The 114,507-nt window shown below is 31.7% G+C and overlaps 8 protein-coding genes, 3 long non-coding RNA genes and 1 other non-coding gene across 17 annotated transcripts; 8 read left to right on the top strand and 4 right to left on the bottom strand.

The window, feature by feature from the left end:
• The first annotated feature begins 5,634 nt into the window (after positions 1-5,634).
• On the top strand, positions 5,635-8,251 carry LOC101204721. Of its 2 annotated transcripts, XM_031883551.1 has the most exons (4): positions 5,635-6,011; positions 6,440-6,517; positions 7,367-7,653; positions 7,760-8,251. In XM_031883551.1, the coding sequence occupies exons 3-4, from the start codon at positions 7,435-7,437 to the stop codon at positions 7,871-7,873; spliced, it is 333 nt and encodes a 110-aa protein (XP_031739411.1). In that variant the 5' UTR covers positions 5,635-6,011; positions 6,440-6,517; positions 7,367-7,434; the 3' UTR covers positions 7,874-8,251. The 2 variants fall into 2 exon arrangements, with proteins under 2 accessions (XP_031739411.1, XP_004144434.1); XM_004144386.3 differs by lacking the exon at positions 6,440-6,517 and having other exon boundaries at positions 5,640-6,011.
• Positions 8,252-8,986: 735 nt separating this feature from the next.
• LOC116402958 lies at positions 8,987-10,505 on the bottom strand. Its single transcript, XR_004215682.1, has 3 exons — positions 10,059-10,505; positions 9,447-9,520; positions 8,987-9,321 (listed from the first exon to the last, which is right to left on the bottom strand). It is a non-coding gene; the product is annotated as an uncharacterized LOC116402958 (long non-coding RNA).
• Positions 10,506-27,090: 16,585 nt separating this feature from the next.
• On the top strand, positions 27,091-28,638 carry LOC116402608. Its single transcript, XR_004215053.1, has 2 exons — positions 27,091-27,679; positions 27,750-28,638. It is a non-coding gene; the product is annotated as an uncharacterized LOC116402608 (long non-coding RNA).
• A 5,645-nt stretch (positions 28,639-34,283) lies between these two features.
• LOC101204229 (exocyst complex component EXO70A1) lies at positions 34,284-36,915 on the top strand. Its single transcript, XM_004144384.3, has one exon. The coding sequence runs from the start codon at positions 34,531-34,533 to the stop codon at positions 36,361-36,363; it is 1,833 nt and encodes a 610-aa protein (XP_004144432.1). The 5' UTR covers positions 34,284-34,530; the 3' UTR covers positions 36,364-36,915.
• A 755-nt stretch (positions 36,916-37,670) lies between these two features.
• On the bottom strand, positions 37,671-40,423 carry LOC116402709. Of its 3 annotated transcripts, XM_031882611.1 has the most exons (4): positions 40,181-40,423; positions 40,026-40,094; positions 39,682-39,744; positions 37,671-39,466 (listed from the first exon to the last, which is right to left on the bottom strand). In XM_031882611.1, the coding sequence occupies exons 1-4, from the start codon at positions 40,353-40,355 to the stop codon at positions 39,462-39,464; spliced, it is 312 nt and encodes a 103-aa protein (XP_031738471.1). In that variant the 5' UTR covers positions 40,356-40,423; the 3' UTR covers positions 37,671-39,461. The 3 variants fall into 3 exon arrangements, with proteins under 3 accessions (XP_031738471.1, XP_031738469.1, XP_031738470.1); XM_031882609.1 differs by having other exon boundaries at positions 40,026-40,419; XM_031882610.1 differs by lacking the exon at positions 37,671-39,466 and having other exon boundaries at positions 39,497-39,744.
• A 6,751-nt stretch (positions 40,424-47,174) lies between these two features.
• LOC105434935 lies at positions 47,175-49,258 on the bottom strand. Its single transcript, XM_031883275.1, has 3 exons — positions 49,121-49,258; positions 48,501-48,988; positions 47,175-47,513 (listed from the first exon to the last, which is right to left on the bottom strand). Exons 1-3 carry the CDS (start codon positions 49,188-49,190, stop codon positions 47,385-47,387), a joined length of 687 nt encoding a protein of 228 aa, XP_031739135.1. The 5' UTR covers positions 49,191-49,258; the 3' UTR covers positions 47,175-47,384.
• A 17,424-nt stretch (positions 49,259-66,682) lies between these two features.
• Positions 66,683-72,057, top strand: LOC101203983 (hypothetical protein). Its single transcript, XM_004144383.3, has 8 exons — positions 66,683-66,978; positions 67,349-67,661; positions 68,749-68,946; positions 69,061-69,333; positions 69,434-69,536; positions 69,662-69,780; positions 70,208-70,384; positions 70,989-72,057. Exons 2-8 carry the CDS (start codon positions 67,362-67,364, stop codon positions 71,790-71,792), a joined length of 1,974 nt encoding a protein of 657 aa, XP_004144431.1. The 5' UTR covers positions 66,683-66,978; positions 67,349-67,361; the 3' UTR covers positions 71,793-72,057.
• A 3,531-nt stretch (positions 72,058-75,588) lies between these two features.
• LOC101214082 (origin of replication complex subunit 1B) lies at positions 75,589-82,311 on the top strand. Of its 3 annotated transcripts, XM_031882629.1 has the most exons (5): positions 75,589-79,158; positions 79,241-80,492; positions 80,791-80,955; positions 81,195-81,392; positions 81,933-82,311. In XM_031882629.1, the coding sequence occupies exon 1, from the start codon at positions 75,947-75,949 to the stop codon at positions 78,350-78,352; it is 2,406 nt and encodes an 801-aa protein (XP_031738489.1). In that variant the 5' UTR covers positions 75,589-75,946; the 3' UTR covers positions 78,353-79,158; positions 79,241-80,492; positions 80,791-80,955; positions 81,195-81,392; positions 81,933-82,311. The 3 variants fall into 3 exon arrangements, with proteins under 3 accessions (XP_031738489.1, XP_031738488.1, XP_031738490.1); XM_031882628.1 differs by having other exon boundaries at positions 75,589-80,492; XM_031882630.1 differs by having other exon boundaries at positions 75,589-80,492; positions 81,195-81,406.
• LOC116403028 lies at positions 76,832-76,909 on the top strand. The gene has a single exon (XR_004215758.1). It is a non-coding gene; the product is annotated as a small nucleolar RNA snoR28 (small nucleolar RNA).
• A 7,261-nt stretch (positions 82,312-89,572) lies between the features above and the next one.
• On the top strand, positions 89,573-90,966 carry LOC101203575. The gene is made up of 2 exons (XR_969056.2): positions 89,573-89,914; positions 90,038-90,966. It is a non-coding gene; the product is annotated as an uncharacterized LOC101203575 (long non-coding RNA).
• A 5,701-nt stretch (positions 90,967-96,667) lies between these two features.
• LOC105435118 lies at positions 96,668-97,246 on the top strand. Its single transcript, XM_011654523.2, has one exon. It carries the CDS (start codon positions 96,788-96,790, stop codon positions 97,148-97,150), a length of 363 nt encoding a protein of 120 aa, XP_011652825.1. The 5' UTR covers positions 96,668-96,787; the 3' UTR covers positions 97,151-97,246.
• Positions 97,247-111,720: 14,474 nt separating this feature from the next.
• LOC101203328 (trimethyltridecatetraene synthase) lies at positions 111,721-113,628 on the bottom strand. The gene is made up of 2 exons (XM_004144380.3): positions 112,667-113,628; positions 111,721-112,542 (listed from the first exon to the last, which is right to left on the bottom strand). The coding sequence occupies exons 1-2, from the start codon at positions 113,561-113,563 to the stop codon at positions 111,913-111,915; spliced, it is 1,527 nt and encodes a 508-aa protein (XP_004144428.3). The 5' UTR covers positions 113,564-113,628; the 3' UTR covers positions 111,721-111,912.
• Positions 113,629-114,507: the final 879 nt, after the last annotated feature.

Raw genomic sequence — 114,507 nt, 5'->3', positions numbered from 1 at the left:
ATGTGGAGTTCTTTTCGTTCAATTTGTTCGGTTTTGATGATTTGACTTAGTTTTCAAGGTTAGCTTTACTATTCAATGGAATTATCATAAATAGGAAAAAGAAAAAATTGAAACTATTTACAAGTTATAGTAAAGAAAAACTTAAATAAGCCAAAGAAAATTTATTGATTTTTTATAGTTTGTAAATAGTTTCAATTTCGCTTCTATATTTGAAAATACCCTGAAATTAATTAAGGTTTGAAATTAATTTCATAATTATTTTTCTTACTGATTTTTGTTTGATTATTTTTAACTTTTAGCTGTAGGATATGCTTCTCTAATTAAAAAGTAGTACAAAATTTTAATTCTAATTAACTTAGTACAACTTGGTATGCATGTTATTAAAGACTTTGTCAAGAATAAAATTTCAATGTTCTTTATTATAATTTGTTAAATGTGGTAAATTATAATAAAAGAATATTGATTATATATATAAGACACATTTTACTCATGCAAAAAAAATATACCACAATGTGTAACTATTGAGTATAATCTCAATGCATTAATATCAATTGTATTTATTTTATTTAATGACATATGTAAGATTTGGTGCTAACAAATCTTTTTTGTTTTACTTATTGATTTTATAGCATTGGTTTATTTAATAGTTCAATAATTTTCTGTTTTACTCATTAATTTTGTAACTTCAATGCACCTTCTAATTTTTTTTTTTTTTTTTTTTTTAATCACAAATAGTTTAATTTTCTAATTAGAGTATAGATTATATAAATTTCAAATACATATTCATCAAATGATTTTATAGTTTTTATTAATTTGTTTGTTTTTAAAACCTTTCCAAATTAACAGTAAGTTATATAAGAAGATTTATTTGGAAGGGTAAATTAGGAATAAAAAGTTTATCCTCATATAAGCTTTTACATATATATATATACACTATATCTATATCTATAGATACACAAGAAGATGGTGACAATCTTGAAAGATTGAATGAGAAGTTATTAATAAATCTTAATTCACTCATATATAATTGAATTTCTTTCTTCCATAATCTTAGAAAATTTACAATTATTTTTAAAATTATACATAATTAAACAATAGATCTATTCACATAGTTATTTTATAGTTTTTTTTTTTTTTAATTTAACTCCGGTGTATATTTTTAACGTTATAAAACACGGGCAACTGCAAGTAGTTTATAGATATAACTAGTAGTAAATATCATCAATAATGTCTAAACTTTCTCACACTTGTTGAATATTTTGGTCGTCAATCGACAAAATATAAAAAATTTAACCATTTTGATCTAATTATATTATAAATCAAACAATAATTACTCACAAAAATTATAAATTTCTTATTTCTTATCATCCAACGAGAGAATAACAATTCAAACCAATGTATGCATACGTTCAATCTAAGAGCTGGAAGTTGCTTTGAATTCCTCGTGAACTTACCTACTACTCTTAAACTCAAAAAAGATATCGGTATTCTCGTAGAAATTTCTTTCTATAAATCATTTATTGAACATTCGCTTGTTCTCCGATTTTAATCAACAATAAATCACACTTCAATTTTCATATTAATTGTGTCTTTTCTAAAAATTTATTTCAAAACAATTTTAGCTAAGCAACGAAAAGATAATCCTATTGATATTGACCATTGGTAATTTTGCAAGGAGTAGTTAAGAACTTACACGAAAGATGAAGCTCCGAGATTTAGAAGTGCGCCTTGGAGGTTGGGGCTGCCTCGAAACTCCTTCCAATAATATTTTAAAACAACTATAAAACTATAGTTTTTTACACTTTAAAGCCAAATAATTTAATGTAATGGATATAATATAGATTTTTATGAGTGATATAGTTTGTTAATGATAGACTTTGATAACTAAATTTAATTTAATTTGTAAGAGGTCTGACCCTACATTTCAATTCTTTTAAGTCTTTCTTAACTATATATTTAGATCTATCTCACTTACATGTGATATTGATTCATTTACCCTTTCTATTTATGGTGTTACACTAATATCACCATACATCTATCACCAAAAAATAAAATAAACAAGAAAGAATTTAAATGTTAGTTAGGACATAATAGTTGAACCAAAGAATAATGTCATAATATTGATAGAAAAATGAATAAAGTTTCCAAACACCTTCAAATGATGATTGGCAACTATCTATATATTAAAGCCACAAAGTTCTATGTTTGGGATCAAGATTCCTCTTCAAGGTTGCGATGCACTCAAGACTAGACATTTTTAGGCTAAAACAACATGTAAGGTCTACCAAACGTATATACGTATATGTTTTAGCATAATAATCGAATCATCAATTCTCTTTAATCGTATACAATTTCTTAGAATCAGTCTTTCCAGGTTTGAAACTTTATCGAAATGTGGCGTTTCCACCAAATTTCAGAAATCACTAGCATCAAAAATCAAGAATTGATTATTTTATGAAAACGTTCGAAAAAAATCATTTGATGATAAACATTTTTTATGAGTCATGTGGATGCTTATGAAGTAAAAATCAAGAATTGACGTCAGATAATACTATTTTAAAGACATTGTTACGGTCAATGCAGGTTTGCAACTATTTTTTTACAGTCTATGTTTTAAGTTTACTGAATTTTTATCCAATAAATTTTTGAAGGGGTGAACATGCAACAAAATAAGTTTACGGAATGCATCTATTCTGGAGGATGGATTGTATGATATTGAGGCTTTCTGTCATTCTTTTATTGAATTATTTTTGTGAATTTTAATTCTTGAAGTTCATTGTTTTATTAGTTTATTTTAGAAAAAAAAAAACCTTAAATTTGGATGGGATATGCTTTTAGTAATTTGTTTTCTTAGAGTCATCCCTTCCATTTTGTTTAGTTAATTATTCATTGTTTGGTATAACTTTTATACTTTTTTGAATTATTTGTTGGTTTTTATGTTTATTTTTTAATTGAAAGCGCTTTTGTGATCAAAATGTTGAATGAGAATAGAGGAAGGACATGGTAGTTCGCAGACCAGGTGAAACGACACGTTCAACACTACTCATGCATTGTTGATACCACAAACTGACAAACATTAGGTTTTATTATAATGGACTTGAGATGTGTGGCATCTTTTGGAAAGATTACAATTTTTTAGTTTGTCATGCAAGCATGACTGGTATCTTTTAATCTCATTAGTCTATTCGTAGACATTTGACCCTTCTGGATGTTTATGATGGTAGTTTGTATTTACTCCATTTATTTCATTTGATTTTCTTAATATTTGTACAAATTGGGTTTTGATTCTCCCTTATTAAACATAATCGATTTTCTTTCTTGAACTTGGCCTGCACAAGCCCGAGATACTTAAAGTCGTACATGATATGTCACATTTCTACTTTTGAGGACATCAATGGTTAATCAACAATAATTAGGGAGAATAATGCTTTACCCATATTGTAGGCAGAGGATCAAATAAAGCTTCATAATAGAGTAGATTTTGAATTTTGAACATGTACGTGGTAGTTATAACTTGTATGTACAACCCTAAACTTGCAGTACAAAACTTCTGATAGTTGTTTTGTTGGGAAACCCGATTTTTATCTTGCTTATCAACTGATGCAAAAAGCATTGATTATTTTTGGAGTTTTTATTCACGTTGGTATAATAAGGGGATAGACTTTAGTTTTGGTATACCACACATGTTTTTTGTTATATAAGATAGTTATTATAATTGTTGATTTTGGAATAGGCCACAATAAGAAATTTTAGTTGACAATATTGGATTGGAATTATGTAATTGTTGATGAGATTATTGAGATTAATGAAATTATTGTTGTTTTACTTATTATACTAAATGATGTCATTTTTTTTGTTGTGTAACTTCTAGTTGGAGAGTTTATTTTGTTGTTGGATATGTTTTATTAAAACAAATACATCTAATGTAAGAAACAAAAAATGAAAATTTTTGTATATTAATAAATGGTATACATGACGCTAAATACACGTCAAGTATACTATCTTACTTGAATCAAATATACAATTTTACTTGTCGCAAGTATACTATCTTACTTGGCTTGTAACTGGTGTCAAGTATACGTATACTTGACACTATATTAACATCAAGTAAACAAATCTACGTAGTATACTTTTATTTTACATTTTTATGTTTTCAAAATTATATAAGTTTTGAAAAAAAATATATTAAAAAAGTGAAAAAAGATGTTAATAACTATAGTATTTAATGTTGTAAATTATTGAACTAGTAGATCTAAGTTATTCACTAATTATAGTCCTAGCTTTATCGCTTTAAACATCAATGCTTTTGTATAATTCTCTTTTGGGCTTATGTCTAGCATTGGACTCCTGCTTTCTGTGCTCTATTCTTATCTTTTAATGAAGCGGGAGTGATAAGAATACTGCAGAGGTGACTTAGTGGAGATGTCTGAGTTCTCTTAATTAACTCTACAAACTAACAACATTCATCTATTAAATATATGAACACTTGATCGAATTACAATTAAAGTTGTTCACTGTGTTCAAGATACTTGTATTGCCTACCATTAAAGTTGATCACGCCTTTTTTAAAAATTTAAATTATGATGAAGTTCATTGATTGGAAGTTTGTATTTCTTGAGCATCAGATCTTTTCATTTCAATTATTATATGTTTGGTTTTGCTAGCTTAAAATTATAAGTGTATTTGCTCTCTTGTTCACTACTCAATTGGTTAACTTGTAGGGTTGAAGATATTACAGGAGAGTGAGCTGATCTTTATGCAGTTCATGCACAATAGACTCCGTATGGGTTTGTTCTTTAGCAACATGAAACAATGTTGCCTCATAAACAATTCCTTTGGAGATTCTTTCCTTTCTCCACTCCCTTAATGTTTCACATGCTTCCTTTTTCCAGTAGACAATCCATAGAGTCTTTTGCCACTTTGGGATCGGTCTCATTGAGCTCATCACAAGTTTTGCCAGCATATTCTTCGAATTTTCTTTTAGAATCTGTAGACTATGTTAAACTGGTTCAATCAGCTACTAAAACTGGGAAGTTGAACCATGGCAAACTCGTTCATTCCCATATGATTAAAACTTCTTTCAGGCTGTCTATTTTTGCAGAACAATCTTCTTAACGTGTACTGCAAATGTGGGGATACACGTTCTGCTGGCAAATTGTTTGATACAATGTCAAAATCAAACATTGTAACTTACAGCTCTTTGATTTCTGGCCCTTGACAAGGTCATGATTTTGTTTGATAAAGCAAGAAGACTTGGTTTGAAACTTGATAAGTACAATTGTGCAGGAGCTCTTACAGCATGTAGTCAAAGGAGACTGACTTGATTATTTGAAAGAGTTCTTATTCAATCAAATCTATCCATGCATAAAGAGGACTAGAAAATTAGTGGTGACAATGCATAATATCATCTTTCATTAGTTGATCAGTAGTTAATTATACTAATCCAAATCCAAAAAATTAGCTTCTAGATTTATGTAATTCAAAAGCAAAAGAAATAGAAATAATTAGACAATGAATTAAACCGATAAAATTGATAATTGATTCAAACATATTGCAATGTTTTTAATTCTCAACTTTTGTAAATTCGATTTTAAATAGGAAGCAAACGTAAACCGAAGCGTTCTATAATATATTATTTATTTACTCTAAAAGTTAAAAGGGAATTCTCCTTCCCTTTGATTTTAGGTTACACAGCTTGGTGGAGACTCATATTGGGGAGCCATTTGTGAAACTGAGAATTCCTATTTCTTTCACTTCTCTCGGAATTCCATTGATTTGTGCACCAGTAAAGTCCTCCAGGTCAGTCTCGCCACTATATTAGGCTAACAACTTCTCTTTCTCGCGCCATCAAGCTTTCGAGGGGCTCATTCAAGACGTATCCAACTATTAATCAAAATTTTTGGAAAGAACCACTTACGATTCGAATTCGATCTGTAACTATTGCGCCGTCCGTCTCCCTCATCTTCCGACTGCCATCTTCTCCTTCCCACTTCTGACGGCCATCCTAACAGGTATAAAATTATTTATTTTTTCTTTTTGGTATAAATAAAATTTAAACTCCATTTTTTGTTTTGTTTTTGGTTTTCCTTCAAAATAATGTTGTGGATTATTGTATGTTGTAGACTATTTTATGTTTTTGGCTTTGTTGAGTTCAACATTGAAAGTAATGAATGGGTAAGGAGCTGCTACTAATATCACAGTAAGGGGCTGCTGCTCACTTGTCTTTGCTTTTACATGTACAAATCATAATGAATGGGTTATTGCTTTTACATATACAAATCATAATGAATGAGGGTTATTGCTGCTGTTTACACTTAGCAATTTATTTTTAAGATTTCATTGTTGGTTGTCTTGCTGTTTAACATTCTGTTGTTGTTGTATGGCTGAAATTTTTTAAATTTGAATGTATAACAATTTTGAACTTTTTTTTTTTGAAAAGGAACCATTTTGAAGTTTGCAAACATTAGAATGTAAAAGAAAGGAAGGACAACTCAATCCAACCCGTTTACACCTCTAGGTTTGCTTTTGCCGCCCCGGATTGAACTTTTTTGTTTTGAAAAGGAACCATTTTGAAGTTTACAAACACTAGAATGTAAAAGAAAAGAAGGACAACTCAACCCAACCCGTTTACACCTCTAGGTTTGCTTTTGCCGCCCCCGATTTGCCTTTGCCACCTCACTCCGGTCACCGTCGACCACGTCTCAACATAAAGACTATTTTGTTTAAATTGGTTTTACGATTTGTATATAACTTAGAATTTGCATAACATCAATGCTATAGGTCCAATATTAAGTTTTAAGATTGTTGTTAAGGTTAGAATATGTCCCTTGAGCATTGTTGTAAAGTTTGGCCGCTAAAACTTTAATTCTTCATTGTTGTAATGTTTCAAGTCCCAATTGAATTTCCCTAGTTGTTTGAATCGCTAGTCTAGTTGCTTTCTCTTGTAGAAGTTGCAGAAGCTTTTCAAAGCAGGCACCATTTAGTAAGCATTTTTCTGTTCTCTACTTCCTACAATGATTTTCTCTTGGCTTCGTATATCTTTGATTCCAAATTCGCCAATTTTTCTGGAAGGAATTGCACATATACCTTCTGTTTACTCCCTTTTTAGAATCAAGGTCTTGAAAAAAACCAACTCAACTTGATTATTTGAATTATGGAGGTTCAGTTTGGTTGGTCATTTTGGTCATTTCAAATTCAACCAAACTAAATTAAGATGATTCGGTTGGCGGTCATAATGTTATGATTTATTGTTTGTAATTGTACAAAACCATGTAGGTGTTTCTTCTCAAATCTCATTTTCAGCCTTACTGTCTCTGTTTCAAAATTTCTCAAAAAATATGTTGTTGGTCAATGTTTTCTTGGGCAGAGCACATAATGAAATTGCGGGGTTTTTGAGTGACAAGAAGAGGCCCTTGAAGACTTAAAGGTTTGAAAATGAATTCAGAAGCTTTGCAGGTAGCTAAGGTCTATCGCCAGCTTCTCAAAGCTGTAAAGAAACATGTTGGAAAGGAAGAGAGCAAGAAGCATTTTGTGGACTATGTGGCTCAAAAGTTCAGAGATAAATCCATACTTTCAAAACCCCACTCTATTCAACAGGAAATCAAGCTTGCTCGGGATTACACATTTCTACTTAACAGTGTGCACCATCAAAAGGCAATAGTACTTCACTCTCAGCTCAGATCACAAAGAAACAAACTTTTCTTTCTTCCTCATTTGATCTTTGTTTTCAATTGTAATTGACATGGGCTGTGATGCACAGGACTTGCTGTTCTCGTACAACATTGCTGTTGATCGATCAGATGAAATGAAGCGAGTATTGGGCAAGTCTGCAGCAAGTGTGGGGCTTTCACTTCCCGAGGTCTATCAACCCTGATGCCCTGTGGTTGTTTGATTAAGAAGAAGCACTTTTTCCCCTAATCAAAGAAGAATAAGCACTTCGATGAGCTGCCAACTTGCCAGCAGACTTACATATTGTTGATTTTTTCTACCTTTTGATGCATCAAGTTTGCACATCGAAAGAAACGAAGGCGTACTCTAACGTTTTTATTAAATGGTTAGATTTTTCCTCTTATTAGTACTCCCGAGGGTGAATTCAAGCATTCTGGTGTGATGTTGGTTTCATTTCCAATTAATATAAACTTTATTAATGTGAAAAGGAGCTGCTGAATTTGGATGGAAATCACATTTACTTTACTTTATTACAATTGTCCAACTTTCTTAAATAAAGTTACAACTTGAAAGGCATTGAGTATGAGTGTGGTGGTTTTTAAATATCCCTGATGGTATATGGTTTATTGTTGATTTAATAATCATCATCATTGCAGATTGAAAGTCGTGGCGAGTAATTGACAGATAAGTTGCAATTGCTAAAAGCTCTTTGATGTTGTTTTGTTTGTAATGCTAAATTTTTACTGTACTAGATGTATAAGACTAGTTTATAGGCTTTGGATTTTTCCTAACAATTGTAAAGATTGGACGATTGAGTTGAACCATCCATCTTTGAGACTATTATCGATATATTGTCCCCTAAACAATATTTGATAATATTTGTGTTGTAGACTTATCTTTTGTTTTATGAGTGTGTTTGATGTGGTTTCTACGTCTTTGCCATTAAAAATTCATGATGGAGGAGTACTAATAAGGGTGAAATGTGTATTTGGATGTCATGCAGCTGTTTTTATTCTAGTGTTTAGAACAAAGCATATTGATTTAAATCAATGTTATTTTCCATACAACTTCAATAGTTAATAAATTCACTCGAATGTAAACTGTTCTTATGAGTTTTGAATTAAATACAATCCTACACGTCTTTTTGTCTATGCTATCACTGGATCACTTACTAATCGTATTTTCTGCGTTTGACTTATCCATTTCACATATTGTAAAAAAAAAAAAGTTATAAAAAACATAAGATTGGAATCATATTTTGATCTCAACACTGCTTGCAAACTATAGTTATACGCCTATATGAAAGTAATACCAAATCTTACAAGGCAGCCAAAGAAGATCATTTTATTATACACAGAGAAACAAATGTGTATGTATTACATCAAATACAGATTTCAGAACCAATAAAAAGGTAGAAATAAAGTAACAAATTCATATTATGAATAAAGAAGAGTAAATAAGAGAGAAGGGGTTTAGAATTTTGGATTTTGATAGAAACCAATATAATGATCCTCTGATAGCAGAACTTCCACTAGACTGATCACCAAATGTTTGCATCTTGAAACTTCAAGCATGGCATGCATTACATTTATTTCATGGCGGCGTGATTTAGGTTGCTTAAAGCTATCCAAAGTTGCTCCATGATATCTCTGACTGTATTTTTTATTGTAGTTATCCAAATGTGATCCATACCCATTATATTGGTTAACTAAACCATTGCAAAGAAGCGCTGAAGGATAAAAGAAATAAATTTTTGTTCTAAACCATTACCCAGATACCTTGATTTATGAGATACATTTGATGATGAAGTGATTGCACTGTTAGTAGGTGAAGACTTGTCTTGCCCAGATACCTGCTTGCATAAAATAAAAAACTGCATCATTCCCATAAGTTAACAACTTACCACATAATCAGAGGTAACACCAGAGAATTGCACAAATGTGTATATATTACTTTAAATCTCTCTCCCCACTAACTGGAGCTTGTTTCATTAGTTGTTAGAATTCACGACTATAACAAGGTCAAAATAATTGCTTAAATTGATGGTTTATCAGAGCTTTCTATAAATCAAGATAAGTTCATTAGCAACGTAAAGAGTTTATTTCTTGCTCATAGTGAAAACGTTCATAATTTTTTTTTAATCTTCAATCATTAGTAAATCAAGAGTAACAAAATTACAACAATTTAGTAATGAGTTAGATAACAAATACTTGTGTTCAAGTTTATACATATAGTTTGTTTATGCTATGACTATCATGCAATTACGATACAACTCAATAGCAACCATAAACAAAAGATTAATAGAAAAATCAAAAGTACTCAAATTCACTTGGCAAATGCATAGACATAAACATAAAGACCCTACACATTATCAAAGTTTAAAATCTCACATTTCATTTTTCATTCTCTTTTTCTCAAAACTTCAGCTCATAGCCATGAAATCTTCCTTGGCCTTGATTTCCTAATTCAAACGAACAAAAAACAAATAAAAATCAACAAAATGCTTCATTGAGGCATTTCATCAAACACGTTGTAAGCTACCAAAATCACATAGCTAACCATGAAGAAAAATTATAGATTCACATTAGAAAAATATCGTAAACAACAATAGTGAATAGGATGGTAGACAAAACAAACACGTATCTCCTATAAAATCAAATTTAAGAGCGATGTTTTTACTACAAAGAATCATCAATATATCACAGAAACCATCCAAGAAAAGAATTTCAATAAGCAAAGCAGTGAAGGAATTTATATCAATTCCATCATCAAATGTGAAAAAAATGTGATACACAAAATTGGTAAAATCTTTGTTGACTAAAAAATACATCGATATTCGCGTTATGGACTTGTAGGCTTTTTTTCTCTCAAAATTGTTTAATATTGTGTAAATATTTTTGGAATTTGTTCTATTTTTTAATAAACCCTTTTTTTAAACCTACAACTCACTATCAAGCTTTTTAGGTTACCAAATATTTTTGTCCTACCGTTTATATGGAAAATAACATTTTTTATCTTAATAGTTAGTAATGATTTAGGCATAGTTTGAAATTGTTTCAACTTTTAAAATAATTTCTAACAACCATTGAACCTACTTTTTAATTAATTTGAGTTTGAAGCCTAAAAAAGTAAGTTTAGTGTTTGGTTGATAATACTAAATTGTTGTGTTATCAATGGAATTTATTTTTGAAATGATAGATTACACATCTTTTCAACATGAATTTATGTTATTTAAATTATTGAAAGAAATTAATATTGGTGACATGATAATGAACATCAACCTAAAAGTATAGAAATCTCTACTTTTTAAAGCTAATATGGAACTCATTTAAAATGTTTGGGAATTATCATTAGAATTTTAAAAATGATTTTAACAGATTAATTCACAATCAAATTTATCAAACATCAAAGTGGTTAAGATTATTACACAATCACTTTTAATTTTAATGGTCTAAGAACCATTCATTGTTTATCAACTTTCAAAGTAGTAACAATTTAATTTCTGACTTCTAATAAAAACTAATAATTTAATTAGTTCATATACTTTCTAGCAATAATTTAGTTAATTATTATTATAATTTAATAAAATCTTTTATTAACTATTTGAGAATCGAATTTATTTATAACCCATAGAAAGTAAGTTGGTTTTTAATAAAAATTTAAAATTAACTTGATAAAAACTTTATGACAATGACCACTAAATTGGTGCAAATTTCACATTAACAGAGACTAAATTTGTTTGTTTATTAAAATTTATAGATTAAACTGCTACAAATTTAAAAATTATTATTGATCAAAGTTTAGGATTAATTTGGAAAAATGATGAAAACAATTATAATTAAGTCTATAATTAAATCTATAACCCGCACACTTTATTATTTGCAAAAATGACAAAAACAAAGTTAGCCCACAATGTCACAAATATCATAAATGCCTCATTACTACTGTACGTTTGATACACCTGATACTTCTTAATAGACTTGATATGTTTGATTGATACACTTGATGCACCTGATACTCTTTTTTACCCCTGATACTTTTTATTACACACCTGAAATATCCTGATACACATAATAATACTCATCGTTACACTCACTACAACAAAATTGTCTACAACGATAGTTATTTTTTGTCGCGAACAAAATCTATGACAGATATTTACAGTCATAGTATCGTCTGTTGTGGATAGTCTTTCCATGACAGTTTTCAAAAACTGTCACAATAAATTTCTTCATAACAGAAAATAGATGTCATTAATTGTTATTTAATGACAACAAATAACTGACATATTTTATTTTATGACAAAAAATAATTGTCATCATTTGCATATTAACGACAGTTATAAAAATATAGTGAATTCGTTTATTATGACACTTTTTATCTATCAAGAAAATGTCAAAGTGGTTAAATTGCAAATAATTTACTGTGTATACTTTTACGAAAGAATAGTGTTTATGAAGCAAGAGCAATCTCTTTCATACAAACCAAACCAAAATATAGAAGAAAAAATAGTTCTTTAAATTTTATTTTTTCTTTAATGAAGTTTGACCAAGAATGAAACTTTTATACTTGAAATTGATTTTCAAACCATGATTAAAAAAAAAGTAACCTTACTTTTAAAAAACCAAACACTAAAAACAAAATAGTTACCGAATAATTAAGCAACCTAGAAAATATAAATTAAATTTAAGAAAAAAGAAAAGAAAAGAAATAAATTAAATTTAAGAAAAAAGAAAAGAAAAGAAATAAATTAAATTTAAGAAAAAAAAAAAGAAAAGAAATAAATTAAATTTAAGAAAAAAGAAAAGAAAAGAAATAAATTAAATTTAAGAAAAAAGAAAAGAAAAGAAATAAATTAAATTTAAGAAAAAAGAAAAGAAAAGAAAGAGGGATGGGAAGAGAAATTAGTTAGGGAATGGCTAACACTCGAGCTTTTCAAGTGACAAACAGAAGGAAGATGTAAAAGCTTAATCTCTTGAATTCCTAAACTCTTGATGTGTTGATTTCCATTATGTGTCTGTTGTATGAAGAAACACAAGCACTTTGGCTTACTTTCTTTTATACCTTCAATCGAATCACAACACTCCTCCATCGGATACGGGGAAAGCAATGACACTGATGGAGGAGTGTTGTGATTCGATTGAAGGTATAAAAGAAAGTAAGCCAAAGTGCTTGTGTTTCTTCATACAACAGACACGTAATGGAAATCAACACATCAAGAGTTTAGGAATTCAAGAGATTAAGCTTTTACATCTTCCTTCTGTTTGTCACTTGAAAAGCTCGAGTGTTAGCCATTCCCTAACTAATTTCTCTTCCCATCCCACTTTCTCGAAGTCATTGCTGCACACCTCTTTTAAATTATCTTCCTGTGCTCGTCCTGGCACCACCCTTCCTAATAAACACACCGCCACCACCGCTAAAACCACACCTGATCTCATCACCTTTCTTCCACTCTTCATTTTTTTCTCTTTCTCGATTGCTATGATCTCCAAATTAATGAACCCATTTGGAGATGAACAACGTTTTTCCATGGTGGGCGACAATTGTCGGTGAACGTAGTTTGGAGATGGTCGTCGACGTTTGGATACAGGACGTGGTGGTCGGATTGAGGATGGATGTCGAAATTGTGAGTGAAGAGTGAGGGTGAAGTTTGATTGAGGGTTTAAGAATTGGGGAAAGTTGTGATTTAATAAATTTCATCTAAAAATGAATATCATTTTAATAAATAAATAAATTATTTTTTTGCATCTTTCGTGACAATAAATAACTGTCGTGGAAAGTGAAATCCAAAAAATTCCGTTTTGTCCATCAAAACGCGAATTTTGACCTTTTGTGATAATTTTTTTTGCTTCATTTAATTTGGGATATATACTGTCAAAATAGGTACTTTTTATTGTAGTGACTTGATTCTTCTTGATACACTTGATACCCCTTAGGCCTTGATAGTTTGATATACTTAAAGACTTCACTTATAAGTTTGATACACCGCTAATAAACTTGTTATGCTTCATTAGTACACTCAACAAATTTGATATGTTTGATGTACATGATATGTTTGATACACTCCGATGCACTGCATATACACTTATTATTCTTCACTTATACATTTGATTGATTAAATACACTTGATATGCTTGAAGTCCTACTTATATACTTGATATACACTTGATATACAATTGTAAACTTGATTCATATACTTGATAACGACTCACTTTACTAATATGCTTTAACAATATATTATTGACATAATTGATAATGATACTGTGAGTTACCTCGTTGATATACTTAATGATACTCTAATGAACTGCATAAAATTTGAAAAAATGGAAAATCACGTAGCAAGTATATTAATCAACTAATACATATAATATAAGTATATTGCAACACTGATGTACAAAACTGAGACAAAGTAAAACCAAAACAAAATCGATGTAAAAGAATAAAATAAAACCATTTGGAATTAGATTAAACTCAAAAATACACATCGAAGAAAGTAAAAAAAAAAAAAAAAAATCACAAATGAAGTTAAATTAGTTTAATCAACCATCATTATATTTCATATTGCAATTATTGTACTATTGATATTCTAAAATCAAGATTAAGACGTAAAAAATAAATAATTTTTCTAGTATAAGAATAAACAAATAATTAGGGCTTTAAAAAGTGAGAGAATAAATAAATAATGAGTATGACGTTAAAAAGAGGAAGAAAAATATGATATTGAAGGTAGTTTAAGAATAATAACAAATTTAAGATTGAGAATATTTTTATAAGTGAAAATTTTGCCATATTTGCAAAATTCTAATACAATGTGTTATATTTGTTATATCATATTCTCAAAATGCTACTATATGAAATTTTCCTATATATACCTTTATGGGGATGTTAAATGATATATAATTAAGGGCCTGTTTAGATTGTCGTAAAAAGAGAGTTTCATTTTTTTAGAAAAAAGAATTTCAATTTTGTTTAAACACTTTTGATAAAAATATTTAAAATATACTTCAAAAGTTATGTTGAGTGATTTATAATAGATGTGATTATTGGTTGGTCGAAGTTCTGGTTGATGAGTAAAAGTTGGTCGGTTGGTCGATTTAACTCTTTGAAATATTTTTTAAAAACTTTGAATTAGAAAATTTTTAAACTGACACAAACTGGTGGACTCTTGTTTGATCGGTTGGCATGACTTTTCGATCTTGCTCATTCCTAGTTGTCAAACCTCCAAGTTTTTTTTTCTTTTCAAAATGACTTATTTTTTAAATTAAACATTTGAAAATGTATTTTAAACACACCTTAAATTCACCTTCACTCACTACTAGTGGTTTAAGCTTTTGGGTCGATTAGTGATTTATGATGATATCATAACAGTGTGGTTTAGAATCTCATGTTTCCACTAGTGGGAGAGAGCAATATCCCACCAACTTACATTTTTTAGTATAACGGTAATTTAAAATATCTAAATTCATTATATTATATTTTATTCTTGGGGTTTTTTCATAAATAGAACAAATGACGAAAATATTTACACCGTATAGAACAGTGTTGAAAAAGGAAAAAGCTCACAAGCCCATAACGAAAAATAACAAAAATACTCCATAATTAATCGGTCACACACACGTGAAAAAACGATGTTGTAATAAGTCTAAATATCACATCCCGCCCCACAATGCGTCCTAAACCTTACACTACGGCGTGCAATGCCACCCGGAGCAATCCTATTGCCTCAAATGAAACGCTAAAACGCACAACTTAAGTCCTTGAATTTTAGCTTGATCGCTTAATCCAACTCAAGTAACTTAACTTGAAACTTAGACATTAGGCAATAAAAATTTAATTCACAACGCAACGTAGAACAAATAACTTCTTTTATTAATTTAACATGTGTTCTACATACATATTACACACTTCCTTAATACATAAACTATGAAGTAAAAGTTAGAACACTGTGCTTAGCCTCGACACATAACAATTCACCTTTACTTCCTTAACTATGGCCTTAACGTATGGTTATTTGGAGAAGAGAAAACTTAAAACTATAAGTCAAATACTTAGTAAGTGATAGCTTTAGAAAACCTTTGGGCATACAAATCAATTATATAAAATTATTTTCGTAAAACAGGCTTCAATGCTTCATTCAATAAATCATAATTCCTATATTAACCTTTCATCTTCTTTTCTCCAAGAACATGAATCATTACCATGCATAGACTACTGTGATGACATTTTCATCAACAACATTCCTTGAAGAATTTCTTGGTTTACTTTTCGTTGTTCAGTCCGCTAACCTCAATATGCTCCTTTTAAGCATTGGTCAGCTTCATTTCGCCATGCAGTCCTTTTCTACATGGTTGCCTTTACTCATTGTATGCACATAATAGCTATCTCATTAAAAGGAATAAGAGTAATGATTTACTAACAAACATAACATAAATCATCAAACATAAAGCTTTAACTGAAACATAACACAAAGTTTTTCTTTGTAAACCATACTTCTCATCAAAATTAACGTGAAATACAACATGAAACTTTAATAGAAAAAGCAACTTTAGAAAAGTTACTCACAAAATAATTTTTCTTCTTTAGAACGTTTATCCCTTCTCGCCTGATAGCACTTCAATAGCCCAACACTTTAGTCTTTTCTTAACAAAATCTCAGAGTAACACCCCTAATTTTCTTCCGTCTTAATCTCCTATTTATATACTACTCCAAAATTAGATTAGCCATTCATAAATTTTCCTAATTTGAAGTAGTATATGTGTAAGTTAAATAACTTTTTAGACCATGCTTAGCTTAAACCCTTACACGTGGTCCATTACTTAAGTTCAATTATGAAATTTTCCAAAAATTCCTAACTCACAATGTTTGGCCTCTTCTCGCCTTGCACCAAAACGTCTTCCTCTTTCCTCGTGTTGCCTAGCTTTAACGCTATCCATTAGAATGCCTAATTCCTCAAATGCATCCTTCTTAAAACACACCTTCTTCAAATCTCTTATTTCCAATTGATCCTTCTATTTCAAACACAGGTATCACACTAAATGCTCTTGTACCTAGTTTAAACGATATTGCACCCTTGTACTCAGTCTAAAAGTCTTGTACCAAATCTAAACGATATAATTGGTACATGATCTTGTACGGTTGTACTAGTCTAAACGATCTATTAGTAATAATAGTCTATCTCTGTCTATCTGGGATAGACAACTGATCATTTAAATATTGCTACACGATCATATAGTGAAAGAAGAAGAAGAAGAACACAATACTTGATAATAAAAAAAAAGAAAAATCTTTTGTTCGTTATCAAGTATTGTGTTTTCCTTATATTTTAGAATATTATAAAAAAATATTCTTTATGAAAAAGATGACACCGAAGGTGATATATGATGAAAAAGAAATTAATTATAGAAGAGGAGATAAAGAAATCATAGGCATATGAATAAGATGAAGGAGTAAAGTGATAATACGAAGAAGATGCACATATATTCAATATAAAATTCAAAACCAACAACATCGAATTTGGAATTTACGAAAATACAATGATAGTTTCATAGGTTTTTATTTTCTGTTTCTAGAACCGTAAATATTTTTTGGTTTTAACCTTTACTCTTTCATCTTTCAAATGTTAAATTTAATTATTTATAATAAAAATGAAAATCAATTTCCAACTCCCTCAATTATTTGGTCATAAATAAATAAAAACAATATCATCTATTAATGATTGATGTAAATATATTTTATTAGGATGAAAAACATTATTATTGTTACATTAAACTCAAATGACTTACTTAAAAATTGACCATCTAAAAGTATTAAAATAGTGGGGGAAACAACCAAAGCAACCACTCTAAAATTTATGATTTATAAATTAAGACCATTATTATACTTTAAGATTTGAATGTAATATTATATTACACAACTTGTTGTACATAATAATTATTATATTTTAAAGTACAATACACATTTATATATCTTACATATTACATGAGCTACACGTGAATGAATTATCCACCATATAAAAGTATAAAAACTATAGAAATGTAAATAATTAAATGGAATCAAAGAGTTGGAGGCCCATAATATATATATATATACATAGAATTTTATATTACTTTTTAAATGAGTAAAATCAAACCATCAAACACATGGTTTCCTTTTCTTCTTTATTTTCTCTTTCTCCTTTCCATTCAAGAAAATAAAATATAAGTAATGGGATGCAATAATATAAGTGGGATCGGTAGACATTTAGCAACATTGCTATATAATATATATATATATGAATGCAAGCATATATATATTTTTAAAATAAATTTATACATATTATATAACGAGCTAGTAGGACACGTTTCACAGTCTCATTAGAAGAATTGAAAGAGCTAACTAGATAAAGCAAACTAGATAGTCATGTAACATATAAAACACATAGATGTATTTTATTTCTATAATGGGGTCAACTCTTTAAAGAAAATATATTTTCTTCGTGAAATTTTGAGAGTTTTTATTAATATTATACTTTTAAATCTTTTAGTAATTTGAGTTTAATTTCCAAATACTACCATTTATTCTATTTCAATTTAGTTATGGGTTTAATTTGGATTTTTTACTAAATATTACCTTTCTTTTTAGTTCGTTACTTACTTTAAATAATTAAAAGATAATAATTATTGAATTAAGTTTCACGGTTTCTTATCATTGTTAAAACTTAAATTTAAAATTCTGTTTAATTTAAACTCAATTTTATTATATTTTAAATTAATTATTAAATATTAACAATTAAATTAAAATAAAAGTTAAAATCTAAAGTTTAAAAAGCATATCATTTTAAATGTAAAGATCAAATAAAAATTAGACCAATTTTTGTTGTTGTTAAAGTTAGGTAGAAGTTTAAATGTACTAATAAAAAAACGTATTTAAATTAAATAAAGCTATTGCAGCCGTACGAAATGCTATCATTTTCATTCTTTTGATTAATATTTTTTCCTTTTTCTTTTTTCTTTTTTTTTTAAATAAAAAAACATTATCTTCCTTACCCTTTTTCGGCCTGAAAAATACTCGGATCAATAAATTTTTAATTTAGAGGAAGATAATCCAAAAGTTCTGCAAAATGAAGTGGGCCAAATTCATTGTCTAGCCACAGACTCATGTGCGAGACGACATTTTGGCCTCGCTCGAGGTAGATTTGAGAAAGAAGTGTTAATTTCAAAGACAGAGAAACGAAAAGCCTATCATCCCAGTCATCATGACGTGGTATTCTTAGGGGTTGAAGTGCAAAGCCACATAGCCTATCCATGGTGAGAAAGGCAGATGAACGAAAAAGGATAAGTCGTTTGTCTCTTAGTGATATGTGAATTGCTCAGTAGTGCTTCACTACTACCGTAGCTGGCAAAAATAGCTTAGTGGTAGAGCATAGTCTTTGCCAAGGTTAAGGTGTAATCTTTTATTTAGTAGCTTAAGTTAGTAAGTAGTCAAGATGAAAATTGGCAGTAAAGAGTAGTATGAAATGTTTTTGGCATATCTTTGATGTAATTCAGATGGCTTACATAGAGTTGGTGTTAGGCAATGGATATCTAGCCTCATAGAAACACCTCGTTAATCCATGAAAACTGTCAAACCATTACACTTTTAGGCGACTACAACTCCATCACCCCAAAACAACAACCAAACACCTAACATGCTTGGGCTTAACTCTTTCATGGATTTTCTGCTATGGCTTTATATTAGTACCAGTAGTCTTTTTTGCTACGCTCTTTATGACCTCTTTGAGCTTCCTCTAGGCTCTTCTTGTCACACTCGATCCAAGACCTCCTCTCTTAGCCCAAGAGAAAGTGTGACGTCAACAAGTATCACTTACTCTATAACACTCATTAACAACTTATTTGACTACCAACTCTTAATTTGGATCCAAACAGAGAAAAACATGTATAGTACTTATATAAACAAACTCAAAATAGTTGGAGCTCCCACAACTTACTCACATCCAAAGTCTAATAATTAAAAGTACATAACAACAAAAGAGATTGAAAGATGAAAGAGACAAATAACACTAAATTAGTTCAAAATCACAATCTATACCTAAAAATGAAAAACATTTGAAATAATGAATGAGTGATTATTTTAAATAAGACATACTTATAAATCATATGCTTCATAAAATTCAGCAAAAATGCTTATCTCATGAACATAAGATTGCCTCAAAGTTTGATGCCTAGTATTAATTATGTATTTCATGCCTCTAAGATGTTGCTTAAATTAACTTTTGGAATTAATATGTAATATTTCGTATAATTTAATTTTATACGTTATAACTTTTTTATCATATATATGTGAAGAAAGCTACAAATACCAATGAAAAATAATATTTGGAAGTTTCTCAATGCTATAAAATGGTTATGGATATAAAGAAAAGCAATTTCACCATTGCTATAAAATATAAAAGTTTGTTAAATGAGAATGGATGAAAAATTAAGCTATGATACTATTTTTTCTTTCATAACATTGAAATAAGCTATCAAAATGTTATAATAATAATTTTACATGCTATAAAAAATGTTATAGTATAGTTGTAATAATGTGGGTTTCCTGCTATTGTTAACATTATAATGTGGTAATCACATCTCTCATCAACGTACTAAAAATGCTATAAATTCGTGTTAGATAACAATTACTACATGCTATAAAGAATGCTATGAAAGAGAAACCATAATGTGTTTGACCGACACTATGAAATGTTGTCATAACGTGATAATTTGCAATTAGAAATCAACCTTTTACAACATTTGCTATAGTGGACAAATAAATAAATAGAAAGTGTAGGACGTTCAATAATCATCGCCTGTGGCATCTCAAAAGATGTTATGAAGGCCTACAATAGTATTTGTCGTCTCGTCTGCTTTTATATGTGATATTTGTTGTAGTATTATTTATGTTCGTTTATTAATAATTTCTATGAAAATTTTTCCTTTAGTTGTTTTTGTTTGAAAAGAATCAATTAATTTAAATCACTAATGGACAAAGTTTAGCAGAAGGGTCCTCTTAAATATTTAAATATTTATTCTTCCATTATCTCTTTGATTTCAATCTCATTCAAATTAATTAATTAATTTTTTCTTTAAGTATTGTTGATTCTCTAATCAACACTTTGTTATGTCTCAACTATAAACTAAGTTCTTCTTGAGCTAGTAAGAGAGTGAGACGATCCCTCTTGTTCAAATTCTGGAGTTAGTAATTAAAGCTACTCATTTATCGTAAATTTCATCTTGCGAAGTTATGTTTCTAGCTCTCTATTCAGTCAAGTTCTAAAATAATAGATCTTATTGAGTCGATGACTCAAGTGATCACTCTCATGCTTGCAAATCAAAAGACGAGACACACATGATTATCCTTTTGAAATATTAATCTCATCAATTAATAAATTTACAAAGAAAGATTTACTATTTAACGGTTTGGTCTTATGCATACTTTTTATATAGGATACTTCCGCTCACATGTCTCCACATGAACGATTTAGATCAAACCATTTGTAACTGTTAGAAAGTAGGTCATATCCATAATGTCTCTAGAATATAGGGTACCAAGCATATCCATATACTCTAGACTTTTATGAATATGATCCACTTATACGTCAACTACATACTACTCAAGATTACATACAATAACCTTTGAATTTTTTATTTATGTTTCAATTAATATTGTATAATTAATAATAACGGGTTGACTAGGAAGCTTTAGGGCACATATATCCTAATGGTATCATGCTTAACATTCTATTAGTTTTTGTATTTTTAATTCTTTCAAGGTTCTAGAGAATGTGATTTTATCTCTTCTGTAGTCACATTATTGAAGCAATTGATCTCTTCACCTCGTAAAGGTTTTCGTTATTGAGATTCTCTTTTTAATTAATAAACTACGCTCTCTCGTGGCCATGTTACCTTTTTAGCATCATATTATGTTATCTAGCGTTTCTTCAAACACAATTCTCACTTGAGTCAATGTTGTTTCTCTTATTGATATTTCCAAAAATCTTTTTCCTCTTCTCAATCTACTTACAATATAAAGTTCTCATTTATGTTCATTTACTACTTCATATATTCAATAATGCATAAATGATATTATCTTCAATATACTAAATATACCCCTAATGTATTTCGAAAGCGAAATATAAATTCTTACTAACCTTAAATTTTTGTCAATTTTTTTTCTTCGAAAGATCACTGTACCAGTTAGCCATCGATGTTCTTCTTCTTCACAACTTATACTTTCCCCAATCTTTTATTATTCGACGTCTTTTGTGAAGAATTAATATTCAACGTATTCGAATAATGAAACTTTTACTTTATTTTTAAAATTATCTAAACCATAATTCACGTCCGTGATTTCTCTCCTCGTCAGTCCACCTTCTATAGACAAATTGATATAATAACTTTTCATTCCTAAAATATACACTGTATTATTCAATATATATTATAATTGGATAGAATATATGAAAAACAATGAAAAACGAAAAAAAGAATGGACGAAGAGAGAGAGATCGAGAGGAAAGATTTTTTTGAACAAAATCATCAAAATAAAAATAATTAAGGGGAAAATCCGTGTTATAATATTACCATAACAAAATGAATCACTTACCATATTTACATAAGATATCTAATAAATACAAATATTAATCATGATCCTTTCATTTTTCATTTTTTCTATTTTTTAATTTATTGTTATTAATAAAGATAGGTTATATTGGTCATTTAGGTCTTATATTTGTGTAAAATATTGTGCAATTTAGGACATTGCTGGAAAATTTAAGAAAATTAGGTTAATCTTGTAATATGGTGTACCATTTTAGGTATGTTAGTTAAAGACCCTTATTTATAGAGAATTTTCATGGATCTTAAGTGGGTTGGACCCCTTTTTTGGTGGGTTTGGGCTTTGGCCCATGCGCTTGTTCGACTTGGGCATTTTTTTTTTTTTTGCCCAATTTTTATATCGTAGTCTAAATTGGTTTTCGTGGTGGACCAAAGAAGCGATTTTTCTGAAAGTTTATTGTTTATAATCTTCTTCTTCGGTTGATGTATATTGCAAAGGGCAAAATCAATCAGCAAAATCATCCCCAAACCGATTTGGAAAAGGAAGAGTTATTTAGGAAAAAGGTCTTTAATTCATATAGCCTAAAATTGTATACTATATTACAAGGTTGACCTAAAATTTTTAAATTTTATAAAAATGTATTAAATTGACTAATATTTTTTACAAATATAAAGCTCAAATGACTAATTTACCCATATTTATTAATAATAATATATTAAAAAATAGAAAAAATAAAAAGGAAAGTGGACCATGATTAATATTTGTATTTATTAGATATTGTATGAAAATATGGTAAGTAAATAATTCTATTATGAAAATATTATAATAAAATTTTCCCTTAATTTTTATTTATTTTGATTATTTCGTTCAAAAAATCTTCCCTCTAGATCTCTCTCCCACTTTCTAATCTCTCACCCCGTCTATTCTTTCTTTCATTTTGCATTATTTTTCATATATTCCACCTAAGTATAATATATATTGAATAATACAGTGTATATTTTATAAAAGATTCTTATATTAATTTGTTTATAGAATGTGGACCAACCTATATATAATCTATGTATATAGTGGTATATAAGTGCAGTAAGAAAAAATCACAAAATATAAAGAACAAAAATATATGTATGTATTATTGAATATATGCAATAGTATATACGTAAAAAATCACAAAACATAAATGAACTATTCAGTAACATATATACATATATGTAAGAAATAAAAAAATACTGAATGAATATATAATATGTGTATATATTGGTATATATACGCAAAAAGAAAAAATCACAAAACATCGTAAACCATAAAAAAAAATATGTATATGTATTATTGAACATACGCACTAATATTATTGAATATATGCACTAGTATACATGTGACAATTCATACAAGAAAGGACAAAGAGCTCTTTGCTGATACCTAAAGAAATTTGTAAGATTCTTAATAATTTGTAAAATTTGTATTAAATTTAGTTCTTTTTTCTAAATCAATCTTACCGAAAAAAAAGGATGAGTTTAGGCCATTTGTGTAATTGGGCCAATTAAAGCAGAAAGGCCCAAATAAAAAGCTATAGAAATGGTCAAGAGTATTCCGAAAATGCCCTCCAAACAACATTGATCTTTTAACTCATTCAATTCTATCAAATCTCCCTTTTCCCCCAAATTTATATATTTAAATCCAATTGTTTTATAACTTCACCACTTTTTTTTTCTTTTTTTCTCTGCTTGGATTCACATTTATTTTTATTTTTATTTTTAAAAAAGAAAACTAGTTATATAACTTTCAATAACAAATAAATCCATAATTTTATAAGTTTAAATAATAAACTACAAATTATAGGATTTATCTTAAAAGATTTTAACCTTTACAAATTTGATAAACAACCTATTTTAGCAATTTATCTTACAAATTTTTAATTAATTAAATATTTAATTTTCCCAACCAACTTAGTTTATAATGGAAACTATTTGTTTTCGAAAAAAAAAAAGAAGAGAACTCAGAATTTATTATAGTAATTTCTTTAAAAGAATAAAATATCGTATTATTGAATTATTTTTCATCACAGCTTTAATATTATATTATATCTCAAACGATAAAATAAATATTTCATTTAAGAAATTTCAGTTAGAATACTAAACAATCATATATATATCAAGGTAACCCTAGGAATTAAAATTAGAAAAGTCTCCTATTTTATTAATTGAAAAAAATGTAAAACGGCTTTACATAAATGAAACTTTATTAGTTGACCCTATAACAATAGATTTCATAGATGAAAATAAAAAAGAAGAGAAGACTAAAATATAGAACGAAAAAATGAAAGGGATGGAAGGGATGGGGGTAGTAATTAGTTATAGCAAAGATTTGGAGAACTACCAAACTCAATATGGTATATTTCATAGATACACAATCCATATATTTACCTAACAATAATTTTGTTTTTTGTTATCTTTCTTTAAAAAAAAACAAAAAAAACAAAACTCACTTTGATTGAAAGAATTGAGACCATCTTCAACTAAGAAAACAAAAACTTCGTTCTAAAAATCTTTCGGTAAACATTTTGAAAATGAAGAGATAAAAGAAGAAATGTAGAAAAAAATTGTATTTCTTATTTGAAATTTTTTGTAGTTATAATTGTTAGGTTTTATGTCTTAAAAGTGTAGTTTGTTGGTCATTATTAATAAAGTGTTATTGTTGTAATTTTAATAAAGTGTTATTGATTATTTGTTTTGTCTTAATAACCTAAATTCAATAAACTAACATCTTAAGCTATTTGATGAGTCTTGAACGGTATATTAAAACATATAGAGACAAAGGTTGGGTACCTTATCTGGGCAAGACTATGGATACTACTCTCCTTCTATTTAATACAAACACAATGATCCAATGCGTTGTGTAGGTGACATGGGAGTGAGGGTATTATATGCAATGACTTTGCATAAGACCAAACTATGAAATAGTGATCACTAGATGTAACTTCACTAACTAGTTATGTTTCAATTTTATTAGGAGCCTTAGGTAACTTAATCTTAATTTTAAGTGTATTATGAACTCCTGTTCGCGAGAGGTTGTCCTTTGATTTGTATGGTAAGGGTGGCCAAGTTGCCAACTCAATAAGTTTATCATTTTGGGGACAAAATCGAGTGGGGAGCTGAAAACATAATCACACATATGAAATTCACTTCTTCCCGACTTTGAGGTAAGTAGACGAGTGTTCCCTAAAATTGTGTCTTCGGGACTTAAACAAAGGACCATACTCTCTCTATGGCACAAGAGGGGTTTTTGTTTATTAGTTGAACCATAAACAAGCTGTTCATTAGAAGAGCACTGATATTTAAGAACTAGAAGTAACCAAGGAGAAAACGGCAATTTGACCCAACTAGTGTTACGAACACTTATGAAGGACTAACTTATTGTTATTGATCTATATTCATGAACACATAAATATATCTACAATAAGAAGAGTTCAACTATGACTCTTTAGTGGAGTGTACACAGCTAATGAATATGATTAACGTGGTTAATGAGTATAGTAAATTAATTTCATGTTATTGTAGCTTCTGATTTGTAGGTCCATTATATCATTTGCTTAACTCGTAAAGGGTAATGAGGTTATAATATATCGGATGTAGTTTGAAATGTTCAAATTGACTTAGGAAAATAATATAATGTATAGTGATATATTATAATATAAAGTTTATATTTTTAATTAAACTTTATTTTATAAATTTAACTTTGGATATATGATTCAAAATTAATTAGTCAGATAATAAAATATTTAAATGAGTTCAAATATTATTTTAGTGTGAATTAGATTCAAATTAAAACTATAGATTAAAATTTAATGTGTTCATGATACACATTAAAACTAAGAAAATATTATATATGAATATGATTCAAATTTGTATTAAATTATGATATTTAATTTAGCATATTAAATCATATGATTTATTTATTTATTTTAATATTAATATTAACTAAATTAAACTAATAACTCCCTTAAGAGTTATTAAGGGAACATGAGATGCTTCCCGTATCCAATATCTCTCCCACTAAGGAAAAGGGAAGTGATATCGTGTTCCGATCTCTCCTTTTGAAGAAAAGGGAAGCAACATCTCTCCCTAAGAAAATGAAAGTTGGTAAGGCATCGCTCTCTGTGTGCATTTTGTAATAGCAGAGTTCTGTGTAATATCTCAGAAGAAAAAGAATTCTCTTTGATTTCCAATCAGAGTTCAATCACTTAGAGGATAGAAGAGTCTTCAAGTTGTGGTGTTGACTCCAAACTGGTGATCAATTATAGATTCAGAGATAGCATTGAACGTGAGTTTTATATATATATATATATATATATATTTTTAGACATTGTAGTGATATTTCAAATTAGCAATTAAATTGTGTTTAAGGTTCTATTAAATTCTTATGCTACGAAGAGCTCTAATCCCTTCAAAAATTTTATAAAATGATTTCTATATATGAAATGACGTCAAAATGTGTGATATTTTAGGTTAGTGTGATAGTTAAATAGAAAACATTACATGTGAAATAGTGATTTTAAAAACATCTAAGGGCAAAATGAAAAGTGGAAAATTCTCCAGTTATACACTCATTTAATATATAGTTGTTGGTGAAAAGTTAAAATATATTTTCATATTGTGCCAAAAATATGGGTCAGTTCTCCATTCAAAGTCAATGTTGGCGATGTAAACTTCTCCTGATCCTTTTTTGGCATTTTGAACGTTGAAGCACTTCCCGTTAATTGTGGCCACTCATTGGACTTTTATTATATCTTTACCATTCATTCCTCCACTATAAAACCTTTCTCCTCCTATCTTTTTGATAGAACACAATAACTTCCCTTCCTTTCAATTCTCTCTCATTTTCACAACAACTTCCCTTCATCTCAATTCTCTGTCATTTTCCCTCTTTCTGTACAATTTTTTTTAGAATTTATTTCTCTATTATCTTTGAGTTCCCGAGCTTAGCAAGTATTTATCTTGAGTGTTGTTATTCAGTGGGTTCAAGTGTTATTTTAACTGACGAAAAAGATTGTTTTATCCTACGGACGATGGGGTTGTAACAACTGCTAGTACCTAGAGTAGAGCCGTGAAACGTCTTAAAGAAAGTGAGTTTCGTGACTCAGCCCAACAATTAATGAGTTTTTGTTTTTTAGGTTTTGTCATTCTAACGAAGCCTTCTAGCAAAGCGACATCAACAATTTAAGACGTCCATGTTTGCTACCATGGTCGGTCTATTCCAAGCTGACATGCTAACCTCGGATTTGAACTCACCATTTCGCTTCGTAGGAGCCCACTTCAAATGTTGGAAGCAGAAGATGTTGTTTTTCTTAACCCTGAAGAAGGTTGCCACTACCTGCACTACCGAAAAGCCAAAAGTTCCAAAGACCGATCCAACCGAGAAGCGACTTCAGGCTCACAACACATGGGTATAGTTAGACTTTTTTTTGTAATAATCTCATACAATGGACTTATTGATGAACTCTATAATTACTACAGTGCTATGTCTACGGTGAAGGAAGATTGGAATGGACTGCAAAAAATGTACGACACTGAAGAAGTTGGATTCAAGAAGTATGCGGTAAGTCGATACATGTGGTATCAGATGGTTGACGATAGATAAGTAGAAGTTCAATCACACGAACTACAGAAGATTATCCACAAAATAATTAGTGAAGGCATGCCTTTAGATGAGCAATTGCAGGTTGCTGTTACTATTGACAAGCTACCTTCATTGTAGAAGGACTTTAAAAATACCCTAATGCATAAGATGAAGGAGTTCTCTCTGAAGAGTCTAATCACCCGACTGAAAATTGAGGAGGAGGCCCACAAGCATGATCAAAAGGAGGAAGAGGTGAACGTGATCCTAAAAAAGAAGTCCATTGTCATTCTGAAACTAGACCTGAAGTCTAAGGGGAATAAGATAAAGGTTCAGAACCATGGGCCCAACAACTAGAAGAATCAATAATAACCTCAGTCCAGAAGTACGGTACCAATTGTGCGTTTCAATTGTAATCAACCTGGGCATCTAGTTAGGAACTGTAGGAACGAGAATCATCCTACTACGCAGGCAAACTTGGTAAAAGAAGACTTAGTAGCTATGATCAAAGAAATAAATGTGATAAGAAGGTCTAAAGGTTCAATTGTAATCAACATGGGCATCTAGCTAGGAACTGTAGTAACAGGAATCATCCTACTGCGCAGGCAAACCTCGTAAAAGAAAACTTAGTAGCTATGATCATAGAAATAAATGTGATCAGAAGGTCTAAAGGTTATTGGCTAGACCCTGGTGCTTCATGCCATGTCTTCCATGAACTTAGTTTATTTAAAAAAATATAACAAAACTAAAGACAATAATATTCTTCTTGGGGATCACCACGCAACCAAAGTAGCTGGCATAAAAAAAGTGGAGTTGAAGTTCACCTCTAGCAAGACACTCATTAAATTAAATGTTGATAAAAATGTATCTTCTAATTACATATGATCTTCCTTTAATACTCGACATGCTAAGCTTTGTCGTGCGAATAAAAGATTAATTAGAAACACGAGTAGGTTAAACAGGATTCCAAAGTTATATGTGCATGAATTTGAAAAATGTGCATGTTGTAGTCACGCTAAGATAACTAAAACTTCGCATAAATTTGTAACTAGGGTTGACTATGGTAAGCGATTGTTTACATCATATTCACATGATCATGTAGTTCTTTTTAAATGACGGGAATAGGGCTTCAAATCTTAACAATCGTGTTGATCATGCTAAATGATCGTGTTGATGAGGTAAACGATCACTTAGATTATATCCACCCGATTGTGTAGCTCTTTTTAAACAATAGAAAAAGGGCTTCAAATCTAAACAATTGTGTTGACCATACTAAACAATCGTGTTGACTAGGTAAGCTATGATTTAGATCATACCCACATGATCGCGTAGTTCATTTTAAACAATGGAAAAATGACTTCAAATCTTGTTGACCATGATAAGCAATCATGTTGACTAGGTAAACGATCATTTAGATCATATCAATAAGGAAAACTAGTGTAGGAATAAGTACTCTTTAACTGTCCCATAAAAAAACTATTATAGTGTAGCTACTCATTTTTGTTCGACCTTATTTAAAATTAATTCAACTGTCATATTAATTTTTATCTTAATTTTGTTAATTTTTAATTTTATGATTAGTTACATTGTTAAAAAATAAATATATTATTTAACTACTTTTAAAATTTTGAAAGTAGTTTGGTTAAAGTAACTAAATCAATTAATTAGACTAACTAAGGTAGGTGAAGAAATACTAAAAGCGGTAACTTTTTAAAATAGGTTTTAGTTGTCAAAAGCTACACGCGTGTAAGACAAAGTTGATGTTATTCTATTTTTTTTTTTAAATAGCTATTTGAATTTTTAGCCCTTTGAAGAAATGATTTTGGATATAAATAATCAACACCTTCTTCATCTACGGGGGATACACAACAAAAAGTCATACAAAAAACCTAGGGGTTTTTACACAACTTCTCTTAGCTAGGGGTGGATTTATAAAGGGACCTGGGACATGTGCCCCGACCTGCATCACATTATTGATTTTTGTATTTTAATATTAACTTTAAAGTGTCAGATTAACATATATATTAAATAATGCTTTATATTGACTAAATTATGGTTCTATTGTATTGGTTGTGCCCCATATTATAACCCTCAGGTTAAGAGTTTGATTTTTGTCAACTTCCACTCTCTCAAGGATATTCCATGAAAAATGTATTATTATTTTTTTTATTTTTGTTTTTTAATGTAATTTTTAAATTCACATATTAATTACATTACAAATTGCCAATCTTTCTTTATTGCTATAAATATAGTGAATGTTATTGGAGCATAAGTGAAACTTCAATATATTTTTTTAAATATTTTTTAGTGTCTTTATTATATAGTGTATGGTGTCTCCCTATATAAATTTTTTGGATTCGGCCACTGCTCTTAGCCTTCATCTTGTTAGAAAAAAACCAAAAGAACTACAACGTCCATTGGTTCTCTTCTAACAAACCTCTAAATCTCAATTTTCTCATAAAATATTCATTTATTGTTCTTGTTCTTATTTCTCCATTTTTCTTTCTCATATAATTATTTCTTTATTATCTTAATTATTTCTACATTTTCTTCCACATACTACTATTGCATGTGTTGTATAAAGTTAAAAATAAAGTTCACATATAAGTTGAAAATTAGTGCTATTCAATTTAAATCTCAATTTCATAACAAGATTAACAAAACAAAATTTCAGAAAAAATATATAGAAAAAATAACCTATTTTAAACAAATAAAAAATGAAGATGTGATAAGTACCAATTAAAGAAAACACATACAAGAGAAGGCTAAGTTAACAAATTAGAACAAAAAGAGATTGAGGTACCAATGGAAACTAAATAACTCAACTATCTAGAGAAATTTAAATTTAAAATCCTAATTTAATTTTATAAAAACAATTTGGATATATAAAATTCCTTTTAAAAAATCATTTATTTAAGGTGAGGTAGATATTAGTTACACAAAATGCAATATTATTTTAATTTAACTATTCACATGAAATTATACCATCATTCATATACACCATTTATTCGAACATATACACACATGTATGTTCAATTATTGAGGTTGAAGCCTTCAAATATGATTTTCTCCAATAATTATAGTAATAATATAATAATAATAAAAGGCAACCCTCTACACATGAAGATATATATTGTTCGATTTGGTATAACTTAGTTAGAATGAAATTATTTGAAATTTTGTGGAATATTTTTGTTCAACCCAATCGATTAATATTAACACCAACTTTCAATTATATAATTTAAATACAATCATACAAATAGATAAATAACACAAAATATATCCCAAAGTTCACTAAGTTAATGTAATATGTATAAGATAATTAGCAATATATAATGTTAAGTGAATGAAGGCTCTTACTAGAAAGTTTTGCATATGAGTTCAACCATGGTCATATATTATATTGTTATATATAAAATGAATATTTGAAGTATGTTGATTATGGGAGAAGAATTAATTTGAAAATGAGGAATAGGATGGGGATGAAGAATTTGTCTCATCTCCTTGATAATCGTAATTAATAGATGCTTTTTAACTATTTCATTAAATACCCTTAATCATATCATTATATATTGCAACCGATGATAAGGCTATAACTGTCCAATAATTGTAAAATAATTAATTGATTTTATTTATATTATAATATATGGCGTATTAAACTTTTAACTGTACATGTACGTGCGAGCGTGCATGCATGCACGTGGATGTCAGTCTAATTGTCAGATCATTAATTAACATAATCAAATATTTAATCAAATCAAAGTTTTGTTTATGGGAGAAGGAGAGAATAAGGATCTTAGTATTGGCATTGGCAGGAAAAGTTATGAGTCCAGATGGCACCACATTGGGAACTTTCTAGGCCTTTTATTTTATTTTTATATCTATCATTAAACTATTATTTCAACCTCCCTGTTTTTTTCTTTTTTCTTTTTTGTGTTTATTTATTATCTTCCTCATTAAAATAATATCGAATAAAACAAATATTATTATTATTTTTATACTAAATCAAATATAATCCTACATTATTTTATTCAGCAGTAGAATATAAATATGAGTTGAAAATTGTGGCCAGTTGATCAATTTTTTGAAATTTGAAATTTCAGTTTTATAATCAAACTCTTCAACCTTTTTCTTTTTAATTTATTATAAAATTTTAATGCTGTATATTACTATTATTGCTTTTCTTTTTCTTTTATGATTTAGAACATACATTTACAAATTATAAATAGGTATTGATTCATAACTTAATGCCTAAATTTAATGATATATTTCTTGCTAAATAAACCAATAAACTTATTAGATACTTATTGCTGGAATATATCCCATTTAAGAGGACCCCATGGAAGAGTGTAAGTTAGAGCTTAGTAGACCCCTAAAAGATAAGCTTAGTGGAGCTCAAACAAGTCCACATGTGAGAGCTTAAAGTACTTCAAACGATCCTAGAAGATAACTTATAAGGGGTTTATGAAAGAGTCGAAGAGAGAGAGAAAGAGAATTGTAGGAGAGAGCATATATAGAGAAGTCCTAGGAGATCAGTTTGAGAGAGCTTAGAGAGTCCAATAGGACAAATGAGATAATTAAGTTGATCAAAAGGAGCTTAGGAAAGAGCTCAAAATGAACTTAAATGAGCCTATGAGAGAGTTTAAGAGGAGCTTAAATGAGCCCAGTAGAGAGCTTAAGAGAAGCTTAGGATAGAGCTCAAGAGAGTCTTGAGAGAGCTGGAAAAAGAGCTCAATGAAACCTATGTGTTCAGTAGGTTTTGTGAGATAAGCTTAGAAAGAGCTTGCATGGCAAAGCATAGCCAATGGAGTTTTTAGGAGGAGTAGGACCCTCATGGGTAGAGGAGCTCATGGAAGAAGGACCCACGAGGAAAAGTTTGCATAGAAGAATCTTACCTCCTAAGAAAAGCTCACAGAATGAGGAGAGCCAGCCAACAAAGAACAATCTAGCCTTCTAAGAAGAGCTACCCATAATGGAGTGTCTATTCTCTTAAGATAAGCTATCCATAAGAGAGTACCTAGCCCATCTGAGAGGGGTTCAGAGGAGGAAGACCCTCCAATAAAAGTAAGGGACCTATATAGGAAAACCTCTAAATGATTGAGTGCAAAAATGTTTGAATTCTCAACAGACAAGAGCCATAAATAAAGCGTTAAGAGCGCTCATTGTGTCTATTAAAATGATAGTGCAACTGAGCATTAAGTAATTCAATCATTCCAAAATTTTAAAAGGAATAATTATGAGGTCAAATATTAATTTACGAATAATTATTCTATATAGACGGCGTAGATCACTAGATGAAAGCATGGGTATAACAAAGTGTATTGGGCCAACCACTCCAATTTTTAATAATTATTTTTTCTTGTAGACACTTACACAAGGTAAACAAGTTCATTTTTCTTTTCATGAAGTTTTAAAAGAAAAAAACAATTTCAATTTCCCAATGGGAAATTATGCTTTTTAGAAAAAGAGAAAAAAGAAAATTTGGCGTTAACAGAGACGTGGGAATGGGAATATAAGTTTGACGTCATGAGAAAGAGCATGAGAAAGGCCCATTAAATAAAGAATGGGCCAGAACAGTGAGCCCAATGGGTGGGCAATAATTGAGGTATGAGTCAGTTTCCACTAAGGGTCGGTAAGGGCCCACAGGAGTACTAAAAAGGCCCATAAGTAGTCTTAGCTACTACCTTTTTCTTGATAAAGAAGTTGTTTTTAGTTCAAAATAAAAGGGCAAAAAGGAGGTTTTTTTCTTTCATTTTTTCCTGACGCAAAAAAGGATTTTCTTTCGTGATATTTTTGGAATTTTAAATGATAAACAAATATCCATACATTAAATACACATACACTGTGTGTTGACGACCATGATTCAAATTTCCTCAATACATCATGCATGCCTCTTCATTAATTATAAATATACGTGAAAAAAGGCCTAGAATTATAGTTTAATTTTATAATAAGACGTTAGTATGTGAGGAACGATTTAAAGATAAGTTTTGAAATAAAGTTGTAAAGTTAAATTAAAATTTTGTAGAATGATAGTCGTTCACTCTTCCACGGAACAAGAAAAGAATGAAAATATGCTAATATACATGTAGTTAAGACAAAGTAAGAAAAGAGCTTCATTGCTCCATGACGTGACATCCTATCATCACTATAATATCCCATTGTTAGTGATGGAAAAAAATGTCAAAGTATTTATGAAATGGGTAGTTTTGGTATTTAGGGGAAAAGAAGAATAAAATTGAAAGGAAGAGTTTGGGGAGATTGAGCAATAGAGCACCATTGATTTGGAAATCTAATAGGGTTAATATTATATATGGGTGTGTGTGTGTGTGTGTGTTGGAAGTTGGAACTTTGGATGGGATCCAATAATTGTCCATAATTAAAGTAAAGGAAAAAAAAGGTAATTTAAAAAGGGAAGAAGTAAAAAAAAGTCAAAAAAAAGTCTGCATTTGTTAATTTGTTTTTGAGGGATTGTCCAGCTGTATTTTCCTCACAACGCTACCCTCCCTCTTCTTCCTCTTCTTCCTCTTCTTCTTCTTCTTCTTCTTCTTCTTCTTCTTCTTCTTCTTCCCCAATCATCACTCACTTCCCGACAAAATCCTCCGCCATACCTTTTCTCATTTCTTTCCTTCCTCCCTCTAAAAGCCTCTTACAACAGATTTTTCATTCTTGTTTTTGTTGATGGAGCCTTCTCTTGAACTTTCACAAACTCCTGAGCAGATTATACTACGCTGGGATTCTGCCGCAACGGAGGAGGTCAAAGATAAGATGATTTTTGACTCCGACAGGGAAGAGATCGACCGTTACTTGCAGGCTGTCGATGAAATCCAGAGGTCTATGTCCTCTGCTCCCATTTCTGACGATCACAACAAAGCTGATTCCACTATGCAGATCGCCATGGCTAGGCTTGAAGATGAGTTTCGTCACATTCTCTCCAGTCATACCACTCCGATCGAGGTTGACTCGCTTACTGATCCCAGTCCCTCTTCTCGTTCTATGTCCACTAGTGGTAGTGCTGTGTTCGAGGATGAAAACGACGACGAACCCGACTTACAGGAAGTTCAGCTTGATTTAACAGGTAGTCCAAGTTTTGGGTCCAGTGGTCGATCCAGCTACCGGGCCACTAGTAGTATTCGTGAAATTGATCTCATACCTTCCGATGCGGTTATTGATCTACGAAGTATTGCTGAGAGGATGATATCGGCGGGTTACCAGCGCGAGTGCATCCAAGTTTATGGCAGTGTGCGGAAGTCCACCTTCGATTCCAGCTTCCGGCGGCTCGGAATTGAAAAACTAAGCATTGGAGATATCCAGAGGCTGGATTGGAACGAGCTGGAGACGAAGATCAGAAGGTGGATTAGAGCAGCTAAGGTTTCTATTAGGACTTTGTTTTCCAGTGAGAAGAAACTTTGCGAGCAAATTTTTTATGGCATAAGGACCGCCATAGATGATGATTGTTTCATGGAGACTGTAAAAGGTCCTGTAACTCAGTTGTTCAATTTCGCAGAGGCGATCAGTATAAGCCGCAGATCGCCGGAGAAGCTGTTCAAGATTCTAGACCTCCACGATGCCTTGACGGAGTTGATACCTGACATTGATGTCATATTCGAATCAAAATCCGCGGAGTATATTCGGATTCAGGCCACGGAGATAGTGTCGCGGCTAGCGGAGGCCGTCAGAGGGACTTTATCGGAGTTTGAAAATGCAGTGCTACGGGAGCCGTCGCTGCATCCAGTTCCCGGCGGGACGCTTCATCCGTTGACAAGGTACGTAATGAACTATGTGAGTCTGATTTCGGACTACAAAGTGACCTTAGACGAGCTCATCGTGTCAAAACCATCGACGGGCTCGAGGTACTCGGCCGACCCCTCGATTCCAGATATGGACTTCGGTGAGCTAGAGGGAAAAACGCCATTAGCGCTCCATCTTATATGGAGTATCGTGATTCTACAATTCAATTTGGAGGGGAAGTCCCGGCACTACAGAGACCCTTCTCTAGCTCATCTCTTCATCATGAACAACGTTCATTACATCGTTCAAAAGATAAAAGGATCCCCGGAGTTGCGAGAAATGATCGGAGATGTTTATCTGAAAAGACTTACCGGGAAGTATCGACAGGCGGCGACAAACTACGAGAGAACAACGTGGGTGAATGTGCTGTATTGCCTACGAAACGAAGGGTTGAATGTGGGGGGGAGCTTATCTTCCGGCCCTGCAAAGAGCCTAATTAGAGATAGATTCAAGACTTTCAACGCCATGTTCGAGGAGGTTCACAGGACACAATCATCATGGTTGATACCAGATTCTCAGCTGAGGGAGGAGCTACGCATATCCATAATTGAGAAGTTGATCCCAGCCTACAGGTCGTTTCTTGGCCTCCATGGCCACCACATAGAGAGTGGAAGACACCCCGAAAATTACATCAAATACTCGGTTGAGGAACTCGAAAATGCCATCTTGGATTTCTTTGAGGGTTGCTCTGTAACCCATAACTTGAGAAGGAGATCTCACTGATACATAACAGCTCATGCTACTCCATTTTCAAGTTACTCAAATTCTTTCAATTTTTGGTGGAGTTTTTGGGATGATATGGTGGTTGCCTTCTTTGTCGTCAATCCACTTTGGAGTTTCATTGTTCATCATTCTAATTTTGGGAGTGAGCCGGTTCTGCAATTGATCTGCTACTTTATATTTCCAATGGAGCCATATCCTCAGCCTGAATTCTCCTGCCTTGTAAGCATGTTACTTGTTTTTCTTACCACATTTTTTTTTCTAAATTTCTGTTCATATTGGAATTGTTCTTTGTGTGCTTTTCATTTCTTATTATTTATTTCACATCTAAATTATCTGGCTGTCTCCTTCCAAGCAAAGCATTCAAGTCGTGCACCATGATGTATTTTTTTTTTTCTGTACCATGCTGTATTTCTGTTCTAATCTTGGAGACACAGTCACTGATAATCCTTGACAGTCTAGAATTTTTCCTCTTCCCGAACATATTTAGTTGTCTATCTCTTTTTGTTCTGTATTCAATCGACGAAGATTTTGGAAGGCTTTACGGTTGGCAAAGTAAGAGCATGAAGTAATGTCTAATTTGAACCCAACACAACTCATCTTGAGATATTCACTATTCGAGTCAAGTTTCATATCGAATCTGAAAAGTTTGAGAATCTTTTATCAAATAGTTTCTTGTTAGACGCTAGTTGGCTATAACTTCTGGCAGTATTCGAAATCCTATGATGTGGTTTCAGATTATACTACAATGCTGTTAGATTATTAAGCTGTTTTTTCTGTTCTTTATCAGGGGCTTAAGTGGTTTGGTTAAACTCAATTAGTTCATTTAGTTCTTAGTTCTGATTCTGATTTAGTTTTATTTATGAACGAAGTTCTGATTGAGACACCTAGTTTATAGAACAGAGCTAGACATGACATATAAATAGCGAACGATATGTTAAGCCAGAAGAAAGGATAACGTTAAAATTTGAATACAGAGCAATTCTTTTCCTTGGAAATTGAGAGTGGAATTGTCTCTCTCAGTCACTCACCGGCCTGGATTCTGATAGTTCCTTTGGACCATTTTCTTGAGTATCTTTCAAGACATGGGCACTCCAACCTAGCACCTTTAGAAACTTAGGTGATACTTTGACAAGTTAAACTTGTGTTCAAGATGCCGTCTAATGAGGATATCTTTAATTGTATATTTGGTACCTTTACGTTTCTATAATGAACACATGTTGCACATAATTTATTTATAACCTGTTCTACTTCTAATAGAATTGATGATCATATTAGTGGAGATGTAGATCAATAGCTGTTTGTTTCTTTCACAAATTGCAAAAACCAGCCATGAAAGTATGATGGTAGTTGCAATTATACTCTCAAACTTTCAAGACCCTCAAATTTCTACCAGGGTTAAAGTTGGACCCTCGAACTCAAAAATAGTTGTAAAAATTGGACTGTAAATGATGAAAATTGAAACTTCATTACTTGTACAACGGACACAATTTCTTATGAAGTTCAAGAGTCCAATTTTAAGACTTATATGAGTTGAAGGGCTCAATTATTACAATTCAAAGTTTGAGGGTATAATTGTAATTACAATTCTATTTTAGGGTACTTTTTTGCATTTTTTAACGCTTAACCGATGCATGGCCTTGGTCATATCAGCAGGGGCATTTTTTATTATGAAATTGAACTGTAGAAATGTTCTGTGCATTGTCGAGTACGGTACAAATGGTCTTTATTCTTGCTTTTTAGTTGCATTTGTACATTTGCTTTTTCACCTGCCCAGAAATCTTAAATCTGCTCCTTTCATTGTGCACCTTCAAACGTAGGCATCATGGATTCAGTTTACACATTCCCAGGCTGTTCTAATAGATTCCTCCTATTCCTAGTCTTAGTGTTGTTTGCACTAAAAAGGAAAAATAATAATTTGTTAATATACTGTAATAGATGAGATATATGTACTTGTAAATTATTGTGATTGTACAGTCATCTACGATTGTTCAGCCTTTTTTCCCCCTCCTGGCAGTTGAATAAATGAGTGAGTTGCGCACCTGCAACCTTGAGACTTTATTTATTTATTTTTCTTTTTACACAATATAGTTGTTCATTGATGTCTCCTACCATTTCTAGAGTAAGCTCATCACACAGCAGACTTTTCTATTTGAGAAATTATTTTAGGAAATCACTTGACTGTCTACATTTTAGAAGCATGAGAGAGAAATAGTAAAAGTATCAGTGGTTATTAATTATTAGGAAGCATACAAACAAATTGTAGAATTCCATTCTTACGAAACAATCCTCTTATAGTAGTCATGTTAGAATAATTTCTCATTTTGGTCTTCATCTTTTGCTCTCTTTAACTATTGTTTTAAAGAAGTATTGAAGATAATAATGGAACTAATATCCAAAAAAAGAAGAGAAGTGATCTGTTTGGTTGTAATTGATGGATGGATTATAGGCCTATCTCACGTAAAGAACAGTTAATTCTTGGATTTGATTGGTTATGATCCATCATTTTTTCTACTTTGGTGACTCAGTGGCCACGTAGTATTTTGCTTTAAGCGTTCCAAAAGGCTCCTGGGAAACGACAGGTTATTGGATGGTAATGGTAATGCTATTGAGTTGGAAAAAAAAGCTCTCTAATTGTGGAATAATGAATAATGATATACTTTTTTCAAAAGGAAATAAAGGTTGCTAATTTTCTTTAGTTGTATACAGGATGGACTCAGAAATCACCACAGGGGACCATAATTTTACCTTCTAACACTTTATATAGGTAATCTCTCCATCCTAAAAATTTAAGATCAAAGTTAAGCCCTATGAAAATTTTACCTTTTTTCTCTTAAACATTTTTTTGGAAATAACCCTTTTACCCGTTGAGTGTTGAATATATGATAATTGATTTCTCAAGGGACTTTTCATTCATTGTAATAGAAAATTTAATACAAAAAGAAAGAAGGAAAAAAAAAACTTGGAAATGATGGGACTCTCAAGATTTGATTTCTTGGAGAAGTAACAGATTATTTCCCATGAATCATGTATCTTCAAGGAGCTCCTCCATCCATACCTTAATTCTTCTTTCAAGCGCTAATAAATCCATTTCTTCTTTTCTAGCCTACATACATTAGCAGGCAGGGTTTAAGAATTGCTTTGAATGTAAGGTTGTTCAAAATTATGTTAAAAGTTAGTTGTTTCATTATTTGGAATGACTTAATAAAATATTTGGTTTAGTAAAGTTGTAGTAGTAGGGGAAGAAAGGTTGTTGTAAACAAGTATGAAAGTCGGGGTTAAGTTTGTTTCATTGTGTTGTAGTGTTCGATAGTTACTTACAATTAGAATCTGAAGGAGTGAGACAGGAGTGATATGTGGAGGTATTTGGTACAACCGGGGCTCCTGAAATTAAGAAGTTAACTGAGACTAGAAACAAGAAAAGGAGGGGGGAAATTGTAATGAAATTAAGGTGGGAGAGAAACGAGATTACGAGTTTCCCAATTAGAACAATATTCTTGGAAAAAATAATCAAAAAACGACCCATGGGGTTATCAGAATACTGATTGCCAACAACAATTCTTTCGAAAGCAGTCTCAAGAATGATATTCCCTATTTTAAAAAAAAGATCAATATAAGAGAGAAAGAAAGAAAGAAAGAAAGAAAGAAGAATGTAATAGTAATACCATAATTATCGAAGGAACGCAGATAGCCAAGGATAGATCGGCCATCAAGAAGCAGTACAAGTACTTTGCCTGTGTATGTGAAATGGCAATAGAATTAAGAAAAGTAGTGGAAAGGAAAGCAAGAAATTTGAAAGAGAGGATGTTCATGTAATTACGGTCAAGATATTCGCGAATATAGAAAAGGCCAAGGTCTCTAATTAACCCAACAGTTTGTGGAATACGTATTTGGTTTTGGAAATTCATTGTCAGTCTCTCAATTCGATCACATGGAATGATATTTCCTCGAACTCTCACTCTAATTAACCTTATAAATAACTCTCTCCCATCCATTCACAGCGTAACCCATAATCCCTTTTCCAATAAATTATTCCCCTCAAATTATTTTATTTTTGATTAAAATTTTGTATTTGAATGATAACCAGTACAAAAGTTGATCAATACAGTCTTCCAATTTATTCTTTACAAAATTGTAGACTTAACAAAATTGTAGATTTTTAGTTATGATTTGTCAATTAAAATTACTACCTCATTTAGTTTGGATTTTTTAGTTTATTTTAAAACCATAAAAGTAGGCACTTTCCTGTTAGTCAATTCATATCTTAACATAAGTCCGATTGGAGTAACACTTGAAACAACAATCCATAAAAAAAGAACTCGATATGGAGATCGATAGTGATGGAACACGAGAAATGCGCAATGGAAATAACAGGATCAATTTTACCCTAATTGTAATTAAACAATTTAGTAATTAACATGCAACAACTTTAATTAAATGAATTTAGGGTTAATATAAAACGTAACTTTGAAGCTTTTCAATTCTCATAATGTTCTTATAAACTCAAATTGAGAACCACTACTAGTGTTGATTGGATGAGTGAAAGAAATTGAAGGAGAGAGATATGGAAATTGAACTTGAGAGAACCAACTTTTTCGTATTAGAGATGTGAAAAAAATTGAATAATTTCAAAAAAGTTATAAAATATTATTGGAAAATGATTTTTCAAAACCTTTTATAAAATACTAACATGCAAAATGCATGTAAAGACGTCACCTTAGATTAACAACTCTCATTCCACTTAGCCTTAGTGGGCTTAGTGTTTACATCACATGTAAACTTGTCCTACTAAATGCTCGATTCTCCCGCTAACTCTAGTCAAAGGGCAACATGATTATTTGACCTTTCAAGTTAAAATTAAACTTTGACTTTTTGCCATTTTGTTTATCTTGACTAATTCTAATCTCTCGAGTATGAACCCGCATTCATTTTTACGAAATTCAAATTGCATTTGAATATAAAGGCTGTCAAAGTTTGACTTTTCAAATTGAAAAATCAACATTTTGACTTCTTACAACTTTGACAATTTTCATCAATTTCGAGCTTCTAAATATGAATCCACCTTCATATTTTTTTATAGTTAAATCATATTTAAACATAAAGCTCTATCTCAAACTTAGAACCAACGTTTATATCACATATATTTGTCGGTTTCTTTCTCTTTATCTAATTCGAACAATTCGATTTATTCCAATATATTGTTTTAAGTTAATTTCATATGAGCTAGCAGAGAAAGCTAATGGATCTATAGATCATGGGCTCCAAAGATCCAAGATTAACTGGCTAAATCCCTTTAGACCAAGCTAATCAACATTCGTTAACTAACGGATCATTACAATAAAATTTCGTAGTTGCACTCCCCTTACTATAGATGTATTTGTGTCCATCTAATTTAACCATGATTAGTAATCATTCATAGGTTGTTCATAATCTCGACTGGGTCAAAATATCGTTTTACCTTCAAGACAACATTTTTCTCCTTAAGTCTCACCGATCCACTAGTGAACAATTGATTTAATGTCCAACCTATCAACCAAATCTCTCTCGGGTCAATGAGAGGGTGGTGCTCCATGTTCAAGACTTGGATTTAGTCCTTAAGGAAACAACCTATCTACTAAACCTAAAACATGTAGGAGTGAATTTCATCTTGTATCTTATATCCCTAGCCATCCATCCGGTTTTACCCATGAAATGGAAGGTTTATGGAGCCAGTGTTGTTGAGCTGTCCTCATCTATGTAGATCTAAGGATAATTCCATTTGAATAGAAATTCATAGTTAGCTCATGATTAAGATTAAGTTACATAGGTCCACAATAATCGAAATAGTAAGTTTTAAATAGTCAACAGTATTATAACTAAAAGTGACTATTTCATAGTTCTAGTCTTATTCAAACTCTTTACATAGAATGCCTCAACTTTGATGTCTCTACATGAATGATTTAGGATCACATTGTTTGTACTAATACAAAGCGAGCCGCAACCATAGTGTCCACTGAATAAGGCGCACAACCTTATTCATATATAGATCGTTTGGGTTATATACTCAAACTATAGTATTTCATTTTCTACATAAAGTTCAAGTCTTCATTAGATAACCTCGGGATCTTAGTTTTACTTGATTCAGAACTATAGTATTTCATTTTCACTAATAAGTTTTCAATAACCATTTTATCGAATAGAATATAATTTAAACTACAAACTACGAGTTTTAGGACAAAAAATGCAACAGATGGACCAACTCACAAAAAAAAAAAAAAAAAAGAGAAAGATGTAAATTTTTTTCAACGGGACTACTTAGATCTTTTTTCGATAATATCTTCATTTCATGGAATGCCACACATTAATTGTCAACGACATACATCTATGGCCTTCCTCAGTAGTTATATTGACACGCTTGGATAATGCACAATGCATTCACAACAAGTGTGACAGAGTTACTACTGTTTGCAAGTTCAACCTCTTTTGAGATTATTAGAGCCAAAAGTTTCAGAGCTAATCGAAGGTAGTCCTTATGCCAATAAAAAAAAGTAGAAAATTGGAATAGGAGACAAAGTGGAACAAACGAAAAGAAGAAATTTGCACTTTGGTTCACAGAAGTAGGGTCTGAAGAATACTGAAATCTTGGGAGAAAATCTTTCTCACTTTTCTTATTGATAAAAAATCGATACAATAATGGTAATACAGATGGAAGAGAACCATTGGTTGTGGTAAAATTCATTTTAACCAATAAAAACTTTTGGAATTATTCTCTAACATGCCCCCTCAAACGAGAAGGTAAAGTGATCACTCCGCGTTTGGAACGAAGATATTGAAATTGAGAATGCGTGAGGGTTTTTGTGAGGTAGTAAGCTAATTGGTCAGAAGAGGGTACATAGTGAACTGTAAGATTAGCTTGGAGAACTTGATCATGAACAAAATCAATGTGTTTGGTACGAGCATGAAAAACATGATTAACTGCAAGTGTGCTAGTGCTGAGATTACCACACCATAAAATGGTTTTTTGTTTTGAGAAAACGCCAATTTCTTCAAGAAGTTGAGTGAGCCATATAAGCTCAAATATAGCATGAAAAAGGGCCCTATATACTGGATCGAGCAACTACTGTTTGCTTCTTGAAAGACCATGAAACCAGATTGCGGCTGATAAATACATAATAAGCAATAATTGACATTTCGATCATCAATATTCGATGCCCAATCAACATTAGAGTAGACACATATAGAGATAAGTCAACTCCCTGTTCTAATAGAAGCCCAACGAACTTTATGCCATTAATCTAATGGAGTACTCGTTTGATTGCTTGCCATTGTAGCTAACTAGTTGGTTTCCGTAGGAACTGACTAAGATGGTTTACAATGTAGGCTATATCAAGACGAGTGGTTGTTAAATATTGCAGTGCTCCTATTATACTTTGGTAAGTAAAAGGATCCGAGAGGGGGATTCCATTGGAGATAATGGATAGGTGTTTTCCAAGAACACTAGGAGTCGAAATTGGTTTAAGATTAGTGAGTTGTAGTGTGAGGCTCTAATCACATTCTACACAACACGACCATATTTCATGCGACAAGATTGGCCTATGTGACGAAGTGACTACACAGCGAACTATTATGCATCTTAAGCTTCCCTCACCGGAAAGTAGTGATGTCATCCTTATGTAAGCAAGTTGGCGATTGATTTGACCTTGCCATCCAATCCAAATTCTGGATAAGGAAGTAGCAGGGACATGTGACATTCTAACATTGGATCCATTCTCACCACTGACATAAGTATACCTTTGGAGGTTAATATCTGAAAATCCATAACTCAAATAAGCAAACTTCCTTCTACAAGGGTGTTTAAAATTTTCTTTACCTTCAAATTTCAGCTAAAAACTCTAAGAAATGCGTTATGTAGCCCTTTGGAACTCAAGACTGCTTAGATTCTCTTATGATATGACCTTTCCTCCTTTCTTCAATTCTTACCTTCCTCGCCTCAAAATTGACCAACAATGCCAATATATAAACTATATCCAATATAGAAACTTTTTGAGAATAATTTGAGCCAACATGCATAGGTGGAATGAGAGAAATCCTCTTTTGAAGTGAACTATTTATAGTAAGTCTTGCATGAGAATTCCTTGATACCTCTAGCTTGCCGCAATTTTAACTCTTGCATTCAAAGGACACTTAGAATCCACCTAATCGAATTGCTTAGGTCAGCCATAAGCCTTACTTCCTCGCCTAAACCTTAATCAAAACGGCTAAGAATTCAACTCAACGCCTTGCTAACCTCTTTTGACATAGCCACGAGCATTCCTTGTGTACAATCTTCTCGCCCAGTCTCATGGTCGTCTAGCCAAAACGCCTAATCCTTAACCGCCAAAATAACCTCTCAAGACAAGTCTTCCTCGCCTAGTTGCATGTTGGTCGTCAATGACACTCATTTAAAGGTTTGCATGCCTAGGGCCACACACACAAATCTTGTCACCTAGGATCATCCTTGGAGGTTATTTGCTTAACTTTGGTTGCCTACCTAAGCCTATCTTACCTAGCCCATGATCATCTCGCCTAACACACTTAGAGGTTATTTGGCTTCTCAACAACTCTCAACCACTTCCAATAACTATTTTCCAAACTTTCCTGTTTTTCAACTTTTAAAACCAAACTCAACTTAATAACCTTAACTTAATTTTTCTTTTTTTCAATAATTATATCATACCCTCAAAGACCTTCTTTGAGTAAATTTCCAATCTTAACTCATTCAAGTACTAACCTTTCTAGTTCTTTAAATGACTCAAGTTTTCTAGGGTTCGAGGTTTACACTCCACCTCCAAATTCCTTTATATTATCTCAAGGAGTCGTATTCCTTCACCCACTTCACTTTTAAGGTTTCCCTTTGAGTGTTTGAGTGTACAACCTATGTTCATAGCTTTGACCCTAACCAAACAAAATTTACCCTTCATGCTCAAATGCGGGTGTTTGTTGGGTATCCTTTTCATCAACAGGGCTATAAATGTTTTCATCATCCTTCCCATAAATACTTGTCACTATGGATGTCACCTTTCATGAGGATCAATCTTTCTTTTTCGTTAGCCATCTTTAGAGGGAGAATGTGAGTGAAGAGTCTAACTATTTCTTAGAGTCTACCGATTCTATCCTTGTTATTTTATCGATCCTCATCCCATAGTCTTACCTACAAACCAAATTACCTGAAAAACCTACTATAGACGAAATCTATAAAAGGAAATTGGGTCCCCTACTGATCAATCGACTTCAGTCCAAGACTCTGAACCACCTTGAGAGCAAGATATGACTAATCCTTGGCTCATGTGTTGACTATATATGACGAAGACAAAGTATTAGGCAAACTCTACTAGTAAGTCAGATAGGTATTACAATAATGATAAAGTTTTATAAGTATTTCTAAATATATATTTACTGTTTTTGCTGAGATTTCTTAATACTTTATTTACAAGCATATTTTAATTAAAATAACCACTCATTAGGCTTCTAACTCATACTTTCAAATGTTTTCCACTTTTCAGGTAGGAATTATGATTCTCGACTCTGACCTAGAGTTGTCAATTTTCTCGACTCTTTTGTTCTTTGTACATCTTCATCATACATTTTGTCAGACATGTTGTGAGAATGGGTCGTGATGTATATTTTGTTGTTTGGGTTGAAGTTTTATGTTTTGTAAGTATTACACGGTTGTTCAAAGTTTGTTTATATTAAAAGATTGCATGTTTATTCAGTTTCTTTAACGTTATAAGTTAGTAAATTAGCAAGTTGTCAATAAGTGTTGTAGAAGTAGAATGGTACTTTCTCGCTTTCCTAGGTCGAAAGAAAAGGGTTTTGGAGGGAGTGTGACAAAATTAATATATTTCAATTTAAATATTTTTATAAATAAATATTAGTTTAATTTTGAATTAGAATATATTTTTTAAAAAATAAAAACTATAAATGGAACAAAACAAAGTGAAATCCATAGTTGACGATATTTGTTAATTATAAAAGAGAAATAAAGAAGAACGATGTTTACATATATATGAAAAAAAAAAGGACTAAAAAGGTAAAACGTGATGCGCTCAAAGTAAAAAGATATCAAAACCTTTTGAAATGCTCTATAAGGTCATCCTAGGATGCCCTAGAATAATCTCTAGATACCATAACATTTTACATTACCGGAAAAAACAAACTCGATAATCCAAATGTTCATCCATGTAAATCTTGAAATCCCAAAAAACAAACATCTCGGGTTATAAGTTTTGAGATTTCAAATAGGACATTAGATTTTGAATCCACATTCGGTCCAATATAATGTTAGGAGTCAATTATGTTGTGGATTGTAATAGAATCATTAACATGGTCTTTACTTCCTAACAAATTGAGTTGATTTGATTTTTTGTTTGGGAGATTTGGGTTTGTTTTCTTAACATTCAATATTTTTATGAAGAAAATTAGATATGAACTCTTGAGCAGTTAATTTTCAAAACTTGGTTTGAAGGTTGAAAGCATTTATAAAAAAATGGATAAATATATAGAAATTAAAATAAGTCCAATTGTGTTAATATATTCTTATAATAAATGAGTGGAAGTTTAGTGTTTTCTTACTGCTAGTTATTATAATATGTTATGTCATGCATGTTGATGGTTTGTGTAATGGGGCTGGTGATTTTGTGAAAGACGACGTATTTAACCGACATTGAATGTATATAGTTAATCAAAGTTATCTTGCTATATAGTATTATATTATACATTGAAATCATACTGATTACCACCAAATTAAAATCACCTAAAATTTAAAGTTTTAAAGAGAAAATTATAACTAAACCATATAGATAATTAAAAACTAGTTCTTGCTGAGTAGAATTAAAAATACATGGAGTACATTTTTTCCAACCCTTGGGGACAATTGTTAAAAAGGGTAAGAAGATCATGTGAGTTTATGGCTATTGGCTATTTAAAATAATACTCTATCTACATTTTACATTATTATTCAATGGGTTCTGACCCTTTCAATTCACATTCTTCCAATTATCATATAATTACCTCTCATCTTCATCATCTTCATTTCTCTTATCTCTTCTCTCTTTCTCCTTTAGGAATCTCTTCAATGAAGCCATTTGAGAAGAATTCTTAGGGTAAATTTTCTTTTGCAGCATCATCCTCAACATCTGTCCATTTTTGGGGTACATTATTCATCAACCATAGTTATATATATATATATATATACATACACTCGATCAATTATAAAAGTATAACAATCAAACTTAAAAGTATTAGCAAATATAACACATTAAGTGATATAACTAATAAGAATCTATTAAGGATAAATTTTGTTATATTTTAAGTTCTTGAAAATTGTTATTACTTATATACATTCAATTATGAAGAAAAATTGACAAAAGTCACACATCCTTGATTTGTGTTTTCAAAAGTAGTATATATTTTTTAAATTTAGAAAGCTATTTTTCTGGACAAATCTCAAGCGAGATCGACCACTGACATTTTCCTAAAATATTAAAATTTTCAGCTTATCGACTGTTTTGGATTTTCTAGATGCATCTAAGTAGACAATTAGACCGAGATTTACCATTTTTCAAAATCTCTCTCATCTTATTTAATTTATTTTATCTTTTCAAGAAATTATTCAAATATTCCTGAATCCAACTATTTTTTTTTCTTTTTTTTTTGTAAATTATCAATTTTTTCTTTTCCTAATTCTTTCTCTTATTCAACCCATGAAACCTCCTCTTGGAATTAGGAAATGGAAAAAATAGTAATTTACAAAAGAAAAAAAAAAAAAAAAATTAGACTTGCCAAGGTTTGAATAACTTTTTGAAAAGATAAAAAAATTAAATAAGATTTGAAAAACGGTAGAATATCGGTTTAATTGTCATGCACGATGAAAACCAAACAAACACAAACAATAGATAGGTTGAAAAATTTTAATATTTTAAAAATCTCACTATTTGAGACTGATCGAGATTTTTTCGTGAATGATCGAGAAAAACAATTTTACATGTTTAGAAAAATGAACTACTACTTAATACGAAAAACAAAATTGTGTTAGATTGCCAATTTCACAAGCATTAACCTAACAATAATATCTATGGCAATAGTTATCTTTTGAAATAACACATTATTGGTTGTTTACGTACCTTCTTCATCGTTGCGTCTTGCGGTCTGTCCATGAAGTTTGGCGGTGGCGACGGTGGCAACGGTGCAAAACCGCTCCCACATATAAAGATCTTCTTAATCAAAAATGATACAGATCTCTTCACAATGGATATGCGAGGATCATTGTTTTTCTCAACATCACCTTCCCATTCCCTCACCACCAAACCAACGTTCTTTTTCACAATTTGTTCTTCTATTTGGTCATCATCAAAATCATCACTTTCCTCTTCACGAAGTGCAGAGTTCTGCTGCCAAAGTTTTGCCAACTCCTCTTCTAATTCGGGGACACCTTCAAGAGAACCGTCGTTGTCATCGTCGGTTTCATTCAATGTAGATTTAGCATCGATGATAGCGTTTTCGTCATCGGTCTTCACTACTTTCAACTCGTTAATATTGTTGCCAAAAGTTCCAATTGCTAGTAACCCAAGAGGCAAGGAAGCACTGGATTCTTCAGCTGGTTGCTCAATAGCTGGTTTGTTTATGATATGGCATATGTATATATATATATCATAATCATGTAATGTAAAATAATGAGTTAGTAGTAAAGTAAATATTTTTTGATTACTTGAAAAAATTAAAGTATAGTGCAAATTAACATTACTTGAAGGGTTTGAAGAATTATATGATCCTTTGTTCTGAAATTTTACTTTTCCTTGGAGTTTACTTTGCATCCAACTCAACAACTGAAACCCAAAAACAAAATCACCAAAATTAAAGGGGTTATTCAGAAAAAAAAAAAAAAAAAGGAGATCAAGAAAAAGAAAAGAAAAGAAAACAAACAGATAAAACACATGCAACATTTGTTTAAAATTAAACTCACCTTCATTTTGCAAAGGAAATGCCTTGGAGGGCAGCTACTTTAAAGCTTAAAGTATATGTATAGTGGTGGAGAGAAGCCTTTTGGGGGGTTAACTATAAAGAAAAAACCTTCATTCAAAGATCCAATTAAAGCTTAAGAGGAGAAAGTGGGCTACTTTAAATTTCTTTCACTGGAAATATCAAATTAAATTACTTTTTCTCATCTTTTCATATCTTTCCCAAATGATTAATAAAATAATCATTTGTTTTTTCAATTTTCAATACATGCCCATTGTTTAAAAAGTATCGATGAGATTACCAAATTTGATTAGGGTAGTTGGGAGAGAGTTATAATTTAATTAATTCATGTATATCTTCATAAAATAATGTTTATATAATAGATACTATGCTTACTAGATTTTATCTTAACAATGAAAACTAAGTTCTAATTACTCTTAATAAAATTATAAAATCTAAATTTTGCTTCCCCGAACTAAGAATACAATTTGTTCTGAAAACAAATTTTATGATCATATATCTAGATAGAATAATTAACTCTATTAATTTCCTCAAACATTATTTGAAAGTAAGAATGTGTTAATTAAATGTTGATGGACAAAAGTGGAGACGTGAAAGGCCACTTCAGTAGTAGAGTGTATGGTCTATAATTAAAGGAGTAGAGAAGTAAGAAAAACAGAAGCCACACACCCAGACAGATATATATATATATATATGTTAAAATAAGGGGAAAGAGAAGGGAGTATGTATTTGTTTGTATTTGATACACGTGGTATAGTTATGTTTTCAAGATTAAAAAAAAGAAAAGAGATTATTGAATTAATATTTGAGGGACATATGAGAGATGAATGTGGAAGACTATGCTTCTACTCAAAGTTTGTGTCGGCCCTTTCTTACAATGCTACAGACTTACTGTCTTTCCTTTTTTGAACCCAAATCCTCTTCCTCACAAACTTTATCATCTTCATTCATCTAACTTTAATGCATACACATATTCTTATATTATACACTAATTAGGATATCACCATTTATAAACTCTAACCCTTTCCTTACTGTATACAGTTTACACCTTTTGTTTTAGATATTGAACAATTAAGATGAATTCAAATGCATGCAATCATTAATTAATTTGGTTTAGGAGAGCATAGATTAATACTTTTCCAAAATTATGTACCCAGTCTTTTGAAGACTGTGAGATATTGTTAATAGACCAACTCAAATTATTTACATATCAGTTTTACATATCCAATCTTCCTCAAAAAAAGAACCAAAAAAGAACATCCATAAAGAAAACCAAATTATTTCCATGCTTCATAATTCATATTGTACTTTTCAGATTTTATGATTTGTTTTGAAGAGGTATCCTATAAAACGTCTTTGTGTAAGAAAAAAAAGTTATATATACACGTCTAACTTCAAACTTAATATATATAAAGTAAACGACGTCCAATATATTTTTTATTCTCTCTTAAATTTGTAGGGAATTTTGGGATGCTAAAAGTTGAAGTTAGAGCCTACTGATTTGGATTTGACTTTTTTTTTTTTTTTTTTTTTTGGTTTGAAATTTCAAGAGATGTGGGAAAGGGAAAGAAGACATTCACATGGGCTACCTAACAACTTTGGATCTCCATTTGGAATGAGATGAGAAATATATATGTTGGGTTCGTAGAAGAATGTGAAAAAACCAACATTTTATGTTATGTTTCCATTTCTGGAATGGTGTCTTTGTTGCGTTAATTAATTTCTTCTTCAATTACGTTTACAAACTACAAGGCCTCGTTTGGCGTCTAATTAAATTCATCTATAAAATTCTTTCTATCTACTCCTCTCTCCAAACCCTATCTCCTACCCCTCTTTGGGATATGTATATAACTGCTCTTTAGGTTTTAAGGAAGTGATCTAGAATTTCTTTAGATGAAAATCATTTCGTAGCTAGATATATATCTAAGTTGTTTTTGAATTTAAAAGTGTGACCTAAAGAATTTTACTTTAGGTCTAAGGATATCATGCTCATACATTAAGTGGAGTGTCCCTACATCTATGTTAAGAAATAACTAAAAAAGTTAATGAAGCTTAGAAGGACTTAGAAAGATTATTATCGAGGAAAAGTAATACAAGTATCATATTAAAACATGTATATTAGGTCGTTTTATTTTCATTAATGTTTATATAAGTGTTATGGTATGCATGTTAATAAAAATGAATGATTTGTTACATTTGTTAGATGCATGTTATAGGATTTAATTTCTTTAGTATAAAAGGTATATATGACATAGGAATTAAAATTTATGATAAAGAGAGTTACACAGATGGGTAAAATTTTAATTTAATTGTTTATATAAAGGCTTTAAAACTCAATTGAAACTTTATGTTCATATCTAATAAGATTAGAAATAAGGTAATATTTTATTTGTTTTAATAGGATTAAAATAAAAAAATAAATATTGACTAAAAGACTATTGTTCAAGGAAAGTTGAATATAGGATTGAGATATTTAAGCTGACCGAAAAGCAAATGAGAATAGGAATTATGATAAATATGATAAGTAATTAGTGATATCAGACGATTATCTTTTTTTAAATTTGTTACTTTTACAATTTAGAAAATGTAGTGATATGAATACTACTATCATTTTTTTTTTCTATTTTTGCTATTTTTGCAAACATCTCTACATAAAATACTATATGGGCATTTATTTTTTTAAAAAAATAAATTGTAGTATGTTTGATAAATAGGTGCACAAACAAGGTAATTTGTACAATATATCGTCCGATGTATTATATGAAATGATATACGTGATGTTGCTGAGCAAGAAATTTTGGCCAATTAAATCCTGCCACATCATCACAACAAATATTCGATAATTATATTTTATTGGATCTTGATAGTTAAGTTTACTCAATCCAACCCAATTCAAGTACAATAAGCCGATTAGACAAGTCCAAGCTCAACAACCAGATGGATCCAAGTCCAAGTCCAAACCCAATAAAGCAAATGAGTCCAAGCCTAAGCCCAACAGGCAAATTGGTCAAAATCTAAGCCCAACAAGCAAATGGGCCAAAGCCCACCTAAAGCCCACAAAATTTCTCTATAAATTGAGACCTTTATCATTCATTTGAGGAGGTCTCTTGTTGAACGAAGAATTGTGAAGTACTGAAGTTCTGAAGAATTGAAGATTCAAACTTCTATAAAGCTCTCAAGACGTGCAAATTCTTATCAATTTCGAGATCATCATCTTCTGAAAGATTGAAGACTTGAAATATCAAACTTTCCTTGAATTCCAGAAGACTGAAGCTCAAATAGACTTACAACTACAACATCCTAAAGACATCAAGAAATTCTAAGTTTTTATCTTGTATTCGAGAGAAAGCATCAAAGGAGTAAATACTAGAGATTGTATTCACAATATTCATCAATATACAAATTTCAATTCCACGAAATTCATTTCTTCGAAATCTCATGTGAATATATATATATTTATATTTTCTAATATATTTGTAAACAAAAAAATTGTTATTTATATTTACATTTTTCAATATATTGGACTTAATTATACTTGAGATATCAGCTTAGAGAGATTGCTCTACTTCAGTTAGGAATATAGAAGAAAATAAACAAAGCCTTCTAAAATGAAGGAAGACGTTGATTATAAATATTCCATAATAAATTAAAATAAAATAAATTACAAAATTTAAATTTCAAAAATTCTTTTAATAAGAAAATAATTTTAGAAAATAAGATCGTTGGTATAAGAATGAGACACAACTGATATAAGTATCTACAGTAATAAGACACATGCACATGTTTAGATATATATTTATATAATATTTAGAATAATTCTAACATAATTAATATATTAAAAAATTGTATATTTTTTATTTAAAATTTTGACGAAATTAAAATATGATAGAGAATATATAAAAAAAAAATTATTGAACTTTAGGACAACGATGATATATTAGTTATAAACTAGGCTAATTTCATACATCTCTTGGTATTTTCTCTCACGCTCTCTCCATTAAAGTTCATATCGTGAAATTTATACTTAGCCTCATGATGCTCTAAGTAGGACGTGTTTGTATGAGTCGATATTTAATTTATAAGTACCAATATTGTCTTTTCTTTTGGTAGGCTTACTGGGAAGGAACTATAGGATCTAAAATGGAGGGTCACAGTTAGAATAAGTCATCAAGTAAGTTAATGTTTTCTAGCCTAACATAATGGTATCTCAACGTCGTAGGAATAAAAGTTATTCTGGTGTATTGTTTGGTTGAGAGTCTCAATTCATTGAAGGAATAATCGACTTACCATTCCACAGCTTTTAGTTCTAAATCACTAAAGTATAATTGTAAATTTAATGAATTAAGAGGCCGTTTGTTTTTTAGAAGGTAGATAACTGAAATCTTATATATATGCCCAGAATTATAAATATATGGAATTCCAGATGTCTGACATCTTAGATTACAATGTTTACCTTGTAGAAAATTTTGTAGATATGTTTGAGAATATTTTGATTACTGTGTTTGTTTGAGAATGTCTACTACTAAAAGAAAAAGTTTGCATGACTAGAAAAATGTCATTATCACATATGATGGTTTTTTTTAGTCATGTGATCCATCGTCAATGTAAGTGTATAGATGACTTTGAGAAAGTGTCATGATTAGACTTTCCACGACACCTAATTTCAATCAACAATAAACGCATATGGACACTTAATATCTATCATGATACTGTATTTTTAAAACAAATTTATATCGTCAACATATGTCCCAACCATTGATTTTTTCTGTCAATTAAACATTTGCATTGACATTGAAAACATGTCTCCAAATAATAACGTCGTTATGGTGATATTATCGATTCATAATTGAATTGTGATAAGTGACATTTAGGGTTTAGAATCAAATGTCAAAAAACTTAAATGATATATTGTGTTTGAACATGACCACACGTATGTAGAACTCCAAATCAAACTTTATATTATTAACATATACGACCACAAGTCATTAATACTACAAAGGTAACACAATTTAACATTACATATTCTTAATTAACATAAATATTATAATAAGAGTAGGGTCAAATGAAACCTATTTGTTTGGATGGAGGGGGGATTTCAAGTGAATTATATGTTTATCATTCAAAAAAAAAAAAAAAAAGGGAAAAACTTCATAAACGTGTAATCAGTACAAAATTTATGTGTAGTTTGAATAGGCCTTAGTATTTAGAACTTGGTGTCTGCCAAACTAAATTAATGGCTTCAGGTTGTATTTGAAATATATACTCTCAGATAAAAGCTATCATATTTAAAATTGTATCGTTGTAATGATATGACTATCTATGTCAGATTGAAAAAATGATCACAATAAATATTTTCATGACAAAAAATAAATGTCACATATCCAGTAGTATTGACAAATAATGAATGTCATTGTTTTATATTTTATGACAATAATTAACTGTCATCGGTTTATATATATTCGAGTAATTATCTGTAATTCTTAGTATATATTGATGATTGTTATAAAATGTCACGAACTTATAGAACTTGACATTGTTTAATTTGCATGTCAAGATCAACATGTCCATCATGGCTTTAATCGAATGTGAAGAACAAGTATATAGCATGACGATCATTGAATGTCAATAACACGTCTATCATGACTATAATTGTATTTCAAGAACATTTTTACTTTGACAGTTTTTTTTTTTAAAAAATCAAATGTCATATACTCCACTATTACTACATTTTTTTTTACAAGAAAATACATTAAATGACAGTCCCTATATTTATTGTCGTCTTGCCATTACACAGACCAGTTCAAATACAAAATACTTCTAATACAATACACCCATATGAAAACAAATAGTCAACAGTTTAATATATATACATTATAATACACTTTCTAATATTTGTATAAAATGATCAACTATAACCATTTTTGGTAAAGGGTTTACAATGAAAGAATAAACAAAGATGCCTTTTCCTACAAACAAGCTTAAAATAAATACATTGCAACCAAAATTTTGCTACCATAGTCTTATAAATCAATCAGTTGCTCTAATATGGCTTCACTACTCCAATGGATTATTGCAAAACCTAGTAAGAAACAAAACCACATTTTAGAGTACGACTCTACACATCAATATAGCAATATAAGAAGGTTTTATACCCTTTGTAATGCCAACACGAGTTACCAATTCTAGCCCTAAATAAAAGGACAAAGAAATCGAATATACTTCAACTAATTATTAGTTCATAATATATCTCAAAATATTCCCCCTCCTAGTATAACTTTGAAGTCATTTAAACTAATATCAATAAAAAGTCGTAAGAGTAACATTAAACATAACAATAACTTGTTGTAAAAAGACCCTCATAATTGTCATGTAAATGTCAATCACTTAACGTGATAGCTTCACCACTATAGTAGATCAGATTTGTCCAAGACCAAATAGAAACACAAAATTTACACTTTAAATCAACACTATGAATTCACTCTAAACTACAATATAGAGTTTTGAAATACAATAACACATAGTAAATGTCAAAGAAAATCCACAAATTTGTATCGAGAGTTTTGAACTACAGTAGAAATCAATATTAACTCTACGAGAAAAAGAAACCTAAGTACAAATTTGAACACAATTGCTTTCGTCAAAGTTGAAGATATAGAATCATTAGCACGTTGCATTTAAGAGACAAGGAATAATGACATTTAGAAAAAATATACCTAAATGAGAAAGTTATACAATCACAACCCATTGCATTTAACAGATATACAACCTCTCAAAGTGTTTCTTTAACAAAGTAGGAAAATGAAAGCAAATAAATCTAACAAGCAAAACAAAGAGAAGATAAACAAAGAGGGAGAGTTCTATTGTTTCTTTCTTATAATTCTGCATCTGCTTCTAAATTGATATTTCATCAATTCTATATAATCTATCAAAATCTTAGTTCCATCTGTTTGGTAAACATTACATCAATGAAATACTTTCCATTGTAAACATATACAAACAAAACGTATTTAAACAAAATCACACTTGAACTAATTTATCAAGAAAAATAGAAAGCAATCTTGTATAATATATAATTGTATTTAGTAACGATACTTTTACTGTAAGGTTTTAATCTGCAGAATTGAAAAATCTTCGGAATACACAATAGAACAAATTTGCATTCATTATCTTCAAATTAAAGGATCTAAATCCATGATAAATCTTCGATGTACTGACAATTTTTAGCATGGGACTATAGAATAATTAAGAGAACTTGATATTGAACAATTGAAAGATAATTCCATTTGAATAGTTGTTTCTCAGAGTCTTGACTACAAAAAATATCATGGATATAATTTGTAGGTGACTAAAAATTCTAAATTTACGATTACAACATCCTAAGTAGGCGAATATTCAACACCTATACATGATATGTTAACCAAAGATAATCACCCTATACATGACTCTCAAGTGTTTCTTTAGCAAAGTAGAAGATCATAGTTGAAAAACTGAATGCAAACCAGTATAAATTTTAAGATGAAATTGTTACTAAAGAGACTTGAATGATTATACTAATTTCACTTTAGTTGCTAAGTTTTCATATGTACATTATACTTTTTCTTACTTGGCAGCAAAAACTATTTTACTCTAATCAAAAGAGACCTAACAAAACACATATATGTTCAATTTGTCCACATCCTGAATAGAATATCTTAAAGTAATTGAAGTAAAGCCAAAAGTATAAACCTTGACTTCCATTTCCATGAATTCATGCAACACCTTGTTTACAACTAACAAAAACAAGGATTACAAGTAATGGATAAACCAAGATCCAAGCAGCAATCAAAGCTCCAAACACATTCGAACCCAAATGATGTTGGTCCATAGCAGTAGTCCCTACAAAAAACCAATCACCTGTATAGTCTTCATATTATCAAAATGCAAGATAACCACATCTCAAAATACTGCACATTTGACAATTTTTCCAAGAGAAGGAAATAAAAATTTCATACCATAAAACAACAATGGTATTCATTCCATTATATAAATCTATTTATGTACATAGTTCGGAACATATACAATTCCTTCAAAAGTTGGAACTAAAAGTCAATACATGAGATTGTTGGTCCATAATTGAAATGTCAATTGTTTTCTAAAATATGACATGTTTTCTTGACATAATGTAGCTACATCTAAACCATAAGCTTCATATTCGAAATACTTAATGGTAAATACACCACAATCACTATTGTTGCGTTGCAGTGGAATGGAGTCAACAATAACAAGTGGCCAAGGTTCCTTGTGTGTTGATGATCCGCCTCTCCTAACAAAGAATCCAGTAGTATCTAGCAAATTTGGCACCATCTCTCGAATTGACATTAATATACTCATATCTTCGGCACTCGTAAGCGAGGAAAGCAAATCTCATACCTTAACTTGACAATTTACCAAGTCCAAGCATAATAGAATACAATGATTGGCATGGATATTGAATGGAGAGTAAATGTAATCAACATTCGCTAAAGGATCTTGAAAGTCTTGTTTTGATCCGAAAACATAGTCAACCAACCGATACTCCTCCTTCCAGTGAAATGGTCGATTCTCTTTAATACATTCTTGGTATTCAGGCCACTTTGCAACTAATAGTTGTTGGAAAGAAAAAAAATACACATGCATGTATATATATCCCATGTCAGACTGAAATACAATAAGATAATAAGACGAATATCAAAAGAAAATTCATTACATAAAGTATGGTTACGAATACAAACCATGAAGAGTGTGTCTACAGTTGTGAAGTTTTGAGTAGAAGGTATCATGACCGTCTTAATGTTGAAGCGAATGAGAAGAAAGAGTGCATCCAAATGCTAATAGAAACAAAAGAAAACATTTAATTGGGTTATGCAATCAAACCAACTTCCTAAAGCTACTATTTTTAGTTAAAAAACATGGTTTTACTAAGTACTCTAAAACTGTAAAGAAGAAATAATAAGAAAAGTCCGTACCTCATCTGCCAACCACCGACGACACATGAACAAGTTCTGAAAAATTCATTCGATTTTTTTCCGTGAAAATTTTCACGCACCTCATCTTTCGTACGCTTGTCTGTAGTCCAAGCTCTGAGTTGATCTAAATGGGCGTCAGGTATTTTGTGCATAGAATCATAGACGGATGGTTGAGACTGAGATGTGGTGGTGGTTGATTTTGTAGACCATTTAACTAAAGTTGTGAAGGGGGTTGACAAGTAAACACTTGTACGCTTGCTACGTGCGGGCCGAACATGTGGTCATTTAGTGGATAAGCGTTTTATTTCCATGACGTCTGAATCAAAATAGGTAAGACTTTTTTCTCCAATTTCCTCGTTGAAATCGTCAATGACGTCTATTGGCTCCTCCAAACCAATATGAACCTTCTTATCCAACTCGTCCATTGTGTCATCCTCCTTGCGCTATGCTTCGACACCCTATGGAAGGTCAAAATGCATTAGTAAGGATAATGATATAAGCTAATCATCAACATTAGCTGTGTCAAAATAAAGCATTAGTAAGGATGATTTTCACCCCATTACACAACATTGATTCCTAACCTTTTTTTGAAGTTCAACGTGTTTCACTCCATCACTTGTGTCATCCTCCTTTGGCATCCTCAACCAAGAAGGTGTATCGGGTGTGTCAACATCTTCGGTCTGGGCATCATGACCTTCAAATTCCGTGCATTCTCCTTCTTCACCCTTTGGAAATGTAAAAATGTATTGGTAAGGATAACTTTGAAAATGTTAAACAAACTTTACTTCCTAACCTTTCTTTGAACTTCAAGGTGTTTCAATATAGTCGACAACATTGATTTTAGGCTTCCACGTTCATTCTCCAGAACCGCTACTCGATATTTGAGTTTCCGAACAACTTCTTTCATCTTAGACTTCCACTTCTTTTTCTTACTCTTTTTACTCTTTTTGCAGTCATTGTCATCATTACTAGCTTCTCTTGGTCGTTTTGAATCACCATTCTTCTGAGAAACGGTGTTAGATGGATGGAGTTTCTCAACAAGTTCCTTTGAAGACATTCTTAGATGCTCCTCCTCTTTAGGCATCATCTCAATTACCGCATTAATTATGAACTACAAAGTGGAAAAGAAAATGTAGTTAGTCAAAACAAAAAGGAACAAAGTCATGCATTTGGTAAGTTAGTTACTGTTTGTTGATACTTACCATTGGCGAGCCAAACACCTGGCTCTGTAGGACATGAGGCTTTGGCGATAGTTCGCACACCCACCTCAGCATTCGTGGTATTGCATTGTTGCTTACTTTATGTACACCACATTCAGTGATGGTTCGTATAGACTCATATGCCCAAACCTATTCCATGTTCGACAAACCAAGTTTAGCAATTGTCCCAAGATATATGTATATATAAATTTACGATTACAACATCCTAAGTAGACGAATATTCAACACCTATACATGATAAGTTAACAAAAGATAATCATCTATACATGACTCTCAAGTGTTTCTTTAACAAAATAGAAGATCATAGTTGAAAAACTGAATGCAAACCAGTATAAATTTTAAAATGAAATTGTTACTAAAGAGACTGGAATGATTATACTAATTCCACTTTAGTTCCTAAGCTTTCATATGTACATTATAATTTTTCTTACTTTTCAGCAAAAACTATTTTACTCTAATCAATAGAGACCTAACAAAACACATATATGTTCAATTTGTCCACATCCTGAATAGAATATCTTAAAGTAATTGAAGTGAAGCCAAAAGTATAAACCTTGACTTCCATTTCCATGAATTCAAGCAACACCTTGTTTACAATTAACAAAAACAAGGATTACAAGTAATGGATAAACCAAGATCCGAGCAGCAATCAAAGCTCCAAACACATTCAAATTGTAAAGTGGGTGCCAATTTTGAAAAATTACAAATAATGTACTAAGGGTGATCTTCAGAGTGTCCAATTTGAAATCAACAAGCTCGTGGATGACTGAGGAAGTACTCAAATTGCGCCTTGCAATTCCTGCAAATTCTAAGCCCAAAAAAAAAAAAAAAAAGTTCTTTCAACACGGACTTATATTTCAATAATGATTATGCCTTCCTAAGATAAAATATAAATGTGTACATTAATCTCCAATGTCATCCAGGTAGTACATATATGTTAACGTTAGGTAAGAACTAAGAACTTACAACACTGTACTCTTTTAGTTCCTTACAAAAATGCTCTTAAACATTAGCATATGTATTATTCGTCTTCAAAACATAACTTACACCAAAATAGGTAACAAAATAGTTCAAAAAAGTTAATCAAGTATTTGATGCTAAGCATAAAATATACGTGCGAGACTACAAACTCAGCCCATTCAAACCACATAACAGTCAATGTCATCTTGTGTTTAACTACGAGGTGAACCTATCATTTGTAGACAATAAAGTAGTTCTAAACGAGTTTTGTTCTTAATAAATTACATTACGATAGTTTTAAAATTGTTATGCTTACTACATCTACGATCAAAGTACTCTTTGACAAAATTATGTCAAGTATAAATCGCGTGACATAACTGCATTCAACTACTTCTGATTGCTTAGGACACCGTGGAATACACATAGAAATAATCATATGGTATGTTAAAAATAATAAGTATTTTACAACTATCGTAACGGAAATATCCACATACCTTCATGACCTTCCAACTTGGTTTTCTCTTCTTCGAGATGTTGAACGGCCTTCAAAAGGATGTCGATATGTTACCTACTTAAAGTAGTGGCATATAGAAAAAAGAAATTAACGATATAAGTAAGCATCACATACATTTCAACTACTTTAGATATATCAGATATACCTTGATCGATAAAATTTTTTAAGAAAAGGAAACAAAGGATTATCTAGTTTAAGTGCTAACTCTTTATACTTGATAGAAATGATGGTTGCATTTGTTTGAATACAAACTCTTTTTCTTGCACATACTCAACATCCACCATGTAGCTATTGCTTTCTTAATCTTCAAATAAATAACTCGAAGGGGTGATCAATCTTCATACTTGAGAGAAAGTCTAGCATGCCAAATATTAAAAGTAGACAACATCTAAGTAGAAGATAAATTTGAAAAATAGGTGAGATGATAAATAATATCCTCAAACTAAACTAACATGATTAACTACACGAATATCTAACGTAACAAAACGAACAAATAACACACAAGGCTTCTGTACCTACCTATTTTTATCCTGCCCATATTATTTAAAAAAAATAATATTAGTAATAATGAGTAAACTTTTATTTATTTAATTTTAGAAAAAGGTAAAAAATTAGTAATAACATAATATCTTATAATATCTCATTTTTATGAAAATAAATCAATTTATTTTAAATAAAATATTTTAATATCACGTTTATCTTATTTGTACTATTTTTTAAAAAAAATAAATGAATTTGTTTTAAATAAAATCTTCTAAATTCACTTTTCACTTACTTAAATCATTTTAGGAAAAAAGAAAGTCGATTTTAAATAAAATTATTTTAATATCAATTTGATTTATTAATTTATTTTTACAAAATCTTAAAATATCTCATTTAATTTATTTTACAAAAATGAAATTTTGTTTTATTAACATAATGTCAAATTCTGATTTTATTCTTAATTTTTTTTTAATTTGTGGCACACCGCATTCTATAAATAGGAACATTTGTCATTTGAAAAGTGGGAAAGAAAACTGCTTAGAGAAAAAAGTTGGTCAAGTGAGTTTGTAGAAAGAAAATTTTTAGAGCGAATGTATGTGAAAAAAAAGATTATACAAAATGTGAGTTTTTTTATTATCTTCATTACTTTATTGTCTTTTACTTTTTACTTTAACTTAAACAAATCAAATCTCAAGTTAAAATAAATTTAGTTGGATATTGCATTTGGTAAGGATTTAATACCAAGGATTCACACCTCATACAACAAGTAATTTCTTTGCTATTCGAATCCTTATTTTTCTTTTTCTTTCTTAAAAAATAGAGAGAAAAAAAAAAGAAAATGTAAAAAAAATTAGTATTTTTTTACTACTTTTTTTCTTTCTTTTATCATCATTTAAAAAAAGTTATTTAGTCTTTTTCTTCTCTCTAAACATGGAGAAAGGAAACGACATAATAAAAATGTTCGCTTTTTTATTTATCCGTATTTTATTATTTTTTGCTTAAATCCCAACTCTTAACCTTTATTTTCTTTTCTCTGAAATATTAGGGAAAAGAATGAGGGTAGATAAAATTTTATTATTATTATCGTTATTACTATTATCATTATTGTTTTTTATTGTTAGTGTTTTATTTTATTATTATTATTTTACTTTTTTATTTCGTTACTATTACTGTTTTTTTGGTTTAATTTTACTTATTATTGCTATTATTATTATTATTATTATTAATTATAATTGTAATTATTATTACTATTATTCTTATCATTTTTGTTTTTATTTCTTTTATACGTGTTGCCATTTTCTTTTCTTTATTTATTTGTACTTTCCTTCTTCTCTTCCTTTTCTTTTTCATTTCCTCGTTTTGTTTGTTGTTATTATATTTCTTTTCTATTACTTATTCACATTTGTTAGATGCAGTTAAATGTAACTATTTGTATTTAATTTTTGTTTATGTTTTAAAATCCTTTTAATTTAAAAGTTTTTATGTTTGATAACCCATAAATTGGATATCTTTGATAACCGAGTTCGGTGAATGCAGCTTAAATTTAGGAAGCTTCTTTACTCAGATAAGAAATATAATTGAGATTCAACCGCTTGTAACTTAACTCTAAAGTTACATTAACAAGTTATCACCATAACTTAAATGTATAAACTCAGACTCCCCTGACTGTAAACTTGAATCTCCTCGAAGATGAATTCAGGCTTCCCTGAATTCATTGACCGTAGTACAATTATCTTAGCCTTCATTCATATTTCTTATCAATCGATACTCTGTTAAATTTCTTGACGATCTTCAATAATATGTCATAATGCAAAAGGTAATCGGTTTACCTTCTTACATATTCTTCACCAAAAATATAAACTTCTGAACTAAAAATGAATTTTAAGTTCAGAACTTCTGCTTTTTAAAGAGCCAAGAAAGAAGAATCTCTTTACGATAAAATATTCCTAAATTATATGAGGAATATCTTTTATCTTCTTCTTTAAAGGAGATATTTAAGAAAGATCTTTTAACTACTTATTTATAAATGATCCTAAAGATAAGAAAGATATTTTATCTTTCTTTCAATAAAAATAAAACTAATTTCATATTTGTCAAATAATCTAACAAATTTCTCATTCATTTTCAAATTTAACTTGAACATTCCATTAGTGGCATAACCCTTTCTCACAAATACATTATTTTTTGTTAAGGAAAATAAGTTTGATCCTATAGTTTGCGTGAGCCCGACTTTGTTGAGGAGATATCCTGAGACCAGACTCTTCCAAATTTCAAGAGTGTGCAGAACTTCCTTCAGCACAAACGTCTTGCCACATGTGAATTTTTCAGTTCTACGTACTTCTCCTCTGTTGGCTACTTTGGTGGTGTGATGATCCCCTAGAAGGATATTCTTATCATTAGTCTCATTATATTTTTTAAATAAGCTAAAGTAGACATGGCAAGATGCACCAATGTCTAGCTACCAACCTTCAGACCTTCCAATCACATTTACTTCTGTGATCATAGCTGCTAAATCCTATTCTACCAAGTTTACCTGCACAACACGACGATACTCATTTCTATAGTTTCTAGCTAAGTGCTCAAGCTTTACAGTTATAACCAATAATTTGTATCGTACTTCTAGACTGGGGATTCAGAGTGTTCTTCTGTTTGTTGGAACCTCGTTTCATTTTGTTCCCTTTTGGCTTTAGGTTTGGTTTCAGATCTGTGGTAGTCTTTCTAGGAATCACATTCACCTCTTCTTCTTTTTTTATCATGTCTTATCGCCTACTCCAATATCTTTAAACACAAATTAAGGCTTTCTAATGAGAACTCCTTGGTTTTGTGCCTTGAAGTGTTCTTGAAATCCTTGCATGGTGGAGGCAGCTTATCAATAATAACAACTTGAAATTGATCATCAAGTGACATACCTTCGCTGATAATTTCATGTGCAATCTTTTGAATCTTGTGGGATTGAGCCTCCACAGATCTGTCATCAGTCATTTGATAGGGGCATTTGCAAAAAATAGCTAAAAAATTTATGATAATAGGGTACATGTCACTACATTTTCTAAATTTCAAAAGTTGCAAATTTAAAAGCATTAATTACTTTTCATATGTGTCATATTTGCAATATTAAAAAAAGAGTGCTATAAGCTATTTTTTTCTAAATTTTTTTGTTATCTAATGCAATTTTCCCATTTGATACTACAAGTATCTGCTTACCACGTACTTTTTGGACCTAGCTTCCATAGTATCATATTTCTTCTGTAACGAGTCCTAGACTTCTTTTGTTATTGACATAATACTGCAATAATCATACAACTCATCAGTAAGACCATTTATAATTAAATTCTTACATATGAAGTCTGTCTCTATCCACATTGTAAGATTGTTGCTTTACTTCTCTGTTGGATTGGTTTCTGGAACGAATCTTTGGCTTTTCAGTGGAACATGCGGCGACAACTTTCTTCAAGGTGAGGAAGAACAACATTTTTTGCTTTCGTTTCTTAAAGTGTGCTCCTTCAAATCGAAAAGGACAGTTTAGGTTAGAGAACATCAAATTGCCTTGGAATGGTCTGACAATCGCAGTAGAATGGAACATCTTAGAATTGTTGTTGCAAATCGCCTTGAAGGAGTAGTGCATTGTGAAACCTTAACGCCTAGACAGAACGCTTGCTTTCTCATCTTGTATCTCACATAGTATTTGTGTATCTTGCTTGGGTAAAAATGGCTTCTATAGTTAGCTCGCATACTTATTAAGTTACCTGTTCAAAATGTGTAATGATCAATTTGCCTATCACTTGGTCAAAATGCCTATTGATCAAGTCGGCGCATTAGTCAACGAGTGCGTTCTGCAATATAGAAACAAGTTAGAATATAAGGGGTGAGTGGTGAATCTTGCTCTCTTTAAGACATTTTACGACCCTAATCCTTTGTGCAAACAGATTTTATTCTCTCGTCGTCCCTAAGATAAAACAACTCTTGTTCTTCAATTATTTATGCACTGAAACTAATTGAAATCTCAACACTCAAATGAACACTTTGTTTGCTCAGAAAAATCACAAAAGGTTTTGAAAGAGTGTAGCAAAAATGGTTTTGAAAGAGGGTTTCTTAATTGTAATTTGCTCACTCTCAAGATAATTAAAGAGGTAGATGTGTTTATATAGTGTGAGGAAACAAATAGAGACGTTGGAAATTAATTTTGAAAATGTTTGTAGTTATGGAAAGATTACGTTGAACATTAAATACAAAATTACGGTAATAAAATGTTTGATTATTTAATTGTGTGATAAAGATCATGACATTTATTACATCTCATATCGCCTACGATGTTAGCACATGAAATGAGATATTCTAGCATTTCACATAATTAGTACTATCGCGTAGTTATGATCAATATCACATAATTGAAAACTATAGGGAATAGGACTCTCAAAGCTATCATTCAAATAGCTTGGTCCTATCGCTTATCGCTTATCGCATCGCCCATTTTTATCATGAGTAAAAGAAGTTTTCATTCAACAGTAATTTACTTGAACATAACTTGATCAAATCAGTAGGACCTTGCATAGCTTACATAAACGTTTTAGCTTAAGCATGCACCTTTGGCTCAACCTTGAGCACCGGTTATGAGTGTGATCTAGTTTTCTGATTTCATGCACTTAGACAATCACAATAAACGATAGTTCTCAAATTTTACTTAAGAAAAGGGTTGTTCCAGTGTGTTATCAAATGACTTAAGCTTTCAAGTGTTTTATGTTGGTTAAGTGATCAAACATTGCCTTTTAGTTGAGGCTGGTTAAATAGAACTTTACTGTTTGTAATATTTGCAAATGATTCTGCATTGTGGCCAATATGCCTCTTTGGTTTTGTTGATAAAACTCTTGAAATGCTATTGATCATCCATATTAGATAAGCATGACCATGGGAACAGTTTGGAAACTTGGAAATTACGGGGCAACTTTTAGTTGGGAATATAGTTGTTTTTTAAAATGATTGATTAGTTTGGATTGATCATATGTTAAGAAAGCAAAATTTAATCTATGGAAATAGATTAAATTTTGTGGTTTGTGTGTAGAGTAGAATTAAGTATTATTGGTATTTGTTGAAATAAAGTTATTTTATAGAAAAGAAATAGGAAAAAAGAATTTTGTAGAAGTGAATTTAGTAGAAACATATTGTTGTTCCTTTCCTGGAAAGTCGGTTTGATTGCGTTCGTGTAATCTTGGGAAAAATAGGAAGAAAGAATTGGCGCGTGTAATTGACAAATTATAGTTACGAAACTCTAACCCCTAAACAAAGTTCCATTCTCTCTTTTGCTTCGTTGCGAATCAATTAAAACTCAACTGCTTTCCCCAAGCAGCGATCGAAACCCCCAAAACCTCATAACTCTTCTCCACACTATAAATTCCGAAATCCTTCCCAACCCCAACCCCCCATTCTTTTCTTACGATTTCCGGCCACCATCGTTGTTTTTCGGGTACGCATTCTCCCTTCATTGTTCTTCAATTTTGCTGATTCATTCCTTAATTCCCGATCCTTTTTGTGTTCTTTGTTTCGTACTGGACATTTCTGTAATTGAACTCTCCTCATATATGCTTTTTATGGTAGAATTTCATATATCTTCACGGTTTTTTGTTTCGGTTGCGTCGATAATATGGAAAGAGAAGATACCGTGCATTTCTGTTGCACCCTTTGGAAATTTTACTCCCACTGGATTGTAATTATTGTAACAAAGAAGAATTGAAGTTGAAAACCCCTTGCATGTATGTGTCAAGGGATTGAGAAGTTTCTGAAATTTTGGGGTTTTCGTCTTGAAACGCGTTCTTTTACCTGCTTTCTTGCTCTAGGGGATACAAGTTCATGGCAACTGCAACTATGGCCACGGCTGCTGGTGCAGCTGCACTTCTTTATTATACATTGAACCGTAAGTTGCACTCAAGTGGAGATCAAGATGATGGGGATGTAGATGGTAATGATGCTTCCACTCATGCTCTTCTTGGAGGTGATCGAGTTTCTCATAGACTGATTCAAGCGCCTGCTACATGGCTTGAGACAATTTCAACATTATCTGAGACCTTAAGGTTTACATACTCGGAGACTCTTGGAAAGTGGCCCATTGGGGATTTGGCATTTGGAATTAATTTTCTCTTAAAGAGACAGGTATGGAGCTTTTTGATGATTGAAGACTTTTGATGAATTAATAATGTGTAGTCTATTGTATGTTTTAAGCTGGTTGGTTCTTGCTTTCACTATGTCTCCGGTCGAAACTCAAGGTACTGATATTAATTTGTTTCCGTTAGGGAGTTTTATTCATCTTTCACGTTGGGTTACGTGATGTAGTGGTCTTCATATCATTTGATCTCTCATTCTGCTAACGTATGTAAAATTTTGTATGATGAGTCATTATGCTCCTGTAAGAATTTTATTGTTGTTTTACCTTTCATACATTTACTCAGAGGTAAAGAAATGTCTAAACTCTTCTATTAGTTTTCTTTAAACAGAAAAAATTGTAATTATGTTATTCATATGTATTTATGGAAGAAGAATAGAGGTGAGCTAATTATATTATCATTGCATATCAAGGGGCTTAGAGTTCTTGGTTTTGGCGGAAAAGAGAGGATGGTTATCCATTTTCACTTGGAAAGACTTATTATATGGTGCTTGGCAAGGCCTACTTTATTGTTGGGTTTGGATAAAGATGACTTTTGAAAAAAGGGGAGTTTTAACTTCTCCAAATTAAGATTTCTTTCTTAAAAACTTTGACGTTTCTTCTAGTGTGTAATGGGTATGGTGGATTATTGAGGAACTTCAAGTTTTTATCTTGTATCAAATAATAGGATTATTCACTAACGTTAGTCTGGTTTTTATTGGTAATTTATAAGATACAAATTGTGAAGGAAGATAAAAATGGTTATTCCATATGAAATTCTTGATTTAGATGTAGTTTGTGGAATTGGGAGGTTCTTTTAGCGTTAATGTAGTAGTTCTAAAGGGGATGATATTGTAATTCTTTTTCAGGAATTTTTTTCGAGTACAATGTTGTGATTTTAATACTTTAAACGAAGATTTTTTTTCTTCACTACAATTTTTCACACGTCAATCGAAAACACTTGCTTTCTTTGAATAGAAAAAAAAATCCTCAATAGAAGAAGTTAATGTTTTATCTGAACAATCTAAATTAATTAATTTCTAGTGCTGCTACATTCTTTTCGGTTTGGCCTTTGATAGAATGTGCTTATTTGTGCAGGGGAACTTACATGTAGGCAGCGTATTTGGTAATGAAGACAGTATTCAGCTAAAGGGAACGGAAATGATTACTGAGCTGAAGTACCTCTTGCACTTATTGACTTTGTGTTGGCATTTCTCAAAAAAACCATTTCCGCTGTTTCTAGAAGAAACTGGTTTTTCTAAGGAAAATGTTCTCCTTCAGGAACCAAAAGCAGGAGTAAGTCTTGATGAATTTCAGATAATTGAAATAGATATTGTACAGTATTTGCTCTCCCACTCATTTTTGTTACATTTATTATCCACATTTATCACATTTATCCATGAACTGCAGATTTTGAAGCCTGCTTTTACCATTTTAGTTGACCATAATACAAAATGTATTCTCCTGTTGATTCGTGGAACACACAGTATCAAAGACACTCTTACAGCTGCCACTGGAGCTGTGGTGCCATTCCATCACAGTGTCGTGCATGAAGGAGGGGTTAGCAATTTGGTTTTAGGATATGCGCACTGTGGAATGGTTGCAGCCGCTCGTTGGATTGCAAAGCTGTCTACTCCTTGTCTTTTGAAAGCTCTTGGTCAATATTCTGGTTATAATATTAAGGTTGGATATTTCTTCTTAGTTTACCATGATACTTTTTAACTGATAAAAAGTAGACAAATGAAAAAGATCAATGGAGTAATCATGTGTTGGTTTCTAATAGGTCGTGGGGCATTCTTTGGGTGGAGGAACAGCTGCACTTCTAACTTATATTTTAAGAGAGCAGAAGGAGTTATCAATTACTTCTTGTGTTACATTTGCCCCAGGTCTGTATTAGTTTTGGATGGTTTCTCTGTGGTTTTTTTATTATGCCCATTATACATGACATGATGTTTGGACTTCTCATTTTTAATGAATCGATCATGTTACTAATTAGCTTTAATCTCTGCAGCTGCTTGTATGACATGGGAACTAGCAGAGTCAGGCAATGAATTTATCACTTCTGTGATTAATGGAGCTGATTTGGTGCCCACCTTCTCAGCTGCTTCAGTAGATGACCTGCGCAGTGAGGTATGTTTCAAGTTCATCTGATTATTGAGCAATATATTTGCTTCATGTTACTACTTTATGAATTATGTGTCTTTTTTTCCTGAAAAATTTCAAATAATATTTCATCTTTTGGTGAATAAATTTTTAAGTTGTTAGAGTTCAAGAATGAATGTGTGTGGATCGATTGTGCCTAACCCATCCTTTTCAATAAATAATAACGAATTAAAATATGTGCCTAATCTGTTTGTATACATTTTGCCTGATAGAGTTTACTTGGCTTTTTATATATACTATGGAAAAGGTTGTCTGTTAAGGCATATGAAGTTAGAATATATGGGCACGTGTGTGTTCTACTCACCAAGATGAATGAAGTTTAGATAAACACATTTAGTTAACTAGACAACATTCCTCTGAAATTGTGCTCAAGCCATTGAAATTTCTGGTATAGGTTACTGCTTCTGCTTGGGTAAATGATCTGAGAAATCAAATTGAGCGCACTCGAATTCTTAGCACTGTTTACCGTTCTGCTTCAGCATTGGGATCCCGTCTCCCATCCATAGCGAGTGCAAGAGCAAAAGTCGCTGGTGCAGGAGCCATTCTGAGACCAGTCTCCAGTGGCACACAGGTAAACATGCGTTGTGCATATTAATAATTTTAGGAGAGCTGAAATTCGATAGAAATTTCGGAATGCACGAGATCTGGTTTGAATTCTTAATAGTTCTCTGAAATGTAGGCTTAGGACCTTGTGATCATCATTTAGACTTGAAATAGACAGGTCATCCAATGCAAATAAGATGCCTTTTGTTGTGGAGTTATCTTGGATTCCCATGAAAATGGATACCGGAGGGGTTTTTTATTTTATTTTGATTTATTTTCCTTCTACTATAACGTGGAATACACGAACAGGCATCTTAGCATGTTTGTACTATTTAAAAACTGTAGAAATACTTCAACCACTTTATTATATAAAGAGCTTAGTAACAGAAGTTTAGCCAATAATTAGTTAACAGTGAAATCAATACTAAAATCAGTTTAGTACACCTGATACATAACACAAACACAATCATCTTAAGCTATGAGACATCCAAATTCTTGAACAGTTAGACACAGTTACATACCGGACATCTAAAGATACTTAATATTCTTTGGGGGGTTTTATGGGAGCTTAGTTCCTGTGACTTGTATATAATATTTAAATTTATACCTTGTTGTGTTTTGTATTTCTGTAGGTTGTGATGAAGAGAGCGCAGAGCATGGCTCAGGCAGCATGGACACGACCTTCACTCCATTTATCATCTTGGTCGTGCATAGGCCCACGTCGTAGAGCCATGGCTTCTCACTCAGTGGCTGAAGAAGGTGGAAGTTCTCCAAAACCATCTCCAAGAAAAATGGAATCTTGTGAGCCACTTAGATCATCCCCCGAAGAAACTGTCGAAGCTATTGAAGCTATTGAACCTCCTGAATCTTCCACTACGGCGATGCAATGGAGTAATGAAATCGAATATTCCTATTCTGAGGAGATAAATCCTGAGGGTATCACAGATGAGCTTGAGGATGATGGTCAAACCCTCATGGGCAATATTCAAGATGAACAAATGACGGAAGTTGAATTATGGCAGCAACTCGAGCATGAACTATACGATAAGGGCGAACCTGATGTTGCGGAGGAGATAAGAGAAGAAGAAGCTGCTGCTATGGCAGAAGTAGGACAGTCTGATACCTCTGCTTGTGGAATTAAGGAAGCGCACAGATTTTTTCCCGCTGGGAAGATCATGCATATGATCGATATCCAATCAGATGCCCCTGATTGTGAAAGTGATAGCAGCAGCTCCAGATCCAGCATCTCAGAAAATAGCCCCCTGGCGGAGTGTAAGATCGGTATTTTCCTTACATCAAGATCATTGTATAGCAAACTCAGATTATCTCAGACAATGATAAGTGACCACTACATGCCAGCTTATAGAAGACAGATAGAAAAGTTAATTAAAGAATTGGAGAAAGAAGAATGTTTTAATCTTGGAATGGAAAGGTAGAGTTCTATAGAGAAATGTGAACATTTTATTAAAGAACTTGTGTACAGAATAGGATTTGCAGCCCCCAATTGATTTAGAAAACGGATTTTCTTATAGCGCAAAAGTTTTCCACTACTGTGGTTGAATGAGGTAATTACTAATTACTTGTTGGCAGAGCTGTGTTTCAGAATGTTATCACAACTGATGCAAAGGTATCTTACTATTTCATCAAGTTGTTGATTCATTTATTTGCTTCTCTTTTAATCTAGTTTATTTCCTGTTTGAAGATTTGCTTCTTCTTTCTCATAAAATTTTAATTTATAGTGAATTTCAAATAGTTGTTTTTTCGTCTTATGTTTTTTCAATTTCACAATCAGTTTGTTCAACATGAAAGTACGTTAGAGGATATGAAGAATAGGGTTAATTCAAAAGAGAAAAAGAATGGAAGCCTTAATCCCATATTCCCAACTGCGGGAAATTTGATGCTTTCGGGGGAAGATGAAAATTGATACTCATTGAGTTGAAACCATGGCTGAAGGTGACGGGAGACGTTGGTGAAGCTTTTCTGGTTTGCTTGATGTTGTTTGCAACCTACCCGGATGAAACCCTGACCTTTCCATATTTATCTCTCAATCAAACATGTGAAGTGACCCCAACTCCAATTTTTGTTCTCTTAAATCAAGTCTGCAAAACTTTATCATAAACGAGAGGGTTTTCTATACATATAGTCTAAATAAACACTTTGTCATTACCAAAGACGCCAATTTGGAGCCCATTTGTTTTTAAAGGCTATGGTGCTGTGACTCACCCTAGTTTGCTCAACCCACGTCTCAAATTGTTGTTTCTTAACAATTTCACATGATCAAAATTCTTTCCCCACACATTCTCTTGAGGGGTTCTGTTTGAGCCAATAATTTCCTTTTTTTGGTGATTGTTCCTCTACTTATGACTTTGAATTTTGAATGAACTTAATATCTTCCTCTCTAATCAGAATATTCTTACTATTTGAGTCTACTTAGACTACACCATATGCCAGTTTAAAAGTGAAGTATTTTGATTCTAAATAGGGTGAAAAAGATTATAAAAAAAAAAGGCAACAAAACTTATGGGGGGATGGGAAGAGGCATAAACTGTAAACAGATGTTTTGCCCTAACTCTGGGAGTCAAAATTTTGGGAGGTTCTGATGCTTGAGAATGAGAAAATTGTGTATGGTGTGTAGTGCTTTTGAAGATGTAGTGTTTTTTATAATGTTTTATGAACTGTAGAATCTTTCGTATGGCATGAATCAATTTTTTCTACGACTTTTGAATGAAACATTGTTACAATATAAGAATAAGACATTTGTTTCCAACAATCAAGATATTGTGCACCATTCGAACATAAATGTTTGGTATACACAACATGATAATATTTGCAATCATGACTTCAAAGATGAAGATACGAAGTCTAGAAGTAAGATACGAAAGCATGAAATAACACAAGAAAACAAACACTACGACAACCAATAATGGCCGGATGAAGTCGTCGTGATAGAAGTTGAACATAAGTTAGTCGTCATGAAAAACATAAGAAAATGTGATGTTTTTCGTCAACTACTAATGATCAACTTTTGTTGACATCTTTATAGTAACCATTGTCGACCATCCTTCGACCATTTTTTCACAACCACCACTGATCAACTTTTGAAGAACTTTTTTTACCAACTGTAGGTAACCATTGACGATCAACCTTCATGTACCGTTTTTCCTACAATTGTTGTCAATCAACCTTTGAGAACTACTTTTGGTGATCATCGCTAGCTAACTTACAATTATCGTTGTTTGATGATTCAACCAACTTTTGACAAGCGTTTCTTGTGAGTGCTACTTCAACCTCCCATCGTCGTTTTTTTGGCATTGCTATCTGCTAACCTCTATCGATTTCTTTTTTGTCAATCGTGCTTAACAAATTGTTGTCATGTTTTTCGGTGACCGTTGTCGACCAACTTTCGTGGATCGTTTTCGATGATCATTGTTGACCATCTTTCATCGACCATTTTTTATAACAATTGTTGGTCAACCGTTTTCGATGATTGTTGCTTACCAACTTTGGTCGATTATTGTTTGGTGATCATTACTGGTTAACTTTCGTTGAGTGTTTTTTAGTGGTTGTTGTCTATCAACTTTTGTCGACCATTTTTCGATGATCATTGTCGGCTTACTTTTATGGGTTATTGTGATCATTGCTGACCAACTTTCGTAAACCATTTTTTGGTGATCGTTGTTGGTTAACTTTTGTCAATCGTTTTTTGATAATCATTATCGAATGACTTTTGATGACCGTTGTCGCCAACCTCTGGTTATTTGTTATATAGCGACTGCCGCTGACCACCTCCGAGCACCATCCTAGATGATGTTTCGCAATTGGCAACTACTATCGAAACCTCCATTGACAAATTCTTTTATTATAACTAAACTATTAATTAATTCTCTAATTAATTAATAACTACATTAAATATCTTATATATAACTTAAATTAAATTTGAATCATATTCAAATATAAGTGTTTTTCATTACCAATAATTTTAATATGAATTAAATTTTCATTAAAATATTTGAACTCATTCAAATATTTTCTCTCTCATAAATTAATTTTGAATCATATCCAAAATTAAATTTATATAATAAATTTTGATAAACTTTATATTATAATGTATTACTATACATTATATTAATTTCCAAAGTAAATTTGGAGATTTCAATTACAACCAATATAAATAAATCTCATTACCCTTTACGAGTTAGGAAGGGAACCTAATGAATCTATAGATCAGAAGCTACAACGATATGAGATTAATTGACTAAATTCATTAACCACATTAAACAATATTTGTTAACTATGTGTACATTCTACTAAAAACTCACAGCTAAACTTTTCTCACTGTAGATATATTTCTATGTCCATGAATATGGGTCAACAATAGTAAGCTAGTCATTCACGAGTGTTCATAACACCATCTATGTCAAATTACTATTTTACCTCTAGGTTACCCTTAGTCCTTAAATATTAGTGTTCCTCAGATGAACAACCTGTTTATGGTCCTACCAATAAACAGAAACCTCTCTCGTGTCATAGAGAGGTATGACCGAGTGTTCAAGTCCTGAAGATAGCATTTAAGGAAACACTCATCTACTTACCCTAAATAGGAAATAAGTGGATTTCATCTTGTGTAATTATGTTCTCAACTCCCCATTCGGTCTTTTCTCCAAACTGATAAGCTTATTAAGTCGGTGATCTGGTCACTCCCACCCGTACAAATCAAATGACAATCTCTCGCGAACAGGAGTTTGTAATACACTCAGAATGAAGACTAAGCTATTTAGGTCATCTTAATGAAATAGAAACCTAACTAGTTAAGTATTTTAAATTTAATTTGTAATCGAACCGATTCTTGTTTTTTTTTCTTTTGCCATAAACATTAAATTTTTTTATTCAATTACCAATATGCATTGGTGACTTCAATTGTTATTATTATTATTACTTTTATTTGTTTAATAATATATTTTTGTTAATATATGAGTTTTTTTTTAAAAAAATTAAAATTTGGAAAAAAAGGATATGTATAATTTTGATTAAAAATAATTAAATTAAATTAGAAAAAATGAATTTAATAAAAAAATTGAAGATCAAAGAAAAGTAGAATATGTGGAATGGTATATAAATAATAAAAAAGTAAAAAAAAGTAAAAAAGTATAAGATGAAGAGGTGGAGTCCATTGCTTGAAATTTAGATTATTTTTTAAAAAAAGTTCCAAATTATTAGAAAACAGATTTATTTTTATTTGCTAAAATTATCCACCAGTTCTCGCGGTACTTTATTATCTACCGCCTCCAACCATTCGCCGCCGTCGACTAGTCCTCGCGGTTTCTCTGTTTTCTGTCTTCAGTTCCGGCCGCCGACCCCACGTTTTCTCCGTTGAGGGGTAAGGATTTGGTGGTTTTTGTGTGTTTTTCTTGGATTATCTTCAATACCTACTAAAGTTTGGGGCTAGATTTTATTTAATCCTAGAGATTCAAGATTTTAGAGTCCGGTACTGTCCCAAGTTCAAGTGCGTTTGGTGCGTTTTTTTGTTGTGTTCTTTGTTTGGAGTTTGAAAGAAGCCCTGTTTGAAATTAAGTGCAGCTTTTGACCAAAGATGTCTCGAAGATCGACTAGGTTAGTGGATAAGGCGAATAAACATTTTGAGAAAATCACAAGTAGTGTAACTACAAAATCATCTAGAAGTAACAGATATGTTGTATCTGAGGGAACCCTTAAAGCTCATAGAAGGAGTCAAAAGCGGACACCAAATAATGAGGTTAAGCTAAATGAAGTTATGTTTTCTCCATCTTTTGAGCAATTAGAGGGAAAGAAGAGAAAGACATACAATAAGAGGTCAATGGTCAAAAGAGCAACTGCTTCGAAGAATCTTAAGCCGGAGGAGGGTATCAACAAAAAAGGGAGTGGGAGGTTAAGAAAGAGGGTGTATTATCAAAAAGTGGTTTTTGATGGTGGTGAATTTGAGGTTGGGGACGATGTTTATGTGAGGAGGAGAGAAGATGCAAGCTCTGATGATGAAGATCCTGAAGTTGAGGAGTGTAGAGTGTGCTTTAAATCTGGAAATGCTATAATGATCGAGTGTGATGACTGTCTTGGTGGTTTTCATTTGAAGTGTTTGAAGCCTCCAGTGAAGGTGATCCCTGAGGGGGATTGGATTTGTGGGTTTTGTGAGGCTGCCAAAATGGGCAAAGAGGTTCAATTGCCAAAGCCTCCAGAGGGTAAAAAACGGGTTAGGACAATGAGGGAGAAGCTTCTAGCAGGCGATTTGTGGGCTGCTCACATTGAAAGTATATGGAAAGAAGTAACGGGTAACTATCACTGTAAGGTTAGATGGTATATAATCCCAGAAGAGACTGCAGCTGGAAGGCAACCGCATAACTTGAAGAGAGAGCTTTATTTAACTAATGATTTTGCAGATATTGAGATGGAATCGCTTCTTAGACTGTGTGAAGTCATGAATCCGAAAGATTATTATAAAGCCAAGGAAGGGGATGATATATTTTTATGTGAGTATGAATATGACGTTCGTTGGCATAGTTTTAAGAGGTTGGCTGAAATTGATAAAGAACAGGATAGTGAAGCAGTTGATAGTGACGCAGAGTGGAAGTTGGACCAGAATGTAGACTCTGATTCAGATGGTGACCTGGAATATGAAGAAGAGAGAGCACAAATTTTACTATCTCGAAACTACTCAAGCTCAACCCATGAATTAGCTGCAAATTCAAGGAAAGGACAATTTTGTGGACTACAAAAGATAGGAGCTAAGAAGATCCCAAAGCATACAAGATGTCATAAACAAACTGAATTGGAAAGAGCAAAGGCAACCCTCATGTTGGCGTCACTACCCAAGTCCCTACCGTGTAGAAATAAAGAAATTGAGGAGATAACTACATTTGTTGAAAGTGCTTTATGTGATGATCAATGCTTGGGTCGATGCTTGTACATCTATGGTGTTCCAGGAACAGGTAAGACAATGAGTGTGCTGTCGGTAATGAGAAACTTGCGGGCTAAAGTTGATACAGGAAATCTAAGGCCTCATTGCTTTGTGGAGGTTAATGGTCTAAAGCTGGCAGCACCAGAAAATATATACAGAGTTATACATGAAGCATTAACTGGGCATAGGGTTAATTGGAAAAAGGCGCTTCAGTTGTTGACCAAACGTTTTTCAGACGTAAATTGTTGCAGGGATGATGAGCGACCTTGCATTCTGCTCATTGATGAACTTGATCTTCTTGTAACAAGAAATCAGTCAATTCTATACAACATTCTCGATTGGCCTACAAAGCCACAAGCCAAGTTGATTGTGATAGGAATTGCAAATACCATGGACCTACCAGAGAAGTTGCTTCCTCGAATTTCAAGCCGAATGGGTATTGAAAGGCTTTGTTTTGGCCCCTATAACTATCAGCAACTTCAAGAAATTATTTTGAGCCGGCTTGAAGGAATCAATGCATTTGAGAAACAAGCTATTGAATTTGCATCGAGAAAGGTAGCTGCTATTTCAGGAGATGCACGTCGTGCTTTGGAGATATGTAGGCGTGCAGCTGAAATTACGGATTATCATTTAAAGAAGCATCATATGAAGCAGCTGAGTTTGATTTCCAACACTGCGAAAACACATGTTGGAATAGCTGAGGTGGAAACAGCGATCCAAGAAATGTTTCAAGCACCTCATATGCAAGTTATGAAGAGTTGTTCTAAGCAGAGCAAGATCTTCTTGACAGCCATGGTGCATGACTATTATAAAACGGGGTTGGGTGAAGCAACCTTTGAAAAGCTTGCCATGACTGTCTCAAATCTTTGTACAAGCAATGGAGAGGAATTTCCTGGATATGATGCTCTTCTGAAAGTTGGCTGTAGGCTTGGTGAGTGCAGAATTATTTTATGTGAATCAGGGGCTAAACACCGGTTGCAAAAGTTACAGCTTAATGTTCCAAGTGATGACGTCTCATTTGCACTGAAAGATAGTAAGGATATACCTTGGTTGGCTAAGTATCTTTAAATCTATTTTAGCTGCTAATCTGTAAAAAACAATTTTGGTCATGTAATACATCAGTTTCAGTTTCGCCCATATGAAGGTTTAAGTTACTACTTTTTTTACTTGCTCTTTAATTTGTTCTTATGGGAGTCCTGTTTTTTAGAATAGTTACCAACAATGGTTTCAAATGTATACTAGCTTTGAGCAATGTACAACATGATTCCTGCTTTTTCAGAGCTCTTGTTTGGCAGCATAGTCAATGTCAGTATCTTGGAAAGCAAAAATTAGTTTGAGAATTGTGAAATCATATGAAGACTAATACTTACCCAGAGGCTGTGCGATGCATCTGTTTATGTAGTCTAGTGACATGACAGTAAGACTATAATCATTCAATCACTGGCGGATTTAGTATAGGTGCAGGGGGCTCGAGCTCTCCCTCAACTCGATCGTCTTTATGTAATATATATAAAGAAAACTATTTGATTTTTGATACTTGTACTTGTAGGTAGCTTAGTGGTTATTCTATTTATCGGCTTCCTTCCAACCTAGGTTCGAATCTTACAATCCTTCGATTTCCACCTAAGAAATAATAATTCTACACTCTTTTCAAGTTTGTTATTTTATATTTTATGCACTTGGTTTTCATAATAATTATACACTCTTTTCAAGCTGGTGTATGAGAAGGTAAGAGAGAGGCTTTTCAAGATTTACATACACAACAGGACTGCAGTTGAGAGTTTTGATGTGTTTGTACATGCTGGGGGAATGAACAGAGCATATCATGTGGATTTCCTTGAACCAATTTCAACTAGGCCCGGATACAGCTGCAGGTGCTCCAGGAACGAATGTTCTCTTGAATGGTTTGGAAATCTGTAAGCTGAGTTAAAATGGGTATCTTGCGTACATTGACAGGTTTAATGCCTTGGAGGAATCGAAGGGAAACTCAGTCTCAAGTTCTCTGGATAGGCATTGGAGCAGGTTTAGCCTCTGTTGTTTTCTCATCATCTATTTCTGCAGAATCTAGAGAAGGAATTTTACAAAGAACTTTTCTGGGTGGAGAGGGGGATCTAGTCCTGGGGCCACTGTCACCAACACTTACGCCAGAGGGTCTGTGGGGGGAGGCCAAAGTGTGTTCGGGACCTTGCCATCTATCAGAGTTGGCAAATGGTTTACATTAGCAGATATTCTTGCAGCGACAGATAACTTTGATGAAGCTCTGATGATTGGAGTTGGGGGTTTTGGTAAGGTCTACAGAGGGGAGATTGATGATGGTACTCTTGTGGCAATCAAGAAGAGCAAACCCCCAGTCTCAGCAGGGACTTGCTGAGTTCGAAACTGAGATTGAAATGCTTTCTAAACTTAGGCATAGACATCTGGTGTCAATGATCGGCTATTGCAAGGGAAATGATCTTGGTTTACGAATATATGGCGAATGGCACCCTTAGACATGGAAGCAGAGATTGGAAGTTTGCATTGGTGCAGCCAGGGGACTCCATTATCTTCACACAGGAGCTGAGAGAGGAATAATCCACAGAGATGTGAAGACGACCAACATACTCTTGGATGAAAATTTTGTTGCAAAAATGTCTGATTTTGGTCTTTCAAAAACAGGTCCTTCTTTGGATCACACTCATGTTAGTACTGCAGTTAAGGGCAGCTTCGGCTACCTCGATCTGGAGTACTTCAGGCGCCAGCAGCTGAGTGAAAAATCTGATGTTTATTCTTTTGGTGTGGTATTGTTAGAAGTTGTTTGTGCAAGAGCTGTTACAAACCCAACTTTGCCCAAGGATCAGATAAATCTTGCAGAATGGGCAATGAAATGGCAATGAAAAAAGTTGTTGCACACCATCATAGACCCACATCTTAAAGACAAATATTGTCCCGAATCTCTAAAAACATTTGGAGAAATGGCAGAAAAATGCCTTGCTGGTGAAGGGAAGATTTGTCCAACAATGAGCAAAGTTCTATGGCACCTAGAATATTCTCTGCAACTCCATGATGCTTGGATCTGCACTAATGATGCACAAAGTTCTTGCGCAGTAAACTCAGAAGGAGCAGAAGCTGAGGAACAGAGGCTAGATCTTGATGGGGAAGAGGAATGCTCCAACATGAAAACTTCAACTCCAACTGATCACTCATCCTAATAGATTTGGTTGCATAACTAGTAAGGCCAACTGCCTTCTGCCTATATTCAATTAAATTTTTATATTTTTGTTATATTCTTTTGAATTTGTTCTTCCATTTATAGAGGTATGAGTCCTAGATTTTCCTGTTGCCTGGCTGCATTACTGTATTGCTCAAAATGTAATTGATTATATGCGATTTGCTTCTCTGCTTGTCCAATTGCTCTGGTTGTCTTATGCAAATCATCATGGCATTTCTTTATACAGAACTTTCAAATTTTGCTCAAAATGTTTGTTTTACCTTTAGACGTTTGATTACTAGTTTATTGCTCATTTTAGGTTCATCATCAATTAATGGGGATTCAGCAAGCTGGGGTTCCTTTGCTAACAGATGCAGTTGAGGAGCCTGTTTTTTTCAATGCCGAGCAGTATCATGGCATTTTACGACGCAGACTGTCCCGTGCAAAAGCTGAATCAGAAAATAAAGCTCTAAAGTCTAGGAAGGTCTGAAAGCATAGTCATTGCCTAATTGTTAAATGCTGGGTGTGCATAATTGTGATAGGCCTCCCATTGTGTATACTTACTGGTTTTGATACAATATTTCCTTTTATTTCACGCTGCTTCATTCTTTAGTTTATAACTTCCCATTGTATTTACTTGCTGGTTTTGATTCAATGGTTCCTTTTCTTTCACGTTGGTTCATTCTTTGGTTTTTAACCACTTAGCTTCAATGTGTTGTGCAGCCATACTTGCATGAATCTTGACATCTGCACGCATTGAGGGGAGCTAGAGGTTGTGGTGGACAGTTTCTCAAATCAAATGAAAATGAAAATCATCAAAATGAGGTGGCATCAGGTGATAAAATGAGGTGATCTTGCTTCTTCAGAGAACTGATGTCTGAGGCATTGTTGGTGAATGGTGAACAGTGCATTTCGACAATTGTAAGGAAATTGAGGTCTCAATACCAGCTTCAGTTGTCTTAGCATTACTTCATCCTTGGTCTATACTAGCAGCATTGTAGCATATAGGTTTTGGTAGCATGTTGCTTAGGGAGGATCCAAAATGTAGCAGGCAAAAGTATGCAAGTTTTAATACCATCGTAAATACTGAAGTGTGTTAGCCGATTGTTCTGTTTGAGTGGCGGTTGCATTAGGTTTGCAAATATTAGATTCACTGTTTTTAGTAATTATTTACGTTGCTCCCCACCTAAAAAATAAGTTCAGTGGTTGAATCGAAATGATGGAACTAGTATTGTAACATATTGGTCCTAGCAGTATTTTCTTATTTTATTTTCTCTGTTTCTAAATGGTAGTGTGTAGTATCTTATGCTGAGAAAAATGTAAACATTTTTCCTTGGCCATTTGGTTGTAATGATCCCCAAGTTTATATTAGCTGAAAAAGACAACAAATTTGTCTCTAAAGGTAGTCGTCCACTTAAAGTCCCCACTTTTGAGGCCTTATATTTGATTTATCTTCAACAGATTGGCACAGTACATAATAAAGCTGATGTTGCTGAAACTTTTATGGGATGCTTTGTAATGGAAGGAATGGAGATGGAGTCGAGAGGAGGTCAGTTCTGGGTTCCTATGGAATGTACAATAAGATTATACATTCGTAGTGTTTGGCCTTGTTTTAGGAAGGAAAGGACTGTAGGCAAGTTGATACAGCATCTCAATACCAGCTTCAAAATTGCAGCAGAAAATAGAATCAACCTTCTATGGCTGGATATTTTGAACTTGTAAATAAGAAACAGTGATTACTAATACAGTAGTTCAACTGTTCTCACAACTTTCTCAACATCTTTTGCTTATTAAACGCTGCAGGAAACATCCTGAACATCTTTTGGTACTGGTGTGCTGACTTTTTCTCCGTGTGTTTCTTAATTTTTCTTGTTGTATTGTATCTTATGTCAATAACTTCTCTTATTCAGCTTAAGTTGCTCCTAACATGTATCATTCACTTGAGCTACGGATCTTTAAGAGAGCTTAAAACTTGTAAACTCCCATCATTAATTACATTAAACTTACTATAATATCCATCAAATTCTCAATGTATATCAATGGTTGATTATCGAATGTATTTGCTTTGTTAGGCTGATATTGAGCGGTCTGAATTATAACTCTCGAATGAGAAGAAACCCAAGTATGTCTTATATATTTCGAGATGTATCTATGGAGTCTACATTTTCTGATCAACATCCATTGAATATCACATGTTTTACTAACAGGATCTTAGTGTTGACAGTTTTCTCTTATTTGCTTGGTCCTGGATTTTAAAGTAGCAGAAGAAGAATTGAGGTAAAATAGTAAAGATTTTGATTTCTTTCTTTCCTTTTTTGTTGTTGATATTAACCTCTTGTTGAACTTTCTTTTGTCGTTTTAAAAGGTTTTTTTTTCAGGATATATGTTAACCAAATAAGTTTTTGCAGTGTAACTCTTGGAAAGGGAAAAAGTCAAAATCTTTTCCATTTTATCCTGGCCATATTCACACACTTGTTTCTGAAAAATTGAAAATAGAAATGAAATTATATACATGTGGCTTCACGTGTACAAAGCAAAACCACATTTCCACAAGATTTACTATTGAAACTTGAGCCACTTTTTTTCCCAAGAGTGTAAGATGGTGTCCAGATTCTGTAGAGTCCCTACAAAAGGTTCATTCCTTGGAAATCACACACTTTGTTTTGCTCATGGTCCTCTCCTAGCCAAGCCACTCTATAATATCTTTTCAAAATTTCACTAATTTTTTAATTTGGGCCCTCATCCATGTAGGTTCGAGTAGAATAGATTCATATTTTTCTCTTCTTGAGTGGTTTTCATTTCACATGTACATATAGACTAAGTGCTAGGAAACAAATGAAGTTGTAATAAAAAAGATGATGCAGGGTGAGCGATATATACCTTTTATTTAATAATAAATGAAAGGTATTTTCTTTTTTTAAAAAAAGAATCTCTCGATGCACAACATGATGCATTGAGAGGTCATAATAAACTTTTGACGTCGTATATACAAAGTTGGGAGAGGTATTATTTTGACGCCGTATATATAGCGTCGAGAGGTATTATTTCAACGCTATATGGAAAGTGTTAGGAGATTCTCTATTTTATTCCAACGAATCATGTTGTGCGTAGGAGATCCTCTCCTGACATATTTCTTTCGACTTGTATCTCAATGAGCCTTTATGCATCGAGAGATCATTTTTCGATGCATTTTCATACATCTCTCGACACGTTTATGTGTTGAGAGATCCTTTGTTTCTTGTAGATAGATTTAAGATAAATTATTGATCAAACTCACTATAAATATATCATAATATATAACTCCATTGGTAGATATATGTATATAACAAATAACACCTTGAAAGAAAAACTAAACTATGAACAATAAGGTTATTCAGTAAATTATTTCCAAATCAATTTTTACATTATTCAAATTTATCCAAAATTATAATTTGACATATTTTTTCTCCCTTAAAAAAATAGATGTTGAACCTAGAGAGATCACCAAATTGCTTAAATATAACTTAAACATCTTTAATTTTATTGATAATAATTAATTTGACACAGTACATTTGAATTATAATATAATTGAGAAGGCATTTAGTTAATTAGAACTTGGGTTGATAGTGTTCCAAAATGTGGCATTGGGATGATCATCACAGTCTTGGGATGGGTATGAAATAGTATCATGAGTAGGAATTTTAGGCGTAGAATAGTTGAACACAGAAGTATCAATTGTGTAAACTCCTGGGAATTAGCTGCTAAAGCTTGAAATCCCCACAGCATTCCCATCTCCAATGTTCTTTTGAAAGTGAGCCATTCCTTGAGGGATCAAAAACACATCTCCTTTAGCTCACGAACTCCACCAAAAGGGTTCCTTCAAGCACAATCAACAGCTCCGATGCTTGAGGGTGCACGTGAGGAGGGTTCACACCACCGGGTGCGAAGTCACTGTGTCCCATAGAGATGCCTAGAGTGTTGAGGCCCGGAAACGTCTCAACGTTCACCGATGTAATTTCGAGCCTAGGGGGTTATCTGTGCTATGCGGAGTAAGTATACCGGTAAAGTAGAAGTCATCTGCTACGACGTTTGCAGGGCTCTTGCAGGCATAACCATTCATTCTCACTGCTCATTCAACCAAAAATCTTATTGGGCTCTTGCACGTTTGCAGGGCTCTTACACGTTTGCAGGGCTCTTGCAGGCATAACCAACATGGGCTAATAACATGATGTTTGAGGTAGAAAGGGGTATTTTTCGATATAAGGTAAACTTGAATGACGAAACTTGTAGTTGTAGATCATGGGATTCAATGGGCATACCTTGTGTCATGTTATACAAAATTATCTGTTACATAAAAAAATATCAAGAAGTTTCTATACGAGTTTTACCATAAAAAGACATTAATGCACATTTACCCCTAACTTCATTAAACCGAAGTCACGTCGTTGCATAAGAAACAACACATTCAAGTCATTATAAAGTGTAGTCGATGTAGAGGTACAATACATAATGCAAGATTATGGAAGGGACCATTAGCACAAAAAAAGTCAACAAGAGGTAAGAGGGGAACAATTTTGAAGAATAACATGCATAAACTATCCTAATTAAACGAAATTGGAGTTTATAGAAGAACTTACCTTCAAAGCTTTTTGATCCTCGATATCTCGTCACAAACGCGAACTCAGGATTACCACTAGAGTTGACCTGCTATTTTTCAGACTTAGAATCGGGTTATGGGACCCAATAAGTGAAGAAATGAAGGAGAGAAATGGAAATTGGATTAGGGTTTGTGAGCACTTAGGTAAGATTTTTTTTTTCACTTTTTGTTTTAATTTCAAAAAATTAAAATTTTTCAAAGTTCTTTTACAATATGAAAACAAGCCTTTAAATAAGCAAAAGACACGCAACTATTGCATGTTAACCTAAGTTCAACACCTCATTTTCCATTAAATATGCAATTAGTGGAATTTAGTGGATTAGGTGTCTTCAACTTATATTACTAGTTTTCTTACTAAGTGTTAGTGGGATTATCCAACAAAATGTTGAATTTTTCCACTAACTTTAGTCCAAGGTCAATATGGTCATTTGACCATTAAATCAAAGTCAAACTTTGACGCTTTTGACTTAAAAGTCAATATTTTGAATTTTTACAATTTTGTTCGTCGACTAATTTTGACCTTTCGAGAATGAATCAACAATTCATTTTCTTAGAAATTCAAATCACATTTGAATTTAAAGTTGGTCAAAGTTTGACTTTTCATAATCAAAAGTACATTTTGACTTTTTGTTGACTTTTTACAACTTTGACCATTTCCATCAATTCTTAACTTTTAAATAAGAATCTGTTTTAATATTTTTAATATTTAAATCAAATTTAACCATAAAGCTCTATCTCAAACTTATAACTGATGGCTATATTAGATCTATTCATTGGTTTCTCTCTTTACCTAATTTGAACAATTCGAATTATTCCAATATATTATTCTAAGTTAATTTCATATGAGCTAGTAAGGGAACTTAATGGACATATAGATCATGGGCTCCAACAATCCAAGATTAACTTATTAAACTCTTTTAGACTGGGCTAATCAACATTCATTAACTAACAGGTCATTCTACTAAAGTCCCTAACTGTACAACTCTCATTATAGATATATTTGTGTCCATTTGATATAACTATGTATGTAAGTTAATTCTTCACAGGTTATTCGTAATCTCAGCTAGGTTAATCATTTTACCCTTGAGACTACATCTTACTCCTTAAGTTCCACTGATCCACTATTGAACAATTAGTTTAAGATCAAACTTGTAAACTGAACTCTCTCTCGGACCAATGAGAGGAAGGAGCCCCTTGTTCAAGACTTGGATTTAGTCCTTAAGAAAAACAACTTATCTACTAACCCTAAAGCGGGTAGAAGTAAATTTCGTCTTGCACCCTGCGTCCCTAGCCATTCATTCGATCTTACCCCTAAAATGAGAGGTTTATTGGGCCAATATTGTTGTACTGACCCCATCTATGCAGATCTAAAGATAATTTCGCTTAAACAGAAGTTCATAGTTAGCTCATAATTAAGATTAATTTACATAGGTTATCAAAATCGAAAGAGTCAGTTTTATCCAGTCAACTGTGTTATAACTTAAATGTGACTATTTCATGGTTCTAGTCTTATGTATACTCTTTACATAGGATGCCCCAACTTTCATATCTTTACATGAATGATTCAATATGACATCACTTGTACTAATTACAAAGAGGGCTGCATGCATAGTTTTTTAGAATACGACGTCCAACCTTATTCATACACTATAGACCGTTTGTGTTATATATACTCAAACTTGACTCACGTTTATGTCTCTGCATAAAGTTTAAGTCTACACTAGATATCCCCGTAACCTCAATTTATTGGATTCAAGATTATAATATTATATTTTCACTAATAAGTCCTCAATAACCACTTTATTGAATAGAATATAATTTAAACTACAAGAGGTCTCGGGTTCAAATCCTCACCCCAACCTTTATTACAATACCTTTGCAAAAAAAAAAAAAAAAAAAACTAGTACGAATATTTGAATACCTTCGAACCGAGCAAAGATTCTTCGATTCATTTTTCTATAAATCTTTCTACCTTCTAAAAACTTAATCAATATTTATTTACACTCCATAGAAAAATCATCATAATAAATTGTACTTTTAGTTATTTTATGGAGTGTAAATAGTTTGTTATTTTTTTCTTGCTTGAAAAAATTCAAATTGTTATTCAAATGTTATTATTTCTAAAAAAAAATTCAAATTCAATTAAATAAATAATGTTTGAATTATTTTATTGTTTATATCACTCATGACAGTCTACACATCTCATGCATACCTTTCAATTTCCTTTAAAAACAAATTAAAAATTCAATGATTGTAAAGAATATAAACAGTTGTTTTATTAGATGAATATTAGTTTTTATTCTAAATCGATCAGAGACTTCAATTTGACAAGAACCCAAATAGAATTCTGAATGGTTTATTAATTTACCACATTTGAAGTGATAACTCACTAAATTAGTTAGTAGACAAATGGGACATTATTGAACTTTATAAGCTTCAAACAATTCTATGTAAATTAAGAATTACGTAATGTGTTTTTGGAGCTACTTCTGTTCTACATGGATTTAATTAATCATATCACTAAAGAAATAGCACTACATTCACCACTTCCATGTGTTAGGTGAAATCAACCTTTATCATTCAAAAGTCAATATTTCTAGGTGTTGAGTTTTTTGACAAAATATTAAAAGTGCAGTTGTCCCACATAAAAAAATGTTTAGAAAATTCATAAACTTGTTCTACGTACATTGAAAAGGATTAGTAAAGTCGTCATAGGCTATAATGCGAGCCTATATACCTTTGGTTTTCAATTATCTCAGTTAGAAGCACGTTTAAACGACTTTAATGTACTAACTCTAATTAAATTCATCTCATATTGTCTAGTTGGAAAGTGGATCAAAGGTGAGATTGGATTTAGGGTTGATCATTTGTGTTGATGAACTCCATGTAAATTTGTTCTTTGTTCCACATCTCTTAATCTGTAATTTTCAAAAGCTTTCTTTGTGTGAACACATATCAGTTGGTTGATCATTTGTGTCGATGAACTCCAAGTAAATTTCTTCTTTGTTCAGCAAATCTCAAATATAAATGGTGACACATAACTCAATGTGCTTTGACCGAGCATGAAATACAAGATATTCTTGGTCATTGCAATTCTTAGACATATTATCACAAAGGAATTCTCCTTTAACCAAACTGCTTCACAAGCAGCTTTAGACGTTGCAATTGTATATTGATCTGCTTGAGTTGAAGATAATCCAACAAACGAGACAACATTTTCACTATATTCACAAAGAAATATGGTGATAGTGAATCCATTTGTCTAACACGTCTCCTTCCATAAAAATACTTCTCAACAGAGACATGAGTAGAAACTGAGTACATTGGAGATGTGGTGTAGACCCTAACCAAACTCACAAATTTACGAGTAGTAGTAAGTCAGAAAGGTGTCAAAAATGAAATTTCAATGAAGAGTAATGAACCTTTTGAAGGTCCACCTTCATTTAACACACAGCAACTTTTTATCAATGTTCTTATACTGACCTTCAACCATCCAGCTCTCAAAGTAGGATATTAATTATGTCATACTTTCACATTTTATAAACAGAGTGACTATGGCTAATAAAGTGATGAAGCTACACACAAAACAAATTTTCAATAATCTTCCTTATGCTCTTATACGTTACATTAGACCAAGCAATTGGCCCAAAGTCTCAAACATCCCTATGTCAAGATGTTTAGGAACCAAATGAATGACATTGCATTCACACTTGAGAAGCTACAAACTGCGATGAGACAGATCCTCGGTTGAAGTTTAGGGTCTTCTTGTTTCTTGAATCATCTAACACTATTCTTCACTTGTGAATTTAAAATATAAAGAATGTCTAACAAGTGGAAATGAATATTCATATTTGGGAAAAAAACAACAATGTAGAAGTTTGAATACAAGACATCTTAGTTTAATTCATGGATTGAAATAAATTTAATTATATATCATCATAATTTAAAATTTAAAAGTTGGTAATGAATGAAAATGAACTAAAATTTAAAATTTAAAATTATAAAATCAAAATAAAGGAAGAAAGTTAAAAAGGCAAATAAGAATCAAAACTAAAAATATGAAGAAACAAGAAATAGTATTTGAACCTTATCAATATATTTCTAAAACAATGAGGTATTAACTATTAAGCATAATTTAAGTGAACAACTTAAAACTTTCTAAAATTAAAAGTGGCTTAAAATACATAGACTACAAATTTAGAATAAAAAATACTTACTTTCCAAAGTTAAATATTAAAAGAAAAAGAAAAGGTAATAAAAAGCAATTAAAATTGACATTTAAAAATAATTTAAAGGATATGACACGTGTCTCAGTTAATTCAAAAAAATTAACCGTTACAAAAAGGATAATTATGGGTAAATCAACGGGAAATTGTTCCCTTGCTGGCTAATAAAAACTCAACGGTCAGGATTTAATCACGGCAAAATGGATGCCTATGAAGATTACACTACAGTTCACCCCTTTAAAACATCACTCAATCATTGCCTCTTCTCTCTCTCCCTCAAATTTGATCTTCATAACTAAAAGAAAAATATATTTCTCTTTTCTTTCCCATACTGCCTTGGATTATCTCCCCAATTATTGGGAAGAGAAAGGTTTTGGGTTTTTCTTTGATTGTTCAAACAAAGAAACTACAAACTGGATCTAATTTGAGTTTCTTTCTTTGCCTTCTTCCAATCGAGTTTAATCCTTTTCAAATGGTTTTCATGTCTGATTTTCGATTTACAGACAAAGATTCTGAGGAAGAAGCTGGAGAGTGGGAAAGGGAAACATAAATTCAATCACCATTCAATAAAATTCCCCAAGGTAATAATCTTTTTTCTCTTTTTTTTTTTTTATTTTATCCTAAATTTCTCAAATGGTTGGGATTTCTCTGTTTCTGAAACAGAACAGAGCAATTTCTAAATCTTCTTCTTTTGTAAATGTCAGCGACTTTAATCACAGAATCAATGGCGGCTATATCACCCCCAGTGCCGGAAAATCGTGCAGCGGCGGTGCTGATTGGGCAAATGGATGTTGAATTTGCCAAGTGTGAGTGTTGTGGGCTGACAGAGGAATGTACAGGGGCCTATATCGAGGGAATCCGCCGCCGGTTCGACGGAAAATGGATTTGCGGTTTGTGTTCGGAGGCGGTTCAAGATGAGATTCTTAAGTCCCATGAAATTATCACCACCGAAGAAGCCATAGCAAAGCATATGAATTTTCGTAAGAAATTTGCTGCCGCCATCGGACCACCGCCGGACCCGACGCCTCATCTCATAACTGCTATGAGACAGATCCTCCGTCGGAGTTTAGATTCCCCAAGAGCATTGAGGTCTAGCCCGGCCACTCCAAGCACCGCTGCCGACAACCAAATCCGCCGCCGGGCTCTTGCTTGATCTGGCAGCTGCTTCATTTCGACGATGAACATTGGATTTTTCCAGAGAATGAAAGAATTTTTCCAAACAAATAAATTGGGATAAAAATCTCCTCCCCCCAAAAAATAAAACATGAAATAGAGAAAATAATGTTTTATCTTTGATGCTCAATGTCGAATATAATTTTCTTCTTCTCTTGCTTTCGATTTGCTTTTCCTTTTTGGAAATTTATTTGAGAAGAGGAAGAAATTGAAAATTATAAAAATGGGGTTGGGGAATTTGTTGGAATGGGTGACCTAACAGAATCAATTATTGAGTTTGAATATGATATGTTAATTAAATTCAATCAGATTAAAGGGTGTGCAGGTTACAGTTGGTGAGTGTTTAATGGAGCTTTGTGAAATAGTGGAATTTTATTTGGAAGTGAGTTTTATCCAATGTCGAAAAGGGAATGAGTAGCATTAATCTTGATTTGTAATTGTTACACACAAATTATTATTACCTTTTTTAGCAGCAATCAACTAGCTATACTCACTTTGAGTATCTAATGGATCTTCATAAAATAGGAGAATCAAATTTCTTAAGTCATATATTCTCAGTTTTTTATAACTCCTTTTTAGTTTGCAACTTTCATAGTTTATAGTCTATATTGGAATCGTACAAACATTTTAGACCTCTCATTTTTTTAGTAGAAATGTTTAAATATAATAATATTATACCTCTATTAGATCAAACTTAATATTTGTTTCTCCATATTTTTTACTATTATTTTTCTCTTTTTTATAATGTCTATATTGTACCACATAACACTATACAATAATATAATTTTCTCACTAAAATTCAAGTATTAAAGAAGGAAAATCATAACCATCTCAAAACCCTAACAATCTTAGCCATTTGTTTATTAGTGCACACTACTTCTAGTGTCAAAGCTTCCATCTCTAATAACAATATCCATTATGTTTTACATAGTTGAAGCTATCAACATTTGTGTTTGCCAAAGGATTAGTTTGTAGTTTTATGTTTACAATCATCTAAGTATCTGTAGATGACTGATGATTGTCACATTCATAAATTGCTCATGGATTTGTAGTCTCATCAGAAGCTTTGGTCATTGTATGTAGAGATTTTCAACTAACTTTTGACCCCGTCTATGATGCGTCTCTTTCCATTATTTAAGTCTATCAATGCTATCATAAGTCTCTCTTTCACCACCATTGTTATCAATGAAGGTTTTCCCATCTTTAATTTGGTTGGGGCTACCACAAACCAGATTCTAAAACCTTCAAGAGTGGATCAATTTCTCCTTTATTTTTTAGCTTCGTTTCGCTCAAGTTTTCTTCGGTTTGGCTAGGCGGTTATCAAGTGTGTGGTTTGGTTGAACTGTTATATAGTTTGGTATTTATAAAGTGAACTATAAATAATATTTGCATTTATAAGATATCTTATGTAAATATGATAAGTGATTAACTTTTAATAATATTATAATCAAAATTATCTTTTAATTATTTTTCTTTTGGTGATTTTGTTAAAAAAAATTATTCTCTCCCGATCTCTCTCTCCATCCATTCTTTCTTTCATTTTGTATTTTTTTCATATATTCTATATAATTATTGTATATATTGAATAATATAATTTATATTTTATTAATGAAAAGTTATGTTATCATTCTGTTAAATTGGTTTATGTATCTTATTTCAAATAATAAGTTATATTAGAAACAATAGTATGAAGGGCAATATATTAATAGTAAGTTTGTTCGAACTCCGAGTGAGGAACTAGTTTTCATTGTCTCTTGGTCTTTGATAAAAAAGCAATCCAAATTTAACATATTTCCTTGGGTTGTTGTCAACCGATTGTGTTCCTAATTTTAAAATCCTCGAGCCCTAGTATCATTTTGCAAACATAGGCTCTAAATTGGGTATATATTAATTGTGTTCTTGATTGAGTCTATATTCTAATAAGGTTTTTGTCTTGTTCTTGAAAAAATGATTAAATTGAATTTGATTGTGAAAAGAAAAAAAGTAAAAGAGATAAATGTGATTCTCATTGTTAAATTTGATATCATGGGGTTCCATCTCAAAACCAATTGCCAATGAGAGGAGTAGTCCATTTATATTATATAGATTATGAATCTCCTTGGTTTTTCCAACGTGGGACTCTAAACTTCTCCAATACCCGTCCCTTCAAAACGTACAAATAAATAAATAAAAAGAAAAAAAGGTCAAAAAAGTCAGTCGACGGTGAGATGAAAGAAGTTTTAATGGAATTTTTTTTTTGAAGCACCTCAAGCAGGTACGTCAATTAAAGTCATGAATTTTCATAGTTTTAGACTGCTGAATTTTCAAAAGAAAATTAGTACTTGTTTGGATCATTGCTTTGCCTGGCCTTTCTTATCCATCTTGCATAATTATTTGAATTTTGAAAATTAGATTCTTAATTTTAGATTTTATAATTTTTATTGTTTCCTGTCTAGTTCATTGAGCCTCGAACATTAGGTTCTTGGTTTCTAGCTTTTGTTTATATTGCATTCAATTGGTTCTTTGCTTGAGTTGGACACTCTACAATCACTCTTTCTTTGTTTGGTTGTTGGCTTTGTTCTTTTGAACTTAGTTGCAAAGTTTTGACTATAACCCTTGAGAAAGAGTTCATATTTGTGAGAAGAGTTATAAATCGAGTGTAAACATGAGTGAACTTCACCAGGTCGAGGGATAAGGAAGTAACTTATGGTCCACCTTTCTTTCACTTTTTTATTTTGCAGCAACGACAAACAATGGAGGTGATCCACAGAAGCCATTATAGAAAGGATTTAATGAGGAAGTCACGCAACATACCGACTATAATTAATGCAAGGATAGACAGATTAGAACAAATATTATTACAAGCTAAGGAATGGGCTAAAGCAAGGAGACGAGTTGTGAGGGAAGTTGAGGAGGAAGAAGATTTAGAGCAAATTATGAACCTTATTTTCTAAAACACACCATTTTTACTGAAGAAGTCAAAGATTATAACAAAAGAATTATGTCATGTATAATTTATCTTTTTTAAATATAAATAACACAAGATTTAAATAAATTCGCTATTAGTTTTCAACGTAGCATTAGAAAATTTTTGAATTGGAATTCATAAAGCTTATCTGGAATTCCATAATTTGGTAGAAATCCATAGGCACGCTTTGTTGCTCTTCAAATGATCTAAGCTTCCGTTTTCTTTCATTCTTTATTGGCATTGTCTGGTCCAGCCTCTAGGATTTGTCTTTTGATTTACTTTTGACTATGGGTTGAAATTGAAACTACTCTCCAATGTCTTTTACTTTTGACTAAGAGACTTTTCCTGTTTACGGTTTGTTAATCTTTTCTTTTTTATATAGACCTCGTGACTGAATCGATAAGAAACTCGCTGCGTACGTCTTTAGCCGCAACACTTTTCCTAGACTAGATTGTGAGAACGATCAACTAATAAAATTCCAATAAATAGTCCAAATTCACTCACACCACCCTAAACCTACTTTATCTTATATATTTATCTTCTTTTGGCATATTTTGCCAAGTCCAAATTCACTCACACCACTCTATTGTAAAAAAAGAAAACAAGAAAGAAAATTAGGACAAACGTGTAATATCACTCTAGAAATTTGATCATCCACCACACGAATTGTAATATATATATATATATATATATAAAGCGCTTTACGACCTTCCAAAAATGCTAAGGGCTATATGTCTCTAAAACAGACAAGCAAAGGCATGTCTACGGAACACTTTTGTATTTACTATAGAAATGAAATACGATTTGAGTCACAATTGAATTAAGATTCGTTTACAACTATTTATGAGAAGAGATACTATTCTAAAATATAAAAACAATAATACGAGAATAAAGAGGCAAAGTTTTTGTGTACACATCTCAACTCGACCTTATCCCCTATAATATATAATTCCCATCAAATTTATGAAATAAATTGAAATTGGAAAATGTATATATTTTGCATCACAAAGCCATGTGAGTCACACAAAGCTCCATCAACCTCAATAATGCAACATTTTTCTATTCTATTAATATTACTTAATGATTGTTGAACTCTCTAATTTCCTCACTATTATCTTCTCTCTCCATCATTTATATTTTGTTTCAATTATTTATATATATATATGTGCAATGGAGGTGCCATTTTTTAATACTTTCACATTTTCTGTCTCCCCTCTCTATTTAATTATCACTTCTATAAAATAAATAAATAAATATAAACACTATATATAATTATATATATAGCAATGACTTTTTAAATTTATATTCTTAAACATTAGACATTAGACTCAGTTACTAAAATTAAATTACTATCTGTCTTAATTAAAATTCTAAACATTCCTTACTTGAATCAATTCAAATTTTGTATTATTGATTTATAATATTAATTGTTTAGAATTTTGAGTAATATAACTCACCAAATTTAGAATTATAAACTAATAATCTTGAAGTTAAAATGTTAGTTTTGGTCCTATGTGTATATAAGGACTTAATTAGTCCCATGCATTCAATTTGAAATAGTTAGTTAAGCAGTCAAGTATGTAAAAAGCCCATATTTTGTAATTTCAAATTTTAATACAATTTAATCCCTGCCATATAAAATTCCATGAAATTGTCATTTTTTCTTATCTAACAATTAGGCTTACTACGCCCTAATTAATTCATTGATCTACTATATAACAAAATAATTCTCATGGAAAGAATTAAATTATATTGTATCTAAGGTTAAGGGAGGGTTTGGGGTATTAATTAAATTGATTAACGTATAGTTAGTAAATTATAATAATCTATATATTATAATATTCTATGTCTCAGAGGCAGACTATTTTAGATTTTAGGCATAGTATAAAATAATAAAATTACAATTAAATAGTAAACTCTCTCTCAACGATTAATGATTTAAAATAGTAATATTACAGTCCATTATAGGTTTAGAAATACTAACTATTATAATTAGAGTTCAAAACCTAATCAATTCTACCAAGTTGGTGGCTCGGAGTCCCCATATACTCTCAAATCAAACAGATAACCTTTGAGGTTTGGAAAAAGCTTTTCTAGCCATGGCCATCATATTTTTTTATTACTATAGCCATAAGAAAGCAATTACAATTTTGTTAGTAAGTTGATGCATTTTCTTTTATCAAAGAACATTTAAAAGAATATTAAAGTTAAAATAAAATTATTTTTAATATTATGTGGATTTTTTTTTACATAGCAAAACTTCTAAAAATATATAAAAAAAATATTGCGATCTATTTATCATTATAGATCAAGATAGATTACTATATGTATTTATCACGATGGATATTGAATATAAGATAGATTACTATCCGTATCTATCACGATGAATATTGACACGGATAATATTTTATTTTGGTCTATTAGTACACTATGATATTTTAGTATATTTTGTAAATATATTTTGGTTTATTACTTTTTGTTATATCTGAAAATAGTCCATTTCTATTTTCTTTTATTTTTTTACTACTAAATAGAGACGATAATGATAGACGACAACAAGAAAACGTTGAGAGGGTGAGAAAGAGAGAGAAACGAAAGAAAAAGGAAGAAGGAAGAAGAAAATATGAAAAGATTAAATTTCTTTTCAAACATATAAATTCCACCAAGGTCCACTTAACATGTATTTAAAAGTAATTTTTTTGGCAGCTTTTTTATTTAAAAGAATTATCGGAAAGAAAGTCCTTAATATTGAAATTATTATTTTTCATAAAAAAGAAAGCTACGTCAAGTTTTCAAAGCAATAAAATAACTAAATAAGGTTTAATATCTTTCTATTGGCTACAAAGAAAGAAAAGTAAGAATAAGAACCAAAAATAAGTAATATTTCTAAAACTGGATCAATATGTTAAGCATGAAAATACGTAGATTTAAATGCACTCAAACTCAAAGGAAATAAGAAGCCAAAGTGTGTTTATGGGGTGTTTATGGCCCCTCATTTTTATACAATTCCACCAAGGTCCACTTGACATGTACAGATCAACTTATACTTAAAAATAAATAAATAAATATAGTTGAAGATTGAAAATTACAATATTTGAAAACAATTTAATTAATTATTAGGGTTACATTACATCAAAGCTGGCTCTTAGCATATATATATTGAAGGGCATATATGATAATCTAATTAATAGTGTACATTATTATCTATATAATATGTTAATACAAACAACAGTGTTTATACACACATAATTTGTGCCTAATTCTAGTTCTCTTCTCATCAGTCTCTTCTCTCTAGCTATTTCTATCCCTTAGTTGCACAAAAACTGAAAACATAATGGCTGGAAGCTATGAGGATCATCAGGAAGAACTACGGCGCTGTGGAATTCAGTTTCGGAGGCGACGAAGAATGGCAGTGGCACGACTTGGGGGGAAGAGATCGGGACGGATCGTGGGGTGGGGGAGGATAGTGAGGAAGATACGACTGAAATGGGTGAAGATGAAATGCATAGAGATGGTGAAGAAGATGAAAAAATACTACAAAGAGTTGATGAAGGATATAATGGAAGCAGGAGCTTATGGATATGCTGACTCATATCAACATAGGCTTCTTTTGGAGACTTCTTTTGCTATTCCAATTCTGGGTGTTTCTCTTTCTACTCATTCTAGTATTCATGCTGCTACAGCTGCTACTTCATAATTCTCTACCTTTCCAATCTCTAAATTTGTAAAGAAATTTCTTATCTTAGTGTTCATCTTTAATTAATTAATACATATTTGGGATTTTCTTTTTCTTTTTCTTTTTGCTATATTCTAAAATCAAATTTGAATTTTAAAAGATACCGATTTGTTTGAAATATATAGATTTTTTTTTTAGTTCTTTGTTTTCAATTCTCCTTGTATTACATTTAAGTGTTTTTTACTTTTATTTTTTTTTTAAAAAATAATCGTCGACTTTTGGGGTTGTTCATCTTTTTTGATATTATTAGTCTTTTGGTTTGATAATTTTTTTGGAAAATCGACCTTTAACTTGTTGATCTTCTTCGATGATCGACCTTTGAACTCTTTGACCATCTTGGATTTGCCTTTTGCTTCTTGATCATGTTAGATTGTTCTTTGGCTTGTTGATTGACTTGGATCACTCTTCAATTTGTGGATAAACTTGTGAGGTTTTCCTAAAGTTTGAGGAGATTGAATCTTCAACTTATAGGTTGTTTAAGATACACATAATTTGTTGGCATCTTCTAATCTTTAAAGGATCAAATAATTTAGATCATCAGTTACGTTATTCAAAACTTAGGTGCTTCAGTCTTTGAAGCTTGAAAACTTAGTCTTCAATAGTTAAGAGCTTTGAGAGCGTTGACTTTCAAGACTTGAGTGCTTCAGTACTTGGATCTTGGGGAGCTTGAATCTTCAAAACTTTAATATGTATTTTAATCTCCAAAGCTTCAGAGCTTCGATCTTAAGAGCTTCAATCTTCATTCTTTAGAACTTGAGTACTTCAATCTTTTGAAATTCAAGGAAAGTTTAATCTTCCACTACAAGAAATTAGAATAATTTTGACGCCAGAAACAACGTCGACGAAAGATGCATCAGTGTTGACCACCTTTCGACGTTGCGTCGACGAAAAGACACTACAAGAAATAAGAGTTTCCCCAATGTAGCAATATGTCGCCGAAAACCCTTACCAATGTCGAAAAAAGTTAATGCGACGTCGTGGACGACGTTGGCAGGCACATCGGGGAAAGCACGTTGGGGATAGTATCCCCGACGTAGCTCACGTCAACGACGAAGAAAATTTTCCCAACACATGTTGGAGTACATCGCAGAAGGCTTTCGCGACGCGGCGTCGCAAAATGTTTTAAATATATTTTTTAATTAATTATTTTATTTATATATGAAAAGAAACCCACAAAATTCTTCCATTATTTATGTCCTTGTCATATATGATTGATGTTGCTGATAAATTAGTCTATTTCCAAGTAATTAATTGGTTTTGGAGAATGAAATTAAATAGAAAAAAGGACAGAGATGAGCGATTCAGAGAAGGGAAAGAGAGAAAGTACAAGGAATGAGGGAGGGAGATGAGCAATTTGGAGAAGGAGAGTGAGAGAGTGAGAAATAGTAACAAAGGGGAAAGAGGAGGACAATGTCACTTCCGGCGGCGGCAACGGTGACGGCAAAGAGGACGGATGGCAGCACGAATCTCCTCTTCTCCCTCTCTCTAGGCCGATTTTCGTTTCCTTTCATTTTGCAATTGATTCTATGTTGAAGAAATAGAGTGGACTTTTCCCGACGTCTTTGAACACGTCAGGGAAGGACACTTTCCCTGACGTTATTGAGTAACGTCATCGTCGCAGAAAGGTTAAATAATGAATTAGTTATTTAAACATTCCCCGACGTGCACCTACCACACATAGCGGAAAGACTACCATTGTCACTTCAATACGTATAATTTTAAATTTTCTGCGATGTTTGGTTCTTATGCGTCGCAGAAAGTGAACGCATTAAATTTAATTTTTAGACTTTCCACGACGTCTTGTTCCTCTGTGTTGCGTGCGTCGCGAAAAGTCACTTTTCGCGACGTACCATTTTGTGTGTTGTCGACAAAAGGTGATCAACGATGACACACCTTTTACCGACGTTGTTTTTGGTGTCGCAATTATTCTGATTTCTTGTAGTAAGACATTCCACGACGCACAAGAACCAGATATCGTGGAAAGTTCAAAATTAAATTTAATATCTTCACTTTATGTAATGCACAAGAATCAGACGTCGTGAAAAGTTTAAAATTAAATTTAATATATTCACTTTTCGCGATATACAAAAATTAGATGTTCCAAAAAGTTCAAAATTAAATTTAATATCTTCACTTTCTGCGATGCACAAGAATCAAACGTTGAGGAAAAGTTTAAAATTAAATTTAATATCTTCACTTTCCGGGACGCACAAGAACCAGATGTTGCATAAAGTTCAAAATTAAATTTAATATCTTCACTTTCCGTGATGTCTCCGCGACGCACAAGAATCAGACATCACAGAAAGTTTAAAATTAAATTTAATATTTTTTTTCCACAACGCATAAGAATAAGACGTCGCGGAAAGTTTAAAATTAAATTTAATATCTTCATTTTTCGCAATGCATAAGAACCAGACGTCGCAGAAAGTTTAAAATTAAATTTAATATCTTCACTTTCTTCGACGTCTATCTGACGCACGTCGGAAAAAGTGGAAGTTGTAAGTGTAAGTATTGAAGTGACAACGGTCAACTTTTCACAACGTGTGACAGGTGCACGTTAGAGAATATTTAAATAATGAATTCATTATTTAATCTTTCTGCGACGTTGGAGTTGTCCGACGTCGGGGAAAAGGCCTTTCCCCAATGTTTTCAAAGATGTCTGAGAAAGTCCACTCTATTTCTTCCCCCCTTCAATACGGAACCAATTGTAAAACGAAAGGAAGAGAAGATTGGCTGAGAGAGATGGAGAGGATAAGATCTGTGCTGCCGTCCGTCCGTCTTCGTCGTTGCAGCGTCGTAGCCGGAAGTGTCCTCGTCCCTCTCTTTCTCCTCTATCACTATTCCTCATTCTTCCTCTCTCCTTCCCTCTACTTTCTCCATGTTTTCCTTCTTTGAATCGCTCATCTCCGTCTCTCAGTCCTTGTACTTTCTCTATTTCTCTTATTTGAATCACCCATCTCCATCCCTTCTTCTGTCCAATTTCATTCTCCAAAACGATTAATCTCTTGGAAATAGACTAATTTATCAACAACATAAATAATATCTGACAATGACATAAATAAATGCGAAAGAATTTAGTGGGTTTCTTTTCATATATATATTTTTAAATTAACTAAAACAATAACAAAATACATAAAATAAACAATTAAATAATAATAATATTTAAAGCCTTCTGCGACGTCTGTGATGTGTTCGTGGCATAAGGCTTCTGCAAGGTCATGTCGCGGAAGCCGTCTACAACGTTATGCAATGTACGCCGAGGAAATTTTTTCTATCGTTGATGTGAGCTGCTTCGGGGAAATTGGTATCCCCGTTGTGTTTTCTGTGATGTGTCTGTCAACATCGTCCGCGACGTCGCAGCAACCTTCTCCGACGTTGGTTAGGGTTTCTGATAACGTATTGCTACGCCTTTAAAATCTTATTTCTTATAGTGTTCAAAGTGGTTTGTCAAGATTGATAAAAACTTTAATGTCTTTAGAGCTTAAAAGGTTGAATATTCAAATCTTTCAAAGCTTCGGTAGTTCATTGTCCATTATTCCCCCTTCAAATGGAAGAACATGACCTCTATTTGTAGATAATTTTCATGGACTTTATGTGGACAAAATTGTTGCCAGAGATCGAATAAAATAAAAACAAATTTCTTTTCTTTCCAGGCAATCTCAATGCAATTAAGGTCCAAGATCGAATAACGTACTAAAGGTAGAAGTCTTTTATCTCAGGGCATCTTAGGCAATATAGGACCAAGATTGAATAAAATAAAGGCAAAATTCTTTCATCTCGAGCCATCTCGACGTAAGATAGAATAACTAAAGATAGAAGTCTTACATCTTGGAGCATCTTAGGACAATGTATACTCGAGATCGAGTAAAATAAAGGTAAAATTATTGTTGTTCTTGGATGATTGATTGTCTGATTTGGTTTTGTAGAGGATTCTCCCTCTCTTCCATATGACTTTAGTAGCAACATTAACCATGGATACAGTAGGGAAGTTTCACTTAACAACCAAATAACATCCTACACAAATGGAGAGTTAATATGAGCCAGATATGACAGACATCATTGATTGGTATTTGGATCCTAACCTAGCAAGTTGTATAAAATGTGATCATATGTAGAAATTATTTTATTGATGGATCACACATTGTTGTATTTCATAAAGTATCCCATGGACTCACACACACAAAATGAACATATTCTATAACAAAACAAACAAAATTGAACCCTTAGATAATGGGCCAAATTAAAGTCTACAATGTAAAGGAAAAGGAGTGAGTCTCAATTTGCTATCAAACTAATACATTACTATGTTATTTTTAAAATATATGGTTGGAATTTGCAAGTTGTATTTGTTTCCATTACAAATTCTAATAATTAATTTAATGGTAAAAAACATTTCTATAAATTGGCTGAAAATATTGTAGAAAAGAGATGTAAACCAACAATATTACTAACATGCTCATATGTCATCATCATTTTATTTATGTTTGCTTCTTCCCTGCTAAAAGAAAAGAGAGAAATATGTAGTCCAATTAGATAATAATTATGTTTAAGAAAATGATCCAATAGGGATGAAATTGACAACCAAACCATCCCTCTGCCATTGACATTGATAATAATTAAGTTTGCTTCTTCTCTGACACCAATCATTGCTTACTGTGCCTTCACTTTGTATTTACATTGACATTGACAACCAACCCATCCCTCTACCATTATAAAAGTACTCAAAATTACTTTTTTAAACTAACTTTAAATAGTACTTTCATAACGTGGAGAGATCGGGAGCACCTAAAATAGGTATATTTAGAAAAACCCTCCTTCATTTTCAATTCGAGATTTTTGTAAGAAGCATCCAAGTCGGATTTTTTACCAAAAGAATTATTGACACCCATGAGAAAAGACATTGCATGCTTAGTTGGATGATGGTTAACTAAGCTCTTGACATCACCACATGAACATTAATGACCACAAGAACATGAACAACGTTAGGAAGCAACTTCATTTCCATAATTGTCTTCGATTTCGAAAAATAGGCGGGTGTAGATGTGGAAAACTACTTCACATTGTTGAACAATAGTGTATTGTTTGTATCATGACAAACCACTGTTCTAAAAGTAATTTTGGTCGATTGTGATGTTAATCGTATTGTCGGTTGCTCTTCCAAAGTTAACATAACTTATTTATTCTGACGCGCACTCATCAGAACAAAAATAGAAATAAAACCATTTGAAGCTCAGAATTTTTGTAAATGAAAGACAGAGAGAATATGGAGAGGAGGAATGAGAGAATTCAAAATGGAATAAGTGAATTTGTGAGGAACTGGCAAGTGAAGAGCAGGAGAATTGGAACAGCTTTGTAATAAAGATTATTCGAATAGGTAATAAAAGCTTTGTAATAAAGATTATTCGAATAGGTAATAAAAGTTACATACTTATTCGTGCAAGCGCGGTTACCCGAACCCAATTGAATATGACGACAACGCATACATGTGGTGATAGGGTTATGCTATTACCACTAACACAATTTGTATATTCCTCTTTCATTTATTAGATATCTATACCCACTCACCTCTTCCAAAACTATCAATCTGAGACAATAAAATTCAACTTTGCTTATTGGCCAAGGCTACCATATCATTTCTAATGTTGATCTTGAACGAGATTGGAAAGTTCACAGTGTAATTGAAATTTTTGCATTGATCATTGTTGGGATTGATGCCCTAAATCTTGTGGTTTTGTAGTTTGTAATTGTATATATTATACAAACATTTTATTTATCTAATAAAATAAAGTGTATTATTTTATTTGACATTTAGTTGCACTTACCCACAAAACCAATAAACTAACATCCAAGGTTATCTTATGTAACCTAAACATGTATGTGGAGACATACAAGTGGATCATGTTTAAATGATAACCTAAATGGTCTATAGTAGATGGATAAGGTTGAATACCTTATTCTGGTGACACTACGAATATGGCTTGCTTTGTAGTTGTTACAATTGTTGTAAAGTGCTACAAATGATTTGATCCTAATCATTCATGTCGAGACATTAGAGCAGGGGTATTCTATACAAAGAGTTTGTATAAGATCGGACCACAAAATGAATAGTCTCTCTTATTAACACTGTTACTAGTTAAGACTACATTTCACCAAGATGACCATAGGTGACTTGACCTGAATCTTGAGTGAGTTGTGAACTCCTGCCTATGAAGGCAGTTTTTGATTTGCATGGGTGAGAGTGGCCTATATCGCCGACTCAATAAGCCTATCATTTTGGAGATTCGTTTGATTAGGGAGCTAGGAACACAACTACACAAGAAAGAATTCACTCATTCTCTATAGATAGAGTAAGTAGAGAAATTGCTCTTAAGGGTTGATTCTAGGGCTTGAACAATGTACGCCACACCCTCTCTTGGCCCGAGAGAGTTTCGTTATAGTGGGACTATAACTATTGTTCATTAGAGGAATTGTGGTACTTAAGGAGTTAGATGTAACTATAGGGAAAACGATAATTTTTGGCCTAGCTACTTATGAGCAATTTGTGAAGGGTCATTGCACTGTTGATTGGTTATATCTAATGGACACAAAAATATATCTACAGTAAGAAGCAACTATTGGTCTTTAGTGGAATGACTGATAGTTAATGAATAGTGATTAATTTAATTAAAGAGTTTAATTAATTAATCTCACATCATTGGAGCTTTAATCTGTAGATCCATAAAGTACCCTTGTTAGCCCAATAAAGATAAATGAGAATCAAATTTATTTTGGTCTAATTTGAATCGTTCAAATTGATTAAAGGAAATAAATTGTATATGATACACTTAATATAATGTATTTGATACATTATAATATTTGAGAGAAGTTAATATTTGAATATGATTCAAATAATAATAATATGAATTCGATTCATATTAGAACTATAGATCATATGAGAAGATCTAAACATTGGTTATATTATATAGATATAATATAAAATTAATATTATATGAGATAATATAAATTAATATTATATAAGAATAATATAATTTGAATTTATATTATATTTATATTAATATTAATTCAAATAAAAGAATAACTCCGAGGGGAGTTATTCTACGTAATGGGAGAGGGAGGAAGTTATTTTGATAACTTCCCTCTCCATCTCTATTCATATCTTTTGATTAAGATGTAGAAGGGAGGTGAAATATAATAAAGAACTCTCTCTGCAAAAATAGAAAAAGTCTCTGCAAATAATTTTTCTTTTAAAACAAAAACACAGAAACCCCACAAATTCTCTGTGTATTTTTTATCTTGAGGATAACAAGGAATATTTTGTGGTGTTGCTCGTGGTGTTCATTGAAAAATTTGAGACTTCTTGGGAGGTTCTACAAATGTTAGTTTTCTTTCTCCTTATCCTCCATAGGAGCATGTTTATGTGTTTTCTCTGTATTTCAATCATAACTTGTTAAAGCGAGGAATCCAAATTTCCCTTGTATCCAAAAAGCATACACACTAACATAAATCTCCTTTAACAAATAGTTCAAAATATTAATGGTGATTGTTACATATAACCCACAAATTCGATAGATCTACATCTTCCATTTAGTTAGGAAGAACATGGTGTCGCCGACAAACCTATGGTTTGATAAACTCTTTTTGTCAATAGTATCTACCAAACAAAGGATCTTAAGTAAACTTTACCTAACTAAGAGGTTAAGTTCTAATCATAAACTAAAAACACAAAATTCTAACTTTCTCCAAATTTATAATTTAACATTTTTCATTTCTTATTTTAAACCTTCAAATTTTGATTAGACTATATAAATATTTTCTAAAGAAAATTAAAAAGTTAAGGAAAATATTATTTAATGGAAGAAAGGTAAGTTGTTAGCATGTGAAAGGATACTAGAAGAAGACTTTGTAAAGTCTTCTTATATGAAGCACAGTAAGATACATTATCTATAAGATATGATGTCTTTTTAATGTTGGGATATCTGATTAGCTAACCAATAATAATTTATCATGACTATGACTGTGAGTTTGAATTTAAATTTTATTTTAACTTTATAATTAAAATCAATCTCGATTTTATAAAATAATGTAATACGCTCTATGAAAAAAATATTTTTCGAACCTACATTTTCTTTTAAATACTTTCTTTAAAATGAGTTTTAAAATTTAAACATTTACGTAGTTGGTTAGATATTTTTGTAAGTGTTTATATATATAATTTTCTTTAGTTTGACATATACTAAAAATGTTTATACTTGAACCAAATTACCATAAAGAAACACGTATATTTCCGTTTCGTAAGAAAGAAATATATTTTAAAATTAATCGTACATTTTAAAAATAGCAAAATAAATTAAAATATTTATAAGTTATAGCAAAATTTTGGCTTCTATCAATGATAGACATCTATCACTATAGTGTATTAACGACTATCAGTGATAGAATTTGGTATAGGTCGTAAATATTTCATAAAATTTATTATTTTAAAAAATTTCTTAATTTAAAATTATTAAAGTTAAAACTAGAACATTTTTTGTCTGTATTAATTTTTTTTCAGACAGTTTTATTTTAGAAAAAAAAGTATCTCATAATTATAAAAATTATTAATTGATCTTCAATGACAAAACATAATAATAATAATTTTTTCTAAATAATATAATAATAAAAAAAATGTGGGAGAGAAAGGTGGATGGAGGATGAGTATGAGGGGGTGTTTTAGTAATTTTAATATAACATCAAGAATCCCATCAAAGTGGTTCGGTAAGAAACTTATTTTGTTTTGATAAGTGTTTTCTTTAAAATGGATATTTTTCAATTTTTAAAAAGTTATGGAAGGTTTTTTTTTTCTTTTCGAATTTAAACACTTTAAAAGATAATTCAAACATACCTTAAGTTTAATTGACAATAAATATAATATATGATCTCAAGATGGTTAAATAAAGGAAACTTGGATCATCTAACAAATCAACATCTAAATTCTTCAACTTAATACGAGGATCCATTAAAATAAGTCTAGTGTCTTTTAAGATCCGTAAAGTATGCCTCTGAAATATGGATATTCATAGATCAAGCAAGTTTGTACTTATTTTTTTTAGATTTGTAAAATTCTAACGGGGGCATTTTTTAGCCGAGAAAGAATTACATTCTATTCGTATTGTCCAAGCGGAACATTGAAAACACTTTTGTACTTATTTATTTTAGAAATTTGAATTTGCCAAAATCCTCATTTCATATCAAATATAAAAAATATTTTTGCATTTGCAATTCTTTTTAATAAATCTTGTTTGTTGGGTATTGAATATCTAATCCATTCCAAATTAAAACTTTGTTTAAAGGTTTATAATTAATTACTAACCTTGAAACTCCACGCTCTTTTTTGGCGGCGGCGTTGACATAAAATGTGAAGCACGATCATGAACCTTTTGAACGTCTTATTAGATTTTCATCTAATTAAATCTTGTATTTCTTTCTTACAATGTGTTAGCAAGTTTGATTTCATTTGAATCAGTCTAGTTTTTGTTGGGATATCTAATTCTTTAAATTCTTTGGAATATGGAAGTTCGTTATGTGTTTTTTCCTACTCCAAAATGCATTTGGTAAACTAGAACAATTTTTTTTTCAATTTTAAATTGAATTTCTTTTATCCTATTTTGAATTGAAACTTCCTTTAAATTTTCTCCAATTCTGTTGTAATCAATTTCTTCTTAAAAAAACTAATTTGTTTTCTCTTTCTTTTAATTTGTTCACATTTCAAAACATTAATTTCTAAAAATTATGAGGTAAAATTGGAGAGATAAATTCAAAAATTAATTCTTCTCAAAATTTGTTTGTTACTAATAATTTTTTCACTCATTGTTAAAAGATATAATTAAGTAATAAAAGGTGTACCAAAAAATAATTATTGTCGAACATCTTTTTCTAAAAGAAAAGATGTTTTGAAACAGTGATGTATTTTGAAAGTTTAAATTTGATATTTAATATTTTTTCATTTGCTCACGTAAGAACTCAAAATATTTTGTAGGAATTAAACATTTTTTAATATAATTTTGATTTGAACCTAAGTCTAATAGTTTCTTCAGAGTAATTTTGAAACCATCTATTTTCAGTGTAATTAAACAAAACAATATTTGAAAGCTTATTCTTAAAACTAAATTAATTTCGTAATTTAGATTACTTAGAAAGTCTTTTCCTAAATCTAAATCTCCTAAATTATCATTTTCTTTCATTTGATAATTTTTTTTTTTACTTTCTAAAATTTTATATTTATGTTGAGAAATTTCTCTTTTTAGGCAATTGATTTCAAATTTTAAATCATATATAGAAACGGGTGTTTCTTCCTTTGGATTTTTAAAATTTGTGAAGGAATTTTTCCTGAAATTGTTTTCTTTTTTGGAGATGGTTTTGAAGAAGATTATTCTGTCAAAGAATCTCTAAGTGTTTCTAAAATACTTTGTTTTAAATCTTCGTTTGAAACATGGTTGATTGGTTCGAAATAATAAATCATGTTCGGAAGTTAAAACATTTATTTCATTTAAAACACATTTGCATGGATATTTGATACAACCATACGCTCTTAGTCCCTCATCTGAAAAAGATTTATGAATTGTATAAAAGAGTTGGTTGTAAATCTATTCACGTCATGTGCGCTATTGTCATTGCTTGGCCAACATAAGTTGTTAACTACCAAAAGGAAAAGTAGCAAGAACCTAATTAACGCATGCAAGGAGGAGTTTCTTCTCTTTTCAAGACCATTTCTAACATTTGTATCTCAACACGTGAAGAAGTGTCACACTCCAAACCATTCTATCAACGAAAATGCCAAAATAGTAGGCAACATTCACCTCCAGCAACTAACTTTATTGAAAACCATCTCAGCAATTAACTTTAGAGACGACCACATTGGTGACCAACTAACAATCACCTCAGACAACTAACTCAAACTACCATCTTTGTTCATCATATCAAATAATTGACTCTATCAACCAATAAAATACTATTGAAAAAACAAAAACTTGGTTGGAAAAGGTATGCTCAAATACAAATTTGAACCTATTCGTTTATAGTGTTTAAAAGTAGTCTTTATAGTAATTTGATATTAAGAAATTGTTTAAAAATGATAGGGTCATATTCTTTATAAACCTACTTGTCACATACATCCAAAAGATCAATTACATCTTTAACAACCCCCACAACCTATGAAAATGTATTGCTTGAATCTACTCGGTAGAACGGATCAACTTAACCATTTTAATGAACAAAATCTATAATTTTTTTATATCCATCGAAATTGATTAAGCCGATCAATTTCATACACATATACCCTTTATTTGTGAACATGTAAATAAACCCGAATGACAATTCCATTTTTTGTGCATGTTTAACACGTACGTTCCATCATGATGTTACAATATGTTGTAAGGTTGTTGTCGAAATAAATAATAATATTTTGTATACATGAATTGCAATATTTATATGTAGAAATTTGTAAAATATATGTTTGTTTAATTAAATTCACATGGCAATATATGAGTGGTAAGAATTTAAAAAAAAAAAGTATATGTATTTGTAGGTGAACATAGGAACAAAAAGTTAAGCAAAAAAAATTAATACATAACAAAAAAAGAAAACGATAAATGAGATTTTGTTGTCTACGACATTTTCTAGCCGAAATTAGTGATAAACGAAGATATGTTCTTTCATCATTCTCTAAATTTCAAAAAATTGTAATTATTAAACAAATATAGAGACATTCTATTGGCTGCTATCAGAGATTTATCGTGCGCTTGAATTACATTTTCTAGTGTTTAGTTTAAAAATAAGTTATTTTAAAAAGGATTAATGTTTGGAAGTCATTCAAAACTATTTTTTAAAGACATTTTAAATAATTTTCACAAAAATAAGTTTAAACAAAAATAAGTTATTTTTTCAAAACTCGTGTTTTTAAAATATTTTTTCTTACTCAATTCAAACTACCCTTTAATAAAAATAACAAGATGATGCTGATGATCATATAAAATTTATGGAGAGAAAATAAAAATCATGACTTCTCTTTCGTTTTCTATTGTATTTAACCTATAACCATATTTGTACAAGAAATTGTGGATAGGAATTATTCAAATATCCTTTTTTAAAAAAAAATTTCCACATGCAAGCATACTATTTAAGCCACATGTAGTAACGTTTTTAGTTTTTGAGTTTTTGTTCTTGAAAATAATTGTAAGTAGTTGAGTTTTAGTCTTACAAAATTAACATCCTTTTTGAAAAATCGTTCGAACATTTCTTTTTAATCCATCTTGGTTGAAATCGACCACCGATATTTGGTGTTTTTACCCACTTATTGGTTGTTGTAAGACATTCTCATTATATATCATCTGATTAAGATTCTAGTAATTTTTCTAAATATTTCCAAATCTTATACCAACTTAAATAATCTTATGTATTTTCAATTTTTTTTCCAAATTTAGTTATCTTTACCAAATATTATATCACAATCTTACCTAATTTTATATATAAGTCTTCGTAATTTTTAGATTTTTAAATAATTTTTTTAGTTGAACTACGTTATGACTTGATCCTTATAAGGGTATGTAGACAACTTAAAATCATTCTTAAATTTGGTCATACATAAAACAAGAGCAGTGTTATGACCACGTAAAGCATGACACTAGCAATTGATGGCGTTCATTTTCATTAAAGAATATCATCTTAAAGTTAAACATGTCCTGTTGGGAGCAATATAACAAATCAAAGAGGTATTGCACTAGAAGTAAGATGTTGCAAAGTTAGATGCTTATAAGGGACATCACTACTCTGAAGTTTAACACTCCATCTTCCAGATTAGAAGTTCCTCGGAATTAGCCTTGTTGATGTTTCTTGAAATTCAAGATTCAGAAAAATTTAGAAGTTCCGCAAAATCAAATTATGTGGAATTTGTTGATGTTTCCTAAAATTCAAGTTCAAATAAGTTTAGATGTTCTTCGAAATCAATTTCTGAGGCTTTGTTGATGTCTCTTGAAATTAAAGAAAAAAAGAGAAAGAAAAAAAATGAAAAAAGAAGAAGAAGAAGAAGAAAAAGAGGGAGCTCACCTTTTGAAAATATGTCTAGAAGTAGAACGAAGAATCTTGATGGCAAATGTATGATCGTCTCCTAGTAGAAGTTAGATTGCTGACAGCGAAGCACCAAGATGTCCGATCGTTTCTACTAGGGAGGTAGATCTGACGGCAAATGTCTGATCGTTCCTTAGTAAAATTGGATCATCGATGAAGCAGAACCAAGATGGCCAATTGTTCCTACTAGGGAGGTGGATCTGACGACAAATGTCTGATCGTTTTCTAGTAAAAGTTTGATCGTTGACGGTGAAGCAGAACACAAATGTCCGATCGTTCCTACTAGAAAGGTGGATCTGACAGTAAATGCCCGATCGTTCCCTAGTAGAAATTGGATCACTGACGGTGAAGCAGAATGCAAATGCCCGATTATTCCTACTAGGGAGGTGGATTTGACAGGAAATGTCTGATCGTCCCCTTGTAGAAATTAGATCGCTAATAGAGAAGAAGAACCAAGATGCCCGATATTTCCTACTAGAGAGGTGAATTTGATGGCAAATGTCTGATCGTCTCCTAATAGAAGTTGGAACCCTACCGACAAAACAAAACCAAGATGTCCAATCGTTCCTACTAGGGAGGTGGATCTTACGACAAATGCCCTATCATCCCCTAGTAGAAGTTTGATCACTGACGATAGAGTCACCACTGAAAACGATTGCACAAAAAAAAAAGGAAGAAGAAGAATATCATACCTTTAGTTCCTCCAAAAAAAAAAGGGACAAAAAATTATAAAAAATAATATAGAAGAAGATTTTACCTTTACTTCTAGTGAAAAAAAGGCACAAAAAGTTAGAAAAAAACAAGAAGAAGAAAAAAACAAAAGAGAGAAGAAGAAGTTTTTTTCATATCTTTCTTTTGCTTTATAAAAAATAAATGATCAAACGAAAAGGTCTATTTACAAGGTCAATAAATTCAATTATGATAATGGAGGCCACATGTTTTCATCATAACAGTTGGATCAAATTAATTATTTTGGTTCAATTAAATATTATTTACTTGAATTAAGTTCAATTGAACAAAAAAATAAGCTTAATTTAACTCATATGCTAAATATGACCCAGATCCACGTGGTTGAGCCCATGAGTTTGGTCCATGGATCAATCAAGCTCAAACTCATAAAGCTTATAAGAGAACTGTGAGAAGTTCTTGTTAGCGGGGTTGAGAATTTTCCCAAGAGCTAGAAGACTCATAAAGTCGATCATTCGATTAAATTCTAGAGATCAAACCGTATCGCATCAAATTAACTTGTATAACGTCAACTTAAGTTTAATTTCACAAATCAAATTTCTTCAAAAGTGTTGTGCAAACACAAACAAAAAAAATTGCAATATTTTTTTCCTTATAAAATGATTGAATAGGAGGGAGATACATGAAATTGAGTAACACATGCTCCAATAAATAAAAAGAAAAAAACAAAACAAAATGGGAAATAGAGTAGAAAAACTTCAAACTCACATTTGACCATTATTATTATTTCTCACATGTTATTATGATATCACTTTCATTTGTACTATTCTGATTGACTTAAAGACTTAGTATAACAATAATCAAGCTATAACACATAGAAACTACTTAAATGATTCATAAATAGAAAAAGAGAAATTCCCTTCAATTATTAATGCTTAAATGGAGTAAAGAGAAGAAGAAAGCCTTGGCTCTGCAACAACATCAAGAGGAAATTTCTTTGGAGTTGAAAGACCGAAAACTTCATCCATATTCAAATCTTCAATCTTCATATCTCCACTCAACTTCCAAGTAAACCCATGCAACAAATTAGCTAAACTTGATTGGATAACCTTCAAGCCAAGATTATAACCAGGACACATCCTTCTTCCTGACCCAAATGGCAACAGCTCAAAGTCTTGACCTTTCACATCAATGTTCTTTCCCATGAACCTTTCTGGCTTAAATTCAAGTGGATCTTCCCACACTGTTGGGTCTCTACCAATGGTCCATACATTCACAAGCACTCTAGTCCCTTTCGCTATGTCATACCCTGCAATTTGACTATCCTCTCGAGCCATTCTTGGCACTAACATTGGAGCCACTGGGTGAAGTCTCATTGTTTCTTTGGCAATTGCATCGATGTAAGGTAAATTTACAATGTCTTTCTCTTCTACCCATCTTTCTCTTCCGATTACTCTATCGAGTTCTTCTCTTGCCTTGTTGAATATCTCTGGCTTTTTTAATAGCTCTGATATTGCCCATTCTACTGTCACGGCTGAACTCTCCGTTCCACCTGCTATAAGGTCCTACATGTTTTGAAAAAAACCAATGGTCGTTCTTGTGAGTTTAAAAATACTTGAAAATACTTTAACAAGTGGGAAGCTATGGTTAAAACAAGATATAGATAGACTCTAAAGGAAAAGAACTTACCTGAGTAAAAGCCTTGATTCCATGTCTTTCAAGTTTAACTTCAAGATCAGGATCATCAGCTAATTGCAACAAAACATCCACCATATCTTTAGCCACATAATTCTCAACTCCCTTTCTTCTTTCATTATGTTCATCCAACACACGTTCAAGAAACCTATCAAATTTCTTACTCAAAGCCTTCATTCTCTTCACATACCCTTGCAAATCCAAGAAATCAATCCATGGAATTGAATCCCCAATATTCAACACACCACTCAGCAAAAACAACTCATCCAACATTTTCTTAAACTCGTCTGGACTAACTATCCCATTTTCTGATCCATCCGTATATTTTTTTCCCAACACCATCCTACTTATCACATTCAAACTCACCGTAGACAAATAATCCTTGACCTTAATTACTTCACCACAAGACTTGTAAATTTCTCCAAGCAGACCATTCATTTCTTCCTTACGTATATACTCATAAGAATCAAGTCTTTTTGCACTAAAAAGCTCCATCAAACACATCTTACGAGCTTGCCGCCAGTAAGGGCCGTATTGGGACCAAGTAATGTTGGAATAGTCATAAGTTGTGTATTTTCCCGCCGCAGTTTTTGGGCGCGACACGAAATTGAGATCTTGTGTTTTGAGGAAAATCTTTGCCATTTCAACGGAGGATCCAACGACGACAGGGAACGATCCGAAACGAAGATGCATGATGGGGCCGTATTTTTTGGAGAGTTGATGAATGGATTGGTGAGGCAGAGAGCCAATTAAGTCGAGGTTTCCAATTAGGGGCCATGGTTTTGGCCCGGGAGGAAGGTTGAGTTTGCGACGGCGGAGACGGCGGGAGAGGAGGAGGATAGCCAAAGTGGCTATCCAAGCCGCAACTACATAAGGAAACTTCATTTCCATGGTGAATTTGATGGTAGAAATGGGGATTTGTTGTTATGTGTGATGGTGGAAGTGTGATGAGGCTTGAAGAGGTATAAATAGGAATGGAAATTAGGTAGAAGTGGGAGTCATATCAATTTGAAAATTACAAGTTAATTTCGTAAAAGTTGTGTCCATAATTTCTTTGAAGTTACAAATGAAGTTCTTGTGAACCACAAAACGTTGATTTTGAGAGAAAAGAGAAAGACAAATGATGGAAATTTCGCCATTAAATTCAAAGCAAAGTTCAAAGTGGACCATGTCAGTGTGAACACGTAGGGTCGTTACGTTTGCTGAATTATTGGATAGTAACACTATTAATGTTAATTACAACATGAAATATTTATATATAATTTTATGGCAAATATAGTTCCTTTCAATTAATTAACAAATATTTACTTTATATTCCTACTGTTCTTAAATTCAATTTAATTTTATTAGTTTTTTTTCTTTTTCAGATTTTTAATGTATGAGATAATTCCGATTGAAAATTTAACTGCACACTATTTATCGTATACTGTCAATTGTACACCTAATGAGATATAAATATATAAATGCAATTGGTTACTAAAGTACATCACCGCCCACCCTCAACACAACAATGTTAAGAAAATCAAGAAAAGAGAACAACATGTTAAGCAAAGGTTCATCCCCCACCCTTTGGAATAACAACCAATGAAAAAAAGAGAACCCAATCCCTCAACATATCATAGTAATCAAGCAAGATTCACCCTCCTCTCAACACAACAATGTTTACAAAATCACAATCCCCCATAACAACCATTCAAGAAAAGGAGAACACACCCTAGTAGTCATAGTTTTTGGGTTGGGTATATAGCCCTAAATTTGTTAGATAAAAACATTTGCTAACTCGAACCACATACACTTTTTGTTCCCATGTCATAGAAGATTTGGTTATTACATTT

This window comes from Cucumis sativus, chromosome 3 (assembly GCF_000004075.3).
Source record: "Cucumis sativus cultivar 9930 chromosome 3, Cucumber_9930_V3, whole genome shotgun sequence".
NCBI classification, from domain to species: domain Eukaryota; kingdom Viridiplantae; phylum Streptophyta; class Magnoliopsida; order Cucurbitales; family Cucurbitaceae; genus Cucumis; species Cucumis sativus.
This window is presented reverse-complemented; position numbering and strand designations above follow the sequence as displayed.

Coding starts and splice junctions, on each gene's coding strand:
- LOC101204721 (XM_031883551.1), top strand. CDS start 7,435: ATGAATTCAGAAGCTTTGCAGGTAGCTAAGGTCTATCGCCAGCTTCTC. Junction 7,654..7,759: donor ACAGTGTGCACCATCAAAAG/GCAATAGTACTT, acceptor TGTGATGCACAG/GACTTGCTGTTCTCGTACAA.
- LOC101203328 (XM_004144380.3), bottom strand. CDS start 113,563: ATGGAAATGAAGTTTCCTTATGTAGTTGCGGCTTGGATAGCCACTTTG. Junction 112,543..112,666: donor GAATCAAGGCTTTTACTCAG/GTAAGTTCTTTT, acceptor CAAAACATGTAG/GACCTTATAGCAGGTGGAAC.
- LOC105435118 (XM_011654523.2), top strand. CDS start 96,788: ATGGCTGGAAGCTATGAGGATCATCAGGAAGAACTACGGCGCTGTGGA.
- LOC101203983 (XM_004144383.3), top strand. CDS start 67,362: ATGGCAACTGCAACTATGGCCACGGCTGCTGGTGCAGCTGCACTTCTT. Junction 69,334..69,433: donor ATTCTGGTTATAATATTAAG/GTTGGATATTTC, acceptor GGTTTCTAATAG/GTCGTGGGGCATTCTTTGGG. Junction 69,781..70,207: donor TAGATGACCTGCGCAGTGAG/GTATGTTTCAAG, acceptor TTTCTGGTATAG/GTTACTGCTTCTGCTTGGGT.
- LOC101204229 (XM_004144384.3), top strand. CDS start 34,531: ATGGAGCCTTCTCTTGAACTTTCACAAACTCCTGAGCAGATTATACTA.
- LOC101214082 (XM_031882629.1), top strand. CDS start 75,947: ATGTCTCGAAGATCGACTAGGTTAGTGGATAAGGCGAATAAACATTTT.
- LOC105434935 (XM_031883275.1), bottom strand. CDS start 49,190: ATGCAAAGTAAACTCCAAGGAAAAGTAAAATTTCAGAACAAAGGATCA. Junction 48,989..49,120: donor TAATTCTTCAAACCCTTCAA/GTAATGTTAATT, acceptor TAAACAAACCAG/CTATTGAGCAACCAGCTGAA. Junction 47,514..48,500: donor AAGACGCAACGATGAAGAAG/GTACGTAAACAA, acceptor AAAAATGGACAG/ATGTTGAGGATGATGCTGCA.
- LOC116402709 (XM_031882609.1), bottom strand. CDS start 40,355: ATGGATGGGAGAGAGTTATTTATAAGGTTAATTAGAGTGAGAGTTCGA. Junction 39,745..40,025: donor GCGTTCCTTCGATAATTATG/GTATTACTATTA, acceptor TCTTAATTTCAG/GAGCCCCGGTTGTACCAAAT. Junction 39,467..39,681: donor CACTCCTTCAGATTCTAATT/GTAAGTAACTAT, acceptor TAATGTATGTAG/GCTAGAAAAGAAGAAATGGA.